Below are 144,179 nucleotides of genomic sequence, written 5' to 3'. Positions count from 1 at the left end.
AGCACAGTGAACTCAGTCTGGAAGAAAGCCATTCGCACAGAAACTTTGATGCTTCCATTTATTACTACAGTGTCTAATGAGAATTAAGCAGCATTTTACAATAATATGGGAATGAAAGTGCAAGCTGAATAATACCAATTATCAGTCACAGATGAATATGCAATTATTGATCTTAAGCTCCTAGGAATCGTAGATGGAGATACGATTGAATCATACCCAGGACCACGCCGCTCAATGTGCCCGGCACCCCTCGGGAAGGGGGGGGGACCTGCCTAGCCCCCAAAGGCATGCACCAGAGCGGGGATGTGATGCTAGGAGTCTCGCCCCTCTAGTGCACGACTGGTAATCCAGGCGCTGTTTCTCTCCGTGCGCGCGTCTCACGAACAGCCCAGGAAGAGTCCCTCCCTAACTGGCCCAGGTAAAGTTCTCTTATTAGGGGCTGCACGTCAATCACTATGACGTACTAGCTCTTTGAGAATCTTCTAGGCTCACCCTTCCAGGAAGCAAAACATGTTTTTCACTGGAAAGTTACTGTCAGTCTTGGCTCTCAGGCTCAGTGCACGTTGATGTGGGAAGCGCCTTTCTACATTCCTGTGTTATCAGTGCATCTGACTTCGCAGAGCACAGAAGAGACTGGTTGTGCCTGACTCCTACAAGCTGCGCAGGTATTCATGCAAAACTAAATGTTTATGTCTTGAAGGGCCTTCGCAGTTAACCCCTCGCAAGCATGGTGGCTCACTCAGATCGAGAGGCCTGGCTGGTTCAGCATTTTCCTCCACACTTCGAATAAGCTCTAAATACACGCAAGATAGCCCAGTGGGTTAATGCAAGTGCAGGTTACTGCAAGCGCCTAGAGGCTTTTCATGACACTCATTTTCAGACATTACGTGTGCAAAGCTATAGACATCCCGTGGTCAGTTCATCATCTCATCATGCTAACTCTGCACAATTATTCTACGTGTCAAGACATTGGGCCTCATTGCAACTCTGGCAGTAGCCGTGCCGTTAAAAACTACATTAAAAACGGCACGGCTGCCGCCGGAGTTGCATTTGTTCTGGCACCCATGAATGGGCAAGAACCGGGTCATGCCGAATTAGGTGGATCCGGTACTTGCCCATTTTCGGGTGCCGGGATCAAGGGCCTCCTCATCCCCATTCTGCCCCATAGGACTGAATTGGGATGGGGACGTCGGATGCACCGGCACAACTCTGCATGTGCCGGTGCATCCGATGTGCTGTGCTCGCGGGTGCCGTGACACCTGCCAGGAAAAACCTGGTGGGTAAAACGGTTCCCGCGAGCAGAGCCCGTAGTATGGCGGTCCGGGAAGTACGGTACCGGCATGCTTATGGGTACCATACTTCGCAGACCGTCATGCTCGTAATGAGGGCCATTACATATTAATGTGCACTTGCATCAGTAGACATATCATAGGATCATGACAGCGACTGAATCAAAAATAGCGCAAGCGTGCTTCTGTGCGAAAGTTTAAGTTCAATGTTGAACCCACAAACAGTCTTCCTTTGCGAAAAGAGAAGTTCATGTCAGCCACTTTATTTATATATTGCATTTGTAATTTGTAGTTACTGTAAGGAAACATCTTGATCAAAGTCAGTAGAACCAGATCACATCTGTGATGATCTAATTATGAAAACCACGTAAAAAAGCTGTATTAAGGTCATGCCTTGAACTTTACTCGTTTAGCTAAAGCAAGCAGGTTTTATGCATTGTGTGCAGTAAATCCATTTAATTGTGCACCCTAGTAATTCCAGTTTTCATAAATGGCTTTTAGCATTTTACATTATAATGGCAGGTTACATTATAATAGCTTTGGCAGGTTATATTGTATGACTTTGGCAGGTTACATTGTATGAACTAATGAGCAAATAAAATCAATTTTCCACTAACTGCCCTTTTGAACATTAGTTCTACAATAAGAGTTTTAGACCATAGTTACGGAACAGTTTCATTTCACAAGTCCCTTTAAATGTTCAAATGTTCACATCTCGCACATCAGCTGGAGTGCAAGGTAGGCTATCTTTGTCGTCAGTACCTTTGTACTCAGAAACATTGTGTTGTTGTGCCTGGTGTAAACTGGATTCTAGCAGCAATTCAATTTTCTCCTGACAAGCCTGTAAACAATCTGGATCACACTTGAGGATTTGCGAAAGGAAGAGTGTGAGACACCGCTAGGAAAGGAAACTGTGGGTGTTGTCCAGGTGAAGGCCTTGAACAGCTGCAGCAGCTCTGCCTGGAGCAAGCATGGATGGAGGGTTTGAAATAAACCTGGTATCTGTAGCGCAGAGGGCTAGGAATGTCTGTGCGTGCTTGTGGATGATCTGTTTGGTGTACTCTGTCAGAGGTATTTTATAAAGAACATGTTCGATGAAGTCATGAGGGGTGACGGGGGCCAAGTACCATTTTAGTTTGTTCAATGCCAACAGCTACATTTGGACTAATTCATAGGGTCTGATAGAATTAGCTGTGTAAATGCAGAGCTTTTTCACAGTTAATGGCATGGTTTCTTTCATTTTTGATGCCAAAAACATGCAAGTGCCCCCCAGGAGTTGCAACTGGTTTTCTTTAAACTGTTCCAAGGACAAGAATCTGTCCAGATAAGTTATTGCCAAAGCGAACACTTCTTTTTCGCACCTCTGCTCTTCGCATACGTCCAGCATCCAGGTGGCCACATTCTTGCACATGTAGCACTGCACCTCTTTTTGCACGCACATGAAGTATGAGGCTTAGAAGGAGCAGCTCTGCTCAGCCTTCAGCATGGCTTGTAACACCCTGTCATTCAGGAGGTTGGTGTCTTAGTAGGCCCTATGGATGCTCTCCACCTCGCAGCGCAGTAGCAGGTTGTCATGATCACATCCAGGGTTCATAGTCTTGATTCAGTAGTTCAGGTCAGGCGGGATTCTTTGTGTAGATCAGTAGGTTTAAGGTGGGTGTTAGCCTGGCACACATGGCATTCTCGCAATTCACAGCATTAAATAAGCATAGACTTCCATAGGGATTCAATAGCTTTTCAATACCCATAAGATGGCCGCCCAGTGAGTCATGGACAAGTATCAGCAGAGATCTAGACAATTGACACTGAGGTCTACTTAAGCCCCGCCTCCGCATTAACACGCGCTTCGCGTTTGGTCCTCTGACAGTGGTGTAACGCTACCAGCGCTTCTGCTCACAGAACCTGTGAAATCAAAGAGAAAGTAATATTAACACTTTGAATAGCTCACAGAATATCTATTGACCACAGACAAGAATTACCTAACCAAAGTTTCTGTTGCTGCAGTCTTCCAGTAGAAGAATTTTCTTTCGTCACAATTTCCTCTTCAGTCATCAGTCTTCAGTCGCAGCCGCAGCATATTCTGAGATTTTTTCTCTGTATCCGAAGACCTGCAAAACGAAAGGTACCTTAGTTATAAAATGAACAGTACAGCGTTAAGAGTGAAGATAAATCCCATACGCATACGTACCTGAAGCTCCACAGAGTTTTTCCTCACAGTTGCCAAAGTCTTGTCAGTACGCAAAGCAATATTATCCACCATAGGGAATGCTTCTGTCCATTTGCTAAACATACATACTACAACTAAAACATATTTGAATCTCTGACATTGTGGCATTTCTATGTAATCCATTTGAGGGCATTCCAAAGGTAGTTCTGGGGGTCTGAAATGACCTCTGGGGGTAGGTGTACCCTTTCCTATAGTGTGTGTTAAGCAAGTAATACAATTTTGACATGTAGCTATAGCTGTCTTTTAAATGTTTGTATTATACCATACTTCTCCCAATAAGGCTATAATTGCATCTGCACCTATATGGGAGTGTCCATGTGCCATTGTGAGCATCATAGGCACATACTTGTTCGGTAACATCCATAATCTCTTATCAGATTTGTATACATAACAACCATCATCAAGGGTAGCATTGCTATTCTATTTCTCATTTTCTCTTTGGATGCATCTGCTTGTATTTGTCTGACACATTCGAGAGAATTATCAAATTCAGTAGTAACTGGTGGACTCACTGATACACAGATTAAAGTGGCAGGTGCTTGGGCAGTCAATTTAGCTGTTCTATCAGCAAAAGCATTACCTATTCTCCAGCATTGGATCTTTCATGGATGGATTCACATGCTGTGAATATTTCCCCGTCGTCAGGCTGGGAAACTTCAGTAACCTTAACTTAGCGTTTTTCTGTGGAAAACGTTGACACTTTAGTGTCCTATCAACATCCTTTTTGGTGCTTTAGGCCCCACCAATAGGACGTGTGGTATAAATATCCCCGCCCCGCGGCTTCCCTTCAGATTTCAACCGTCTCCAAACTGTTGGGATCACCTCATGTTTCTTCGTGTTTTGCACATGCATTCGGTATCGTGGGCTAGGATGTCGTCTGTAGCCCAGAAGAAGTCTCTTTTTCGGCCTTGTGCTACTTGTGGCTTGAGGAAGGTGTACGAAGGAGATGGCCATATGGACTGTCTTTACTGTCTCTACCCCCATCACTCAGCGGATACCTGCAAGATATGTCAGTGGTTTTCGCAGAAGACCCTGAAGGACCGTAATCGACGGCTCATCTGTTGGCTTAATGAGGGCACGTACCCGGATTCTAATGTGGGCTCGGTCTGAGGTAGCCTGTCTTCGGATTCAGCAGTGAAGTCTGCAGAACATCGCTGAGCGGCATCGGCAGAACCTCCAGCGAAAAAGCACCGAGCCGCGGTACCTGCGTCTGATAGGGGGAAAGGCAGTAACTCTCCATCGAGGCCGCAGCAGTCGAAGAGTGGTTCTTCAATGTCTGAGCAGGGTCGGTCGGACCATTCCAGGGGGTCTGGTAGAAGGCCTGAACAGTCAAATTGGACAAAGGCCTGGCAAAGCCGAACGGGTCTTTGTCGAAGCACTCATCGTCCACGGACCATCATAGGTCTTCGTCTGGCCGGGAATCCTCGAAGCACCGGTCCGGTTCTTCCAGAAAATCTGGCTTGCTGGTGAAATCAAGACCAGGGGACGTGGTTACGACGACGAGCTTGACAGTTGTGCTGCAGTCTGCGGTCCCTTCGTCGGCAATGGGGTCCTCAGTGCCGTCCACGACACTGACGGAAAATGGCCCGATGCTGTTGTCATCCATGCAGATGGAATCGGAAGGGAGTTTGTTATTGGGTGGGGCGTGGCAGGCCGGCGCCTTTGAGTCTGTCCTTCCTGAGTACATTTTGCAGCAGGATCTGGCTACATTTTCAGTGTCTTCTGAAGTGAGGAGGAACAGGAGCAGGTGTTTGACCCGTCGGCTCTGGGCTTACAGAGTGGGAGGCCTTCGACGTCGAGTGGAATGTGGGCTGGATCGCCCAGTTATTCACTGGTTAACCCGCTATCTCTGCTGTTGTTGCAGGTGCTGTTGACGCTTCAATCCTTGTTGGGACTGCTAGATGCAAGGTTGCCTCCGCCTCCGAGTCCGGCGGTGCCGGTGATCGGGGTGTTGCCTGGTGAGGCTCCTGCAAAGTCTCCTCCGGCGTGGTTGCCATTGCCGTTGCCGGTGGGGTTGGGCCTTCCATGTTCTCATCTGGAAGAAGGCGAGCTACCGGAATCGGAGCCTGAGAGTGTTCCACAGGACACCTTTTCTACTGTTTCATTGTTGACGATGAGGGATGACGCGTGGGACACTGACGGGGAGGAGGCGGAAGTGGAGCAGCCTTGTAGCCCTGTGCAGCCTTTGCCTCCGGACGATATTGGGGCCTTCCACACCATGATGTCAAAAGTTTGTCTGGCGTTTGGATTAGCACCTGAAGAGGAACGCAGAGACTGCTTCCTCTTCGACCATATGGGCAAGCGGAGGAAGGCAGTAATCTACGTGCTGATACTCGACCATGTGTGGCAGGAGGGCCTGCTTATGATGCGCCATCCGTTTTCAGAACCGGAAGTGAAGGGTCAGCTCGAATAGAAGTTCAAGGCTCCAGCGTCTACCCCTCGCTGTTTGGTGTCACAGCCCACGCCGGAGTCTGTGGTGTTGGCGCCTGACAGCCGGAAGGTCAGAAGCCAACATAAATGCGTTACGCCGCCAGACAGTGAGGCTAGGTGACAGGACGCTTTTGGAATGAAGGTCTTGAGGATCGGGGCTACGATGTTAAAGGCTGCAAATTCCTTGGCGATCATGGGCAGATATGATTGTGAAATGTGGCATCGGCTGGCTCTGCTTCTTGAAAATCTGCCGGAGCAACAACGAAAGGAAGGAATGCTGTTGGTGCGTGAGGGGGGAGGAGGCCTCCAACCACAGTATAACTATTGCTGTGGACCTGGCACAGTCAGTTTTTAAACAGATTAACAATGGGGTTGTGCTTCCGCGCCAGGCCTGGTTAAAGTGCACTGACTTTCGGCCGGAGGTGCAGCATAAAGTCATCGACTTGCCTTGTGAGGGCGAACACGTGTTCGGTGAAAAGATCGATTAAGCCCTAAAGGATATGAAGGAGGATACAGAAACTGCTAATTCTTTGGGTTCCTTGCAGAGTGGGCGCTCTTTTCAATCCTTTCGGCCTTTTAGGGGAGCCTCTGGGAATGCACGGTTTGCTTCCATCAGAGACCGTGGTTATGGGCGCTCCGGCTACTCCTCTCAAGGGTATAGGTGGTCAGTCTGCCTATTTTCACAGCCCCATGCAATGGAGGCACCGCAAGTTCCTGCGTTTTGTGGTAGGAGAGGAACACTATCAGTTTCGGGTCCTCCCATTTGGCCTGAAATCGTCCCCCAGGACGTTCACAAAGTGTCTGGCGCCGGTGGCGGCCTTCCTCTGGAGGGAAGGTCACCAAGTGTACCCCTACCTGGACGATTGGTTGGTGAGGGGGCTGTTGCCGGGAAGGGCATGAGAGTCTTTTGTGTTGACAATGCGGCTCTTGTAACGGCTGGGATTCACCATCAACTTCGAAAAGTCATTCTTGACACCGTCCAGGGAGTTGGTGTTTCTGAGGGTGCCGTTACTTACAGCAAAATTTGGTGAAGCCTTCCGACAAGCGTGTGCGGAAGTTGCGGGCCAAGGCAGGCGAGTGGAAGGAGGGCACAGCTGTATCGGTCCGAAGTTACATGTCGCTTTCGGGAGCTATGGTATTGTGTATCCCTCTTCTGCCCACTTGCCGCCTCTTCATGAGGCTGGTGCAAGAGTTCCTCGTGGACAGATGGCGCAGAGTTGAGGATTGTGGTCAGACAAGTTGGTGCTCAACAAAAGCCTGGTAGAAGCCCTTCGCTGGTGGGCATGCACGACCAATCTGGCGAGGGGAATGCCCTTGCTGGTGCCAGAGTTCCAGTTTACGATTGTGACGGATGCCTCCCAGCTGGGGCGGGGAGCCCACCTCGACGGCTCCCAGGTGCAGGGCCTGTGGTCTCGGGTAGAGGCTATGTTCCACACAATGTGCTCGAGTTGAGGACAGTGCACTGGGCCCTAAAGTCATTCTTCTGTGCATCCGTGGGTCGGTGGTGAGGGTGTTGTCAGACAATACAACCACAATGTTTTATTTAAGAATACAGGGGGACACACATTCCCCAGTCCTGTTGAAGGAGGCACAGGACGTTTGGCATTGGGCTCTAGTACAAGGAATCAGCACTGTCACTTTCCATCTGCCCGTAGGGCTGAATGTGCAAGCCGACGTGCTCAGCAGGGACTCCATCCAGCTGCACGAGTGGAGGCTGTCGTAGCAAAAGGTCTCAAGGATCTTCTGTCGATAGGGGCATCCTCCGTTGTATCTTTTTGCTACAAAGGAAAACAAGCAGTGTCTGGAGTTTGCATGTAGAGGGGCTCATCCAGAGTTTTTGGGGGATGCGTTTTCATTCCCGTGGACGGGCTCTTCGGGTATATGTTTCCCCCGTTTCCGCTCATTCGGCGGACCATCCAGTGGATTCGGAGGTACCAGTGCTGAGTGATTATAGTGGCTCAGTTTTGGCGCAGGCAGACGTGGTTCTCAAACCTCCTTCATGTGATGGTGGAAGAGCCGATTCGGTTGGGAGCGGCTCCGAATCTCCTGTCTCAGGACGAAGGCAGGGTGTGATATCACGATCCGGCTTTTCTCAGCCTGACGTAACGGCGTGGCTCCTGACCACTCTGATTTCGGGTATTTAGGACTCTCCCAAGAATGTTGACGGATTTTAGAGGTAGCGAGAGCTCCTTGCAGGAATGTCTCGTACGGGCATAAATGGACAAGATTCTGTGAATGGTGTAAGGGTCATGCAGGAGTTGATCCTTTGAACATTTCGAGTGGATTGTGTCCTCCAACGTATTCCTAATCTTAGATGTATTCCATCCAGCTTTGCTGTTCTTGGGAAATTTTTTCGGCAGAGGGCGCCGTGCGTCAATGTCGTCATGTCGATGGTCCCTCGAAGGCCTCCGTTGAGGGCGACGTCATCGGGTGTATAAGTAGCACGCGCGGTGCCCGTTGGCCTCAGTTCCGTTTTTCCGCAGTATACGTTGCTTCGGACATTCGCCGCGCCTCGAGTTCTGTGAAGATATAATATACAAAGAAGAAATATGTACTCGTCATCGACGCTGACCACGACCCCGAGATCGGGATTCAAAAAGTGCAAGTCGTGCGGCTCAAAAATGTCGATCACGGACCCACACCGTGAGTGTTTGTGGTGCCTCGGAGAAGGCCATGACATGGAGGCCTGTTCGAAGTGTCAGGCGATGACGGGGAAGGCCTTGCGGAAAGAAGAGGAAAGCTACAGGTAGGTCGAAAACTGATCGAAAAGCCTCTAGCGTCGAGTCGAGACCCCATGAGGAGAAATCTCCTCGACGCGAAAGGCATCGATATAGGTCCCGAAGCGATTCTCATCGTTCGTCGTCTTTGTCAAAAAAGTCAAAGAAACGACGCCACAGGTCTCCCTGCACCTCGTCGTCAGACGAGTCTCCGAAAAGGATGAAATGCCCCACGAAACATTTGTCTTCCGAAGAGTGGGAAGCATTCAGGGTCAAAATGATGGAGGTGTTTGAGAAGGCAAAGCCTCGGTCCGAGCCTTCTTTGGAAGCTGGCCGGGAGCGTCATCGCTCCGACACTCGCGCGCCCTTGAGCCCGGGTGATCAAAAAAGGAAGGATAGAGAACCTTCCAGGACGGCGTGCGAAAAAAGCGCGAGTTGAGTCGGCCGTTCGAGGTCACCGACGCCGTCCGAGACCTATCACACCTCGAAGGGAAAATCGTCAAAGACCGCCTCAATGCTCTCGAAGCAGACCCTGTCGACAACCACTATGTTGTGGACGCCCTCGACGCCTTTATCGACGTCGGTGCCAAAGGCTCCAGCCAAGCCAGGGAAGCCAGAAAAAGAGAAAGAGAAGGTTACAAAACATGTAATTTCCTCAGAGCCTGGTACTACACCTCTCCGTCCTCCTCTCCCAGAGAAGGTTTTCAAGCCTCTCCCTAGGAAGGAGTTTTTCAAATCCCTGACCTCAATTTTTGAGGAACAGGAGAGATCTGATGAGGAAAATGTACCTTTTGGGTTGGAATACGGCACCCCAAATGTCCCAGAATGCTTGATCTCAGAGGAAAGCAGAATGAGGGATTTGGTGGAGTCTGTACACAATGCAAGTGGCATTGACACATCTCCTGAGAATGACTTTGGTAGACCAGATCCAGGAGAGCATGCCAGTCCATCATACCGTCAGTTAATAACCAAGGTGGTAGATTACTTGGGATGGGCTAAACCACCAGCCCAATTCGTCCAAGATGATTTAACAGACATATTGGACCATGGTCCCACTGAAGACCCAGTACTACCTTTTTATGTAGCCTTGCAAAACAGGGTGGCCAAGAATTGGGAAACTCCGGATTCTATTCCTCCGGTAAATAAGTCCCTTGCATCAAAATACCGTCCAGCCAGTAGCGACCCCGGCTATCTGTCAAAACATCCAACTCCCGAGAGTCTGGTCATACAGGCAGCCACAGCTTCCAACAAACTTGCGTACCCGTCTATCCCTCCAGACAGAGACGATAAGCGTGTGGATGGTTGGGCACGGAAGGTATTTTCATCCGGGAGCATGGCATTCAAATCTGCCAACTCCAAATGTGCCTTGGCAAAATTATCGTACACTCTGTGGGAGTGCATTGCAATGGCGGCGGAGCACATCCCAAAAAGGGAAGAAAAGAAAGGTTTCCTAGCCATCGTTAGAGATGGAAAGGAGGCCATGCAGGAATCGCTTCAATCTGGATTGGACACTGCGGATAGTGTAAGCAGGTCCATGGGTACTAGCACGGTAATGCGCAGATTTGCGTGGTTACGGAAGTCGGGTTTTGCACCGGATGTACAGAACCGCCTTCTGAACATGCCTTTTGACGGGTCTCACCTTTTTGGCAACAAGGCTGACGAGAGCCTTGAGAGGTTGCAGACCTCAAAGGCAGCTGCCAAATCTTTAGGAGCTGCTATTAGGCAACCTCAGCCTTTTCGTTCGCAAGGGCAGTCATGGAGGGGACAATCCTATCGTTATTACACCTCATATGGAAAGGCGAGAGGAATGGCCAGTCAAAGGGGTCAGAAAAAGGCCACTCGCTGTGGACGAGGAAAACGTGCTAAGCCAGCTCCAGCTGCAGCCTCTCTGCCATCAGCGGCTGCAACATCCGCCACAAAACCACTTTGAGGACTTGCATCACAAAACACCTGTAGGAGGCAGGCTGTCACAGCATCTGCAAGAATGGCGAGCCATTACTTCAGATGTTTGGGCTCTAGAAATAATGGTCCAAGGCTACTGCCTTCCCTTTCTAAAGCAACCTCAAAGCAATCCACCAGGGAGACACCCGTTGAAGTCTTCAAACCCGCTCCTACAGCAGGAAGTTTTAACCGTGCTGGAGAAAGGTGCTATAGAACCGGTACCTGCAGCGGATAGGAACAAGGGATGGTACTCCCTGTATTTTTTGATCCCCAAAAAGGATGGAGGACTGAGACCCATCTTGGACTTAAGAAACTTGAACAAGTTCCTCAGGAAGGACAAGTTCAAGATGGTTACCCTTTCTCAGATCCTTCAGGCCCTTCAACTTCAGGACTAGTTGGTGTCATGGGACCTCCAGGATGCTTATTTTCATGTGCCGATTTATCTCAAACACAGAAAATACCTGAGGTTCGTAGTTGGCGACTCACATTATCAGTTTTGAGTCCTGCCATTCGGGTTGACCTCCGCCCCGAGGGTCTTTACCAAGTTAATGGTAGTGGTGGCAGCGCACCTCAGGAGAGGGGGGGATTCATATCTACCCCTACCTGGACGATTGGTTGATCAGAGCGCGTTCTGCCACTTCCTCCACAAACTGGGCTTCTCCCTCAATTTCAAGAAGTCACAGATGACACCTTCCCAACAGCTTCAGTATATAGGAGCTGCACTAGACACATCCTTGGGAAAGAGCTTGCCTCCCAAGGCGAGGGCTCAAGACATTCTTCAGATGGTTTCCAAATTCCAAAATGCCCAAAATCTCCAGGCCTACGACTTCTTAAGGTTGCTCGGCCTCATTGCATCCTGCATCTTGCTGGTGCCAGAGGCACGCTTGAGGATGAGATCCCTTCAATGGGCTCTAAAGACTCAGTGGTCCCAGTTCTCGGGTCAAATGACGGATCTTCTTCAGATTCCAAACAAGGTCAGACAAGATCTTCTATGGTGGACCTGTACAGAGAACATCCTAAAAGGAGAACCTTTTTTGGCAACCATGGCTCGAGATCACAGTAGTGACAGACGCCTCACTCCTGGGGTGGGGAGCTCATGCCAACGATTTGACAATCAACAGTCGTTGGTCTCCATCGGAGTCCAAACTGCACATCAACCTTTTAGAGCTGAGGGCAATCAGAGTAGCACCGAAGGCCTTCCTGCCATCTGTCAGGGGAAAGAATGTCCTGATAATGACGGACAACACAGTGACCATGCATTACCTAAACAAATGAGGGGGTGTGGGGTCACTACCTCTGTGCAGAGAGGCAATGCAGCTCTGGTATTGGGCGATTCAGGAGGGAATCTCTTTAACGGCAATTCATCTAGCCGGGGAAGAGAATATGACGGCAGATGCTCTGAGCAGGCAGAGCACGGTGTCCCACGAACGCGAACTGGCTCAGGAAGTCATTCAAGAGATCTTCGCCCTTTGGGGAACCCCTCAGGTAGACCGGTTTGCAACCAGTACCAACCGAAAATGCGAAAGGTATTGCTCAAGGGAATTTCCCCCGAGAGGAGCCCTGGGGGACGCATTCGTGGTGGAGTAGAATTTCCCACTATTGTACGCGTTCCCTCTGATTCCTGTCATTCCTCAGGTCATCAGGAGGCTGAGGTGCTTCGGGAACCGCATGATCCTAATTGCCCCGGATTGGGCCAGGAGAACATGGTACCCGGACCTTCTAGATATGTCCATCTGTCCTCCAATATGTCTTCCTCAGAGAGAACTGTCTCTCTCAAATGGAAGGTCAGGTTCTCCATCCAGAGGTCAAAACACTCAACCTTCATGCTTGTATCTGAAAGGCTGAGATACAGGGATTGGAACCTTCCAGATGATGTTATGGAGGTGTTGCTTTCGGCAAGAAGGCCAGCAACAAAAGTCTCTATACCGTTGCCGTTGGAAAAAGTTTTGCAACTGGTGCAGACAAAAGAATGTCAATCCTTTTCTATGTTCTATTCCGGAAGTACTATCTTTCCTTCTGACCCTAGCACATAGAGGTCTAAATATCGGAACAATAAAAGGTTACCTTGCGGCGCTTTCCATTTTCAAGCGCTCATCGGAAGAATGCTCCTACTTCAAAATTCCTTTGGTAACACAATTCTTAAAAGGTCTCACTAATGTGTTTCCTCCTCACCCATTTCAAATACCGATTTGGGATCTCAATTTAGTCCTAAAATTCTTAATGTGTGCTCCTTTTGAGCCTATGCACACGTGTCCATTAAGATTACTAACGTGGAAAACGGCCTTCTTAGTTGCTCTAACATCAGCAAGAAGAGTGAGCGAATTGCAGGCACTGTCTTCTGGGCCACCCTATACTGTGTTCCATAAGGACAGAGTTGTATTGAGGGTTAAACCATCATTTTTACCAAAAGTAATATCTGATTTTCATTTAAGTCAGAAAATTGTTTTACCCACATTCTATACTCCACCCCATCCTTCTAAGGAGGAGGAAAGATTACACAGACTGGATCCAAAAAGAGCTTTAAGCTTTTACATCTCTAGACTTTCCAGACTTAGAGTGGACAACCAGTTGTATATAGGCTACACAGGAAGGAAACTTGGTCAATCGGTAACAAAACAGACAATTTCACGCTGGATCGTACTTTGCATTTCAGAATGCTACAGACTAGCACAAAAAGACCCACCAGAAGGGTTAAGGGCTCATTCCACCAGAGGCATCGCCTCTTCCACGGCCCTTCAAAGAGGTGTTCCAATAAGGTCCATTTGCGAAGCAGCAACTTGGTCTTCACTACACACCTTCTCAAAATTCTATAGCCTGGATGCTTCCCAGTTTAGGGAGTTGACTTTTGGAAAAGCAGTGCTTTATTCCGCCATCTAAAGGCATTGGGGGGGAAACAATCTGACCCCTCCTCCAGAGAAAGTATGCAAAATACTGCTTTGGGAGTCTATCTAAGATGAGGAATACATTGGAGGACGCAATCCACTCGAAGAACAAGTTACTTAACAACTGGTAACGTTATTTCGATTGGATGTTCCTCCAACGTATTCCTCATCGCCCTCCCAACTTACCCCTCTGTAGATTTTTCCGGGTTATTGCCATCTCAAATCTCGCAAGGCTGATACCTGTCTGCCGGCACAATCTACACAGTACAAGATCACAGGCAAAAAAAGGGGGAAAAACAGAACTGAGGCCAACGGGCGCCGCGTGCGCTACTTATACACCCGATGACGGAGGCCTTCGAGGTACCATCGACTCGACGACATCGACGCACGGCTCCCTCTGCCGAAAAAACTTCTGAAGAGCAGCAAAGCTGGATGGAATACATCTAAGATGAGGAATACGTTGGAGGAACATCCAATCGAAAGAACCTTACCAGTTGGTAAGTAACTTGTTCTTCTCTGGCGCAGGTTCTTCCGTACCTATTGCACTTGGCGGAAGGGGGCCTGGCATTGTCATCCATGAAGGTGCATCTGGTGGCGATTTCTAGGTTCACGAGAAAACGCCTTGCTGCCCCACTGTTCAGTGATTATTTGGTGAAACACTTTCTGAAAGGGTTGTTTCGGACGTTTCCTCCTGTGAAGAAATTTGCTCCCGTATGGACGCTTAATGTGGTCCTTTCGGCTTTGTCGACGGCTTCATTGAAGTTCCTCTCATGGAAAGTGACGTTTCTAGTAGCAATTACCTCAACCAGGCGGATGCCGGAATTGTAAGGATTGGTCATTGACCCTCCTTACCTGAAGTTTCTGAAGGACAAGGTTCTACTGGCTACTAACCCGCACTTTATACCGAAAGTGCAGACGGCTTTTCATAAATTGCCTCTATTGCTTTGCCCTTGTTTTTATAATGTATCTATGCCAGCAGAAAGGGCCTTGCATTCTCTGGACGTTAAGAGGGCCTTAAAGTTTTATCTGAAAGCACTCAGGACTTCAGAAATCGAAGCAATTGTTTGTGGGTTATGGCCCGTCCAACAAGGGACAAGCCATCTCCAAGCAGGGACTTTCCAGATGGGTTTCCTCTTCCATTTCGTTTTGCCATCCTAAAGCTGGAAAGCATTTGCGGAGTGCTCCGAAGGCTCATTCCACGAGGTCCACTGCCTTGTCTGCGGCGCTGTGGTCTGGGATACCGCTGGTGGACATTTGCCAGGCGGCCTCCTGGGCGGTGCCACATACCTTCACCAGGCATTACTGTCTGGGACAGCAGCATTTGGAAGATGTGCAGGTGGGGCGAGCGGTCCTCCAACGCCTGTTCCAATAAGGTAGGCCCTGCAGCTTCAAGGTTTATTTTCTATGTGCTTGTCGCTTGCTGGGGTTGTTGTCTCATGTATGTGATTAAGTACTGGTTGTTGGTTTGCCTGTCACACACCGCCACTAATTGGTTGTACTGCTATGTAATCTATTCACAGCATGTGAATCCAGGAACGATCCAATGCTGGAGAAGGGAGTAGTTTCTTACCTGTTACTCCATTGTTGGTATCTTTCATGGATTCACATGCGCCCACCAGCCCCTGCAAGTATACCTGGGTTCGGGTTCCATCTACTTTGGAGGTTATAATCTGAAGGGAAGCGTGGCGGTGGGGCTATTTATACCACACGTTCTATTGGTGGGGGCTAAAGCACCCAAAAAGGACGTTGATAGGACACTAAAGTGTCAAAGTTTCCATAGAAAACGCTAAGTTAAGATTACCAAGGTTTCCCAGCCTGACGACGGGGTAATATTCACAGCATGTGAATCCATGAAATATACCAATGCTGGAGAAATGGAGTTACAGGTAAGAAACTACTCCCTTCCCACTTCATTTGTCACTTTCTTTTGGGCGCTACATTTTATGATAGCTAGCTGTCTTGGCGCTACTAGCGAATTCAACAACCTTGTGATCAGCATTCCATGATGGATTTTCATGCCGTGAGAAGTAAGAAAACCTCTCTCAGCCCATAGTCTTCCAAAATTATGTACCACTCCAAATGCATACTGGCTATCAGTATAAATATTCACTCTCAAATCAAGGCTGAGCTCACATGCTCGAGTTAATGCGATGATCTCTGCGGCTTGGGCAAAGTGCTGTGGAATTTTACAACTTTCAACCACAGTTTTCAATGTGGCAGTTTAAAACATCAGGATCAATTAAAGGTACATCAGTCAAGTCTATCCGTCCCTTTGTCTCCTCATCTGTTGTTAAGATACAGTCATGCAATACAGTGAGGTCATCAGAAGGGAGGGTAGCACCGTGGCAGGGTTCAGAGAATTACATCTTTTTATCGTTATGTGTGGTGCAAGTAAAATTATTTCATATCTAGTCAATCTGGCATTTGCCATAAGCTGTGTCTGGGTTTTAGTCATCAGAATATCAGTAGCACGAGGTACCATCACAAACAATGGATTTCCTTGAACTATACTTTCAGATTGTTTGATGCTGCAATTGCCCTTTGACATCTTGGTAACCCTTTAGCCACTGTATCTAAGGTGGAGGAAAAATAGGCACAAGGCCTGTTTCTATCTCCTTGGAGTTGTGTTAATACAGATAAGGCGCATCCCGATTTTTCATGCACAAACAAGGAAAAACACTTAGCATAATTGGGGGTCCCTAAAGCAGGTGAGTTACACAAAGCTTGTTTTAGCATATCTCCGTTTCCCTGGTGTTCTGGTAACCATGGCAATGGGGTTGGTGTCTCTTTTTTAGTGGGATTGAGTAAGGGTTTTGCTAAGAGAGAACATTTGGGGATCCATTGGCGGCAAAATGACATCATACCCAAAAAAACGCTCACTTCTTGCTGTGTGGTTGGAGCCACTGTACTAAGTACAGCTTGTATTCTCTGTGGATGTAATCTCCTTTCTCCCTTTGACAGGAGATGGCTGAAATAGGTAACTTGCTGTTGGCAAAACTGTAGCTTACTCTGAGAAGCTTTGTGACCCAAGGGTGCTAAAAAATTCAATAATTGCACAGTACAGTTTATGCATTGCTCTTTGGTGTCAGCAGCTATTAGTAAATCATCTACATATTGTAAAAGCGATGTACCACTAGGAAGCAAAAAGCAATCTAGCTGTGCTTTTAAAGCTTGACTGTAAATACTTGGGCTCTCTGTGTAACCTTGTGGAGCTCTACAGAATGAATAAGACCTTCCTACAATATTAAAAGCAAACAAATGCTGGCTATCCTCATGGATTGGAACACTAAAGAAAGTGTTCTTAAGGACAATAACAGTAAACTACTGGGCAGTAGGTGGGAGCATGGTCAAATGAGACACCATATCTGGCACAACTGGAAATTGGGGCAGCACTATCTTGTTAATAGCGCGCAAATCAATAATTAGTCTCCATTCATGTGTTGCATTCTCTCTAACCTTTTTTTAATAGGAAGTATAGGACAGTTACAGGGGTTGCCTGCAATCTGTTTGATGATGCCTTTAGTTAAGAAATCCTGTATCACTGGGCGGATTCCTTCTAGTGCTTGATGTGTCATTTTGTACTGGGGTATTCTTGGGTAAATAGCACTATTTCTTAATGTAATGTGTACAGGTACTACCTGGAGACACCCTACATCATTTTTACCTTTGGTCCACACTCTTTCATCAACAGCTAGTAATTCATTAGGAAGTGCACTTGTTGTAGTAGCAGTTTATGCACAACCTTTTAGTAAGTAATCAGACATGCAAGTGAGGTAGACACAAACAGGCGTCCAATAAATAGTGGCATGCAATTTCTTAAGCAGATCCATTCCCAATAGATTCAAAGCACATTTGTCAGTAAGCACAACAGGAGCAAGACATGAAATAGGTCCTATAGAAAATTGGATAGGCTCTAAAATAGGGCTATGAACAGGCGTATTAGAAAAACCTCCTGATGTGTTTACCTTGCCAGAGAGGGGCACAGGAGGTACCAATTTATGGGAGATAGATTAATGGGTAGCCCCGGTATCTAGTAAGAACTTAATCTTTCCTGGTTTTGCATCTTTAAGTGATAACTCAGTATACAGTGCTTTGGGTTCTATTGGAATCTGCACTCTCCCTTTACCCTCTCTTGGGCATCCCTATTCTACATAATCATCTGAATGTGTATCATCCTCATAGTAATCTCTTGCTGAATACTGTTGGCCTTGTCTGGGATCAGAGTAGTTCTGCTTCTCTTGGATAGTTTTAACTTCTTCACCATTACTTTGTCTCATCTGTCTCTGCAAATACACGCCCTACTGACCTTCCTCTTCTTCTAGGCCTTAATGGGCAGTCACGGATCCAATGGTCCTGACCTTTGCAATAATGGCACCCTTCATCTGAACCACTTCTTCCATTGAAAGGTGGTGCACTTACTCCTCGTCCCCTTCCTCTGAACACACCTTTCCCCTCTGCACACTTGTTCCTCATCCTCTCTCTGGAAATGCTTGTTACATCAATGCTCTAGTTTTCAAACTATTCAGCTTTCTTTCTTTCTCAGTCTTTTATTTACTGTGTCTATCCACCTAATACCTAGCCATTGTTAATATCTAAGCAGCATTTTGGGTTGGCCATGTGGACTCATATGTTTGGATGTCATGCTTAAGGTTAGAAAGCAATCCTTCTACAAAACGTGAACAGAAGGCCTGTAGTTAGCTTATCCCAGTTCATCTGCTTTCTCTGTACTATCTGTTCTATTCTTCTTATTATGTGATTGGGCAAGGCAAGAATAGTTTTGTCTAAACAACCCTGCTCATTTCTGAATTTGGTCACTGTCTCATCTTCTAAGGCGGTCCATTTAATGGGAGGTTCTTCACTATCCTGTTTTCTATACTGTCTCCAAATGTCTGGAGGTAATTACACGAGAATAGCTGGCCAATATCACTGAATGTTAGAGGTCCAGTCTTTAGCACACGGTTAGTTTGGCTATACAATTGCTCTGGATTCTGCCTAATATCTGGAAAGTCCTTGGTAAAGGATAATAGTTCCATACGATTCCAAGGCACATGAGCATGATGTGTGGGGTTGTTAGTATCAAAGCCTGTGTCATGATCACTTCCAGGGTTTCTGGTTTAGGTTCAGGAGTTTGGGCCAGGAGGGATTCTTTGTACAAATCTGTAGACTCTAAATGGGTTTTAGCACGGCAAACATGGCACTCACACATTCCCCAGTATCAAGGTAACTATGGGCTCCCATAGAAATTCAATAGTGTCCTAATCCCCCTAAAATGGCCGCCTTGTGGGTCACTGTTTAAGTTATCATAGAGAACCAGCCATTGGGCATAGAAGGCTACATAAGCCCCGCCTCTGCATTAACACGCGCTTCACGTTAGTTCCGCTGACAGCGGTGTAACACTACCGGTGCTCAGTTCACAGAACCTGCAGAATAAAAGAAAAAGTGATGTTAAGAACTTGAATCGCTCACAGAATATTCACAGACCACAGCCTCAAGATTAGCTGACCAAAGTTTCTGCAGCTGCAATCCTCCGACAGATGATTTCTTTCTTCGTATTCCGCAGTTCAGTCAACAGTCTGCGTCCTCAGCTGCAGCATCAGTCTGAGATCTTCCGACCTCCGAAAACCTGCAAAGACAAAGGTACCATAGTTAATTAACGGACATCATAGAATATAGGTGAAGGAAAATAACTATGCGCGCATAAGTACCTGAAGCACCGAACAGCTTTTTCCTCACATTCCAATGCCGCGCTTAGGAGAAGAAAGCTTAGCTTCAAACGAACACAGGCTGTGCCATGCGCCTTACCCTATTACACGCGCATACTTACAACAAGACTAAAGCCATAGCTGGGTACAGAAGGCATTCCGTTCTGTGCTGTTTCACAAACTCAAGTGTGCCAACTTACCTCAGGAGAAGGCGTCATGATTTTTCCCTAGACAACGCCCGAGTTCTACAGAGAATGTTTATTCTTCTGAAGACCTGAAAAAGGAACGGAGAATTATTACAGTCTTCAAAAGAGATCTCTCCATCCACAGAATGTTTTTTCTCTAAAACAACAGTGTGTTTTTTCTGACTAAAGAATTCTTTTTAAACATAAAGACACTTGCCTTCAGAGGCTTACCTGTTTTAACAGCATCATACTCTTCAAGCCTCAATACGTACGCACCCCTGCGTGAAAGCAGGATAGAGAGCTCCCAAACAACAAAACACAGGTGAGGAGAGCATGGGCATTAGAAGTAAAAGGGGAGCCAGTCAGGGTGGGAAAGCAGGGGAAAGCCCTAGTAGAATTACCACTTATATTGATTACAGTTCCCCCTTTCCTGTTTTCTCTCTCTTTTATGACAGGGGAAAAACCCTAAAAGCCAGTATAGCAGATCAAAAGGGTTTTTTGATAATTTACGCTCCTACGGAGACAAGGTAAGCGTATAGCAGATCAACAGGGGTTTTTGATCATTTACGCTCCTGCAGAGACAAGGTAAGCATTACAGCCTGGCACTTCTCTCATAGAGTTCTGGTGTGTTACTGGACTGGGTAAGGAAATTTGATCAAGCCACTTTAGAAGTGTCACTATGATAGCTGAGCAGTCATCTGTTGAAATAGTACATTTTTGGCTATTCGTATCCATTTCCTTCTAGTGGTCTGGAAGATCATATTCTTCCCTCCTCCCTTCTTGTTTACTATTAACCTCTTTATAGGCTAACCACACTTTGCTACATAAGTGTTTTACAATTTCATTTGCCACAGGCTGTTCTACTTGAGGCCCACTATCCTTGGCTATTTTAACCCCTTCTTCCCCTTGAGCTATCCAAGCATTTGCAAAATGCTTTGCTTCATCCCTTTGGGATGCATCTATGCTCCTAGTCTGGTATGTAGGAGTACTTGGTGGAGCAGGGGGCTCCTTTGACCCATCACGCACCTCTGGGTAAGGAGGTGGAGGAGTTCTCTTAGTGGAGAGAAGGCATTCTAATAAGGGATATATCTCTTCGGCAGTGTGTATCATAGGTGCTGTAGTCTCAGTACATGATTTAGATAGAGCTCATAGGCTCTAGCTTTATCTTTTTCTGATTGCGTCTTTTCATTCTTTAGCTGTGCTTCTCTCATTGATTTCTGTCTGGCATAATCTTACCAAATATTATAAGTCTCCCATTGCAATGGTCGTACCTCTTTATCTCCTTTGGCTGACAATGTTTCTCTAAAATACGCTATTTTGTCCAAATCAAAAATACCATGAATAGGAAAACAAAGGGCAGGGTCACTGGCTTTGGAGGTATACTTATGCCATTTACGCAAAAACAGGACTACACTGAGTCCCTTCTTAATCATTAATTCCCAACCTGGGGTTCCTTCTGGTGATGTAGCAGGCACATGCTATTCTAAGGTATTTGAACAACATTTTAAACCACTACAGTTCACCTTGGTAGATGCACTTCCCATAATTACTCAATTACCTGTCTCGGCTTGCCTAGCCCTGTTACCTGTTACATTTCATAACCCTGTGTTACCTTGTGATCACAAGATCATAACCCCTTAGGACATACGTAAAAGTAGTACCTTTCCATGGTGGTCTAATAATAAATGTAAAAAAGAAAATGCATTTTTAAACAATTACTCAAAAACCAGAAACAGTCTCACCGGATTCAGATGTCTGTCATCAGCACACACGCTCGTCTGTCTGTGTTGGAGTCTCTCAGTCAGCGAAAGTTGCGCTGGTCTCAGATGGGGAACTTCGGTCACAGCGAGTCAACATGTTGAGAAGTATTGTGTATGTGGTCTGAGGTGTTCGTGGCTGCTGGAAAACCCTGAGCTTCTTACCCGAGTTCCTGTTATAGCAGTGGCCTCCATAAATCGTCTGAGCTGTCAGCCACTCCTTGTCAACCATGGTTCAAAGCCCACCTGGAACCGTCTGTGACAAGGTAGTCCCACCAAAGTTGCGAAATTGTAAACAATTATTACAATGCTGCAGGTTTGGATTTGCCCCGTCTGGTAATAATAAAACACAGATATCTCAGACTCCAACACAGAGATTCACAAAGTTTGCCATGCAGCGAAACCACATTTATGTTAAACTTAAGAGGGACAGAAAAGCCACAATAGCAGAAAGCCATCGCAGTCTCTGACAAATGACAATACAAAATGGTCAAGTATATATACCTAATTTTCAGACATTACGTGTGCAAAGCACTAGACATCCCGTGGTCAATTCATCATCTCATCATGCTAACTCTGCACAATTATTCTACGTGTCAAGACATTATATATTAATGTGCACTTGCATCAGCAGACATATCATAGGATCATGACAGCGACTGAATCAAAAATAGCACGAGCGTGCTTCTGTGCGAAAGTTTAAGTTCAACGTTGAACCCACAAGCAGTCTTCCTTTGCGAAAAGGGAGGTTCATGTCAGCCACTTTATTTATACATAGCTTTTGTAATTTGTAGTTACTGTAAGGAAACAGCTTGATCACAGTCAGCAGAACCACATCACATCTGTGATAATCTAATTATGAAAACCACAAACAAAAGCTGTATAAAGTTCATGCCTTGAACTTTACTCCTTTAGCTAAAGCAAGCAGTTTTTATGCATCGTTTGCGGTACATCCATTTCAAAGTGCGGCCTAGTAATTTCAGTTTTCATAAATGGCTTTTAGCATTTTACATTATAATGGCAGGTTACATTATAATGGCTTTGGCAGGTTATATTATGTGACTTTGGCAGGTTAAATTGTATGAACTAATGGGCAAATAAAATCAGTTTTCCACAGGATGCCTTTGAGACAAGAGTTACAGAGCTAAAGACCTCGGTTCAGCAAATTCTGGATAAACTAGAGGATGCAGAGAATAGGTCCCGCACAATAATGTAAGGGTATTGGGCATTCCTTCGTCAGTCCCCGATAAAGATTTGGATACCCATGTCCAGGACCTCTTCAAGTCTATCCTGGGTGAAGCAAGCAACAACGTCCTACACCTCGACCGCACCCATAGCATTTATAATGCATTTCAACAAAGCAGGCACCTAGCCCTGCACAGCCTGCCGAGAGTTCACTTCTATCACATGAAGGAAAAGCTGAAGATCGCGAGGAAGGCTTCCCAGATCAGCTTGAAGAGATCTCAGATAGCTTTGTTTCGGGACCTGTCTCAACTGACTCTCCATAAAAAGAAACATTTGCAGTGAGTAACCGGCTAGCTCAGGGAGCGAAATATGCGTTAAAGGTCAGGTTTCCATTTTAGCCTTCACTTTGAACTGGATGTTAAGCGGAGAGCATTTTCAAACCGGTGGAAGCAGGTGACCTGTAGGATGACGACCAGGAGGGAGTACAACAGGATCAAGATCCAGATCCCAAGAGTGATTTACACTCCCAAGATGGGAGACGTAGACGACATGCACGGAAATTCAAGTGACGGGCTCCCCCTGTACGTATTGAGGGGGTTGGTCATCTGTGGGTGCTCTCCTGGTACACCCGTATTTGCAAAGATGGGGGTTCTCCCAGTGGAGGATGCAATGAAGCTTGCTGATCTCTGGCGCGGGTCCTCTTTACTTCTTCACTTTCAGGTTCCTTCTTGTTCGCTCGTTTGCTGTTCTTCTTCTGTTTTTTTCTTCATTCTCCCAAGGGGTTAGATGTACATTTGGGACATGAGGGGTATTGCTGATGTTTGCTATTATTCACTTCAGACAGTTTTTGTTACAGTTCAACAGGAGAGTTGTGGTTGTAGCAGCAAACATTGGAAATGTACTTGCCACTAGGAAGGGCCATGCGACTTCTCGTCAAGGTTCCTCCACACTCGTCGGCATCAGGACTGTACATGGCATAGGCATAAATATAAATAGCCAGCACCATGTGCCATGACCTTATTTTTTTTTGTCTGCACGCTCATTCAGAACATTTCCGACCACAGAAAAATGTTCAGTCGTTCTCTAAATTGACTTTTCTTTGAAAATGTTGTCCCCTAAGCCTACTGGCTTTAAGTGTTGCGAGGACTGTGAAGTGAAAATATCGCTTACCCGTCTTCGCAAAATCTGTTTGTGGTGTCTCAGCTCCGGCAACAAGATAACTGATTGTGGCTCGTGTCAGTCAATGACAGCAAAAGCTCTGAAGGAGAGAGAGTTGAAGTTGGTCCTCGCTCGAACCTTGTCAAAATCTCCAAGCACCACTCCCTCAAAGAAAAGACCATCTGAGGGAAAAGTACAGAAATTAAAAGATCAATCTGCTAAGAAAATTAAAAGGAGATCGTAAAAGCACAGCAAAAGGTCCCACTTCTGAAACAAGTCTCAGCATTCCTCCCCATCTTCTTCAAGAAAGAAAAAGAGATGTAGACACAATTAATTGAGACTCCTCGCCTCATGGGCAGGTAAGATTTCTGCTCTGGCAGAAAAATGGGTGGAATTTTGACAAAAAATTCTGGAGGTTTTTGATAAATCAGCCCATTTGTCCTCCTCTTTACTTTACTTAACTGTATTATATTTATATTGCGCACCACTGACCCTCAGGCTTGAGGGTGCAAAATAAAGACAGACATCAAACATTGAGGACAGAGCCCAAAAAGATTGAGCGTATATTCTAACACGCCAGATCAAAGGATAGGGATACCATACTTCTATATGACAAATGGAAATAGGTTATCTAAACAAAGGTGTTTGGTCGGTCAGGCCGCCGCCCAGGGGAAAAATTTGCGTACCAGCAGATAGAGATAAGAAAAAGTGTGGTGCTTGGTCTAAAAAGATGTTTGCCACAGGCAGCATGGCCTTGAAAGCAGTTAATGCTTCATGTGCCCTAGCAAAGTACGCCTACACATTGTGGGCTGTTATTGAAGAAGCAGCAGAGCATATTCCAGAAATGGAGAAATGGGGGTGGGGATTACCTAGTTAAGTCAAGGTCAAGTTGCGTTCTATTTTTGTGCTACAGGACAATCCAATTAGAACTTTAGCTTCTGTAAGAAGATGAGTGGCTGCGGATCCCCTCTGGGAATTGCGAAGATAGCAGTCTTCTTGGGCGTCGTCCACCAGAAAATACATGGGATAGTTTCTATAATCTGGCCCAATAACGGCCTTTATAGTAGATCGTATTCCCAACCAAACATTTCTGAGTCCAGAGCAATGCGATTGTAAATCAGAAAGGGAGCCTTCTCCACCGCACCCCCCCACCCCCCGCAACTATCCCCAGTGTGACGTCTACTGTACCCATGGTCCTTCATGCGTCGAAGTCTCTGAGATTGTTTTTTGCCGCCATCATAGTTGTTCGCGTGTTGCAGAGATTCCTGGCTATACACCTTTATTAGAACAAAGTTTAAAATGTTATTTGTCGATCCATTGCTCTTTCACCTCCCGCTTTCCAACAATCTTCTGTGACGCTCAACAGATGTCTCCAATTACCTGCCTCGCAGAGAAATCCTTGTTCGAGAGATATTGACCGCAGCCTACACAGGCACTCGCCTGTGTAGGCTGCAGTCAATTAATTCAACCAAAGTACACTTAGCACCGCTGTCTGCTTTATCTACTTCCCAAAACAAGATATTGTGGGGGAAAGCACAAGTTCTCCGGCATGGGGTCTGGCATGGATTCACATGCTCATGAATATTCCCCGTTGGCAGGCCGGGAATCCTCGGTAAAAGAAAAAAGTTTCACTTTCACTTACAAACTGTCTCTATATTCATGAGCATGTGAATCCATGCCAGACGCATGCTGGAGACCAATAGTTACAGGTAAGTAACTTCTTCCTTATCAAGGCATTCATGGAGTAAAAAGATATACCCTCCCATTTCTAATCCACCACCGGGTTGGGACCTCAATGTTGTACTCACAAAACTCATGGTTCCATCCTTTGAACCTATGCACAAAGCCAGTCTAAAGCATCTAACTTACAAGACTGTTTTTCCAGTGGCTATCATTTCCATAAGACGAGTCAGTGAGCTACAAGCACTTTCAGTACAAGATGCTTTCATTATCATCCTCAAGGACAAGGTGGTTATTAGAAAACAACATTTTCCCCAAAATTCATATCCAAGTTCCATATTAATCAATCTATTGAACTTCCTACTTTTTTGCCAACATCCTTTAAATTCAGCAGAAAGAAGCATCCATAGCCTAGATGTAAGGAGGCCTGTCTTGTACTACATAAAAAAAAAACAAGGCTGCTGAGGAAAACAGATCAACTCTTTGTTTCCAAAGCAATTGGCAGAGGAGATCATGTTTCTAAAAATGCGATCTCCAGATGGATAGTCAAATTCATCCAGCTTTGCTACTCACTATCAAAAAAGACATTGGGCCTCATTCCGAGTATGGCGGTAAGGGATACCGGTCACTGTTAACAAGACCGGTGCCGGTAATCCCTTACCACCACATTCCGAGTTCCCTTTGCGCCCTCGTCCCTAACGCCTGCTTTTAGCAGGCGTTAGGGACGAGGGCGCAAAGGGGCTTTTAAGCCAATAACGGTGACCGTAAAGTACGGTCACCGTTATTTGCAATTTCCCCATTCGCATTGAACCCTATGGGGGCTCATTTGGGAATGGGGAAGAACCCTGGGGAATGGGAAATTACCGCCCTGGTCAACTCGGAATAGGGCGGTAATTTCCCATTCCACCAGGGCGGTGCCGGTACGGGTCCGGCGCCGACCAAGGCGCTAATAGCGCCATTGGTTAGCGCCAGACTCGGAATGAGGCCCATTAGCTTTTACAAGAGCCCACTGTACATGAGGCACAGGGGCCACTTTAGCCTTTATTGCAAATGTTCCTTTAGATGCAAATTGCAAGGCTATTATTTGGAGTTCCTTTCATACCTTTACTCAGCATTAATGCCCAGAAGCACACTCTAAAGCAGATTTGCTTGGTTGGTCAAGCACTATTAAAACATTATTTGCTGCTGTACCTATTCACCACCCACCTCCCTCTCCAGGTATTGCTCGCTAATCTATGCATAGCATGTGATCTAAGCAGATACACAAGCCTGAGAAGGCATACATTACTCACCGTAGTTGTATTTCTGATGCATGTACTTGGGAAAGTTTAATCACATTTGCTGATTGTAAGGGTAGAAATGAGGGATTTTCAAGAAAAATAAACAAACAAAAACATAACACACCAGTATCATCATATTAACAACATATTCTTATGACATGTCTTGGAACCTCCCCCTCACTCCCTCCTCCCACCCACCGGTTTGCCTGCATTCCTCAAATACAACCATAATGCATTTCGTCAGGTAGTAGCACCATTGACTTCCACTTGGGTCTATCCATTTCTACTTATTCAGTGGATGCCTTAGCAAACAGAGTTTGTAGTAAAACCTCCCATTCACCGATTCCCCCTGTGGCTTCTTCGCAATTACTCTGAACCGCTCCTCTCCATGCCACAGTCTCTGCCCCTCCCCACCTGTGCAAGTTTCTCCACCATTCCTCTATCCCAGGGCTCTTAACCGATTTCCATGCCATAGCAATTCTACTTTTGGCTAGAATATATGCCAGATCTACCAGTTTGGCAACATATTTCCAGCCTTTTGGGTGCGGAAACCATCCCAGCAGGCATGCACCTGGGGAAAGCTCATCCAGCTCTACTCCTCCTTTCTTCAACCTATTTGCCATCTCCTGCCAATAAAGTCCCGCCACTGGGCACGCCCAGAACATGTGCAGCATACCCACGTCTGTAGCATTACATCTTGGGTATCTCTGTTCGGCTGCCCCCGGGAATTTGGATATCCGCCGATGTGTCATGTACGCTCTATGCATGACCAACAATTGTATAAACTGGAGCCTTGCATTTCTGGACACCTTCTTGTGGTATCCTACTACCCTCTGTTAGGCAGAATCCTCTGCAGTACCCTTAGGGAACACTACAGACAATTAAGTCTACAGGTGGTAGTACAATTTCACCTTTGGTACAAGCCTGTACTACACAGTTATAGTGGTAGCAGTAGCGGAGCAGCCAGACTTATCTCAAGAGCAAATGAGCAGTAATAGGGATTACATAAAGGACTACAATTACTGTGACTCAAACAAACACTGACTCAAGGTTTCTGGTTAAAAAAATATAAGTACATTTATTTTTAAACCTTCTGTTCATAAAACACTTCAACAAAATCACACTCTAAATATACCACACAACCAATTCCTTTGGTTCAGGTCAATTCAAGGTATGTACATTAGGATTTGACAGACCGGTGTTGTGAAACAAAAGACGTTACTGGGGGTTAAGAAGAGCTCACTTTTTGACAGTAATGACAGTTCGGTTTTACGAAAGAAACGTGTACCCTCGGGAAGAAATGTAACCGTAGTCAAACACACTTAGTACATTGAATTAAAACCAGGGAATAGGGGATACAAATCATAGGCAATACTTTTGTCAAGGCACTAGAATCATAGGATGTGTTCTAAAATACAGATGAAGTCAATAGGCCTGCACCAGTGTCACATGGAGCAGGGCTCTGTTGTCGAGGATCACACAATCAAAACAGTTTGAGATTAACGTTGCCAGGAGTACTTGGATATCGTCAAAGGGAGGCAAAAGTTATAAGAGGGAAGGAAGAAAGGACAAGCCTTCGCAAAGGAAAAGGGTTCACCCCGATTCCTTAAGGTCTGACGGAGAGAACGACCAAATGGACACAGTACCTTATTCAAGTGAAGAAAAGCTGCTGTTACGGCAGTTCTTCCTGTTAGTTCCTGCAGACTCACGGTTCCTGGAGCTTCAGTCGTGGGGACAAGAAGGAGGACGTCTGGAGCGATCTGCACTACCCAGGGATGGGGCCAGCAGCAGTAAAGCAACGGTGAATAAAAGGTGCGCTCCTTTAAAACAGCAGAGGGCTCTTCTGATGGCTATCCGGACCACTACAGCTTTGTGCAGTGATTTTGACCTAGAAGAGGATTCTCTGGCTGTAGAAGGTGAGCTGGTTGATCCCACAAGGCTCATGGGAAGAAGACTCCAGACTGGATCTTCTCTGTCATTGAAGGGTAGATAGCTCAGGACGGCAGCAGGGCTTCACCGGGACTCGGGAGTTGCAGCAGCCTTCTTCTTTTCTGCTTCTCTTCGGTTCTTGCAGTTTCAGTGGTGACTCTGACTTTGTCACCCGCAGGCTTTCCGACTGGCGGTTTCTTCTGCGCTGGGTTTTGGGACGTAGGTACGGGAGGTACTAGTCCCTCCTTTGTGTCCGTTACTTTTTCCTCCTTGTAGCGCGGGGCCGCTGGGAGTATATCTTCTCTCCCGGCCCATCGGTCCCTGCGTTGCAACTATTCTTTGGAAGCTCTCGCTCTTCCGGGTTTCTTCGCTCCTGCCTCGCTCTGTCCAGGCTTCAGTCACTCGCGCTCTCCAGCGAGTGTTCTTCTTACTTTCTCTCCCCTCCAGTTTTCTCTGCTGCCGCTGCTCCTCGGCGGTTTCTGTTTCTCTTCTCTTGCGGCCCCGTCCCCGCGGATAGGCGCCGCCCCTTTCCCTACGCTTTTCTCTTCTCTCTCCGCTACTTGTCTGGCTCCTTTTCTCCTTTGCTTACCTCTTCTCCAGTCCTCGCCCTGCTTGTGGCCTTGGCTGGTGGGTGTCCCGGCTCCCACGACTGGACTCCCCTGTTCCGCTGCAGTGTTGCCTTCAGTTACGCATACGGATCCAGTCTATTACCTACCTCCTACCCATCTGAAAGTCTACTCTCTGCTGGAACTACGCCTTCCGTGCTACAGACCAGAGGAGTCCAAGGGTTTTTTCCCCATTCGGGGTTTTTTCCCCTATTTCGGCTTGGTTCCGGAAGGGAGGTCCTCGGACAGCTGTTCTCTTCAGCGGTCACGGTGGCCTCCCTCCGTGACAAGCAAGCTCATCGGAAAAAGGAGAAGGATTATCTACTTCGACGGCGTCTGCAGGACCCCGACAGCAATTCCGGCGGTTCAGGTGAGGAGAGTTCGACAGAAGGGGGAGAAAAGGGAGACCAGGCATTTAAACTGTCACAGATTGCAACGACAAAGAAAGACACCATGTCAGCCGAAGGGCAAGTGCAAGAACTATGGAAGGCAATTCAAGCTATGTCTCAGGAACTTCAGGGAGTCAAAGCTGAGAACGCCCTCCTTAGACAAATGGTATCCGCCCGGGAACCTCCTCCTCCAGAACTACCGCCTACAACACTATCCTCGGGAAAATTTGATGGTGCCCCCAAGAAAGTGAAGGAATTCCTAGAGGCGTGTACTGTCTACTTTACTTTCCGACCCCGCACTTTCTCTACAGACCAAGCGAAGGTCGGCTTCCTAATCTCGAACATGACGGGCAACGCTCTGACCTGGGCCACTCCCTTAGTCACAAGCAACAATGCCATTCAAGATTACGCAGCGTTCCAAAATTCTCTGAGACAGACTTTCGAATGCCCAGAGTTGTCATTTACTGCTTCTGAGGAGTTGTTGGATGTAAAACAAGGTTCTTTGGACGTCCTGTCATATCTCTCTGCTTTCAAAACGGTAGCTTCTGGCGCAGGCTGGCCAGAACCGGCACAGTATGCCATTTTCAGGAGGGGTCTAAAAGAGGAGATTAAGGATGACTTAGCCAGATCTACTCGCTCACCTACTTTCTCGGACCTGCTAACTGCTGCACTACATATCGAGTATCGCCTACAGGAAAGGAAGATGGAAAAACGCAAACAACGAGGCTCAGGATTCCTCCCGGATTCTCGGGCATACTCTCCCTCTAGTCGTTCTCCCGCTGCCGCTTCAGAGGATCCGATGCAGATTGGCTCCACAAGAGCACCTCTGACTGCTGCTGAAAGACGGCGAAGAAGAGAAAAGGGACTTTGCGCTTACTGTGGGTCGGATCAACATCTTCTAAAAGACTGCACAGAACTGCCTAACAAGAGGCAGGGAAACGATCACCCTCGGCATCAATAGGGACTAGTGTCCGGGTGTTTCCAGTTCTGTCTACTCGTCCCTATGTTTCTCTAACAGTTTCTTCTTCTGACTCCAAGGAAGATTCCAGACTCATGGTAGTTTCAGCCATCATCATGATAGAAGGCGAGAAGGTGGAAACTCTCGCATTATTGGACTGCCGAGCAGCAGGAAACTTTGTTGATACCCTATGGGCCGATAAGGTCGGTCTACGCAGGATACCCCGGAAGGAAGGTCAGAAGATAGAAGGAGTCGACGGCTCGCCACTAACATCCGGACTCATCACCCATACCACTGAAGAGCTATCCTTAACAGTTTTTCAGCACTCGGAAGTGATAAGGTTCGACATCATCCGGGCTGCACATTTTCCAATAATTTTGGGAATCACATGGCTTCGCAGACACAATCCCCAAATCGATTGGACAAATAACCAGCTGAGTTTCTGTTCTGCATACTGCACCGAACACTGTCTTCCACCGAAGATTCAGAAGGGCCTTCAATCTACTACAGCTCACACCTCCAACTGTGTGGGGGTTTTTGCACTACCCAGTTTTTGCTCGAAATTCTCCGAAGTATTCCAAGAAAGCCTTCACTCCAAACTGCCACCCCACTGGCCCGAGGACTGTACCATAGATCTGGTACCCAATGCACTAGTTCCATTTGGCAGAATGTTCTCTCTAACACTTACGGAGAAGCTTGTGTTACGTAACTATTTGGACACAAATATGATGAATGGGCTGATTCAGCCTTCGAAATCCCCTGCAGGGGCTCCCTTATTTTTCATCAAGAAAAGGGATTCCACTGAACTTAGACCCTGTATAGACTACAGAGGTCTAAATAAGGTGACTATCCGAGATCGTTATCCCATGCCATTGATCTCTGATATCATCGAGGCCGTACAAGGAGCCAGAATTTTTACCAAACTCGACCTCAGAAACGCATACCATCTGCTCAGAATCTCCAAGGGTGACGAATGGAAGACGGTATTCCGCCCCCCATTCGGCCTGTACGAGTATAAGGTGATGCCATTTGGACTAGTTAACGCTCCTGCAGCGTTTCAACGGTTTATGGACAGAATGTTTTCCGACATGCTTTCCACTTCCGTCATCATCTATTTGGATGATATCTTGGTCTACTCCTCAAACTTGCAGGAACACATTGTTCATGTCACTCAAGTTCTTGAACGTCTACAGAAGAACGAGCTATTGGTTAAAGCCGAGAAGTGCAAATTTGCGGTACCTTCTGTACAGTATCTGGGCTACAAGTTATCAGAAGAAGGGATAGACATGGATCAAAGGAAGGTTCAGGCCATTCTCGAATGGCCCGCCCCCACTTCTGTCCGAGAGGTGCAGAGGTTCCTGTGACTCTCCAACTATTACCGAAGGTTCATCCCCAACTTCTCGGAAGTGGTGTACCCCATCACTCGCCTACTCAAGAAGGAGGCCTCTCCGTTCCGCTGGTCAACCGATACCGAGAACAGTTTCAAGTTGCTCAAACATCTCTTCTGCTCAGCTCCGATTCTCCGACACCCGGACCAAACTCAGCCCTTCATCCTGGAGACCGATGCCTCTGCAATTGCCATCGGAGCGGTACTACTTCAGGCTGTCGGTGGAGTGGAACATCCGGTAGCCTACTTATCCAAGACACTCTCACCCAGTCAATTGAATTATTCTGTTCTAGAAAAGGAGCTGTTGGCAATGAAATTGGCTTGCGACGAATGGCGACATCTGCTCATGGGGGCCCGACATCCCTTCCTTATCAGGACTGACCACAAAAACCTAAAAGCCCTCCAGGAAATGGAGTGTTCTAATTCCAGGCAAGCACGTTGGGCCTATCTTTTCTCGCAATATGATTACCAGATTTCTTACATTCCTAGGTCACTAAACCGTCTGGCAGACGCCCTATCCCGCAAGGACTCCAGCAAGGAAAGGGCTTCGTTATCCGCCGAACCCATGTTTCATCGCAATCGGATATTGGCCCTTGTTAGCTCTTTTCTACAAGAGGTTAAGACTGCTGTGGTTCAGGAACTTCCCCAATTACCGTTACACTCCGACTCTCCTTACCAGGAGAAGGACGGCTGGCTGTTCTTCAAGAAACGACTGTAAGTTCCGGAAGGCATGCTGCGGAAGAAGATTCTGGATTGGTGTCACACTTCTCGCCTTGCAGGTCACCGCGGGGGTATCAACACCCTGGAGCTCATCTCGAGGAATTTTTCCTGGCCCACCGTGAGAAGAGATACCCTGGACTTTGTGAAGACCTGTCCTATTTGTGCCCGTTCCAAATATCCTACAGGGAAATCGTTGGGGTTACTCACCCAAGTTGAGATGCCTACTCGCCCCTGGGGGTTGGTTTCTACGGATTTCACTGTAGACCTACCGGAATCCGAATCCTGTACCTGCATCATGGTCACGGTAGATGCGTTCTCCAGGATGGCACATTTCTCTCCTCTTTCTGGTGTTCCTACAGCCACCAGGATGGCTGAGGTGTTTGCACGAGACATCTTCAGACTTCACGGTTTACCTGACAAGATCATCTCGGATCGGGGTAGTCAGTACACCTCGAGATTCTGGACAGCCCTGTGTAACCGATTAAGGATTGAGAGAGCACTCTCTTCGGAATTCCATCCCCAATCCAACGGGATGACGGAACGTCTGAACGCTACTCTCGAACTATATCTGAGATGTTACGTCACTCAGCATCAGGACAATTGGGTTTCTCTACTGCCTACTGCAGAATTCTCGTATAACAATACCAGACACGCTGCCACTGGTTTCTCGCCATTCTTTTGTACTTATGGGATCCACCCTAACTCCATTCTTCCGGAAGTTCCCAGTTTCACCAACTCCCCGGCGGCCGAAGAGGTATTGGATCAGATCAAGGATGCCCATGCCACGGCATTGCGGAGTTTAGAGAACAGCAGGAGACGATCGAAGATCAGAGCAGATAAACACCACAAAGAATGTCCAGATTGGAAGCCAGGCGACAAGGTGTGGTTGTCCACTTGGTTTTTACCCAGATGGACAAGGCCCTCTAAACTCACCCTCGCTTTCTGGGTCCTTTTCCCATTCTTCTCAAGATCAATCCTGTGGCTTACCGTCTTCGGCTGCCTCCTTCTCTGAATCGCATTCACCCTGTATTCCATTTGTCTCTCCTTAAACCTTTCTATTCCGATTCTCATCACAGACCAGTGCCCAGACACACTCCCTCACAGAAATCAAATCAAGCAGAATTTGAGGTCTCCAACATTAGAGACTCTAGGTTCTACCGAGGAAGGTTGGAATACCTTTTGTCTTGGAAGGGTTATCCGGAGTCGGAGGACTCTTGGGAACCTGCTTCTCAGGTGCATGCTCCTCGCTTGCTCGCCAGGTTCCATCGCCTGCACCCGGGGAAGCCTGGGGTGGTGCGGACTGGAAGGGGGCATACTGTCACCCGCAGGTGTTCCGACTGGCGGTTTCTTCCGCGCTGGGTTTTGGGACGTAGGTACGGGAGGTACTAGTCCCTCCTTTGTGTCCGTTACTTTTTCCTCCTTGTAGCGCGGGGCCGCTGGGAGTATATCTTCTCTCCCGGCCCAGCGGTCCCTGCGTTGCAACTATTCTTTGGAAGCTCTCGCTCTTCCGGGTTTCTTCGCTCCTGCCCCGCTCTGTCCAGGCTTCAGTCACTCGCGCTCTCCAGCGAGTGTTCTTCTTACTTTCTCTCCCCTCCAGTTTTCTCTGCTGCCGCCGCTCCTCGGCGGTTTCTGTTTCTCTTCTCTTGCGGCCCCGTCCCCGCGGATAGGCGCCACCCCTTTCCCTACGCTTTTCTCTTCTCTCTCCGCTACTTGTCTGGCGCCTTTTCTCCTTTGCATACCTCTTCTCCGGTCCTCGCCCCGCTTGTGGCCTTGGCTGGTGGGTGTCCCGGCTCCCACGACTGGACTCCCCTGTTCCGCTGCAGTGTTGCCTTCAGTTACGCATACGGATCCAGTCTATTACCTACCTCCTACCCATCTGAAAGTCTACTCTCTGCTGGAACTACGCCTTCCGTGCTACAGACCAGAGGGGTCCAAGGGTTTTTTCCCCATTCGGGGTTTTTTCCCCTATTTCGGCTTGGTTCCGGAAGGGAGGTCCTCGGACAGCTGTTCTCTTCAGCGGTCACGGTGGCCTCCCTCCGTGACAAGCAAGCTCATCGGAAAAAGGAGAAGGATTATCTACTTCGACGGCGTCTGCAGGACCCCGACAGCAATTCCGGCGGTTCAGGTGAGGAGAGTTCGACAGAAGGGGGAGAAAAGGGAGACCAGGCATTTAAACTGTCACAGACTTCCAGCCCAAGAGTCCTGCCTTTTATGTCAAAATCCCCCATTCACAGAGCCTGGTTGTCAATCACACAGCAGGGGGGTTGTCTAGCCCGGACAACCACCTCAGCCAATGGACACAAAGTGAGACTTGGGTCTCCAAGGAGTCCCTGTGCAGGCGGTTACTAAACCCCTCCCTCACATTCAGCCCACCTAGACACCCAGACGCCAAAGGAGGGCTTCTTCGCAGAAGCCCGCCAAAGGACGGCGAACAAAGAAGGCAAACCTGGTTTGTCGCGAAAAGTAAAACACAAGAAGGATGTTAACAAAAAGAAATCGCGATTAAACCTGACCGGAGCCAAAAGAAAATGTCTTTGGTCAAGCGGGTTTATGTTCAAGGCTAATACAATAGCCTAAATCAGTACAACGTTTATATAGTATAATCGCGGTAGAAATGTTAGGGTAGATACCACTGCCACCAGCCAAGCCTTAGTGTTAAGGGAGCGGAACAAGGCACTTTCCAATGCTCCATGTAAAATAGGGTGTACTGGGTCTGTAGTTTAAGTGACTACATAAAGTTAATGGTAACTTTACCTGTTTCTGGGGGACAGTAGTCAGCCCCAGAAAATGGAGTCCGTGGGAATTCTCAGAGACAACCCTGTGTCACTGCACTGAAGGTGCTGTGTAACACACACAAAAAGTTGGGCTCATGGAGTGGTGAGGGTCCACAGCCCAAGATCACACAAAAAGTAGAAATACACATGGCAAAACACATGTAAGAGTGGGAAAAAGGTTCACACTCTTACCAGGTGGAATAAATAAACCCCAGAAATCCAGCAAAGCTGCTGAGGGACTCACTAGGTAAGGGAAATTAGCCATAAATAAGAATTCTCCCTAACACCCTCCCCCATTGTGCTTCAGCAAAGGTGATCGCCAGATCTGATTCCCACTTACTCTTTATTGACAGGGGGAGGCCGGCCCATTAGCCAGTAGGAGGTCATATGTTCTTGATATGGAATGCCCATCCTCTGCTACATCATAAAGGATGTCCACTACCAAATTTTTCTCCATTAACTCGCTGTATGCTGGCCATCAGCGCATTATCTCTCTTTTAATAGCACTATGCAGCATGTATTGGCCTATATGTATGCCTGTCTGGCTTGCCAGCTCTAAGAATGGTACAAATATGGTCTCCTGCAACAAATCCCCTATAGTGGCCACCCCCCACAAGTTTCCCATCTGCTACGTATACCTTTGCTTGCCTGTGGCGTTGATGCCATTACCGAGATCAAGGAGGTCTGTACTAATATGGGGTCAGTTAGTCTTATCACTGCTAAGACTCTGTTCCACACCCTTACCCCCAGAGACACCATCTGTCTAATCATTTGGCGTTAAGAAAGGCGCTAAATCATATTTGTTCTAGGTGACTGATGTTGATGGGCTGTGGATCTTATACCTTCCCCTCCAGCGTCATGATACCTCTTGGTGACCGTGCGCTTAAGAAGTTTCAATAACATAACATAACACTAGGTGCGACCCTCAAGGCCCCCAACATTTCCCCATCCACAGTATCCCTTTCAAGTAATGACATGGCTCTGTTGTTTGTAACTTCTGTGTGTCTAGGGTGGGGTCCTCAGCGAGCCAATCCACCACAAATTGCATTTGCCCCGCTATGTAATACCTTTCAAAATTCAGAACTCTGATACCCCCTTCCTCATGCAGTCTATATAGTGATGTCAATGCTATCCTGCTCCGTCCATTCTGCCACAAAACGCTTCTGCTGATGCCCTCTAGTTTCTTGAAAAAGGACTTGGGTATATAGAATGGAACATTCACATAAAAGTGCAATAATCTAGGCAACACTACCATCTTCATCATGGCCGCCCTACCCATCCTTGACAGCATCAATTTAGTCCAAATCTTCATAGAATTCTGTATACCTTCTAAAGCCTTTAAAGTATTGTGTAAGTGCTCTTCCCTCAGATCATGATACACTGTAACCCCCAAATACTTGAACGTGCGCTCTATCCATTGCAGGGCCAGCACTGGCAGCGCACCACGCTCTATTTCACCCAGTCCAGCTATCGGAAATACTGCAGATTTGTCCATGCTTATGGTAATCCCTGACAGTTTCTCAAAAAGGACCATAGCCTCTAGCAATAGCTCAAAATTATCCTCCGGATTCTGAATGTATAGTGAATGTATAGTAAGGTGTCGTCTGCATACAAGGATATCAAATGTCTGCCCCATCTATTTCAATACCAGCATCCCTATATTCTGTCCTGAGATACTAAGCATTCGGTTCCATAACCAGGACATAGAGCAGCGGTGATAAGGGGCATCCTTGCCTCGTGCCTTTCCCTAGTTGCCATGCCCCGAAATGCTTCTACCCGTTTTAACTCTAGCCATTGGTCTGGCATACACCAGTTTCACCCACTTGATGTATACTGGCCCAAAACCAAATTCCTGCAATACTGCGTGAAGCCACTCACAGCTCCCTGAATCAAATGCTTTTACTGCGTCCAATGTAGCTATTACGCACGGGGTATCCCATGTTGCCGTCCTGTCTGTGATATGGTGTAATCTCCTCAAGTTCCAGGCCATACTTCGGCCTGGTACATAGCCCATCTGATCTGGCTGCACTAACTTGTGTAGCACTCTTTTCACCTTGGTCGCTAATATCGACGTCAGGATCTTGTTATCCTGGTTGAGCATTGAGAGAGGCTTATAGGAACTGCATTCCGTCGGTACTTTATGGGGCGTCAGTAGGGGTATAATAATAGATTCCCTCAGGCTAAGTGGGAGTATTCCTGTCTCATAAGCCTCGTTAAAGGTATTAAGCAAATGTGGGGCCAGTTCTTGTACGTATTCTTTATAGAATTCACTGGGTAGTCCATCAGACCCATGAGTCTTTCCCGTCGGCAAGCCCCTAATTGTAATTACAATATACTCCAGAGTAATAGGCTCTTCTAGATTATCTCTTTCCACCTGTGTCAGTGTTACGCAGAAACCAGTGCAGTTCCCTTAGGGACCACTGCAAAAGGCTTAAGACTACAGGTGTTGGCAGTAAACCCAATTGGTAGCAGTCTGTACCACCCAGATTTACCTGGTAGCTGTGGCTGAGCAGCCAGACTTCTCTCAAGAAGAGTTAGACAGTATATAGAGTATACAAGATAGGTACCAAAATACAGTAGCACAAGCAAAACACTGACCAGAGCTTTGGTATCAAGTATATAATTATTTATTTAAAGACACACTTAGAAACACTCTAGCACTATTATTATAAGCAAGTTCAAAAACACAGTCACTATTAATATATGTACATCCCTTATTCCTTATTAGACAAGTCTTAGTTAACACCACTTATTTCCAGACAGAGGTGAGCGCTTAACTAAAGATGGCACTTCAATAAGTTTAAGAAAAAGGGAGGGAAAAGGCAGAAATTAGGAACAGCACACAACACAATACTTTAGAAGCACTCAGCAAGGCAGGAAAGTCAACGTCTACTTGTGAGCAAAAAGTTCAGAGGCCAGGCTCCCTCTTGGAGAGAGTAGAACACCAATGCGCCCAAGATCACACAGTTTAAAAGGCTTGGAAAGTCTTGCAGAGAGTTTAAAAAGGGATCAGTTCAGCTCAGAAAAGTTCAGTTAGCCAGCCTAGGGCCAACCCAAGTGGTAAATTGAAGATTTACGAGACACCCCACACAGACCGTTGCGAGGGAGGCCAGGCGGACACAGTACCTTGAAAGTGGAGAGAATCCTCCAGCGGGGGCAGTTGTTCCTGGCAGTGGATGCAAGTTGCGGTGTGGTCCAGAGGAAGAGATGATCTCGACGTGGAGGAAAGCTGAAGGTCGTTGCACTGCCAGGGAAGAAACCAGCCGCGGAGTTCTCCGGTAAAAAGGTACTACCCTTTTATTCGCGGTAGTGGAAAACGTGGTATCCCGGTTGCCGGGGTGCTTGGCACAGGCAAGGCGGTCACGGGATGATCCGGGAAGGCGAAAAGGCGGGCAAACTGGTTATCCCCACCAGTCAAAGGAAGAAGACTCTTCGGGATGAAGATCTTCTCTGTCGTTGGAAGAAGTGGTGAGTCGGTTCAGCAGGGCTCCACCGGTGGTGTCGTCATTGCAGGTCGGCTCAGCTTCTCCCTCTTTGGATTCTTTGGTCCTGTGGCGATGTCTGAAGTCCCAGTCCCCAAAGCCCTGCTTTTATGCAGAAAACCCCCATTCATCAGTCCTAGCTGTCACTCAAACATGCTAAGTGGTGAGCCGGGTGGCTCACCACTGGGCCAATCACACAAGAGTGCAACTTGAGTTGCCGAGGCAACTCAGTCCAGGGTGCCTAAGCTCCCTCCCACACCCCCTGTGGTACCCAGACAGAGTGGCACCACTTTTGGAGACTTCTGTGGAGAAGCCCGCCAAAAACTGGAACAAAGGGCTCGACTTGGGTTGGAGTCACAGAAGCGAACACAAACACCATTTTGGAACTGAGTTCTGGCAAAAAATACCAACCAGTGAATTGATATTAAATAAATAAACCGGCGGTATGTTTGAGGCTATGTTAAAAAGTATTAGCCTCGAACAATGGGAAAATCCCATAGGAATATATTCGCGGTTGAATATAAAAAGTAGTATCCACTGCCACCAGCCAAAATTCGCTCAGGGGGGACTGGACAGTGCCCCCTCGAACAACAGACCCAGGGGCAATCGAATTGCCCCTACCAGTACGCCCACAATATGATGGTTTGTACTGGTTCTGTTCACAATTTAGGACTAGTAAAGCCAATGGTGACTTTACATGCCCTGGGAGACAGTAGTCAGTCCCAGGGTACGGAGTCTATGTTTGGGGGGTCACTATGACACCCCGGTGTTACGGCACGGAGGGTGCTGTGTAACACACATACCACAAACACATGACGCCCTATGGAGTAAAAGACCCCATAGCCCATAAAACACATTCCAAAGTCAAAGGATATCTCAAATCATGTCTAAGAGTGGGAGAAAAAGAGTCTCACTCTTAGCAGGAGAAAAAATAAACCCCAAGAATCCAGCAAAGCTGCTGGGGGACTCACTAGGTTTGGGAAATTAGCCTTAACAGAGAATTATCCCTAACAGTCCCCCCCCCAGAGTAAGGGACAGGAGGATTTAATCCACTCCTGGATGAATCTCATACCTCTAGTCAATGACATACATTCTAGAGAGACCATCAGCATTTTGGTGGTGACACCTTGACCTATGTTCTATGGTCAAATCAAAGGTTTTCCTTTGTAAGCTATATGACCTACAAACCCTTTGAGGAACATCAGTCTTTTTGAAACTATAGGGGATCTGGTTGACCAGTCCCTCAGAAGTTGGTACAACTTCTGAACCTGTGATAGGCTTTTTCAAGTGGCCCTTATAAAGGATTCCCTTAGATCTAGAGGGGCCTCCAGAGTTCCTCACCACTTCTCTGTTGGGAGAAGGTTGGGTTTTGTGCCTCTTGGTTGGAGGGGATGGAGATAAGCAAGGTACATGCTTCTCCTTTCTCTTAGATCTACCCTTACCTACTTTAGGAGTTTCACTCCCAAGATTAGGATTTGAGTTGGAGTCTTCAGTAGAAGGTCCAACAGTCTGAAGGTTTTTGGCCTTAGACTTTTCTTTCCTGGTTTTCCACCAGCACTGAGAATTACCAGTTCTCTTAGGCCTAGTTAGGGGTCCAGTTGGTCTATCCACCTCTTCCTCAGAAGCAGGGAGAGTCACAGACTCTAAAACTGGGGGAATAATGATGGAGCTTGGTTCGGGCTCCCATTTCCGTAACATTTTAGCCTGAAATTTGCCTGGGTCAGAGGTCAATTTACCAACACCAGGGCTTGTAGTGGGGCTCTCAGTAGAGGTTCCCACAGGATTAGAGTGGCTCCTTAAGGTGGCCTCTCTAGCCAATTTGGTTTGGTTCTGGATCTCCATACTGGGAGGCCTGGGGGTACTGGATACTACTCCTAGAGTTCTTAGATCATTCCCCAACAGGACTCTCCCAGGCACCTCAGTCTGAACACTGACAGGAATCCTCACTGTCATGTTATTACACTGAATGAGGGCTGGTAGAATTGGAACCATTTGGACAGGGCCTCCAGACATATTAGTGGGACCTTTGGGTGCCTTAGCAACATCCTCAGGACTGAAAAAGCTTTCATCCACTACTGTTCTGCTGGCCCCAGAGTCTCGCCTGGCAGGAGTTTCCTGGCCATTGACAAGAAAACTGTCCATACAATAAACGTTAGAGTTTTCTGGTATGGAGTTGTACACACTCCTATTCTGATCACTAACCAGACCCATGGACTCTACTGTTACACTTGCTTGAAGACCCAAGGGTTCTTCAGCAAAGACTTCAAAGTGAGCACTAGCCGTTTGGACTTCCTCCTCAGGAGTGAAGGCTAAGGAGACTGTGCTGATCCCTGTAGGTTTACCCTTACATCTGGGATCTCCTTTGATGTGATCAGTTGCCCCACAGAGGTAGCATGTTCCAAATGCTCTCTGAAAGGGTGGCTTGGTCTGACCTCCTTCTGGTTTGTGACCAGAGGGTACACTAGCCTGTTGTGGTTTACCCTGGGGCTTACCCTGGCTATTTTGTTGTTTGGGGCCCTCTTTAGGTTGGAAGGTATTAGAAGTCCCTTGATTCCCTCTTGGTGGCTGCTTTCCCTCATCCTTTTTCTGAGTGACCCCTGAATCCTTGTGAGTGGCCCTGATGGCAACTCACAAGTCAGCAGCCTTAGCTAGCTTCCTGGAATCTAATTCCTTTGAATCAGCCAAGTGCTGTCTGAGCTCAGGAGAGCAGGCATCATAAATTGACTCCAACATTACAAGATTTCTCATTCCCTCAGAAGTGTTCACCTTGTAACCCTTAATCCATCCCTCTAAGTTCTTCAAACTTTCATTCACCCAGGTAGCCCAAGGGGTACCATCATTCTTTTCGAGGGTCCTAAACCTCTTAAGGTACTGGGAATGGGTCTTCCTAAATCTAGCTATTAAAGCTAGCTTCACACATTCATAATCCTTTCTATCCTCCCCCCCCAACTCCATTACCACATCGGTTGCAACAGGGGGGAGCCTAGAGAACAACCAGGAAAGTAACTCATTTCCTGTAATGTTCTGGAGCCCATGATTATACTCAAACAAACTCAACCAATCCAACACATCCAATTTAGGCTCATACATACCCACAAGCTCTTTAGGCATCCAGGGTCTTTTGGGACTGGAACTCCTAGAGGATCCGGAGAGAGAAGCATTTTCCACAGACAATCTTTTCATCTCTAACTCATGCTTGAGCTCCATTTCCCTGAGCCTTGGTTTTTGATTCAGTTCTTGGTGTCTTTGTCCTGCTTGAGTATTAAGTCTCTTAAACTCCAACTCAAGTTTTATTTTCTCTAGTTCCAGATAGTGAGGACTAAGTGTGGGACCTGGTAAAGGTCCAGTAGCTACAGCTGGCAGGGCAGGTAGAGGCCCACAGTGTCGTAATTCTCCCCCCGTCTCACCTGTGATCGGGATCTCCCTTGTTCAACTGCAGGACTCTTCCTGTGGATGGTTCGGGTCTTGAATAGGCTCTCCCGAGCCTTGTCAGGTTGCAGGACGCGTTCAGAGTTCCGGGAAGTTCATGGTTCCAGGGTATCCAGGATTAGCGATGAACGAGTAAGTGCGGGGGGAAATCCAGGAACAGGATAAGAGGCAAGGAAGGAAGTAGGAGGATGAAGGAAACCAATGTAGAGAGCAAACACACGTCGGGTCACTACCGAAGATAGCGTTGAGACGTGCGGACCCGCAGGGGCGTGACCAATTTGTAGTACGTGCCACGACGTGAAAGCTAGTGCGTAGCATGGAGCTTGGTACGGCCATGTTGGGAGGAACAAGGAGTACAAGCCCTTCGTGACAATGACCATGAGGTCCAGAAGGGGCAATTTTACCGGGTCATGACAGCATGCCCCCTCCGAAGACTGGTTCCTTCAGGCTTGCCTGGGTGAATAAGATGGAATCTTCTGAGCAAACGAGGGGTCTTTAAATTAGAAACTGGTTCCCATGTTCTCTCGCTAGGGGAGTAGCCTTTCCACTCGACCAGATATTGTAGTCGACCCCTCCTATACCTTGAATCACATATCCTGGACACCTCATATTCCAACTGGTCGCCCACAACAACAGGTGTGGGTTTGAAGGGTTTTCGAGTAGAACTAACGTAGGGTTTCAACAGGGAAGTATGGAAGACTGGATGTATCTTCTTCCAGGAATCCAGGAGCTTAAGTCGGAAGGAGACAGGATTGATGATCTCCTTTATAGGAAATGGACCATAATAGCGAGGAGCTAATTTGTTTGGTCGTAGATGTCGAGGTAACATTTTCGAGGCTAACCAGACTTGATCGCCAACTGAATAGGAAGGTGATGGTCTTCTCTTAGAGTCTGCATATCTTTTGGTTCGAGTCTGGGCCTGTTCTAACTGATCCTTGGCCTCTCTTTGTAAGTCGATCAGCGTCTGAATCCAAGAGTTAAGGGTAGGTACCGGAGTAGATTCTGGAAGAACTGATGGTAAAACAGACGGATGATAACCTTGACTGCAATAGAAAGGGCTGATCTTGAGAGCTGAATGATCTGAGTTATTGTAGGAGAATTCAGCTAAAGGTATAAGGAGAGACCAATCGTCTTGAACCTTGGTGGCAAAACAACGAAGATATTGTTCCAGGGTTTGATTTACTCGTTCCGTTGCCCCATTGGTTTGTGGATGATAGCCTGAAGAAAGGGCACGTTGGATTCCTAGAACACGACAGAGATGTTTCCAGAATTGTGAAATATACTGAGGTCCCCGATCCGAAATAATCTTGGAAGGAAGGCCATGAAGACGAAAAAAATATGTTCCAGGAAAATTCCAGCAAGTTCTGAGGAAGATGGTAGTTTATACAATGGTGTAAAACGAGCTAGATGAGTGAACAAGTCAATGGTTACCATGATTTATTTATTTATTTATTTATTTATTTATTCGCATTTGTTAAGCGCACATACAGCCCATAGGGCATTGTGGCGCTTGTTACAGAGATGACTTGTTATACATACAAAGAAGTCATTACTTAGTTACAAGAGAGTAGTAAGGAGAAGATAGGAAAGGAAGAGGAGATGATGTTGTACGACGAGCTAGTTGAACAAGGTGGTTTTCATTTTTTTTCGGAAGGCAATGAGAGATGTTTCTGCTCTGAGTGTGCTAGGAAGTGCGTTCCATAGCTTCGGTGCAATGTAAGGGAAGCTTATTCCACCTGCTCTGGCTCGTTTGATGCGTGGGACCCTAAGCTGGTTGGTGTGGCATTGTCTGGTTGGTCTAGTGGAGTGCGATCTGACTAGCGTGTCAGACAGGTAGGAAGGTGCAGATAGGTGAATACATTTATGTGCAGTGGTAAGTATTTTGAATGTGATGCGCTCTTTGACAGGTAGCCAGTGTGCTGCCTTTCTGGCTTGCGCGATGTGGTCCCGTTTAGGTATATTGAGGGCTGCTCTTAGTGCATTATTTTGTGTTGTTTGGAGTTTATTGAGATTAGTGATGGAAGTACCAGCCAGTAGTGCATTACAATAATCTATCTTGGCTCCTATGGTGGCTCTTGCAATAGATAAGCAATTATCTTTGGTTAGGAATGGTTTAATGGCATTAATGAGCTTAGTGCTCAGAGCGGAGGCAGAGATTATGGTGTTGACTTGCTTGTCAATGGATAGTGATGCGTCAATGTGGACTCCTAGTGTTTTTACACAAGGTAGAACTGGGATGACACAATTGTCTATGCAGAAGTTTGTGTAGAGAGGGTCGAGATTCTTGAGAGTGGATTTTTGGCCAAGGATGAGAATTTCGGTCTTGTCACCGTTAAGACATAGGCCATTCGTGGCCATCCATGCTTGGATGGTGGCGTATATATTCTGGAGGGTGGTTGCGTCCTGGAGGTAGTGTCTTGTGAGCGGGAGGAGTGCGTCCAATTTGTCAAAGAGAGGTTTGGTGAAAAGATTATAGAGAGTGGGAGCTGTACATGAACCCTGAGGGACTCCATACCTGATGGTGGTAGGCTCTGCGTTGGCTATATTGGAGAACACTTTCATCACTCTGCCTTTGAGGAAAGAGATAATCCAATTTGTGGCTTGTTTGGAGAAATGAGCGGCCTGAGTTAGGTGGTTCGTGAGAATGGCATGATCGACTAAATCAAAAGCCGCTGAAAGGTCTAGAAGGAGCAGGAGGGCCGGCTTACCTTTATCAAGGATTAGGGTGATTTGATTCTTCAGATCTAGTAACGCAGTTTCAGTTCCATGACCTTTACGGAATCCGGACTGCCTTTTGCCTAGGACAGAGTTGTTTTCCAGGTAGGCCTGTATCTCCATATGTGCAGCTTTATCTAGGATTTTTAAGAGAAATGGAACTGTTGTAATGGGCCGGTAGTTGTTAGGTTGGGCGGGGTCCAAGGTTGGTTTCTTTAAGAGCGGGCGTACCCACGCCTCTTTAAGGCTGTCCGGGACTTTACCCGTCTTGAATGAGGCATTAATGAAAGCTGTGATGATCGGAGCGAGGGGTGCAGCACACTCTTTGATTATGTTGGGGGGGCAAATGTCGCCTTTGCATTGAGATGGTTTGAGCTGTTTAAGGATGTGGAGAGTGTCCGATTCAGTGATTGGCGAAAAATTGAATTTTGAGGTGTGCTTATCTTTGGCGGTATTGACGGAGAGGGTCTGTTGGGGGTGTAGAGCCCTATAGTGTTCTGCTATTTTAGTTTGGAGAAGGTCTATTTTATTTAACATCGCTGTTTGGATGCTATTGCACCAGGCTTCATCCTTAACAATCTCATCTGTGCAGATAGGGGGGATAGTGGGCTCTTTAAAGATGGTGAAGAGCTCTTTTGAGTGGGAGTTGGCTTCCAGGATACGTTTATTGTAGGTTTCTGACTTTGCCTTGAATATGGCATTTTTGTATTTTTTAGAGATACAAAGGAAGTCTACTTTGGTGGCCTCACAGGGATTTGCCTGCCATGTTTTGAGGGCTTGGCGCTTACGTTGGCGCAGATTTAGTAAGTCATCCGTGAACCATGAGTTAGAATGAAACGATTTTTTTTCTTTTTTGTTTTCAAGAGGGGCTGCGGTATTGATGGCCATGGTGAGCGTGTTTTTGAAGATCTCTGCTAGAGTGTTGGGGTTGGAGGAAAACGGGGGTGCTAGGCATGGGGTGTTAAGGAAGGGACGTATATTGTCTGCTGTGAGTTTTTTGGCACTTCTGGTTAGCGTGGCCGGTGCAGGTTTTAGAGGTTTGGAGTAAGATGATATGGGGATGCAGAATTGGAGGCAGTTGTGATCAGACCATGGGAGGGCTGTGTTAGAGTTGAGAGTGGATCCACAGTTGTGATCTGCCACCCAGTCTAAGATGCGGCCTTTATTATGGGTCGGGGCAGTGATTATTTGTGTGAATCCTAAATCTGTGAGGTTTCTTGCGAGGGTGGCAGCTTCTTTGTCGAGTTTATCATTAAATCCAAGATTGAGGTCTCCTAGAAACAGTGTTTTGTAAGTTTGTTTGAGGTTTTTTCCAAGAAGATGGTTGACTATGCTTTTGAAGTTATTAGCCGGGCCTGGGGGTCTATATATGACGTGAATGTTTACCGTATTTTTGGGAGAGAGGGTAAGTTTGGCTGAGAGGATGTCAGTGGTGTCTTCCTCGGGGGTGGGAGTCTGTCTTAAGGCTAAGGTGTCTTTAAAAATCAGTGCAACTCCGCCTCCTATTTTAGTTAATCTATCCTGTCTTAGGATCGAATATCCTGATGGTACAGCTAAGCTGATGGTCGGTCCAGCGGCAGAGTGCAGCCACGTTTCTGTTATGGCTAACATATCTAGGTCCTGATTGGTAATAATGTCATTAACTTCTATAGCGTGGGCGTTGAGTGAGCGAACATTTAATAACGCACATCTGAGGTGTTGGATCTTTTTTGGTTGTGGTGTCTTGAGGAGTGTGCTAGTGATGGACTTTTTGGTAATGTGTGTAGGCTTGATAGTCAAGTGGCGTCCGACTTTACGCTGGTCATGTGGGGTTTGATCGAACGTTGGAGCACTGTTAGGGCGTTGGGTCGCTGTGCTGGTGTGTGGTGGCCAGGTCTTGGTGTGGGTGCGAGAGCTTATGCGTAAGTTCCTGTCTGTTGCCTGCATTGGTGTAGAGGGGAGTGTTAAAGGGAATGTCCGTGTTCTGAGTCTGTACTGTCTGAGTATGATATCGGAGGGAATGATGGTTGTATATCCTCGGGAAGGTGGTAATTCAACAATGAAGTCAGTGGCAATAACTTCCCAGGGTCTGGTTGGCAACATAGGTTGTAGAAGCAGACCCGCCGGCCTCTGATTATCGTATTTGTTCTGACTGCAAATAGCACAGGTCTTGATGTATTGAACTACACTGGACTTCATCCCTGGCCACCAGAAATGTCTTCGTATAAGACGGAAGGTGTTGGTTACTCCTCGATGGCCGGAGTGAAGAATATCATGGCATAGATTCATTACCTTCTGTTGAAGTTCTTTTGTCGGAATGACCACTGAATTGTTCTTGAATAAATATCCTTCCTTGATTGTCAGACGCCAGGGATTTTTCTCGGATATGTCCTTCCAGAGTTCAGATAATTGAGTCTGTACTCTGATTTCTTCCAGGAGATTGATCGCTTGAGCTACAAAGATTGTGGGTGGAAACATTTTATGATAGATCTTATCCTCCAAGGGAACGTAGTCGGGACGCCGAGAAAGGGCATCGGCAATCAAGTTTTGCGATGCAGGAACATGTGAAATTTGAAATTGATATTGAGCAAAGAAGTAGGCCCATCGAGCTTGTCTACTGTTCCTGCACTCCATGGATTGTAGGACCTGAAGATTTCGATGATCAGTATGGACTTGAACTGGATATTTAGCACCCAGAAGTAGATGTCTCCATTCAGTGAAGGCATGACGAATGGCCAATAACTCCTTCTCCAGAACTGAGTAGTAAGTCTCGCTGGTGGTCAGGGTCCGTGAAAGATAAGCAATGGGATATTCCAACTTATCATCGGATTCTTGTTTTAAAACTGCTCCTATGGCGTAATTGGAGGCATCAGTTTCCACTAGAAAAGGACGATTTATGTCAGGTTGGGCCAGGATGGGGGCCTGAGTGAATTCTTCTTTCAAGCGTTGGAATGCCTTGTCTTGTGGTATAGACCAGTTAAATGGAACGTCTTTCTTCAGGAGATTAACAATGGGTTGAACAATCTCGGAAAAGGTGGGAATGAATTTCCGGTAGAAGTTGGCAAGCCCCAGGAAGGATTGTATTTGCTTAACAGATGTTGGGGCGGGCCAAGCCAGTATGGCCTTCATCTTTGAAGGGTCCATACTAATTCCTTCTGAACTAAGGACAAATCCCAGATAGTGAACTGATGTAACATGAAACAAACATTTTTCTGGTTTGGCTAAGAGTTGATTTTCACGGAGACGTTGAAGTACTGTTTTTACATGTTCTTCATGTTTCAAGGAATCCTTGGAGAAGATTAATATGTCATCCAAGTAGACGATAACATTGAGAAATAACATGTCAGAGAACACCCTATCCATAAAACGCTGGAAGACTGCGGGAGCATTAGTCAGACCAAAGGGCATGACTAGGTATTCAAAGTGAGCAAAGGGTGTTCTAAAGGCTGTTTTCCATTCGTCGCCTTCCCGTATACGGATCAAATGGTAAGCACCTCGAAGATCCAGTTTCGTGAATATCACTGCACCTCTCACAGCTTCAAGGATATCCGAGATCAGGGGTAGTGGGTATCTGTCTTTCAGGGTGTATTGATTTAGGCCCCGATAGTCCAGGCAAGGTCTAAGCTCTTTGGTATCCTTTTTTGGAACGAAGAACAATGAAGCACCAGCTGGTGATTTTGAAGGTCTTATGGTGCCGTTCTCAAGATTAGTGTCTAGGTATTCCCGGAGGGCTCTCTTTTCGGGTTCTGAAAGGATAAACATCCTGCCAAAGGGAATCACTGCTGAAGGTTCAGTATCTATGGCACAGTCTTCGGGTCTATGTGGAGGTAAGGCTTGAACAATGGCAGTAGAGAATACATCAGCATACCCTTGATAGATCTCTGGAACTTGTACAATATTGGAAACCATGAGTGGTGTCTCTGGACACCTTGGTAGACTTATAGGAGCTGTGACTGAGGTATCCAGGTTTAAACAATGGTTCATACAGAACTCCAACCCCAATAATAAGGATCCGGCCGTCCAGTTAATATATGGATTGTGCCTTTGTAACCAGGGTATGCCCAGAACCAAGGGGTAATGGGCTGATTTTATAATGTCAAACACAATTCTTTTTTGATGATGATTTATGGAAAGATGGATCTCCCTTGTTTGCAGACTTATGGGTCCTGAGGAAAGAGGTCTTCCGTCAATTGCTTCCACTGGCTGTGAAAAACTTCTTGCTTCATATGGAATGTTATGACTTCTGACCCAATCTTGATCAATGAAGACTCACATTGCTCCGCAATCCACCAAGGCCAGTATGGGGTAGACCTTGTCCTTGGATGGCGATAAAAAGGCCTGTAATATCACCAATTTGTTTTGTCCAGGAGAGTTCAAGGATGGAATTGATGTGGAGAAAACATCGCTCTCCCAAAACCTTGCTCCATTTAGGATCGGGAGCTGGTGTTTCCCGAGCGTCGGGGAGGAGCCAGAGGACACTCTTTAACTAGATGTTTATCTGAGGCACAATACATGCATAAGCCTGTGTGTATCCTTCTTAACATTTCCTGCGGGGAAATTGGTCCACGAAAGGCTCCAAGTTGCATGGGTTCAGAATCAGTGCTTGGATTCTTGGCAGATTCTGTCCTTGTGGTATTCTCTGGGGAGTTTCTTTGAATTGATACTTTATTCTTTTTCTTTTCGGCCTTTATTTCTTGGATTCTGAAGTCTATTTGCATAGACAAGTCCAGGAGGGCCTGGAATTAACTAGGACGTGCCACCCTGGCTAACTCGTCCTTAATCTCTTCATTTAGACCTCTGCGAAACAAGGTAAAACTGGCTTCCAGGGGCCAGTCCGCCTCTTTGGCTAGCTGTTTGAATCTGGTAACATAGGTCAACATGTCTTGGGATCCTTGTTGGAAGTCAAGTAACTTCTCTTGAGCACCGTGGACCAGCTCTGGTCGTTCGAACATGGTCTTGAGTTCCGCGATGAACCCTTCATAATCATCCAGGAGAGCATCCCCAGAATTGAGTAAAGGAGTGGCCCATGTAAGGGCATTACCAGAAAGATATTATGAAGCCCACCTTAGCCCTAGGAGTTGAGAAATAGTAGGGCTTGAAGGTAAAATGTACCAAACAAGAATCCAGGAATCCACGTAAGGTCTTTGTTGAACCGTCGTATTTATCAACCACTCCTCCCAATAATACGCTGTCCTTGTTCGCGGAGTCACGTGACAAGACAAGCTGTCTTAGCGCCGCATTCTCGGCTTTTAAATTCTGCATCTCTGTGGAAAGTTCTTGCATTCCGCGCATCAGGTCCTGAATAGCATTCTCCATGGTAGAATCCGTATTGATCGTTTGGCGTCTCAAACTGTCGTAATTCTCCCCCCATCTCACCTGTGATCGGGATCTCCCTTGTTCGGCCGCAGGACTCTTCCTGTGGATGGTTCGGGTCTTGAATAGGCTCGCCCGAGCCTCGTCAAGTTGCAGGACGCGTTCAGAGTTCTGGGAAGTTCGTGGTTCCAGGGTATCCAGGATTAGCGATGAACGAGTAAGTGGGGGGGGGGAAATCCAGGAACCAATGTAGAGAGCAAACACACGTCGGGTCACTACCGAAGATAGCGTTGAGACGCGCGGACCCGCAGGGGCGTGACCAATTTGTAGTACGTGCCACGTCGTGAAAGCTAGCGCGTAGCACGGAGCTTGGTATGGCCATGTTGGGAGGAACAAGGAGTACAAGCCCTTCGTGACAATGACCATGAGGTCGAGAAGGGGCAATTTCGCCGGGTCATGACACAGGGGAGACAACTACATCATCTTCACCCTCCTCTTCTGCTTCTGACTCAAGATTATCAATACTAGCATCAACATCAATATCATTGCTGTTATCTACATTTGCTGGAGTGGTAGGTTCCTCTGAACCAACATCCAGGATTTGGTTTGCTAACAACCTTTCAATTAGCTCCATTTTCTTGCCTTTAGTCAGGAGATTCTTATGCTTACAGAGAACTCTTAAACAATCAGCAGTTTTTGTAGCAAGGGACTCTTGACTATAACTTTCCATAGTTGACAGGTTTAAAAAATAACTTTTTTAGTGCTAAGCTTTGTGGTTAGTTGCACTAAGATATCTATAAGCACACTAAAATGTATACTCAATACAAATCCCACCGCTGTACACCAGTGTTAGGCAGAAACCTGTGCAGTTCCCTTAGGGACCACTGCAAAAGGCTTAAGACTACAGGTGTTGGCAGTAAACCCAATTGGTAGCAGTCTGTACCACCCAGATTTACCTGGTAGCTGTGGCTGAGCAGCCAGACTTCTCTCAAGAAGAGTTAGACAGTATATAGAGTATACAAGATAGGTACCAAAATACAGTAGCACAAGCAAAACACTGACCAGAGCTTTGGTATCAAGTATATAATTATTTATTTAAAGACACACTTAGAAACACTTTAGCACTATTATTATAAGGAAGTTCAAAAACACAGTCACTATTAATATATGTACATCCCTTATTCCTTATTAGACAAGTCTTAGTTAACTCCACTTATTTCCAGACAGAGGTGAGCGCTTAACTAAAGATGGCACTCCAATAAGTTTAAGAAAAAGGGAGGGAAAAGGCAGAAATTAGGAACAGCACACAACACAATACTTTAAAAGCACTCAGCAAGGCAGGAAAGTCAACGTCTACTTGTGAGCAAAATGTTCAGAGGCCAGGCTCCCTCTTGGAGAGAGTAGAACACCAATGCGCCCAAGATCACACAGTTTAAAAGGCTTGGAAAGTCTTGCAGAGATTTGAAAAAGGGATCAGTTCAGCTCAGAAAAGTTCAGTTAGCCAGCCCAGGGCCAACCCAAGTGGTAAATTGAGGATTTACGAGACACCCCACACAGACCGTTGCGAGGGAGGCCAGGCGGACACAGTACCTTGAAAGTGGAGAGAATCTTCCAGCGAGGGCAGTTGTTCCTGGCAGTGGATGCAAGTCACGGCGTCGTCCAGAGGAAGAGATGATCTCGACGTGGAGGAAAGCTGAAGGTCGTTGCACTACCAGGGAAGAAACCAGCCGCGGAGTTCTCCAGTAAAAAGGTACTACCCTTTTATTCGTGGTAGTGGAAAAACGTGGTATCCCGGTTGCGGGGGGTGCTTGGCATAGCCCATAGCCCATAAAAAACATTCCAAAGTCAAAGGATATCTCAAATCATGTATAAGAGTGGGAGAAAAAGAGTCTCACTCTTAGCAGGAGAAAAATAAACCCCAAAAATCCAGCAAAGCTGCTGGGGGACTCACTAGGTTTGGGAAATTAGCGTTAACAGAGAATTCTCTCTAACAGTCAGTACTGACAGCCCACTCTCGTTCACCACGTCCATTAGATGAGTGCTTGGGACATGTGGCCCCTCTTGGTACAATTGCTGGTAGAATTTCCGGAACGCCTCATTAACACCATTCTGAGTATAGCATAGGCTCCCTCGTCCTGAGTTCACTGAGTGTTTACGGCATCTACGTTCTTCCTTCTTATATAACCAAGCCAATAGTTGGCCTGCCTTGTCTCCTTCTCTATGCTGCCTTTCTGTGTATTTGGCAAAACTGTGCTTGCCCATTCTCTCCCAACATTCTATACATTTCAGCTTCAGTTCCCTAATTTTCGCATTACAATCCGGGACAGGCTCCCAAGAACGCTCCATTTCCCTCAGTTGTTCCTTCGCTGAAGATACATTCTTAGTTATGGTTGCCTGGACAACATTAGATCTCGCTATGGGGGCCCTCTAACTACCACTTTCAATGCTTCCCAGAAGGTACCAGCTTGCAATACACTGCCCAAATTATGCACACACATAGTCAGTAATGCTAACTTTAAGGCCATCGTGGAATGGAGGGTCACTCAACGATTCACTCCTAAGCCTCCACGTAGGTATAGGGGCTCTGGGAGCCGCATACAGCCATTGCAGTTTGAGTGATGCATGGTCTGACAATACTCTACCCTCGTACTGCCCCTGCGTAATTTGATGTACCAATTCCTTACATAGAAAACAAAAAAATTATCTATTCTCGTGTGTATTGATGCAGCACTGAAAAATGTGATTAATGTCTAGCTTCTGGATGCAGAACTCTCCAAGGGCCGCCAAGGCAAAGGAATCTTGGAATGTCTGTAGTGTCCTGGCCGGTGGAGCGGATTTATATATTTGGTATCCAACCTGTCTAGGGTTGGGTTTAGCATGCAGCTAAAATCTCCTCCCCATATCATGCTGCTAGCCTGGTAGGGGCCTAAATGTGGGTACAAGGTCTGAAAAAACTTGGCAGCGCTATGGTTAGGGGCATATGTATTAACGCAACATGTATCTGCTTGTTCCAGGATGCCTTGCACCAACACCATCCTGCCCTCATTATCCGTTTTAATGTGCGCGCCTTTAAAGGGTACAGAGGGTGCTACCCATATCAGCACCCCACACGCACAGTCAGAATATGTTTAGCCAAATGTTTGCCCTTTCCATTTACTCTTTTCCAATGCCAGTTTCTCAGCCGTGAGATGTGTTTCTTGCAGGAAGGCTATATCCACTTTCCTCCTCACAAGATATGTAAATACTCTATTCCTTTTCACATAAGCAATCAGACCCCTGACATTCCAGGTAAGTATATTCAATGTTCCTGCCATCTGTCTCTATTCCTTCCTAAGCAACCTCTCTTCTTCCACAGTCTCATAGGCATCCTCCTCCACCTTCTTAGTGCCACTTCCCTACATGCTATGCTGCTCATCCCTTCCACTCTACATGTAGGCAACCCGTTTCTCTGCTTAACTTCCCCAACATCCCCAACTAAAAACAACTGCCCAGCTTTGTTGCTCTTGCTCAGACTTGTCCGTTTTTCGCATCTCCACCAAGCTTTCCAGCCTGGGGCCGGTGCACAACGGATGGGCACAAAAACAAGTACCCCTAAAAGAAAAAACTTGAAGGGTGTGGCGAGCGCAGCCATGGGTGCTGGCTCTCCTTCGCTGTTACATAACTTGTCTATTAATCAACCCCCGTCCTAAGCAAAAAAACATTTACAAGTGTCTAGGACCTTGCACCGGGTTCATGTTCACAAGTAGGAACCCTCAGTGCTTGGATGTCTGTCTCTATATGGTGTGCACCTCCGTGCAACTCATGCAGACCAAAGTACCTTAGTCCCCACTCGCCATGGGTTGGCTGGTTGTTCTCTTTGCGTCTTCCTCTGTCATCTCCTCCTTCCCCTTCTCCAGGCCTTGTCGTCTCTCTGTCCATCAATGTCTGCGCTTCCTCGGAGATATCAAAAAACCACAACTTATTTTTATACATGACCCTAAGATGTGCTGGGTATATCAGCATATATTTTAGCCCGCAGCGCAGAGTCTTGCCTTGACTACTGCAAATTGTGCCCTGCTCTTCTGTACTTGAAACGTATAGTCAGGGTAGACTGCCAGGTCTGCAGAGGCTCTCTTCAATTTGCCCTCCTGTCTGGAGGAAGCCAATATTTTTTCTCTGTACTTATAATTCAGTACCTTAGCAATAATCGGCCTTGGAGGCGCTCCTGGGGGGGGGCGCCTAGTCAGCGCTCTATGCGCTCTCTCGATAGTAAAGCCCTGTGTGAGGTTTCCCGGCCCAATCTCCTGAAGCAGATGGGTCCACACCTTCTTCTCCTTCAGGCAGGCCCAATATACGTATGTTATTTCTTCGGGCCTGTCCTTCTGCCTCTTCCACTCTATTCTCCAGTTGTCTGACCTTTTGTTGCAGACCGTCTGTTATTTGTTAAGTATATATGCCCTGTAATGCTTGTTTATTCTTCGGATCTCATTGGATCAGACGGGAGCTGTGCCAGGAACCGTGCTACTCCATTGGCCGCTAGCCACGCCCCCTCCTCCTGTATCTCCCTTGTCCCTCACTGCAGCTCAAGGAGTTCCTGGATGCCAGATGGAAACAAATATCAGACCCCTGGTATGACAAAGTTGCACTCAACCCAAAGTTTTCACGATCACTCCAGTGGTGGAAGCATGGGCAGCACCTGGCTCAGGGTGTCCCCTTTCGCCCGGCGGCCCATCAAGCCACCCTAAATACCAACGCCTTTCTGGGGGGGGCACACCCAGGTCAACTCCATGCCAGAAGCCACTGGCTACCAAAGGGCAAAGAACTTCACATCAATGTGTTAGGCTTCCGGGCAGTGTTCTGGGCTGTCAGGTCTTTTCAACCTCAGCTGCAGGGGAAGGTGGTCCACAGCTTCACAGGCAATAAGACCAACATGTTTTACATCAGGAAGCAAGGGGAGACCCACTCTCCCATCCTTTCCAAGGAAGCATAATCACTATGGCACTGGGTGATCACATAAGGAATGTTCTACATTCCATTTCATCTGGGCGCGATCCACAACACGATTGCGGATTCCCTCAGCAGGGAAGTGTGGTCTTGCAAACAAGGGGGACCTCTGTCAGGACCAAGTTCTTCGACTGTTTTTGTTTCATTTTCTTTTTTTTATTTGTTATAGTTGTCTTGAAAACTTTTCAAATATTCAGACATATACATACATGCTTCGACTGTTCTCAAGATAGGGTCAGCCTCGACTTGTTCGCCATGGCAGGCAACTCCAAGCGCTGCCAGCAGGTATCCTCAAAGGAGAAGTCTAGGGGACGCTTTCTCCATCCCTTGTGAAGGTCGGTTTCTATACTCATTCCCATCCAACCCTGCTCATTCTAAAAGTACTCAAGGCACTCAAACAGAGCCGGTGAAGGATGATTCTGATTGCTCCAGCGTGGCTGCAGTAAACCTGGTACTCCAACCTACTCCATCTGTCAGTAGCACTGCATCAAGCTTCCTCCTCTTCCATATGTGCTATCCAGGCAAGGAGGCGCTGTCCTGCTTCACGACCCAGCATCCTTGAAGTTGAGGGCCGGCTCCTGCAGAACAGGAATTTGAACACTTTCAAATACCCTTAGAATGCTGTAGGATTCTGGACAAGGCAAGAGCTCTGTTAACACTCTCCTGCAACAAGCATAAGTGGAAGAGGTTTTCCATTTGTTGTCAATCTCAGCAATGTAACCGTCACCGTATTAAGGCTGCTCAAATCCTACTGTACTTACTGTCATTGGCAAAAGATGGCCTAGCACATACTTCAGTAAAGGTTCAGTTGGCTGCTATTTCTTGCCATACTCTGGCAAGCCTTCTCTTTGGTTGCATAAGCTTGTTAAAGGGTTTCTCAAGGGTCTCTTCATGCCCCCCCCCAGTTAAAGCACCTGCTCCAGCGTGGGAACTCAACGTGGTTCTCTTCAAACTGATGGGCCATCCTTTTGAGCCTCTGCACCAGGCTCCTTTGAAGTTTCTCACTTGTAAGACTGCATTCCTAGTTGCTATTACATTAGCCAGGCATGGTGGAAAACTGCAAGCTCCTTCTTACAATCCATCATATTTGACTTTTCACCAATCCAGGGTAGCACTGTGCACTAACCCTTCGTTCATGCTAAAGGTTCCTTCAGAATTTCATTTCAACAAACCCATAAATCTTCCTGTGTTCTTTGGATCTCCTACCTTTCAGGTGGAGAAGGTGTTACATTCAGTGGACATTGCCTGTGCGTTGAAGTTTTACATTGCAAGCACAAAAGACTTTCGCAGGACTTTGCATCTCTTTGTTGCTTTTGAGACTGCTGATAAAGTGAAGATTTTCTGCCTCATCACGAGTATTACAGCTGCATTTAAGGGTCCGCCAAATCGTGGGGTTGGCAGGATTTACCCCCAGCTATAAGCTGGGGGCAAATCCTCACCGCTTTTGCCGATTTCCGGCGCTATTAGCGCGCTAATACCGCCAGAGGTAGTAGCACCAAAAATTCCCCATTGGGCCCAATGGTGAATGGGGAATTCCCGAATGGGCCCAATGGGGAATGGGCATTTACTGTTCCGCCAAACCCGTGATCCAGCACTAATAGCACCAGGAGGTTTGGCGGTAACGCTAATAGCCTCAGCGATAATGCCACTAGGGATACCGCCCAACACGTCATGAGGCCCTTTGTCTAAGGCTTCCATCTCCAGCTGGCTATCTGGCTGCATGGCTCATTGTCACTGGCTTGTGAAGAGGCCTTTGCTGAGCAGACCAAGGGCACATTCTATGGACCAATAGGGTAAAGATAACAAGATTCTGCTGTGGTTTAACAAAATATCAACAAGATATGGTGTTTATTTCACATAACATAAACAATGAATATTTATTTGTAAATCCTTAACATACTAAAAATAGGCTCAACCTTTACACAACTTCTCCCATCATTCATCCCTAACTCGTACATACCATCTTCATACTAACACATATTTCAAAATGGGTAATAGTTGTCCCCAAACATATAATAGTTTGAAATGTCAAGTCCAACACTCTTGTGTCTTTTAGATGTGGCCCTCTGAGTTATTACAGGGGGTATTTGTTGTCTACACATGTTTCGGTTGTAGTTCACTGTGGGCTGACACTTCTTTGCCCCAATATTCTAGCCAACCTTCATCAGGACGGAGTGCAACTGTCCAATGTAGGTTGCCTCTTGATAGGATGGGTGAGCCTTTCAATCTAAAAAGTAATAATGTAGAAACACTAATTACTATCTCTCCTTCCAATCCTGTCATCTTGATTTATTTGGAAAATGGTTAATGTGTGTAACTAACAACATTCTCTATCTGTTGCTTTTCTCAAGACTCACATCCGCTGTGTGTTCAGCGGGCGGTGACTTGATGATGGGATGAATCCATGTTTTGAGTTAAATGTTTTTAGAGTATATACCCGATAAATGTGTGTATGCACCTACAGAATGAGAAAATAACAATGTACATACAATGACAGGGTATTAGTATGGTTGTTCTTTTCAAAATTCTACTCTTTTTATATAATTCCTTTGCATCTATATGAATAGGCAGAATGACTCACTAGTAATCTTTCTTGCAACTAGTCAATCTTGCGTCGTCTGCATGGTTCAAGTCGTATCAGATGATGTACCTTTGTGTTATATTCACATCGTTCTCAATGGTGGTATGCTAAAGAATATATCACTCTGCAGAGGAAGAGACAAAGACACAGATGCCTTTGTAAGAGACTCTCTTTCACTTACTCACGGCTTTGTGAACCAATTTATAGCCGTAATACTCACAAACACAATTCTCTCGTGAGCGTCGTGGAAAATCTGACAGCACAATGTATCCCAGTCAGTACAGATATGGTAGTCAGTGTCCCGGTCTGAAAAAGCACACAGGGACAGAGACCGCCCGTGAGTAGAAGCTTTCCCTGCAGTCGCATGTACTAAAGAACGTGCAGACTATAGCTAGTGCAGTATATCACATGACTGAGCCGCATAGTTTATTCCAAACTTACATCTAATACCGAGTGGATACAGCATACGTATTCCCTCCGGTATCAGGCGGTGGCTGTCAGTTTGTTTACAGCGCCATTGTCGTAATGGATTTAATGAAGGTAAAGAAAGGACTCGGTCACGCTCGCATGATGTGTAATTTAATAATAGCGGCTAAGGTGGCTAAAGAGGTTCAGCACACAATACATCAATTTGATGCAAGGTATATGACATGACCATGCCCTCGCAAGGCGGGCAAGTAATGTGGGCAAGACCCCTAATATCAATTTCAACGTGCATCAATGGATTATGGAGCATGTAGCCTCTTAACAGTCACACTCGCGTGGTGTGTGATTATATGATAGTGGCTAATACATCAGTTTGATGCAAGGTATATGGCATGACTGTAAACGCTTCTGGCGGGTTCAGCGTACCCCGATGGATTATGGGGCACGTAGTCTCTAGACAATGGATATAAGGTGATTTAGAGCAGGCTGGGGCTTAGAAAAAAATCACCTCAGTGGTCTGTATCTATGCTGGATTCAGGCAAATTAGGAAGCAGCCCTGTACTTTACTTACCTTTATGTCCATCCCAGTGCCTTCTGGACAAAATGAGTGATTCAGCAGGCTAAAGTCACAGATCTGACCAATGCTTCTCTCAGTGTCTATGAAGAGCATTCCACTCAACAGAAATGTTAAGTCTGTGGCGTAATGTGCCTAGAAGGTAGATCCACGTTGTTGCAATCTGTGTAAACCAGATGATATGTCTCCACCCCGGGTTCTAGGTCTAATAGTTTGTAACACAAACCACCTAATATCGGTGTTTTTGTGGTTTTGTTTAATGAAGTGATCAATTAGTGGCTTGTCTGGAACCCGATTGCGGATGCAAGAGCGATGTTCACCTATCCTTACTCTCACCTCTCTTGTAGTGTTCCCCACATAGAGTAGGTTGCAGGGATAGGAGATGATGTAAATAGCATTTTTATTGTGACAGTTAGTATGGCTTTTAAGAGTCCATGTGATGGTGTTGTGTTGGAATACATGTTTAGTTTCAGTAATTGGACAGACAGTGCAATTCCTGCACTTGTAATGCCCGATAACAGGTGGTAGGCCCCATTGACTCAAAAGTGTTGGATCTTTTAGTTTCTCCCGGTAAGTATGCACTAACCTTTGGCGCAAGTTGCTATTGCGCTCAAAGGCAAACATAGTCTTCTTAGAGAGTGTGCCTGGGTTTTTTACCAAATCCCAATTGCAGTTGATAATTCGCTTGATGTCATTACTGATCAGATTTTATGTGGTCACGCAAACTAACCTGTCGCTATGTTGTTTTTCCTTGCTTGTCAGGCATATTTCTCTATCAGTGTTTGCTGCTCTTTTTTGGTTGTTTTTTTCAATTTCTTGGGATACCCCCGTATCCATAGTTGTTTTTTCATTTGTGTAGCATGTTCATTATAATCTATCCTTGTTGAGCAGTTACGCCGTATGCGTAAAAATTGCCTATATGGCAGATTGTATTTTAGTCCATCGGGGTGGAAGCTAGAGTAATGTAGCAATGTATTTTTGTCTGTTTTTTTCCTGTATAGTGAGGTTGTGTGGGAATTTCCAGTTTTTTTAATCATCAGGTCTAGAAAACTGATCTTATCTTTGCTCCACTCAATTGTGAGCTTAATGTTTTCATCACATGTGTTTAACCATGTATGACATTTCAGTAGGGATGCACTATTCCCTTTCCAGATGACAAACACCTTGGGCCTCATTACACGGACGGCGGTAACCATGGCGCCTTTAGCGCCATGGTTGCCCCCGGTATTTTACCGAGTCCGCCATTGGAATAGGGCGGAATTACCACCCTATTCCAAGGTGTGTGGGGGCGGTAATTCCCCATTCACCATGGCGCTTCCCCATTCCCATTTCTGCCCCCATAGGGCTCAATGGGAACGGGGAAGGCGGTAATTACGGTACCGCAAATTGCGGTACCGTAATTACCTCAAGCACCCTTTGCGGGTCCCGTCCTTAACGGCTGGTAAAACCAGCCGTTAAGGTAGGGTCCCACAAAGGCACCTCGTAGTAAGGCGGTAAGGGTTTACCGCCACTGGTACCCTTACCGGTCCCGGTAAACCCTTACCGCCATCCGTGTAATGAGGCCCCTTGTCTATATAATGTTGCCATGTCCGCAATTTATTGGCAAATTCTTGCTGGCATTCAGTAGTGTTGTTTAAGATGTTAGATATGAAGCGGGCCTCAAAATTGCCTATATCAAGATTGGCTACATGTGGGGCAAAAGTTGCCCCCATGCTCACACCCTTTTGCTGTTTATACAATTGTTTTTTAAATAAGAAAACATTCTCTGTCATAGCGATTCTGGAACATTCAAGGATAAATCCTCTGGGTGGTTTTTGTGGTGTGTGGCGTGTGTCTAAATATTGAGCAAGTACATTCAAACATTCCATTTGCAGTATAGATGTGTATAAGGATTCCACGTCCATGGTCACTATCAGATCACCTTCTTCGATATTTAAGCCCGTTAGCATTTTTATCATGTCCGTTGTATCTTTTATGTATGAGGGCATGGCGAGCACAAAAGGTTTCAGAAAGAACTCGCTATATATGGACAAGGGTTCCAGAAGGAATATCTAGGGCAGACACAATAGGTCTTGGAGATGGGTTTTCCTTACTTTTGTGCATTTTCGGGCAGTGTACAGAAAGCCGCCTTTTTGGGATGTTGTTTGTTCAGGAACCGTGTTTTTCGCCTGTACAGATCCATTCTTCTTGGAGGGCATGATCCGTGAGACTCTTAATCTCCTCTTGGAGTCTTGAGGTAGGGTCACAATAGAGTTTTTTGTATGAGATGGTATCGCCCAGGAGTCTGAGGCATTCCGTCTCGTATTTGGTGGTTTGTATCAAGACAATACCACCACCCTTCGCTGCCGGTTTAATTGTCAGAGTTTCCATCTCACTCAACTTTTTAAGGCATGTTCTCTCTTCCCTGTTGAGATTATCTTTATGATAGTTCTTTGTCTTTATGGTATCTAGTACCTGTCTCGTCACTACATTTTCAAAGGTGACTATTTCAGGTGGGCATGCATGTGCGGGGGGATTGAAATTCGACTTTTTCTTTAGGCCCGTGATGTTAGTCTCTGTTAGTGTGGAAAACTGCCCCTCTGATCCTTCTCGTTTTTGGCTGGGTAAGTATATTTCAAAAATGTGTTTCAGCCTGATGTTTCTGAAGAAACTATGTAATTCATGTTCAAAATTGAATGGATCAGCTTTTGTGACAGGGACATATGACAGTCCTTTTGAGAGAAGATCAGCTTCGATAGTGCTCAGACAGTGTGTAGACAGATTGAATATCGGAATGGTGTCAGGTTCTATTGGTTCGAGTACCATTGTCTGGTCCTGACACCCTGTTGTTGTGCTGTCCTTTGTCGTGGTCGTCCCTGAGGGCCCCCTCGGAAAAAAAATACCTTGTTGTGGGAATTGTCCCGGCCTCTTTGTGATTTGCCAGATGGTCCACTTAATGATGGATCTGATCCACTAGAGGACCCAGAGGAATTGGAAAAGGTGATTATCCTATTATTGCGACATGGGTTCTGATTTTGATTTACCGTTGGATTGGTGAAGAACCCCTCTTTTAAGTATGGGTATGTTTTGTCTTCTTTGTAATTTGTAATGTCCTTTTGTAATTTAAATATCTTGCGGTCCAAATTAATTTGTTTAAATTTGTTGATTTCAATATCCACATTTTCAAGTCGTTTTTTGGCATCTTGTATATTTTTATTTTCTAGGAAATCTTTTTCAAGACGTTCCAGTTCCTCACCCTGCTTCTTTGTTTCTTCCTCTGCAATCTCTATGATTATAATGATCCAATCACGTGAACAGCGCTTTCCAACTCTGCTGAAGTTTTTGAACTTTTGATTATCTACAAAGACACAGGGAATGTTCCTCACCTGCAGTCTTTCTGGGATCATTCCTGCTGTCAGATACTCCAACATACATTTTCCATGGAGTTCTATGCGTATAATTTTTTCTTTTTTTGCAATATTTTCTCAATGTTATCTTTATCACCACCCGTTGATTCCGCTATTTGGTTTTTAGTAAGGCGAGCGGGTGTCTAAAGTAGTTTCTTGTAATGTTCGTCCGTTAACGAAAACAGGTTCACACTATCCATAACTTAGTGGACCTTGTTCCAATTAATGCCCTTCCATCCGCGGGCTGTGCTTCACAATCTCATAAGTATAAGGGTACCTGGTCACTTTCTATGGTCCTCCAGGTGAGTATACATAAGCAAAAGCAAAATATGGACCAATAGGATAAAGATAACAGGAGTCTGCTGTGGTTTAACAAAATATCAGCAAGATATGGGCCCTCATTCCGAGTTAGGACTACGCCATGGAGTAAATAGCTCCATGGTTGGCAACCATGGAGCTATTTACTCCATGGAATACCGGCATGGTGAATGGAGTAATTTCCGGTCCATTCCAAGGTTGGATGGACCGGTAATTCCCCATTCACCATAGCCCTTCCCCATCCCCATTTCTGCCCCCATAGGGCTCAATGGGAATGGGGAAGGAGGTAATTACGGCACCGTAAATTACGGTGCCTTAATTTACTCCAAGGTCACTTTGCGGGTCCCGTAATTTACTCCTGCTAAAAGCAGGAGGTAAAGAGGGACCCGCAAAGGGAACTCGGAATACGGAGGTAAGGGATTACCGCCATCGGCGCCCTTACAGGCGCCGGTAATCCCTTACCTCCAACCTCGGAATGACACCCATGGTGTTTATTTCACATAACATAAACAATGAATATTTATTTGTAGATCCTTAACATACTAAAAATAGGCTCAACCTTTACACAACTTCTCCCATCATTCATCATTCAATCCTAACTCGAACATACCATCTTCATACTAACACATATTTGAAAATGGGTAATAGTTGTCCCCAAACATACAATAGTTTGAAATTTCAAGTCCAACACTCTCGTGTCTTTTAGATGTGGCCCTCTTTGTTATTACAGGGGTTTTTTGTTGTCTACACGTGTTTCGGTTGTAGTACACAGATTGGAACAATGGTGGATCTACCTTCTAGGCACAGTACGCCACAGACTCAACATTTCTGTTGAGTGGAATGTTCTTAATAGACACTGAGAGAAGCATTGGTGAGGTCTGTGACTTTAGCCTGCTGAATCACTCATTTTGTCCAGAAGGCACTGGGATGGACATAAAGGTAAGTAAAGTACAGGGCTGCGTCCTAATTTGCCGGAATCCAGCATAGATACAGACCATGGAGGTGATTTTTTCTAAGCCCCAGCCTGCTCTAAATCACCTTATATCCGTTGTCCAGAGACTACGTGCCCCATAATCCATCAGGATACGCTGAACCCGCCATAAGTATTTACGGTCATGCCATATACCTTACATCAAACTGATGTATTAGCCGCTATCATCTAATTATACACCATGCGAGTGTGACTGTTAAGAGACTATGTGCCCCATAATCCATCGGTACACATTGAAATTGATATTAGGGGTGTTACGCATATTACTTGCCCGCCTTGAGCGGGCATGGTCATGTCATATAGCTTGCATCAAATTGATATATTTTGTGCTGTACCTCTTTAGCCACTTTAGCCGCTATTATTAAATTACACATCACGCGAGTGTGACCGAGTCCTTTCTTTACCTTTATTAAATCCATTACGATAATGGCACTATAAACAAACGGACAGCCACCGCCCGACACCGGAGGAAATACGTATGCTGTATCCACTCGGTATTAGAGGTAAATTTGGAATAAACTAGGCCGCTCAGTCATGTGATATACTGCACTAGCTATAGTCTGCACGTTCTTTAGTACATGCGACTGCAGGGAACGCTTCTACTCACCGGCGGTCTCTGTCCCCTTGTGCTTTTTCAGACCGTGACACTGACTACCATATCTGTAGTGACTGGGATACATCGTACTGTCCGAATTTCCACGACGCTCACGAAAGAATTGTGTTTGTGAGTATTACGGCTATAAATTGGTTCACACAGCAGTGAGAAAGTGAAAGAGAGTCTCTTACAAAGGCATCTGTGTCTTTGTCTCTTCCTCTGCAGGGTGATATATACTTTAGCATACCACCAGTGAGAACGGTGTGAATATAACACAAAGGTACATCGTCTGGTACGACTTGGACCATGCAGACGACGCAAGATTGACTAGTTGCAAGAAAGATTACTAGTGAGTCATTCTGCCTATTTATATAGATGCAAACGAATTATATAAAAAGAGTAGAATTTCGAAAAGAACAACCATTCTAATACCCTGTGATTGTATGTGCATTGTTATTTTCTCATTCTGTTGGTGTATACACACATTCATCGTTTATATACTATATAAAGATTTAACTCAAAACAGGGATTCATCCCATCATCAAGTCACCGCCCGCTGAGAACACAGTGGAGGTGTGTCTTGAGAAAAGCAACAGATAGAGAATGTTGTTAGTTACACACATTAACTGTTTTTCAAATAAATCAAGATGACAGGACTGGAAGGACAGATGGTAATTAGTGTATCTAAATTATTACTTTTTAGATTGAAAGGCTCATCCATCCTATCAAGAGGTAACATACATTAGACAGTTGCATTCCGTCCTCATGAAGGTTGGCTAGAATACTGGGGCAAAGAAGTGTCAGCCCAGAGTGAACTACAACCAAAACACGTGTAGACAACAAATAAACCCTGTAATAACACAGAGGGCCACATCTAAAAGACACAAGAGTGTTGGACTTGAAATTTCAAACTATTGTATGTTTGGAGACAACTATTACCCATTTCGAAATATGTGTTAGTATGAAGATGGTATGTCTGAGTTAGGAATGAATGATGAATGATGGAAGAAGTTGTGTAAAGGTTGAGCCTATTTTTAGTATGTTAAGGATTTACAAATAAATATGCTTTGATTGTTTATGTTATGTGAAATAAACACCTTATCCTGTTGATATTTTGTTGAACCACAGCCGAATCCTGTTGTCTTTACCCTGTTGGTCCATATTTTGCTTTTGCTTATGTGTACTCACCTGGAGGACCATAGATAGTGACCAAGTACGCTATACTTATGAGACAATGGCACATTCTACCAGAGGTGTGACCCCTACTACAGCGTTTCTGTCTGGTGGTCCCCTGCTAGACAACTGCACGATTCTACTGCCTCAACAGGGATTCCAGGGAGGAGTCTCATGTCGGACAGGCAGTGCTGCACAACCTTTTTGCTTGAGGTGAGTGTTCCAGAGGTGAGGTATGATTGCTTCAATTTGAGCTGCACCTCTTCCCATGGTTGTGTTGGTTTGTACTGCTGTTTAATTGTATTCATAAGCATGTGAATCCATGTAAGATCCAATGTTGGAGGAGGAACAAGTCACTTAACTGTAACTCCTGTTCTCCAGCATTGGTATCTGTGATGAATCCTATGGATCCCTCATTGAAACCATACCTAAAGTATCCTCCCAGGTGGCTAGGTAAAGGCAGACGCTTCCTGATCCTGACCTTGGGGGTGGTGTGCTGCGGGAGGATCACCCAGGAGGAGAAAAGTGTCAGGGGAGTGAGGGATACATGTGGGATGAGACAGGGTATTTATCCTCTTTTCAAGAGGACTTACAACCAATACCACAATATGTAATGGCTTGTTTCCATCATAATTCCATTGTTCCACCAATATACCGTCTGAGCGGGAACAAAATGTCAGCTATGAACATTGTGGTTGTAAAAGTAACAAACATCCTGTTATAACCCAAGAAATGCATGCAGTTATAAATCCCCCAGTTCCCAAAAGCCTAATAAGAGGAAGTTGTATAATTATGGAAGTGTTAAGAGCAAAGGAGGACTGTGTTCCTCTTCTAAAACCTGCCTTATGACTGACTCTTGCAATATCCCTTTGTTTAATGTTGTAGAAAGTCGAAATCAAATGCAGAAAGAGTAAAGAAAGCAAACACTTTCCTTCAGGACTCCAAGTCCTTTAATTCCCTTAGTACTTGGAGGAGGAAGAGGGATACAGAGGAACAGAGATGTGGAAGTGGTCAGCTAATTAACAAGAATGACCTACACCTCAGGGAGAATGGGAGGCATAACAGGCCCCTTCAAGTGCAGGTAGTAGAGAAGAAGCAGAAGCAGCAGGAGAAACAGAAGAAGTGCAGGCTGTGTATGCTGCAGGAGACAGGAGTAGAGGAGCTGGTAGATGCTGGGATAGCGTTGAGTCCTGAGAGGGTCTATGCCTCGATCATCCTAAACTGCAGAAGGCATGCAGTGGGAAGCATATAGCCGAAACGCTTACCCAGGAAGACTACATCGTGCAGAGTTTTCGCAGGGTTGCACCGGAGAATCTCGGGAGTCAGAGTTGACTCTAAAGCAACATGGTGGAGGCGGCGGTGACCGAGATCACTTGCGAGCGTGTTAAAGGCAGAATAAACAATGTTACGAGTGTCGAAATCTTAACACACAAAAGCAGGCTGATAAGCATCACGAAGACTGAACTTTTGTAAACGTACAAAGGCATGCTAATAAATCCTGTGAATACGGAACCATTGCTTATTTCTAAAGGCAAGGTAACCAGTCTTATGACCACTGAGTCTTGGCAGACTTGCAAAAGTGGCTGATCTTAAACCCAACGAGGTGCAGGAAGGAAAGTGTGAACTTGGGCAAACACCAATAATCTGTTGGGGAGGTCGTAATAGAAACCCAGCCATACCCCCACTACCTCAGCTAAGAGACCTTGAGAAATTGGCAATATCAGTCCAATAAAGGTTGCCAAACACAAGAGGGGAGTAGTGAGAAGCCCCAATGTTGTAAAGGTTGCAACTCAAGTTCGGGCATACCTATTATTGTGGTTGATGCAGATGCAGATTGCTACAGCTAAAATAGAAGCAGGAAAATTCTTGATCCTGAACATTATTTTCAGTATTGATGCAGAAGGGAATGGTGGAAAACAGGCTTCCCTTCTGCAGGTGGTTATCCAGAGGGAGATGCGCGTTGTTTGTGGAGAGGTCCTGATGAGGATCAGTGTGAAGGTTCTATTCCCTGAAAGCTGTTGACTTGTGTATGCCAAAGAAGGCGATTGACGTGGTTATTGTTCTACTGTGAAATTTACCATTGAAGCACTCTTATGTTTTGGCTTTAACGTAGGTTACACCAGGTAGTATAAGGAGCAAATGCTGAAGTGGTACTATTTCGAAGTACATATTAAGTTTTGGCATTTGGGGGAAGAATTGTGAAAGCTAATTGAGGAAAAGTTACTATTCTTCCTGCAGTCATTCTTGAGGCAGACCATTCTGACTATGCCATTTGTTGTTGCCAAAGATGTGAAGGAGTTCTCATTCTAGGAGGTGTGAGAGCTTTTGACTTTTCCTTTTCAAGATACTTTGGGGAAGTTCTCATTCTAGGAGGTGTGAGAGCTTTTGACTTTTCCTTTTCAAGATACTTTTGGGAAATTCTTATTCCAGGAGGAGTTAGAGCTTTGGACATTGGCTTTCTTTCAAACTGTGGAAAGAAACTTGTTTGGATCTGGAGAAGGGGGCTCGCCCAGTCCATGACAATAGTCACTGGGCCTCATTGCACGTTAGGCGGTAGAGGGATAACGGCGCCGGTAGAGCTGCCGGCCCCATTATCCCTCTACCGCCTCATTACGAGGTCTGCTCGCGGGTCCCACAAAGGACGTCTGGTAATACCAGGCGTCCTTAGTGGGACCCGCGAGCAAACCAGGATGCTAACAATGGGCTCATCATTAACGGGCCCATTGTTAGCATCCTCCCCATTCTCATTGAGCCCTATGGGGGCTGAAATGGGAATGGGGATGTACCGGGTCAGGGTTCCTGGAATGGGAAAATACCGGGCCCTCCAAGGTCGGAATGGCCCGGTATTTCCCCATTCCAGGAACCCGGACCCGGTGCCCACTATGGGGGTAGCCATACTCGTAATGAGGCCCACTGTCTATAATGGGAACCAGGGTATATATTGTATACATTTGTTGAATTGATTTGCCATATTATACCTTTTTTGTGTTGATTGTTGTATAAGTGTGAGGTTTAGAGATCCCTTGGTTAGAGTGTTCCGTTTTAGTTTGCTATAGGAAGGGAAATCCATGTTAGGGTAGGGATAGTAAGGCGTTTATTCAACCTGTTTTATTTAATTACATGCCAGAATTAAAACCCTTAACTAAGTTGTCTGCCTCACCTTTCTGACCCCTCACATATTGTGTCTGGGATTGGATGTGACTAAGTTGATACAAACTAGGGATCCCTTTGAAATCATAAGATTTCCTTATGAAATTAATAATAAACACCATCCTTCAAATAAAACAGAATATAGTTGCTAAAACTGCTTTCCCCATTGACCAACAAAAACTTTTTCTCTACCAGAAACCCTTAGCTAATAGTAAAAGGGTGAAAGACTATAGTTTAAAATCTTATATTAAACTCACATTAACCCTCGTACCCAGAGTTGGAATTTTCTTTTTTCTCTTCAACACTCTGCGGTACCACTGGAAGTGAAGTAAGAGAGACTGCTGTTGAGACACCCATAGAGGTGGGTACCCAATCAGATTCTTGACACTAGCGAGGAATATTTCTCAACTCCGGGTGACTCAGAAGGAAGTCTTAGTAGGCAATTGGAGGCACTGGACTGGCTGACCTCCTTCCTAACTGACCGCTTCTCCCAGGTCCTCCTGGGCACCTTCTCTCCTACTTCATTCTCCATCTCTGGTGTCCCCCAGTGCTCTATTCTCTCGCCTTGGCTCTTTAACATCTACCTTACTCAGCTGGCACTGCTCATCTCCTTCTCCCCCAACTTCCACTGTTATGCTGACGACACACAACTCTGCTTCAAACTTCCTGCTGACCCTCTTAAACCTTCCATCATCTCTGACTGCCTTTCTGCAATCCAGGCCTGGTGCACTTCCAATGATCTCTGCTTCAATGCCAACAAAACAGAGATCCTTCCCATCTGACTTCTTCCCTTCACTCTGGCCTTCTTTCATGGGCTTTCCACCTGCTCCCTTTTCTGAAGTCAGAAGTCTCGGAGTCATCTTCAACTCCTCTCTCCTTCCTCCCTCACACTCAGGACATTGCCAAGAAGTCCCACTTTCAGCTCTTCCTTCTCAAAGGAATTCTACCTTTTCTCACCTTCCCCCAGAAGCTCAAAGTGTTTCTCTCTAGGCTTCACTACTGCAATAGCCTCATCCTGAACCTACCTTCTTCCACTCTGTGACAGATTATCCAGAATAAGGCAGCAAGACATATCGTTGGTCTCAAGCCCAGGGACCGCATCTCTCCTGCCCTGAAAATCTTCCCTGACTCCTGGTTGCTTCACGGATTAAATTCAAATCCCTCTGTATCATCCACAAGGCTGTCTGGGGCCGGGAACCATACTATCTGCAACTCACTCTCACTAAATATTCCCCCTCTAGACCTCTGTGCTCCTCTGGTACTAACTCTTTGTGTGTAAAGGGCTTCGCTTACCAAAGGGGAAGGAGTTCAATTGCTTTCCTCAGCTGGCTCCCTTCTTTGGAACAGCCTCTCCCTCCCTCTCCGTCTTGAGCAGGGCTTTCTTAAATTCCAGAAGCTCCTCAAGACTTTCCTCTTTACCTCCTCCTTCCCTCACTCTCTCCTCTGCTAATCTCACAGTTGCTTGTTTGGTGTTCAGGGCCCTTATGCAACCTCAGGGCCCTGACCTCCCACACCGAATCGCCCTCCAGCTTCTGCCTAGGCTAGCACTTGCCTTGGCTCACCCTCCACCGTGGATGCTTGCACTTCAACTGTTGCTCACCCATAAGCACCTATCCCATTCCCCCTCACTTCTGCAACTGCACGTTCTGAACACTCACAAGGCATAGTAGGTTCCCCCACCCACTGTATTTATTATTTGTTATGTATTTATTTGTTTCTCATCCCCTGTCCCTTCCCTGTTGCCCTGTGGGCGCTTTGAAACTACACTATTTACTTCCTGTATAAGCGTCTAACATGCGAACAGTAAATAAATTAATTGCAGGAAATTGCAATGCCCACCTTAGATACCCTTTTAAACAAGTTAATAGAACATCAGATCCTGGCTGAAGCCAGGTTTCACAAAAGCCTCCTCTGAGACCAATGATTCCATAGGGAATATTACGACCATATAGGGAGGGGAAATGTTTTCCTAAATTTTGAAGGGTTAGCCCACCAATTAAATTGGAGCTCAAAGTCAAAGACCTGTTACAAAGCAACTCTTTTAAAAGGAGAACTCCAGAATGCATATCACCTCTTGAATCCAGAGGGCACGAAATCAAAGAAGGTCGGCCAGAGAATTGGTATAAATATAAGCTTAGAAGTATTAGACTGATCCCAGAGGAGACTGTTACGCTCACCTGGTTCCCACATGGGCGTCGACCGAACCCAAACTGCAGCGGCCTCCACCAATGTGAAGCGTAGGGCAAAATGGCTGTCTGGACGGACCCGCCCAGTCTTGTGTGCTTGACTCGTAGGAATATTCTCCTGTAGATGGAGAAAGGGATTTAGCCCCGTGGATTTGAGTGTAGACCCCTCCCCACTGCTCCCGCTCTCCCCACTGGCCACCTCCGATATTCCCAATTAGTGTCCTCACCTTATGTTTTTAATTGATGAGCTTTCCATCCTGCGTGGCTTGCAGGGGCACGTAGATACCAGTAACTTCACTGGTTTGGGGTATTGGAGTTCTGGAAGATATGACTCCAGAGTTACCAGGTTTACAGAGTTCAATATGTCCAAAGTTCACTCTTGCACCCCTTGGTGATTTTGCGGCAACAAATACTGTCTGGAGGTTGCTGGCGGCGTTCAGGTAAGAGTCTGTATTACCCAACGTAGCGTGAGTTTAACTTGTTGTTTTTTCCTCCCCTCATAGATGCGGCGTAAGAAGATGCAGCGTACTGGAGGATAATGCCTCCGGTGGTAAATCAGGTAAGCCTTGTGGTAAAATGATGGTCTTTGTAGTCTCTCTAGGCTGACCTCGCTATTCCTTTGTTTTTTTTTCCCAGGTATTGAAGATCGCCGTAGAAAATGATGGAGGCAGCGCTGAATCGGAAATGCAGTGGACTGGTGAAAATGGAGCGGTGCTGCAGTTGCGAAGCGACGCGTGTCGAGGTAATGTCCCTTCAGGCTCGTAATGGTGCAAGATCCTGAATCAGGTAAGTAATTAGATTAATGTCAGTAATCTAACCTCTTCTCCTGTTTTCCCTTTTCTTCTAGGAGCGCCGGATCCGAGGCGGGCGTGGCAGAAGACTGGATGCAGGTTCACAGGCACAGTGAGCGTTACGCTGCTGAATGCAGAATAACGCGAAGCGTGTGTTGTAGATCGGTCGTGGTTTAAATAGCCTCAAAAGTAGTCCCAGGTAAGAAGTCCCTAGAACCACACCCAAGTAAAAAATAGTCCTTGTAGAAAAATAGTCCCTTCCAGGTCTCACTTTGGCATGGATGCATGTGCAGCATGGTCTGCCTGAGGTAAGTAATGACTATGAGCCTGGCGCCTTAGGTGCCAGGACTGATTCTTACTATGAGCCTGGCACCTAAAGCGCCAGGACTGAACCCAGACAGCCCCTAGCCGGGGCTTCTGAGGTTTTATTAAATGTCTGGATGCCTGCTTCCGGGGCGGATAGGCTTGGTCCAGATGCCCGGGGGTAGGCATCATGACAGCACTCCCCCCAAGGCCCCTCCTAAGGTCGTTCTTCCTCTGGCCCTGGTTTGTCTGGGAAGTTCTGATGGAATTTCTTCACTAACCGGGGTGCATGGACGTGGTCACTGGGTTCCCATGATCTTTCCTGGAGTCCGTAGCCTTTCCAATCGATTAAATAAAAAAGTTTAGATTTAACCATCTTAGAGTCTAGGATACTCTTTACCTCGAATTCAGGTTCTCCATCTATCAGGATGGGGTCAGGTGGTTTGGTTAATCTTGTTCCGGGTTGAACTGGTTTTAGAAGTGAAACATGGAAAACTGTCATGATGCCTACCTCCAAGGAGCCAGGTCCGACCCAGCAACCCCAGAGGCAGGCATCATTTCCCCCAGGGGAGTGCCAGCGGGCCCAAGCTGGGGCCCTTTGGACGCAGTCCTGGCGCCTTAGGCGCCAGGCTCATGTTGGACCTCTGTCCTGGCGCCTTAGGCGCCAGGCTCATAAAGCTAGACATGTGTTCAAGTGTTTTAATGTGCACTTACCTGATGCAGACCATGCTGCTACATCCAGGCCCTCTTGAGGCCTGAATGGAACTACTTTACCTGTGGGATTACTTTCCACCCGGGTGTGGTCGGGGAAGGATACATACCTGATCGGTGGAAGGATACACACTTGGAACTTCTACCAAAGCTATTTAAACCACTCCCGATCAGCAACTCACGCTTCGCGTTGTTCTGCTCCTCGCAGCTGGACGCTCACCGTGTCAGCTCCTGCATCTGGACCTCAGCCACGCCTGTCAGTATCCTGGGTCACCTGCAAAGGGAGACAAAAGACCTTACCTGCTAAATCAGCACCACGGAGACATCACACCGACGATCCTGAAAAGGAAGACATCATTTTTAAAAGCATTTCGCTACGATCGCTGCAGCGCTGCATTTCACTCACCTATCCTGGACGCCTCCATCTTCAGCAGCGATCATCCGGATCCACAGCCACGTCCCAGAGCCTAGAGAGAAAAAGACAAGAACAAGGTGAGAGAAGGAAAGGAATAGAAAAAGCTCAGTTTCCTTCTAAGACTTACCTGTTGGGTCATTCCCATTTCATTTCGGGTCTTGCCGCTTCCAGGCATTTTCCGGGCCCCGGCCCCTATGGGGAAAAAAGACAAAGACATTGAATGAGCAAATGCAAAGACATTACCCGAGCGCTCATCCAGAACTTACCTGTCATTTACTGGAACTGCACGTTTCACTTCGGGTCGGCGCCATTTCTCCGGCATTCCGAACCCCAGCCCCTAAGGGGAAAAAGACATAAGCATTAGCGCTTGCTGCAACAAGACAATGAACATTATTATTAAGCTTGGACTTTTGAACTTGCAGCAGAACCTTAACAGCGCCTTACCTGAATAGTCAAGCTTACCTGAACTCCCATCAATCCTCAATCCAGTGAAGTAACTGGGTTTCAACGCGCCCCTGCATCAGAAGCAGGATGGAGAGCTCATCCTTCCTGACCCTAAGGTGAGACTTCACGGGGAATCGTGGAAGGGTATCGTGGAGGGTTGGAAGAGACTGGGAGGCTTGAGCATAACTCAGTCAGTAGGTAATACTCCCTTTTCACGCACAGGGGAACATTCCTGCGAGCCAGAGAAGCCAGAGTAGAGGGGCCCTTCCTGTCCATCTTCAGTGTCCTGCGCTTCACCATTGAAGAAGCACCAGCACTCGAAGCCAGACCTACGCCTCCGTGGGAATCAGGTGAGCGTTACAAAAATGGGATGGATCCGCATGTTAGAGGGTAATTCTAATTTAACTGCTACCGGGTTGATAATGTTTTTAATGGTATAAGGTCCCAAATATCTAGGATTAAAAGTTCGAGTCCCTTTTAGAGGTATGTGTTTGGTAGCCAGCCCCACTTGATCTCCAATATGGTATTGGGGAGTGTCACTCCTATGCTGATCTGCATTCTTCTTGTATTTTTCTTTTGCTTGTTTCAAATGTTCAGTTGCTTCCTTAAAGGCTTGAGTGAGAGTAGAGTGCAGATGGGTCACTGCCGGCATTTCCAAGTGCTGAGGCGAATCAAGTTCTGAGGTTCGAGGATGATGACCATATATGGTATAAAAGGGGCTTTGTCCGGTTCCTGAATGTACTGAGTTATTGTATGCGTATTCAGCAATCCATAATATATCCTTCCAATTGCCTTCGGTCTGGTGTAACATGCAACGTAGGTATTGTTCGAGAGTCTGGTTGGTCCTCTACATCTGACCATCGATCTGGGGATGGTGACTGGTAGATAACCTCACGTTGATTTGCGCTAGTTGACAAAATTTCTTGCACGATTGCGAAATGAATCGACTACCTCGATCGGAAACCAATACAGAAGGAAATCCATGTATTCTAACAATGTTTTCGAGAAATTCCTTGGCCAAAATTGAAGCGGAAGGTAATCCCTTTAAAGGAATAAAGTGAGACATTTTGGAAAAAAGGTCAACAACAACTAGGATGGTGTTAAACCCATTACATGGAGGTAGGTCGGTAATAAAGTCTAGGGACAAAGTGTGCCATGTTGTAGGTGGAACATCCAAAGGTTGTAAAAGGCCGACTGGTTTTTTCTTCTGACTTTTGTTTTGGGTGCAAATACCACAAGACAGCACAAATGACTTTACGTCTTTTCGCCAGGTGGGCCACCAGAATGGTCTTTTAATTTTAGCTTCAGTCTTGGCAATACCTGGATGTCCTTCCATCAGAGCATCATGGTAATTGGATATTACTAGTTCTTGTAGTTCTTTGTGTGGTAGAAATAGACGCCCTTGATAGTAGGGTAACTCGTTGATGACTGAATAATCTGGGCCTTTTTTTATCCAGTCCTGCAGGGCGGCCGGATCGAAAAGCTGTTGGATCTTTAAATGAATATCTTCCAAAGTCTGTAGAGTAGTTATGCCAAGGATTCTTTGTCCTGGAATTATAGGCACTGGTTCTGGGTTCGAAAAGGCTTCTCCCATCCCTATTCGGGATAAGGCATCTGCCTTACCATTCTTGCAACCTGGTCGATAAGTAATCACGAAATCGAATTCGGCGAAGAATAATGCCCATCGAAGTTGACGGGATGATTGGGCATTGGCTGTTTTTAAATACTGCAGGTTCCTGTGATCGGTGATTACAGTAATGGTGTGCCTAGCACCGAGAAGATAATGTCGCCAAGCCTTGAAGGCGGATTTGATGGCTAACAACTCTTTGTCAGTAACCGCATAGTTTAACTCGGGAGCCGAAAACTTTCTGGACCAAAAGGCTACAGGATGAAGTTGACCGGTTTCGGGATCCTTCTGGGACAGGACAGCTCCCATGGCTAAACTGGGAGCATCGGTTTCGACTATGTATGGGAGCTCGGGGCGTGGATGCTTCAAGACAGGTGCCGACGTGAATTTCAACTTCAGCTCTTGGAAGGCCTTTTCGGCCACTTTGGTCCTTAAGAAGCGGTTGTTTTTTTTCGCAAAAGTGCGGTGATGGGGTGTACGACCTGTGAGAAGTCTGGAATAGATCTACGGTAGAAATGAGCAAATCCAAGCATGCTTTGTACTCCTTTGACTGAAGTGGGTGATGGCCATTTGAGAATTGCATCTACTTTTCGAGAGTCCATTCGGACTCCTTTTGCAGTCAGGATAAATCCCAGGAATTCAACTTCAGTAGTATGAAAAACGCATTTTTCCAATTTCGCATATAACTTGTGCTGACGTAGTTTCTGAAGCACTGCACGAACGTGCTTAACATGGTCTGATTCTGAGCAAGAGTACACTAGAATATCGTCGATGTATACGACGACACAGACATCGATGAGTTCACGAAGGACATCGTTCATAAAATACTGGAAGGGTGCTGGTGCATTGCACAACCCGAAGGGCATCACCTGATATTCAAACAATCCGTATTTGGTACGAAAGGCAGCCTCCCATTCGTCGCCTTTTTTGGCACGTACCAGCTGATACGCCCGTCTGAGATCTAATTTAGTGTAGATGCAAGCATCCTTTACTTGGTCTAGTAACTCGGGAATCAAAGGCAATGGGTAACGGTTCTTCACAGTAATCTGATTTAATGCGCGGTAGTCTATACATGTTCTAAGGTCACCTTCCTTTTTAGGTACGAAGAACAAAGCTTAGGAAACAGGGGACCTGGATGGACGGATGAAGCCATTAGCAAGGTATTGGTCTAAGTATTGTCGTAGGTGCTGATTTTCCGGTTCCGTAAGGGCGTAGATCCTGCTGCATGGAGGTTGTGCACCGGGTATGAGGTCAATTTGACAATCGTATGATCTGTGTGGCGGTAAGGTGTTTGCCTGTTCTTTTTGGAAAACGTCCTGGAATTCTTGATGTTCCTGAGGTAACTGTACAATGGTATTAGTGACTGTGGCCAGGCTTTTGTTCAAGGTCGTTTCCGGGTAACAGGTGCGTGCACACTCCGGGAAGGTTATTCTCTTCTCTCGCCAATCAATACAAGGATTATGTGTTTCCAACCAAGGTATCCCCAGTATTATTTGGAACTGCGGGGCTTTGATTAAATCAAACAAAATAGTCTCTTGATTCCCATCCTGACCCAGCAATGTCAACTCTGTAGTGGAATGAGTTACAGGCCCAGAGGCAGTTTCAGTTCCGTCGACAGTAGTGATGACATCCGAAGTGGTCTTTTTGCAGAGAGATAGGTTCATCCTAGCAGCCACTTTATGGTCCATATAGTTTCCTAAGGCCCCGCTATCGATGTATGCCCTTGCTGCATGCATACGTGATGGGAGCCTTGTATCAATAAGGACCATTGGTATGATTAAATGCGAGGTCTGAGTGTCCTTCTTCAAGATCGGCAAGCGGACCTCTACGCTTGTCGGGCTTGGTCGTTTCCCGATTCAGGCTCTGTTTGATTTTTAACAGCTACTCCGGCCACTTTCTTGGATGGTTTTATAGGGCAATCCCATAGAAAATGTCCTGAAGCCCCACAGTAAAGACACAATTGCATCTATCGTCTTCTTTCTCTTTCCTTTTGCATTAGGGGTCCCTTAACCCCCCCGATCTGCATAGGTTCTGATGCGTTTGTTCCTTTGGAGATAACATTTGGTTTAACCAATACTCGACTCGAGAATTTAGCTTGATCAGCCTTTCTGTTCTGAAGCCGGTGGTCTAACTGGACCACTAAGTCTATATATTCTGCGCAATCCTGGGGTGGGTTCACAACCTGGGCCAAAACATCACGAGTTCACCCCAAAGCCTACGATGAAATAATGTAATTCGTTTTTCCTCTGGCCAGCCGGTTTCCACCACTAACCTATTGAAGGTTGCGATATAGGTTAGCAGATCCTGAGTGTCTTGTCACAGGGATAAAAGTTCGTTATCCAGGGCTTGACCCTGTGAATGCCTGGCGAATAGTTTTTCCATGCTCAATTGAAAACCTTGAAAATCCCGAAGAAGGGGGGTCATCCTGGTTGACCAGCGGGATTGACCGATCTGCTGCGCTGCCACTAAGGTATGATAGTACAAAGGCTACTTTGGCTTGGTCGTTCGGAAAGGCTCCAGGTCTACATAAAAAGTGCAAGCGGCACTGGTTCATAAATACGGCTAACCTTTTTGGGTCAAAGCGTTCGGGTGGTGCTAAAGGAATATTTCCAGGTAAAACTATTTGCACAGGGTTGCTTGATGGAGCAGGAGTTGGGTTCCCCCCGAGTCCAGGTAAGGGTGTTTGCCCAGCTTGGTTTTGCAGCAGTTGTCTAGCAAGATCATCAGTGCGTTCCTTAGACACAATTAGTTCTCTCCTGAGAGCATTAGTTTCTTGGCGGGCAGAATGTACTTCTGCCCTAGGTTCCCCTAATAATTGGGCCAGTTGGTCAGTTTCTGAGGTCTCCATAACGCCTGGGTGGGGATTTGTAGGTAGGCTTCGCGTTCTGTTACGCTCACCTGGTTCCCGCAGGGGCGTCGACCGAACCCGGACTGCAGCGGCCTCCACCAATGTGAAGCGTAGGGCAAAAATGGCTGTCTGGACGGACCCGCCCAGTCTTGTGTGCTTGACTCGTAGGAATATTCTCCTGTAGATGGAGAAAGGGATTTAGCCTTGTGGATTTGAGTGCAGACCCCTCCCCACTGCTCCCGCTCTCCCCGCTGGCCACCTCCGATATTCCCAATTAGTGTCCTCATCTTATGTTTTTAATTGATGAGCTCTCCATCCTGTGTGGCTTGCAGCGGCGCGTAGATACCAGTTACTTCACTGGTTTGGGGTATTGGAGTTCTGGAAGATATGACTCCGGAGTTACCAGGTTTACAGAGTTCAATATGTCCAAAGTTCACTCTTGCACCCCTTGGTGATTTTGCGGCAACCAATACTGTCTGGAGGTTGCTGGCGGCGTTCAGGTAAGAGTCTGTATTACCCAACACTATCTGGTAAAGTTGCGTGAGTTTAACTTGTTGTTTTTTCCTCCCCTCATAGATGCAGCGTTAGAAGATGCGGCGTACTGGAGGATAATGCCTCCGGTGGTAAATCAGGTAAGCCTTGTGGTAAAATGATGGTCTTTGTAGTCTCTCTAGGCTCACCTTGCTATTCCTTTGTTTTTTTTCCCAGGTATTGAAGATCGCCGTAGAAAATGATGGAGGCAGCGCCGAGTCGGAAATGCAGTGGACTGGTGAAAATGGAGCGGCGCTGTAGCTGCGAAGCGACGCGTGTTGAGGTAATGTCCCTTCAGGCTCGTAATGGTGCAAGATCCTGAATCAGGTAAGTAATTAGATTAATGTCCGTAACCTAACCTCTTCTCCTGTTTTCCCTTTTCTTCTAGGAGCGCCGGATCCGAGGCGGGCGTTTTAGAAGACCGGATGCAGGTTCACAGTCACGTTGAGCGTTACACTGCTGAATGCAGAATAACGCAAAGCGTGTGTTGTAGATCGATCGTGGTTTAAATAGCCTCAAAAGTAGTCCCAGATAAGAAGTCCCTAGAACCACACCCGAGTAAAAAATAGTCCTTGTAGAAAAATAGTCCCTTCCAGGTCTCACGTTGGCCTGGATGCATGTGCAGCATGGTCTGCCTGAGGTAAGTAATGACTATGAGCCTGGCGCCTAAGGCGCCAGGACTGAACCCAGACAGCCCCTAGCCGGGGCTTCTGAGGTTTTATTAAATGCCTGGATGCCTGCTTCCGGGGCGGATGGGCTTGGTCCAGATGCCCGGGGGTAGGCATCATGACAGAGACTCCCATAGAACTGGCTGCTAGAATCCAAATTATTTGATTATTTATCTTTATGGCTGGGGAAGAAGCACCTAGAAGATGTGATAGAAATTCTAACCATAGAACAATGTATTAATCCAGTGCCTCCTTTTCTACAAAAAGCTATATTACAACTGGACAAGCCTAACTTAGCTTTGGTTGTTGAAACTGGCCAGACTCTTTTATTTTTTGACATTTTTTTTTATTTAAGTTCAGCAAGCACAGTACAAACCAGGGCAGGCAGCGCCCACATGACATACAGTGCACTGCAGGTCTCCCTATACATATGCAGCATTTCCCGCCCCACCGGCTTCTGTATCCACAGTGCGTTGCACAATCAGTCCTTGCCCAAAGATTTTCTAATTTCGCACCATATGTCCCTGGGGCGTGATGTCAGTGGCTGCATCAGCAGATATGCATCCTGACACTCATTGAACCACGTCAGTTCTCTTTGCCATTCACGTGCATTCAGTGGTTGCTGGTCTTTCCATTTTACTAGGATACACCTCCTTGCAACCATACATCGCACATTTAGCAAAAACCGCAATCGCCTCTCTGGGATTCCTTCCCATATCCCAAACAATGCACTAAATGGAGATTTCTCCAGTTGACTCACAACCACCTCAGAAAGTGTTGTGTATACCCGCTCCCAGTAGTGCAGAAGATCCGGACATTTCCGCAGTATGTGTACATACCCTGCGTCTGTGCCCCTGCATCGTGGGCACCAGCCTTCATGGTTAGGGGATTTTTTTTGCCTCTGTGTATAGTGTAGCATGTGGAGAATCTTATATTGAATGAGCTTCATCCTCATGTTCATAGACACCAATTTGGTGAACACACACATAGCCACCCACTGCCCATCTCTGATCCCCAGCTCAGCAGCCCATTTCTCGTGAGATGTGTCTTGCCCGGGCGGGGTTTCGGCTAATATTTCTCTATATAGGGTGGCCAGCATTCTCCGGCACCCATAAGAGTTTTAAATTAGGACAAGTAGCTTGTTTTTTGGGGGTTTTATCGGGTAGCATTTCCACTTTTTCTTTAACTGCTGCCCTCAATCTACAAAGCTGTAGCAGTTCTGTAGACGTGCCCTGTGTCCCTCCACCTGTGTCCCCCTTCCATGTCTGTAATGTCAGAAACTTGCATCAAAAAACAAATCTCCTGTAGAAAGATATTCCAGCATGGGGGGAGTATAACGGCTTCTGCTGTCTGTCCTACTAAGTGACCTGAAATCAGGAATAGGTCTATCCTGGACAACATATTGTGCGCCGAGGAGTAGTAGGAGAACCTCACGGGTCTAATGTCTGCCATACATCAACTAGTTGAAGTCTACCAATCAGGTTTAGGATGCAACTGGCCACTTTAGAAAGCGGTCTAACCGTAGAACCTGTACGGTCGAGGTCCAGGTTAAGTATAGTGTTCATATCATCCTCCCATAACCCCCACCCACACAACAGGTACCATTGAGTATGCCATAAGCATGTCTGTCAGCCTCAAATAAAACCATGGGTCATCCAGGTTATGTCCGTAGGAGTTCACCAACAGAGCCTCCTTTTTCACTATCTTGCTCTGTATAACAATGTAGCATCCATCCGGTTTAATATGTGAGTGCACTAGTCTAAAGGCAACCCACTTATGATTCAGGGTTAAAACCCCCCTGGATTGTGTCGAGAAGTTAGTGTAAAATTAGTTCCAAGTGATAATGTCCGTACAAAAAAGTCGGCATGTAAAAAAAATGCCTGTTTTTTGTGGGGACATTATTACATGGCCATTTTTTCCCAATTTTTCAAGGGGAGCAGGGGACACCCCCGCAATGGCCGCTCCCCCCTGTCCCTATATATATGGTCACCTATATAATGTTTCCACAAACTTTTCTGGTCGACATTATGTACGGCGACCATATGTATAGGGACATTATTGGCCGATACCGTAAAATCTATTTGACCACCACCTTTTGGCAAAAGCATCAGTCATACTCCCATGTGCGTGGGTTTCTTGATGAATTAGTATATGTATATTGTGTTGGTTCACATGAGACACTATTTTTCTCGCTTTAGAGTAGTTTCCGAGGCCCCTTAGATTTCAGCTCAGGATATTAAGAACCCCCATTGAGGTTTAAAGCAAAACCATACATGTCTTCTGTGTGACCTGGCCAGTTTCCGCCAGCCAAGAAGCACGGCCACCAATGCTCCCAGTATTGTGCTTGCCTGAACAATTTTAACCCAACTTTTCTCCCAACACCTGTTCCTACCCCCCACCGTTAACGTTCTCTCAACCAGAGCCATAGTGAGCCCCCCCACACCTCCCTCCCTAACCCCAACAGTTACACCCATAACATACCTGCAACCTTGCATAGGGGTCAACCAGGATAATAGAACACGAAACCTAATTGCTCTCAACATTTTTTTAAAAACTATTTTTATTTGTTTTGTTTTACACCACAACAACATACAGACATAACCATATACATTTCTTTGTGTCACTCGCATCGTTTGTCTGCTTATTCCCACTACCCTCCAACTCCCTCCCTCCCTTTCCCCGGCCTACTTTGCACTTCACAGTTTTACAAATTCCAGTTTACTCTTCTTAACCCCCTCTGCTGTCTGTTCCTTCCTGTACGGGACTGTGTTCCGACCCCCGATTATCCAACGTGGGCGTAGCCAGCTCCGTAATCAACTGTCTCCAGGATTCCAACCCTTCTCCTTCGTGGTCAGGGTTCCTATTTACTGCTTCTTGCCATACTACAGTTTCCACATTCACCCATTTCAGCAGGTCCGCCCACCATACCTGCACAAGAGGCCTTGTCCGTGCTTTCCATCCCATCGCTATCCTACGCTTTGCCAATATATATGCTAAGTCCTTCAATTTACTCATGTGTTTAGCTCTCTTAGGCCTTGCAAAACCCCCGCCCTTGCTAGTGTACAAGCCACTTCCTCCCAGAATCTACCAATCACTGCACAGGCCCAGAACATATGAACCAGGTCCTCCTCCACCTCCCCACATTTCGGACAGGACTGTAGTGCTGCTTGGCTGAATTTCGCTATTCTGTTCAGGGTCAAATATGCCCTATGGGTTATGTATAATTGGATCTGCTGGAGCCTCGCATTCCTGGACATCTTTTTGTGATACACCAGAGCTCTATTCCACCATGCATCTGACATTGGTTCGTTCAAGTCCGCCTCCATTTGTTGTCTTGTCTGTTCCAACCTCTTTCCCACCTTGAACATCAACAGCTCATGCATGAAACTTTGTGTCCCCCTTTTGATACATCATAAAATGTCTCAATCGTCTCATCTGGCTGCAATGGTACCTCGGTCCCTGGCCATCTGCTCATTATATTCCTCAGTAAGCTGGAATATGTAAGGTGTTGCCCTGGGTGCACTCCTGTATCTCTCATCAATGCTTCAAACCCTTTAGGCACTCCTTCCTCTATCAAATCTCCTATTGTGGCCACCTCCTTAGGCTCCCAGTGTCTCCTCACATTCACCCGCAGTTGGTCTCTCATCCCTTCTAGTGCCACTAGCAGTATCTGTGGAGAGTATGGTGTAATGTTCCCTATCAACTTGCAGGCTCTACGCCACATTACACACCCCAATCTCAACAGCCTGGGCGCTTGGGTTATCCGAGAGTCGGGTATCCATAAAACTTTGTTTAAAAAGTACCGGGTTCCTATTCTTTGCAATAATCTCAACTCATGTGTTTGCTCATCCGATGACCAATGGGCTACGTATTGCAACTGGCTGGCCAAAAAATATACTTCAAAATTGGGTAGTTTTATCCCCCCTTGGTCATAAGAATTGTGAAGCTTCCAGAGCACCACCCTGCACCTTGAGCTATGCCACAGGAATGTCCTACATATGCAATGTAGCTTATTGAAGAACGACTTTGGGATTGCAAACGGGACGTTTGTGAAAAAAAGGAGTCGTCTCTGAAGCACCACCATCTTCAGCAGCGCTGCCCGTCCCATCATTGGCAATGGTAATCTGGCCCAAAAGGACATAGAGTTTTCAATTCCGTTCATTGCTCTCACTGTATTCTGTGTATGTTCTGTCTGAGGGTCGTGATAAATGTCCACCCCTAGGTAACAGAATGTGTTCAATTTCCATTTAATTCGTAATATCGGCAACATGCATTCCTGTAACGCTCACCTGGTATCCACAGGGACGCCACTAAGCCTGGCTGGACCCCTCGCTCTCCCTCGAACCTCCTCCCTTGGTAATGCTTTAGAGAGTTGGGCCTGCAATACAGGAGTGCTGGGTTCAAACTTAATTGTTCCTTGCTGATTAACCCCTGCCTCCCTTTAAAACCAGACCTTCCCTCAGACCTGTCCTCACCTTGATTTTTTTGTACGATGCGCTCTCCGTCCTGCTTCTCAATGCAGGGGCACGTAGATGGAGCGGGCGTGTTGCGACCGAGTTACTTCACTGGTGCGAGCCCTGTTTGAGTCCAGTCCTGCTGTGACTCTAACTTTGTTAAGGTAGGTTGCTTCTTCACAGTTTTGAGATTTCAGTCTCTCTTCTTTCTTTCTTCCTCCTTATTCTTTTGCTAATGTCTGTTTTCTTTCCTCTAGATGTGGAAAGTGATTTTGGCGTTGCAAGCGGATCGGCTTTGAGCATGAATTGGTGAGCAAATGCACATTGCACGGTGTTATTCCGAAAGTAATGTGTGGTGCGCTGCGTTAATTTGCCTTTCTTGTGCTAACTTGTGTCTCTTTTCTTGCTTGCATGTCACTGTGATGTTCCAGAATGGATGCCGACCACGTGACGTTCGAATCAGGTAATAGTCATGTGATTCCTTAATAAGAATGATTAGGTGCTCACTAATGCTGTTCTTTCTCTCTCTCTCCTTTCCAGGTTGCGGTGCTCCAGAGGAGGATGCAGTGCCTAGATGCTGGTGTTCCGGAGAAGGATGTGGCGCCTAGATGCTGGTGTTTTCTGGACCAGGTAAGAGATGGACCGAAGTCAGGATGCTACTCACAGGTAAGTGCTTTAGTGATGATGTTCTTGTTCTTCCAGGGTGCGCGATTCCAGGATTCAGCAGGTAAGGAATTCAGGAGTAAGAGCTGGACAATGTGAGCATCATGCTGCTAACCGCAGAGTAACGCGAACTATGTTCCTCTGTTTGGGCATGGCTTATATAGCCCCAGGTATTCCAAGCCCCGACCACACCCAAAATACTAGACCACATGGCTCAGTTCTTGGAACTGAGCTATGTGGGAGCCTCCATGTTGGACCCACCCCATTACGAAGTCCAGGCCCCCATATTACCTTCACATTAAGTATGAGCCAAAGGCGCCATGACTGACTCTAGGAGAGTCTCTGGCAAGATGGCAAGGCCTTTGAGCGGGGCGCTGTTGAGCAGCCGACAAAATGGCTGCCTAGCTCTTCAGCTCCGTGTGCTGCCGCTTTGCATCTGCTTCCATCTGCGGTTTGCTACTTTGCCCCGTCTCCAGATTTGGCTCCCACATGGCTGACACTCGGGGCCACCTGCCTGTGAAATCTGGTCCCGAATCGGACCTTCTAACCCTGTATTCTGCCGCTGGCGCTGCCCCCGTGTTGGGCCGAGCTGCGCCCTCGCACTCCCGGTAAACGACGCTGGCGGCGGCGCTGATTGACGCCCGTGGCCGTTGGCGGCCCAGCGGTTCACCCCCCCGCCCGGCTCTCTATCTGGCCCCCGCGCCCGGCTGCCTTGTGGCTGGGACCGGGTTTGTTGCGCGGGGGCCGCCTGTGCTGCCTACGCTGAGGCGCGTGGACGGATCCAGCGCGGAAATCCGGCGCCTGACATCTGGTACTCCTGGCGGCCGACCGCGGCTCGTGCGCCGCCTTTGCCTGTCTCTACCCCTGCTGCCTCTGTGATATCGCAGCACGCCCCGGAGACAACGCTCCCTCTGCGCCTAACGGCCCGGAGGCCTCTCTGGTCACCTCTGGGGACTGGACCATCGGCTGCGTGTGATGCCGCTTAAGACTCCGCTGAAGACGCCACTATCCTGATCCTGCTCACGGATGTGAACCGAGCCTGAGGTGAGGAGTTGGGGAGGCCATTGTGTGCAGTATTTCTCTGCAAACCCCCCTTGTTCAATCTGACTGCCGCCCTAAGAACCGCGCTGTGCTCCATTAGGGTGAACTTTTTTAGCCACCACCCCCGGCACTTTGATTTCTGGCTCAGGGACATTTATTATCCTTGCCTACCGGTCCTGCGGGCCGTTGCTACGCCACCAGCAGGAGAGCAGCCTTTTCCATCTTGTCCCTGCACCGCCCCGCTTCAGGGTACACGATACCCACACGAGACTAACCACTTTGAACACTCTGTACCACACGCCACACACAGTGTCCAATAGATCCAGGAACACTGGTAAGACAGGGGCCATGGACAAATTTGCGAAGGCCACCCCGAGGCCCGACTCGGGCCATACATCATGCGACCAGATCGAAGTACCACTCTCTGCAGAAGGCCCCCCCACGGACCTGACGGTCATCATGGAGTCAATGGCTAGAAACTTTGCAGCTTTTCATGAGAAGCTAGATGACATCAATGCAAATGTGGCACCTCTCAGGACCAAACTAGACCAACAAGGGACGCGAATCACCGAAACTGAAAACAGGATCAGTTCCAATGAGGACAATATAACCACACTGCAGAGCACGGTATCCACCCTTGTCACGGACATGAAACAGGTGAGGGCCAAATGTGATGACCTCGAATCTAGATCACGGAGGAACAATATACGCATTATTGGGGTCCTGGAAAATGCGCTGAAGGGTCGACTCGAACTGGCTGTCGAGAACCTCTTGAAAGACCTGTTAGGCAACCCGGATATGTCCCCCTTCTTCACCATCGAAAGGGCCCATAGGGCACTGGCCCCACGTCCCAAACCGGGAGACTTTCCGAGGCCCATTGTCGCAAAAATTCTGAGTTTTAGAGATCGGGATCAAATCCTCCGCCTCGCGCGTGAGAAGGGTGAGCTCAGATTGGACTCGCAGGTGATCCGAATCTTCCCTGACTTCTCAATCGCAGTTCAGCAGGAGCGTCGCCAATTTCTTGGAGTCAAGAAACTGCTCAGGGAGAGAAGCATTCCATACGCCATCCTATTCCCTGCCCGTCTAAAGTTCACATTTAACAACAAACTTTACTTCTTTACGGTGCCCTCGGAAGCGGTGAAATTCATAGAGGCACACATTCCCCCTCATCCACCTGCTGAAGATGTGGGGGAGAATGACTGAACTTGGTCCGAAACTTGTTCTCCTTGATCGTCGTTTGCTCATGCGGTCTGACGACTCCACCATCCATCGGCCTCCCCCACAACTACCCTGCTGTTATATTTCCCATGCCCTTCGGGCTGTACTCACTGTACTTATACTCTCAGATACGCACTGTCAATTTTTCATGTTGTTGAACTACTCATCGTGACCATGCTGACTTCCTGTCTTCGTTGAATGTAACGTTTCTCTGTTTCACACTTAGGCCCGACACGGCTGCATACAGATGCTGTGACATGCATTACTAAACCGCGAACACTGTTTAATTTCTCATGGACACCTTTGGGTCCCAGGCGTGCTAGCACACGGCAATAGCGCACCCCACTGCGATTGCACTGCTTCTTATACCTTTGTTTTGGGTTTGCCCCTGTTGGGCTCTTGTACAGGCTGGATCATGTTGGGGCCGATCCGACTGTGCGCTGTTTGGGATGGGTGGGGTGTACACTGCTAATCTTGGGTTGGTGGAGAGGGTGGGGGGGGGAAACGGGGAGTTATCTACAAAGGCACACGAGGTTGCATGTGGCGAGCACTAATGGGCCGCGATCGCGAGTTTATCTTCAAGCTTCGGGGCATACACTATTGTTGGGTCCTAGATGTTCATTAAGAATACGTGTTACATAATGGGGTATCAGTCACTGCGATGGCTACCGTCATAATGTCATGGAATGTCCGTGGGATTAGCAATCACACCAAGGCACGTAAAATCATGGCTTATGCCAACAGACATAGCTGCAAAATACTGCTCCTACAGGAGACACACTCCAATGGCCACATTCCTAGAACCATGGCCCCGGCATGGGGACCTGCCAGATTTTTTACCTCCTACTCCACTCAATCTAGGGGGGTTCTAACCATGATTCATAAATCCATTAAGTTTACATTGCACAAAAATTACACTGACCCCGAGGGACGTTATGTAATACTACACTGTACCTTGGCCAACAAAGAATATCTACTTGTCAATACCTATTGCCCCAATGTGGACTCTCCCGATTTTTTTGATAAAATCACCACCATACTGCTGGGATATGTGGGCACACCGATCCTTTGGGGGGAGATTTAAATCTTATTCTTGATACGGCCCTAGATAGAACTGGAACTACTCCCCGGCCTTTGTCCAGCGCTGCACGCAGACTGCACTCTCACATTAAGACCCTCGACATCTGCGATGCCTGGAGAATGCTACATCCCCATCTTAGGGATTACACTTATTACTCATCAGTGCACGATAGCTCTTCTAGGATAGACCTATTTTTTGTCTCAAAAGGAGTCATGGGAGGGGTTGTGGACTCCCAGATCCTGCCTCGCACGCTGTCTGATCATGCCCCGATTACACTCTCAGCTAGACTGGGGATACCTGTTCCGACGTTTAGCACCTGGCGTTTCAAATCCGATGCTCTGCGAGATGTTGTATTTAAGGCTGAAATACTTGCTGACATTCTGTCTTTCTTCGAACTAAACACTCTCCGGAACACTTCTGCTGCTGTAAGATGGGACGCCTTCAAGGTGTATATCAGGGGAATGTCCATCTCCCGGGAAGCTGGGGTGTTGAAATCAATTAGAACAGCATTGGGTCGGTCTGAAAGCAAACTGAAGCAACTGGAACTGCAAGGTGCCTCTGGTGCCGACCCTGCCACACTTGCCCAGATCTCCGATGAACTCCAGGCATTCAACAAACTCGCCGTCAGCGAGATACAATTCCTTGGCCGCCCTCAAGCGGCCAGGAAATATGGTGAGGGAGATAGGCCCGGGAAAACTTTAGCGACACTAATCAAATGGGAATCTGGTCGAACGCAAATCACCTCTCTTAAAGATGAACAGGGCAATGTTCAATGGGCTGACCAACAAATCCTAGACACATTCACCGAGTTCTACAGGTCCCTCTACTCTCAGCCTGCTGAGCACACTGAACAACATATGCGAGAACTCCTCGACCCGATCCCCACCACAGAGATCTCCTCCACCACTCGAGACGAACTAGACTCCCCAATTACACTTGATGAGATAGTAACAGCCATCTCCGACCTACCCAAAGGCAAAGCCCCAGGGCCTGACGGCCTAACCGCCGATTTCTACCAAGAACACGTTTCCATACTTGCCCCCAAGCTACTTGAGGTCTGGGATGAATCGCTCCGAGTCTCTATCCTCCCCCTTTCCATGCGTGAGGCAGCCATTACAGTGCTGCTCAAGCCTGACAAACCGGATGATGAATGTGGGTCCTATAGACCCCTCTCCCTTATGAACCTCGACACAAAGATCTTTGCAAAAATTATAGCGAACCGATTTCTGCCCATTATGACGTACTTGGTCCATGAGGACCAGGCCGGCTTTGTACCTGGAAGGTCCACCTCCCACAACATCAGAAGACTATTTAACGTAATGTCCCGCATTGATCAGGATGTACAGGCGGTGGCGGTCACACTAGACGCCCAAAAGGCCTTTGATATGGTCTCCTGGAGATACACTTGGCTGGTGCTGGAGACCATGGGCATTGGATCAAACATGATTAGGTTCATCAAATTGCTATACACCTCTCCCGTGGCGCGGGTTAGAACCAATACACTAACATCTGACCTTTTTACACTTTTCAGAGGTACCCGACAGGGATGCCCCTTTTCTCCAATACTGTTCGCTTTAGCAATAGAACCAATGGCAGACTATGTCCGTTCTCATCACGCCCGCTAGGGAATAAGATTGAAAGACAGCCCCGAAATCATATCTCTATACGCGGACGATGTTTTGTTATATATCAGAGACCCTGCGACACACCTGGACTCAATACTGAGGGATATTACCCGCATTGGCACTCACTCCGGCTTCACTATTAATTATTTCAAATCACAGCTCTTCCCGCTCACTAAATCCCCCCAGCAACCCGCCTCTGAATACCCCCTCTGCTGGTCACCGAATGGTGTTAGATATCTGGGCGTACACATATCCTTAGATAAATCCACCCTCCTTGCTGACAATTACTCTGCGGTAGCACGAATAGTTGAGACCAAAGTCCTCCGGTGGCGTTCCCTCCCACTATCCATTGCTGGACGGCTCTCCCTCATTAAAATGATCCTGCTCCCCAAACTTCTTTACACGTTTAGCAACGTACCCGTGTGGCCCGGGAAGGTCTATTTTGCCAGGCTACACATATTATTTGCGCAGTTCCTTTGGCACTCGGGCGCAGTACGCAAAAAGTGGATGGACATGACACTTCCATACAAACTAGGGGGACTCACGGCTCCGGATCTATCACTTTACTGGCACGCAGCTCAGGCCCAACATGCTACTCACTGGTATCCTGGTACACCGGTGCGTCCCCATGTCAAACTGGAAAAACTGGCAACTGCTGGTACCGATCTAATGTCCATCATACTGCATCGTCAATACACACCCGACTCCCCCATTGACCCTCTCAATACGACTCTTTTAGCCTGGGCTCGCCTGCTATTCCAGACGCCTGGAGCCTCCCCGTACTACAAGTGGCTTCCTGTGTGGGCCTTTCCCGGCCTGGAACCAACTCACGATGCAGCGCTGGCCCGACACTGGGGGAAGCTGCGATACCAAGCACTGACGGACTTCTATCCCGAAGGCAGGTTCATTGACCCCCGATCTTGGAAACCGGGACACACCGGGACCGCCTTGGAAACCCTCCAATACTATAGATTACGGGCCGCGTTTCGCTCCAAATGGCCCACATTCCCGGACGAGCCCCCAGACAACTCGGCCATCGCATACATTGCCAACTCAGGCGGTGCCCGTGGAGTGGTCTCCTCACTTTACAAGATATTTCAGGCTGCTTCCCCTACTCCCACTCTGAAGGCACGAGATGAATGGGCCAGCGACCTGGGCCTGGAAATATCGGATGGGGCCTGGGAGGGTATGTGCCTACACACCCAAAGAGTCTCCCTCAATTTCCGTTTTCGCGCCATGCAGTACAAACTTCTAAGTAGACTTTATTATACTCCGTATAAAACCTCGAGGTTCGCCCGTACTGCGGCGCACCCCTGCCCCCGCTGCGGGGCGACAGAGGCTGATCACCTACACATGTTCTGGTCGTGTAACAAACTGCTTGGATTTTGGGAGGGTATCCTAGAAACACTCTCTGCTATCACTGAAACGGTAGTTGACCCGGATCCGCTGGCCGTCCTGTTTGGTGCCTGGAGGACCGATGACACTAGATGTTCAGCTAGATTCCTTAATATTGGTTGTATGATAGCCAAAAAATGCATTCTTCAGAATTGGAAAAGTCCCTTCCCTCCGGCCCACCGGAAGTGGCTCCATATGCTTACTTGGTCACGTAATTGTGAGGAAGAATTCATATCCATGCTCCCTGCCACCTCTCGCCCCAAGAACATATGGACGGAATTCAACTCATACCTTAACAGTAGAAGCACGAACGCCTCCAGCTCCGGCTTCTCCCCCACTCCTTCCGTAACTACCCCAACTATATGAACATATACTTGTATAAATCTCATGTGACCAATGCCTGACACTACTATTACCATTGTACTATGCTTTATGTATTGCTCCACCTTGTAACGTGTGCCCATGCTTGAGGCCTTGCTGTTTGTACCATGTAACCTTCTGCCGCCAAAAATAAAAGTTTAAAAAAAAAAAAGATGGCAAGGCCTTTGAGGCCATAATAGGAGACCCTAACTTGGCTCCAAGGGGAAGACTGACTTGCCTAGGAGGGTTGGGGTAGGGATCATGACAGTTCCTTTTTCCCCAACATATCCCCCTAATGGGTTAATAGTTATGCCCGACAAAGCAGCATATCGCTCCATGTCGTCCAGAATATATTATAGGTTTGGCATGTGATTCTGTAAGTAAAGAAGCATTTCGTCTGCGTGCAATGAGACGAGATGCTTCCCTCCCCATGTATCTATTTCTGCCTCACCGTACTCGTCCCTCAGGTAAACCGCCAGTGGCTCCAACGCCAAAATGAAGAGCATTGGAGACCACGGGCATCCCTGTCTTGTACTTTTGCCTAGCTGCCATTGTTCTGATATAACTGCCCCCGTCTTGGCCATAGCCACTTGGCCATTACATAGCAAATGCACCCACTTAATATATGCCGGGCCCATACCAAATCTTTCTAACACCGCCAGTAGCCATGGCCATGTGACCGAATCGAACGCCTTAACTGCATCTAATGATGCTACCACACATTGCTGTGAGCCTCCTTGAGTACAATCTATTACGTGGTGCAATTACACAAGTTGATGGTGATATTTCTCTGCAGGACATATCCTGTCTGGTCCGGGTGTATAAGCTTGGCTATGATCCTTCTTATCCTCACGCCATCACAGCCGTGAGTATCTTCCCATCTTGATTTAGTAGTGATAGGGGCCTCTACGAGCCACAGTCTGCCTTTGGTTTATTCTGTTTCAGGAGGGGGACCATCAGCGACTCCCTCAAGGGTGCGGGCAGTTTGCCCATTTCCAAAGATTCATTGACCATTTCTAGCAGTGGAGCCAGGATATCTGACTTACATTCTTTGTAAAACTCATTGGGTAGCCCACTGCCCCCAGGCCTTGCCCGTTGGCAGTTCCTTGATCACATGCTCTACTTCGTCTATTGTAATGGGGACTTCAAGCTTATTTCGGTCTTCTATACTCAGCCTGGGAAGTTTAATCTCTGATAGTGCTTCCTATATCTCTGCCAGGTCCACCTCTGAGGTTTCCTCATACAATCATTTATAATATTCATAAAACAGTTATTGACCCCTTCTTGTGTTTTGCACAGCTCCCCATCTCTTCCCATCACTGCTCTGACTGTCTCCCGTTTGTTCTCTCTTTTGTAGAGCCTGGCCAGCAATCGCCCTGGCTTGTCCCCTTCCGCATGTTGCCTCTCTATGTAACTTCTGTAACTTAAATTGCCTAACCTGTCCCAATGCCTATGACAATCTTGTTGTAGGTGGGCCACCTCTTGTGCTTCTTCCAGGGACCTATCCCCGGCCCGAGCTATGGTTTCTAGCCTACCCTCCGCCGCTTGCAGTTCTCGTAAAACCACGTCCTGTATGCCCTTTGACTTCGATATGGCTGCTCCTCTTATTACCACTTTAAAGGCCTCCCAAAGCATACCCAATGAATTCACACTTCCCTTGTTGTGCTGAAAATAGTCCTTCACCTCCCCCCTTAGATGTTCCCGGAACCCTGCATCTCTGAGTGCCTCCACCTTGAGTCTCCACGTCGGAATCCTGCCTCTGGGGGGGGAGAGCCTGGCACGTAACCACCAAAGGCGCATTGTCTGATAAAACCCTTGCCTTGTATTTAAGTCTTACAACTTCCCCCAGTAGCTCTCCTCCCGCAAACACATAATCCAGCCTCATGTAGAGATTTGTAGGAGCACTATAGTGAGAATAAACCCGGTCTTGCTTATGCATTGTCCTCCACACATTTTCCAACTGGAATGCATGCAGCAACGTGTTTAAGGCCTTTACAGCGGGGATGGATGCGTGAATTTACCATCCGACCTATCTATTACCGGGTCTAATGTGCAATTAAAATCTCTTCCCCATATTAGCGCCCCATCTCTGTACAGACCTATCTTAGCATATAGGGACCGGAAATATGTAGCCTTGTCATGATTGGGGCATAAGTGTTAATCACGCATATATATCTCTATTTTCTACCCTCCCTCGGAGTATGACCATCCTTTTATCCGCATCCAAAAAAGGTCTGGAGGACCTTGAACGGGAACGTTAACTATCCCACCTCCTTCCCCAACTGTTCCCCACACCTGCCCAGCTTCGGGTCCGAAGCTCAGGGATCCCCGCATCTTGCTTCTATTCCGGCTTGCAGTCGGTGTTCGGAGTGCAATGGGAGGATACTGGACTACTGATATCCCATCTAACCTACTCTGTTGAGGGTGATAGTATGATTCCTGGTGCCGTCTAGGACCTTGCGGCACTTATACTTTCTGCATTTAGCTAGTATTACAGTATTGCCCAAATTACTAATCCGAATGTCATAAGCTGCTCATTATGCAATGGCTGCGTCACAGTTCAAATATACATTATGCAAGCAGTGCTGGGTCACTTATCACTTCCGCTTCTTGTCTGGTCGTTGTAAGAGGATTCAATTCAACAATACAGCTAAGTCAATGCCTAGTCTGGGATACTGAATGGAAACCCTTATTAATATATCTTTAGGTCCAGTTCATGCGTTCTGGATGACTACCCCTATATAACACCCCTCTCTTTGAATAACCCTGACCCCACTGAGCCAAGAAGTAGTTCTGTTTTGCAAGTTAAAAGGTTTAATTGATAATTTAAACAATATATAAATATCACGCTTTATAATAAATTAATAATTGAATAGCGCACTTAATCTGATATGATAAAGATTAACAACGGAGAATCTGCACTAGCACACTTCTTTATAATCACTAAGGAGTTGACATGAAATGGATAAGATAGCAACAATACTTTTATGGTTTCAAATGAATGCAATGTGGAATGAAATGCAGTACAGAAAATAACTTGATAGGATTTCAGCAAAAGACCATGTAATCACTTTCTTGGACAATTCACCCCCCCTTTTTATGCAATGCAAGGAAATGGAGGGAAGCACACAGTTCTCAGAAATGCAATCAAATGTGATTCAGTTCACCCCAGCAACTTAGACTACAGAAGTTGAAAACACAGGCCCAAATGCTTTTAAATGTGCTGGAAATGAAGAAAAAATATGCTAAAATGCTTTTAATTCCCTCTAGAGGTTCAGGGTGAGTGGTATCTAGTTAATATTAGTCCGGGCTCACACTAGCAATGATGCAGGGATGGTTTTTATGAGGCAAACGAATTTCTTTCAGAGGAAAGCAAAAGCAGCTATCTTTTTGCAAGTGGAGAAATTTGCAAATCGCGGTAAAATTCGCGAATGCGTCTGGTGCGATTACAGAGGAAGTACAAGGGATAGCAATATCGTTTTGGGGTCCTAGGAAAGCCTAGGACCTTAGCTTCCAGATGAAAGTTACTGCAAGTCTCTAGCACAAACGGTCACGGAGATATGAGCGATTAAATAAAGGTCGTTTTTCAGATTTGAAATTTTAAAGTTCAAAAAGACAAGTGCAGCTTGCAACTAGAAAATGACAGGTGACAGCTTTGCAAATGAAAGGTGACAGTTAGGAGACAGTTCTACTTAGATTAAACTAGATTGAATTATATTATTTTAACTAGGAGATTGGTTCTGCACAGTTTTCTAGGTACTCACACTATATTCTTGAGTGAAATGGGCCTCGCCATGGATCTGGTCAGGTTTTAGACGGGACTCTGGTCTCTGCACTTCACAGTGATCTGGGTCTGCTCTCTCTCTGGATTCTGAAGATTGAGGGATTTAAAGTCTGGATCTTTCTGCACAGCTTTCTCTGGAGATTGATGGAGGTAAAGTATGGATTTTCCCGGCAGAGCTTCCAGCTGCAAATGGATTTGAAAGTCCCTATCTGTCCTGTCTCTCTGCTTTTATGTGTTTTGAAAATGGGTGTGTGTGAGCAGCATCACTAGCCAGCCCCTCTCCACTTGTCATTGGCCACTTCATCCGCTTCCACTTGATTGGGGGAATGAAATGAAGTGTCATCATGATGAGGTCTGTTTATGATACAGAGAACCCACCCCTGTCAACTTTACACACAATCTATATTTGCTCAAAAAAACATATTTGCACAGGTACACATTTGTTTAAAATTACATGCACCCTTCACATATCACAGGAGGTATACCCTGTCCAAATCTGCTCTTCCTGGGGGCTTGCATTCAAAAATGGCACATATTTCACTTTTTAACTGGCTTCGCAATTTCAGACGTTAACCAAAATTTACACACATGTGCGCAAGGAGTATGGACATTAGTTGATGAAGTGTCAGATTTTTCACATGCACACATTTTGAGTAATATCCTCTTTTCCGCTAAAACCCCCCTGAACATGCCACCGGTTCTAAAAACCTCTTAAAATGTGGGCAGAAAAATCACAAGAATTATGGTGTCATTTATACAATTTTCACATGTCCGCTCTATGAGTTATTCATCTTTTTAGAGTTATGTTCTGGCCCCAAAGGGGTGTGGTTTTCCTCCAGCACAAGGTTGAATTTCTGGTTTTTCCAGTTCTGCCAAGCCAGCTTGCTCTCACAGGCAGTGTCCCTCCCCTGTGCTTCCAGGAGAAATCTCCATTTACGACTCCCGCCATAAAACATTTGCCTGAGTCAAGACAGGGCTTTGTTCAATTTCCTGCAGAGCCCCGGTAATTCAATCAGGGAAGTGTCACATCCCTTTTGGTGTGAGCAGCAAAAGGGCAGCTAGGCCTGGGAACACAGCTGTGACTCAAGTTTCACTCCTGATGAGGGTAGTTGCCAGGCAAATTGGAATCTCTTTAAGCCAGTTTTTAGCTACATGTCATTTCTGTTCCCCAGTTTCTGCATTCAAATAAAACTAAACATTTTCACATATGCAGCTAGAAGGCTGATTCTAAGTTTAAAACTATGACATTTAAACAATTGCAACCTATGTGACACTCAAAAGTAGGTCACTCAGTCAATTTAAACATTTAGATTTTTTTAGTGTCTTTCAGTCCAAATTTACTTAAACTGCTGAAATCCACAGCTCAGCCAGTCTTGTTATAAACCTTCAAGTCACTTCAGAATATAACTTTACATTGTATCCACCTCTCAGTAAGTCTTTCTTTGGCCTGTTTTGGGTTCATTTATTCAGTTTTCTACAAAAAAGTAAAATCTGGTGGTTTTAAAACGCCGGCTTTCTGATAGTGGTGAGTACTGGTACTGCACCCCTTTTTGGGATTTAAGGAAATGAATTCCCAACAGTTATGGGTTTGCTTTTGGCAATCAGCATTGCCACTCCCAATGGTTTCAGACTACTGTGTGGGTAGTCCAATGGTGGTTTTAGGCAGTTTCCTTCTGTGCCCATAACATCGGCAAAAATGAGTGGCAGCCTATTCTTCATGCATTTCCCTGTGCATTTTCTGGGAAGCTCTGGCCATCATGATGTTTTCATGTCAGTACTGCACAGTTTTGAGGTAGGGCTCGGATGCATGGGTAAATACATCCCACAAGCCCCCCTTCTTGCGGTGGCCATCTGATCCTTCACTGGTGGGACCCGCAAGATCTGGGATGTAGTTCTCATCTTCTTCCGGTAGATGGCACAGTTCAGCATCTTTTCCTCCATCCGGTACTGATCGATCGGTTCTCCTCGCCGGTCCTGATGGGAATATTGGGCGGTACCCCGGGCCCATTGCGTCTCTGCTCCCGGTCTCCGGATCGTCCTCCTTGGCCCGTTTCCAGGTTTTCTTTCTCCTAGGACGACAAAGGAAGAGCGGCAATACCTATCCATAGACATTTTTCCCCCACCATTGACATAGTGGGGCAGCATTTGCATTTCATCATAACGAAACATTACATTCTTATTTTGAAAAAAAAACAGTATAACTAAGAGACAGTTTCATGCAAATCACAATATTTTAGAGACTAGATGTGGTATGTTTTATGGTTGGAACTGAATTAGTCTGAGACAGTACCCGCTAGGATTCCAGAGGATTCCTCCAGTTGTTGCAGAGCGTGCCTGGGATGGCAACATTTCAACTGGTTTATGTGGACCCACTTGTCTTCCCCCGCTGCCAAAGGACCTTTGGGGATGTGTATTTTGTAGGCCACAGGGGAGATCTTGTCGATGATCTCAAAGGGTCCCTTCCACGTAGGCAAACATTTCCGCTGTTTTGCCTGGTTTCTTTGGAAGTTGTACAGATAGACCCGGTCCCCCACCTGATATTCCTTCCTGGAAGTCTTCAGGTCATAGTGGGTCTTCATGCTATCAGCCGATCTTTCTAGATTCCGCTGAGCGTAAGCAAAAGCATGTTGGAGGTGTTTCCTTAAATTCTCCACATACTCATGAGTTGTGGAGGCATTTATTAGTGTCTGCTCTTGGGTCCTGTAGAGCAAATGCTGAGGAAGCACCATCTTGCGCCCAGTCATCAATTCAAATGGTGACATTTTGGTTGCAGATGAAGGGGTAGATCTGATGGCCATTAGGACCAGAGGAAATCGGATATCCCAACTTGGCCCAGAATCTGCCACAAACTTTTTTAAGATGCTCACAATTGTCCGGTTATATCTCTCTACTGCCCCAGAAGAAGCTGGTCTATAAGCAATATGCAGCTTCCTTTTGACCCCCAGTATCTCCCACATCTTTGTCATTACTTCACTGGTGAAGTGGCTACCTCTGTCTGACTCAATCCTTTGAGGTAGACCAAAACGGGAAAAGATGTGGTTAATCATCAAGGCAGCTGCAGTTTCTGCCTTGCAATTTGGGGCTGGGAGACATTCCACCCACTTGGTAAACAAGCATGTCACAGTCAACATGTACTTATTCCCCCTAGCAGAGCGAATCACGGGGCCTACAAAGTCGATTTGTAAATCTGACCATGGCAGTGTCATCCCCCGCTTTTGGAGAGGCGCGCGGTGCGTGAGGGATGATGGCTGAAATTGTGCACACACAAGACACCCCTTCAAGTATTGGTCGAGGTCCTGCCCCATGTGTGGCCAGTATGCAACCTCTCTTAAGATTTCCAATGTTGTGTGAAACCCCCTATGACCGGCGGTGGCCGCATCATGGGCGTGACTTAACATCAGGCTTCGGAATGAGGTAGGAACCACCCACTGATCGTGGCCAGCTTTGGATTTCCTTACCAGCAAACCGTCTTGGATTCGGAACATTTTTGGACATTTCATCAACACTCTTAGGTCCTCTTTCCCAATGTAATCGGTATCCGTCAGGGGAAAGTTCTCAGGGTCCTCAAGGTGCTGGTAAAATTTACCAATAATTGGATCCCCCTTCTGAGCGGTAATCAAATCAGCATCAGGGGTCTCCTTACTCCATTGTGCAATTGAAAGGTCGTTGTGAGCATTTGTCTGGGACCTAGTGATAGCAGTGACCTGGATTTCCCCCAACAGGGACTCAATCTCAATTAGATCCCTTTGGATGGCCCCTGTTTTGGCCAGCTGATCAGCTAAGTCATTTCCGGTTTTGTCTGGTCCCTCTACTTTGGAATGACCCTTGATCTTTTTCCAATAGATGGTCATCTCATTCGAGGTGACCAGATCATCAATGTTTTGGATCAACTTCCCATGTTTCAAGGGTTTGTTAGCACATAACATGCCTCTGGTTTTCCAATTAACCAGGTGCTCCACGAACCCGTTCCGTACATAATCCGAATCTGTGATTATGACCAGTTCGTGGAGTTGATGCTGGACAGCAGTGAGGATGGCCTGATGCACAGCCATCAATTCTGCCACCTGACTACTTCGGGGACCAATTTTGTATCCAGCGGAGGGTTCTGGGAACTCCTTCACCCATGCATTCCCTACGCCAGCCACCAGTTCTTTCTCCCCGTTGTTGTCAACATGGTAAGAGCATCCATCCACATAGACAGTGGGCATTCCCTCACACTTGTCCTCTTCAAAGACTTTGTGTGGGGAATTAAGGTATGCCTCCGTGTTGTCCTTGATTTTTAGACTTTCGTCCTCGAGACAGTTTTCTCTGGCACAATCATGCAAGTCAGCCAGACCTTGCGCGAGGGGACTCTTCTTGTTTTGGCCATATCGGACCTCCACAGGAAAGCCTTGCATTGACAGAATCCAGGAAGTAATTCGGGAATTACTCACATTTCCGGTCCGGATTCTATCACTTTGGAGATATTGCAGAGGCTGGTGTGGAGTCTCCACTATGATGTGTTCCCCCTGGATAAACGGGCGGTAATTCGTCAATGCCCACACCGTTGCCAGGAGTGCCTTCTCACAATCGTTGAATTTTTCCTCCACAGAGGATAACGTTTTGCTCGCATAGGAGATTACTTTATTGACCTTGTCATGCTTTTGGTATAATACTGCCGTCAAGCACGTATTAGAGAACCCCGTCTCCAGGAAGAACTCCTTGTTTCTGACAGGGTAAGCTAGGCAAGGCGCTTGTGAGAGGCTTCTTTTGAGTTGTCTTACTGCCTCGGATTGTTCTGGACCCCATTCCCACTTGACCCCCCCCTTCAGGAGATGAATCAGGGGTCTGGTAATCTCTGCGTAGCCCTCAATGAACTTTCTGCTGTAATTAGTCAGTCCAAGGAGGCTCCTTAGTTCTCGCAGAGTTGTGGGGTCTTTCAGTTTCTGAAGTGCTTCCACTTTCTTTTCCTGGGGACAGAGACCCTGAGGAGTAATCTCATGCCCCAAGAAATTAACACGGGTTCTACACCACTGTGCTTTCTGAAAGGAAAGTTTTGCTCCGGCGGCCCTCAACTGCGTCAGAACATAACGGATCTCTGCTATGTGTTCCTCCACAGATGAACTTTTGATGAGGACATCATCTACATAAGCCAGGTTACCCCTCGCACCCAGGTCGGGCATGGCCTTATGTAGGAAAATGTTGAATTCATTGCCGAAGTTGAGGTATCCGAAGGGAGTCCGGGTCCATGTGTACTGCTGGCCCCCAAAGGTGAAAGCCAGTTTGTATTGGTCCTCCCTACTGACAGGCACGGTCCAGTACCCATTGGTCAGGTCTATTGCAGTGAATACCTGTGACCCCTGGATCTGGGCCAGCCCTTGGTCAATGTAGGGCAGTGGCCATCGGGAAGTATGGACCCGTTTGTTGAGCTCCCTAAGGTCAGCACAGAGTCTCCACTGGCCGTTTGGCTTCAATATTCCCAGCACCGGATTATTGAAGGTGCTGTGGACGGGACGGATTATTCCCCTGGACTCAAGGTTCTTAATTATTTCAGTAAGGGACTCCATTGATGCGAGAGGCAAGCGATATTGCTTCACAAACACTGGAGTCATGCCAGGGTCCGTGGGGATTGTTGTTGTGTGGATGTCAGTGCGACCACAGTCATATGAGTCTACCGCAAAGAGATCTTGGAAATCCAAGAAAACTTGTTTCAACTTTTGCTTTTGTTCCAGAGTCACACAGGCATCAGCTAGGTTGACTCTCTCTTCCACCATCTGCCTGAAGCCTGGAAAGACTTCTGGTTTGGCTATCTCCGTGGGCTCCTCCAGCGGGGTGGAGAAGTCCCTGGTCAGAGTGCTGATTTGGACTGGAGGCTTCAGGTGGGAAAGGCAGCCCTCATGGACCTGGAAAATCACCTCATCCCTCCTGAAGTCACAAGTCACATCTTCCTTACCATAAGGGCAAGAAGTGTACACCAGGAAGTTCCCCCCATGCCGGGTAAAAATCCTGTCTGGTGTTGTATTGTCCTCACTGTCACTGTCAAAACAGTCCTTGGGGATTGGTCCTAACAGTTCATTTACTAGGTCGATGGAAAAATGTCGGTCATCAACCGCCATTCCAATAATGGTGCCTGCGGCTAGAGTAATACTCTTTAAGTCGCTGTTATCCACCTCTATTAGAATGGTGTCATGTTCTATGTTGACTAATGGAGTTGGGTTTACCCCCAGCCCTTGCTGTTGGAGAGAAGCGTTTAGATGTATGTAAGCATCAGGGTTTTGCAAATATTGTCCTCTTTTAACTTTCACTTCCAGGGAGAATTGTCGGGTCCTTTCTGGGATGGTGACTTCCTCTTTGATCTGAATTTCAACTGCATAAGGTAGCAATTGAGCTGACCTAAATGCTTTTTTTGGATCATCAAAGCCCATGGGATTATCCGCTAATCGGGACCAAGCTTTGAAGTTTATTAGGTCCAAACTAATGGCAAAGCGATTGAGAATGTCACTGCCTAAGTAAAAGGCGGCAGTGACGTCTCGCACGACCCAACAATTATGGACTATGCTCTTGTTGCCAATGGAGAGTTTGAGCATACACCTGCTTGGCAGGAGATGTTTGGAATTAGGTGCTTCCAGGTCCATTTCCCATTTGTCTATCAGTTTGAATGTGGGAATGGCTGGATCTTTTGGGAGTTGGCGAAACATGGCTTCGCTGATGAAGCTCTTACCGTTGTTCACACACACTCGAGCGAGAACAGAGTCCTTCCCATCATTTAACTGAACAGGGATGAACAACTGCTCTCCAATTTGCTGAATATCAGCCAGGCTCTGAGCTGATTTCACATCTTTCTGGACTATAGGAGTGGGAGTTTCTGATTGTGGATTAGTATAGAATCTCAGAGTGTTTCCTTCCAGCGTGGAGTACCACTTTAGACGGGAAGGAAGGTTGATTTTCAGAAATAGAGAGGACCTTCCACCACCAGTCTCTTGTCCTACTGCTATTACTGTCACGTCTGGAATTTGGCTATTCTGGAAGTGAAATTCTACTTGGTCAGATTTTTGTTCAACCATGTGGCAGGTGCCGTTTAAACTAACATGGTTTACACTCTGTTTTAATTTTATTGGTCGGCTAGTCTGAGTCCAGAGGACCTTGTTTACGCAATCTATTAGGGGTGACAACCTTCTCAGGAGGTCATTCCCTAGTAAACAAGGGGTGCCCTCTGGGGTCACAACTATGACCGGGTGTTTCAACTTGTGTCGCCCAATTTTAATGTCCAAATCTGCAGTCCCCTCAACGGGAATTTCCTTCCCGTCAAAGTTCTGGAGTTGTCCAGGAAGTGAGGTGAGAGGAATTTGGTAATTCTCTCCCCTTCCTGCATTCAGTTCGTCAAAGGCCCTTCTGGACAGAAGGGTAGCTTGAGATCCAGTGTCCACCAGTGCCAAAATTGTACCCTGCCCCTGTACTTGTACCGGGGCATAGTATCTTCCCTCCTTCTCCTCAAGGGGGCACAGATAATGTACATTTTTGGACAACTGGTGGGCTAACTTTCTGGTTTTGGACATCGCTAGCGAAGAGATTTGGGCAGAATTCTGTGGAGAGCCTTGGGAATCTGAAAGAAAAAGTTGGCAACTGGAGATCAGAGCCATTGTGGGTTCCCCTGGCTCCGGTTCCGGGCCGCCCCCCCTTTTTGGAGGCAGTCACCAGGATGGGTTTGAACCAGGGGATTTTCTTGCTGTTGGTTCTGGGATGAGATGGTGGGCGGCGGTAGCTCAGTCTCCACATCTCCCCAGTCTGGACTTGCTTCCCTAGGGACCCATTTTTCTTTGGGAGGAGTTCCCCCCTCTCTGAAGGAGAAGATCCTTTTCCCAGGATCCTCTGAGGAGCCCTCTCCCTCAAGTTGGAAGATCTGTACCTCCTCCTCAAACTGAGTCTGTTTGGGTCTTTTGTTTCTCCTACCCCCCCTCTGCTCCTTAGGAGGCAGACTTTCAGGGGCAAGAGATTTTGTTTCCGGTTCCTGGGTTTCCAGGGGCTGTTTACAAGTGAGGAAGGAAGCTTCCTCCAAGGCTTTACACCCCCCTTCCCTTTGTGCCTCCTCCCTGGGAACCGGTGAGTTATCGGGGTGCTGCCCCCGTCATTGTTCTGGGGCACCAGGTCCAGAATTGGGTGCATTCTGCGCCGGCATGCCGATCTGAGGGTTCTGCTGAGCCCTCAGTATGTGACCCAGATCCCGCGCCATGTTTTGAACCTGGCGCTCTAACTGGGAAACCCGCTCAGGCTGATACGGGGCCCTGTTTTCCTTTCTGGGCTGATCCCGGGAAGGGTAGCTGTCCCTCCTCTGGTAATACCCCGGGTTGAGAAGATTTGGGTACCCCTCCACCCTTGGCCTCCCCTCTCCCGGATTAGGTTGTCTGGGCTCAGGGAATTGGGGAAAGAAGGGTGGAGGATTTTGGGGTTGGAAATTGGGTGGATACCTGGGGAAAAAGTTCTGCCCAGGATTTGGAGAATTTCCGCCCTCCGGTGGGAAGTTAGGAGGAAAGTTCCCTGGGTTAGGTTCTTGGCTGGATCTCCCTCCTTGGGCTGGAGGAGTCCACACATAACCCAGGATGGGTCTGTTTCCCTTGTACCGGGGGCTTACATAATCAGGAGAGCGAGGGACCCCATTTGTGGGGCTGCCTCCCTGGCTCCCTGTCTGTGACTGGCCCGAGGACCTTCTGGGCCTAGCATTATTAGGTGCAGGTAGGTTTTTAGGCCCCCCCATCTCCAAATCCAAAACGGGGGTGACCTTCACCTCTGCCACCTTGGCAGCAGCAGGGGTGCTGTTGGCTTTGGGGTTTTTCTGGGCATTACTTTTGCTATCTACCGGTTTCTGCACCTCATAGATCCGGGTAGCCTGTTCAATGACCCAGTCTAAAGATCTTTTCTCGTGAAAATCCCTCACAAGCTGGGTCATTATGTATTTGGGCAAGGCATGAAAAAATATATTGATGAATTCTCTACTGTCTGTGCGCACCCTTCTGGTGGTCTGCGCAAAAGCACGTTTCAGTTCTTGCACAAATTTTTGTGGGGCCTGATCCTCCCCACATTGCAAATTGTAGGCTGCCTTGCGAGCCTCTTGAGGATTTCTATGAATGGAAAAATGTTTCAAGATGGCCGCCTTATAGGTGGACCATCTTAAATGATTTTGGTCCTCCAGCCCCGCAAAGAAACTGGAGTATTCCGGGGAGAAGGTCCACTTTACATATTGAATACAGCTTTGGCTGTCCTTCAAATGGAAAGTCTCCATCATTTGCTCAAACAACTCTAAGTGCTCCCAAACAGAATACTTAGCGTTCTTATGGTAAGGCGTGATGACGCTCCTGATCGCCTTAATCTGCTTTAAGGGGTCCTTAAGCAAGGCCCTTTTTGCCTTATTGGCCTTTTTGGTTCGGGTAACCCTTGTCCATTCATCCTCTGACTCAGAGGCACTGCTCCCAGAGGTTCCTGTCTGCTCTTCCAGGTTTTCCCGGATTCTGCGAGCCTGGGAATGGCTGGCAGAATGTGGGGACCTGGTCTCCTGTGTCCTGCGCAGTTCAGAGGAGTCTTCAGATTCCTCCTTGCTGCCAGGATTTGATGGGTACCCCCTCCACTGACCTAACTGGGCAGAGGTTTTCAGGATGCCCTTAAGGGGCCTACTCTCCTGGGGTTTCCCACTGAACTGTACTGTACTTGGGTGCCCATACCCGGATGCCCACCCCTCCATTCCTGAGTGGTACTGGCCTATGAGCCCCATACTTTTAGCTGGATAGTAATCTGCCATCCCTGTGGCCCTGTGCTCATGTGCGCCAGGGGACATGGGGGTGGCAGAGTCCAGGGACTGAGAGAGATAAAGGCCTCTGGTACTAGGGCTCCTGAGGTTATGCTCAGGAGTTTCCCTTTCCCAGCGAACCTGGTCTCTATCCGCCCTTGCTCCCTGTTGCAATGCAAGAGCCTGCGCCTTCAGTTCCTCAATTAAGGCCTTACTAGACTCTATCAGTCTCTCCTGCATCGCTACCTGTTGTTGGAGCCTATCATTGTGCTGGCAGAGAGCCTCATTCTTTCTCTGTGTTTCCTGATTGGTCCTGGAGCACTGGGCCAGTCTTTGCTGCAGGAGGGTTATCTCCTGAGCTGTGTCCCTATTGGCCTGCTCCTTTCTTGCTAGAGCATCCTCCGCCCTCCTGGTGTGCTCTAACAAGTTCTGGTGTTCTTTTTGGAGGTCACCCAGTCCCTGGTGGGCCAGGTGATTTTCTTCCATTTTTCTTTTTAAATGGCAGACTTCCTGGCCTAAGGCGTCTCTTTCCTGACTAAGAGCCTGCATTTGTGCCGCCAGGTCGTCCCTCTGCCTTTGAAAGGCACCAGCTTTCTGGCGTTCTTCATCAAACTCTGCCTGGGTATCCAGGTCTTTCGAAATCAGCTTGGTGCTCTCTGCCTTCACTCTATCTAGATGACTTTGCAGGGTGGCTACCTGCATGCCCTGTTAAAGTCTAATTGTTGCTCCAGCTTTTTCTGGCTCTGCAGTAAGAAGTCCAAACTGTCTTGGTGCTCCTTTTGCAGGGCCAGAAATTTAGTATCCTGGTCAGCCTTTTCCTGTTGCAGGATGCCCATATCCTCTTTTATTTTAATGATATATTGCCTACTATCATTTTCTGAATCCTGGCTCCTGAGCAGCCTCTGCTCAGAAGAGTCCAGCTCAGATTGGGCCTTCTGTAATGCCAGCAGTTGCCTACTCGCCAGATCTTGGCCTTCAGCACATTTGTCCTGCATGGCTCCCATATGTAAATATAAATATGCCGCTACCCTGGCAATCTTATTGTGTTCATCTTTGGCTTTAGGAGCCATATATAGTTCACTCAGGGCCACATGTAATGGACCCTGATCTCTCCATAGGTCTGACCCTGTTTCAGTGACCTGTCGCGTGATGGCCTGCAACCAGGCATCCTGGCCCTGTTCAGTCCATTCACCTCTCACAAATAGTTTATGTAAGAGGTGCTCTCTGGCTATTTTCATGTCTACTAAGGTGGTCATTCTAGAGATTGGTCTCTGTCCTGACTTACAGAAGTTTGTATTTTATTTTTGCAAAACAGACCTTTTCCTAAGAGCGTTCCTTTGAGGAGTGCTTTACAGCGTAACACAGCGTGGTGATCCAACCGGATATGTGTATCTGGTCAGCTGGCACGCTGTATTAATCTGCACAAATGGTAGATCTAACCCAAACGTCCGGCACGAGCCCCCAATTTGTAAGAGGATTCAATTCAACACTACAGCTAAGTCAATGCCTAGTCTGGGATACTGAATGGAAACCCTTATTAATATATCTTTATGTCCAGTTCATGCGTTCTGGATGACTACCCCTATATAACACCCCTCTCTTTGAATAACCCTGACCCCACTGAGCCAAGAAGTAGTTCTGTTTTGCAAGTTAAAAGGTTTAATTGATAATTTAAACAAAATATATATATCACGCTTTATAATAAATTAATAATTGAACACCGCACTTAATCTGATATGATAAAGATTAACAACGGAGAATCTGGCACTAGCACACTTCTTTATAATCACTAAGGAGTTGACATGAAATGGATAAGATAGCAACAATACTTTTATGGTTTCAAATGAATGCAATGTGGAATGAAATGCAGTACAGAAAATAACTTGATAGGATTTCAGCAAAAGACCATGTAATCACTTTCTTGGACAATTCACCCCCCCTTTTTATGCAATGCAAGGAAATGGAGGGAAGCACACAGTTCTCAGAAATGCAATCAAATGTGATTCAGTTCACCCCAGCAACTTAGACTACAGAAGTTGAAAACACAGGCCCAAATGCTTTTAAATGTGCTGGAAATGAAGAAATAATAGGCTAAAATGCTTTTAATTCCCTCTAGAGGTTCAGGGTGAGTGGTATCTAGGTAATATTAGTCCAGGCTCACACTAGCAATGATGCAGGGATGGTTTTTATGAGGCAAACGAATTTCTTTCAGAGGAAAGCAAAAGCAGCTATCTTTTTGCAAGTGGAGAAATTTGCAAATCGCGGTAAAATTCGCGAATGCGTCTGGTGCGATTACAGAGGAACTACAAGGGCTAGCAATATCGTTTTGGGGTCCTAGGAAAGCCTAGGATCTTAGCTTCCAGATGAAAGTTACTGCAAGTCTCTAGCACAAACGGTCACGGAGATATGAGCGATTAAATAAAGGTCGTTTTTCAGATTTGAAATTTTAAAGTTCAAAAAGACAAGTGCAGCTTGCAACTAGAAAATGACAGGTGACAGTTCTACTTAGATTAAACTAGATTGAATTATATTATTTTAACTAGGAGATTGGTTCTGCACAGTTTTCTAGGTACTCACACTATATTCTTGAGTGAAATGGGCCTCGCCATGGATCTGGTCAGGTTTTAGACGGGACTCTGGTCTCTGCACTTCACAGTAATCTGGGTCTGCTCTCTCTCTGGATTCTGAAGATTGAGGGATTTAAAGTCTGGATCTTTCTGCACAGCTTTCTCTGGAGATTGATGGAGGTAAAGTATGGATTTTCCCGGCAGAGCTTCCAGCTGCAAATGGATTTGAAAGTCCCTATCTGTCCTGTCTCTCTGCTTTTATGTGTTTTGAAAATGGGTGTGTGTGAGCAGCATCACTAGTCAGCCCCTCTCCACTTGTCATTGGCCACTTCATCCGCTTCCACTTGATTGGGGGAATGAAATGAAGTGTCATCATGATGAGGTCTGTTTATGATACAGAGAACCCACCCCTGTCAACTTTACACACAATCTATATTTGCTCAAAAAAACATATTTACACAGGTACACATTTGTTTAAAATTACATGCACCCTTCACATATCACAGGAGGTATACCCTGTCCAAATCTGCTGTTCCTCAGGGCTTGCATTCAAAAATGGCACATATTTCACTTTTTAACTGGTTTCGCAATTTCGGACATTAACCCAAATTTACACACATGTGCGCAAGGAGTATGGACATTAGTTGATGAAGTGTCAGATTTTTCACATGCACACATTTTGAGTAATAGCCTCTTTTCTGCTAAAACCCCCCTGAACATGTCACCGGTTCTAAAAACCTCTTAAAATGTGGGCAGAAAAATCACAAGAATTATGGTGTCATTTATACAATTTTCACATGTCCGCTCTATGAGTTATTCATCTTTTTAGAGTTATGTTCTGGCCCCAAAGGGGTGTGGTTTTCCTCCAGCACAAGGTTGAATTTCTGTTTTTTCCAGTTCTGCCAAGCCAGCTTGCTCTCACAGGCAGTGCCCCTCCCCTGTGCTTCCAGGAGAAATCTCCATTTACGACTCCCGCCATAAAACATTTGCCTGAGTCAAGACAGGGCTTTGTTCAATTTCCTGCAGAGCCCAGGTAATTCAATCAGGGAAGTGTCACATCCCTTTTGGTGTGAGCAGCAAAAGGGCAGCTAGGCCTGGGAACACAGCTGTGACTCAAGTTTCACTCCTGATGGGGCTAGTTGCCAGGCAAATTGGAATCTCTTTAAGCCAGTTTTTAGCTACATGTCATTTCTGTTCCCCAGTTTCTGCATTCAAATAAAACTAAACATTTTCACATATGCAGCTAGAAGGCTGATTCTAAGTTTAAAACTATGACATTTAAACAATTGCAACCTATGTGACACTCAAAAGTAGGTCACTCAGTCAATTTAAACATTTAGATTTTTTTAGTGTCTTTCAGTCCAAATTTACTTAAACTGCTGAAATCCACAGCTCAGCCAGTCTTGTTATAAACCTTCAAGTCACTTCAGAATATAACTTTACATTGTATCCACCTCTCAGTAAGTCTTTCTTTGGCCTGTTTTGGGTTCATTTATTCAGTTTTCTACAAAAAAGTAAAATCTGGTGGTTTTAAAACGCCGGCTTTCTGATAGTGGTGAGTACTGGTACTGCACCCCTTTTTGGGATTTAAGGAAATGAATTCCCAACAGTTATGGGTTTGCTTTTGGCAATCAGCATTGCCACTCCTAATGGTTTCAGACTACTGTGTGGGTAGTCCAATGGTGGTTTTAGGCAGTTTCCTTCTGTGCCCATAACATCGGCGAAAATGAGTGGCAGCCTATTCTTCATGCATTTCCCTGTGCATTTTCTGGGAAGCTCTGGCCATCATGATGTTTTCATGTCAGTACTGCACAGTTTTGAGGTAGGGCTCGGATGCATGGGTAAATACATCCCACATCGTCCTTCTCCGATGGAAGATTCAACGTGTCCATCCAGTTGTTCACATCATCAGGAGACTCAAAAAAACAGCTCTGTCTTTGTACAGGACCTTCATCTTTGCCGGGCATAACAACATGTATTTGAGATTTACTGCATATAGCCTCCTCTTGACCACCACATAGTTCATCCTCTGTTTTTGCACAAAGAATGTATAGTCTGCATACGCTGTGATGGTCGCCGATGCTATGCTTATCGTTCCTCCATTCCGAAAGTGTTCTAGTATTCTTTCTCTATCTTTGTAGTTCAATATCTTGGTGATAATCGGTCAAGGCGGAGCTCCCGGTGGCGGCCTCCTTGTCAGGGCCCTATGTGCTCTCTCGACTGTGAAACCCTGAGTGAGTGATTCTGCTCCTATCTCTTGTAGCAACAAGGTTTCGATGAAGTTTGTCAGTTAGAGCCCTCTTCGCCTTCCGGAAGCCCAACATTACGTACTTTGTTTCTGCGGGCCCGTCCTTCCGCGTCTTCTGCTCTGTTCTCCACATTTCGTACCTGTTGTTGCAGAATGGAGACCTCCTTGAAGTTGTCATTACAGCTGCTCGTTTTAGCCTTCACTTCTCTCTCCAGCACGCCTATGTGTTCTGCCAGCGCCCTGACATCCTGTCGCAAGATATTTATATCCATGCTGACAGCGTCAATCTTAGATTCCAATGAAGTCTTGAGCTCCGCGATGGCTTCCAGGATCTGCTGGTCAATTCGCCTGGGGGACTCCATTCCTTGTTCTCCCGGCCCTTTTGTTTTTCCGTCATCCATCGTTTGCGCAGTCTTGGCAAATACGTCCATTGATGACTGCTTCACTTTGGACTTATTGGGCTTCGATGCCATTGTTGCTACTACCAGTCCTCTTGCCCTTTTCTTCGTTTCAAGCGCCTCTTGCTGCTGTGGTTACTGCTGGTATTCCGACCCGCTGTGGGTCTTACGGGTGTTGGTTGGGCCTGTGCTACCACCATTCTACCAGCTTTCGTGCCTCAGGGCCTGTCCTATGCCAACTGTAATTCTGTTGGCACTCGTCCCAGCTTTTGATATATCAATGCCGTCAGCTTCCTAAGGGCACTACTCTTACACAACTTTTCCTGCATGCGCCATTCTTTATCCGCCGAACCCTCTCTGTCCCACTGTACCAGTTGTGCTATGCCGGACTATTTACCACAATGTGTTCACCCTTACAGTATCCGCATTCCCTTGTGCAGCCCTTTCCTCACTTGGGCTGAGCCACATTGTTTTCTGCAATTCTCTCAGTCAAGTGCCCTGTTCTGGCTCCACTTCCCCGTCCAGGCTCCATGCTAGCGCTCTTGTGCTTGTGTCCTCCAACTTGCTTATTGAGTCTACCTGACTCGTGTAGCGGTTGTGGGCTTTATCGGAATGTTAGCACATGTAGTCGCTCATTAGCCAGCTTCAGCGCTTCTAAACCCATTTCATTGCAATCGCCTGTATATTGGAGCCATGTGCAGTACTTGATTAATTCAGGCCACTAGTGCTCTTCCAACCACCTTCTTGTACCACCACTGCTGTACGTGCTGTATCCTGCCTGAGACACTTTTCAAGCAGAGTTTGTAGCTGGGTTGTAGTCATCTGAGATTTGCATGGGTTAGTCTCACCAAACCCCTTGCCTGTCTCTCCCTTGCAGCAAGCGTGCACAGTGTTGTGCTCTTAATCTGCCTCCCGCGAAAAAGGAGAATACGTCGTTTGCTGTGGGTCATGTCAATTACACATTTTCAGAAGCCCGGCCTGATCTCTGCTTCGCTGGGTTTGCATAACAAAGTATCCACCTCTTTATCCTGCAAGTAAGTGCCGGCTGCTTTCCCCACGCAGTACGCGGTCCTCTCTTACTTGCTACCTAGCACCCTGCCACTATGTATGCTATGAGTGCCAGTGTGCCTGCAGCTGCAGTTCTCTTGTCCATAGCCTTCTCTGTGTCACAGCACTGCTGTATGGCTGCGGGTCCTACTCCTGCCTGGCTTCGTTCACAGGGCGTATCATGCTCATGCTCAGGCCCTGAAACAGGCGTTCTCACTGCTTCTGTGCGCCAGCATCTGTTGTCTGCTCCTCATTACAGTCCGGCGATCTATATCGTCTGTATTGCATTGGCACTCTAGCTTATCCTGTTCCAGCACCTGTACATGCTTTCTCCACCACAATCCAATCTCTTCTGTTTCTACCGCTGCGGTCAGAACCTGTCCCGGCACTGCGGCTCTTCCCGACTTGTTCTGCTGCAGCTTCACAGATCGATCCTTTGTTCTCTTTGTTGCCGTCCGCCCGCAATGTTGTTTTATAGTTGTCACACCACTCCTCCGCTTCTTCTGCTTCCAGTCTCTGGTGCGTGCATTTAATCACTGCTGATTTATGAACCCACTGTTCCCAGTATCTTCATATGCTTGCTCATGCAGTTGTAGCCATCCACGCATCTTGTACACAGCATATTTTCCCCAGGATCTTAAAGGATCAGCAGGAGCCCACCGAATTGTAGCTTATCCCATGGCTCTGTAGCCACGCCCCCCAACTGCCCTCAACATTGTTCATTCGAGTGTAGCAGACCCGTACGGCACTTCCAGTGTCTAACGGGATCGCTCGCTAGCATCAACTCTCGGCCAGCATCACCAGCGCTGCTCACGACAGGGACCACAGCATTATATAGTGCGCTGCTTACTTTGAGGGAGGCCCCACTGCCCTCTCCCCAGTTTCGTTCTGCAGGTCTTGCAGCGGGATATTAGCCTCAATGAAGGCTGCCACCTCCTCTTGTATCGTGAAGAAATTAGTTTTACCCCGTAACTGCGCTCTCAATCTTGCCGGAAACAGCTTGGCGTAGGGGATTGCTCTTTCACAGCATTTTTTTGACTGCCAGGAAGGATTTGCGTTCCAGTTGTACAGCCGTGGAGAAATCTGGATATATATGTATGGTGGCATTGTCGCAGTGCAACAGGCCTTTCTCCCTTGCAAGTCTCAGAATAGTGTCTCGGTAGTTATGAGGTTTTGCAATTACTGCTCTGAGTGGAGCCCCCGGTTCCGTCGTATGGTTGGCGTCCTGTGTGCCCTCTCTATAACGAATGCTGAGGAGAAATCCTGGTGGCTAAGAGCCCCTTGAGCAGGGATTCTACAGCCATCTACACGGGGCCCTGTTCAAATCGCTCCGGTAGCCCCACAATGTGCGCATTGTTCCCTCTTTACCTGGATTTCAGATCATCACACTTCAGTAGGGCTTTCTTTATGTCCTTGGCCATGTCAGAAATTTGGTTTTTGAGCGCAAGCATGGCATCTTCTGCTACACCTATCCGGGTCTCGGCCTTAGTCACTCTAGGACACACCCACTGCATTTTGTTGTTCACAAGGCAAATGTTTGTGGTAATGCAGTCTACTTTGTACGCCATGGCGGCAAACCCCACCTGCACCCTATCCATAATCTGTTTTAAGTTGTTGGCATCCTTCTCCTCCTGGGCCGCCTGCTTGCTCGGCCCAGGTGGAGGTTCAGTGCTGGGCTTGGCATTGTGGCACGCAAACGCCTCCAGGCTGCTCTGCTTTTTCTGTACTCCCTTTGTCATGACCAGGGGGCAGCACAGGCCCTCAGGGGGCGTGCGAGTTATTCCTTGCTCAGCCTGGGGTGAGATGAATACTGCACGGGCTGGCAGAGGCGCAGATCATCCATCATGCAGGCACTCCCACTCTGATCCCACCAGGTGGCTGCCAGAGATACGTGCTGACCCCAGCACTCCCCCTCGCCTCCTACCAGCCAGGGTGGGCCAACCCTGGATTCTCAGCTGCTCACTGCAGCACCTGATTTACCCTGCTGCTTTCTGTTGTCATTGGGGGTTCTCTGATGGTACCCCATGTCGCATCCTCCGGGCTCTGCATGCGGCTCCCCTCCACAGGCCACAGTTGTATTCTCTCACACTGCACACTGTTGGACTCAGGCAGGATATATGATCAGGGCGCCTTAACCGGTGCACACAGCACCCAAGCCCACGTTTCCCAGCCACCAGAAAAGTGCTCTCACCAGAGCCACCAGTCTCAGCACAGGTCTGCAGGGTTCACACGTACTCCCGTTCCAGCAGCTTGTCGAAGGATTCGTTGCGGTGTAGCACCACGCCTGAGGCAGCCCCTCACCTCCTCTCGGTGCTTCTACAGTCTTCCCAGGGGGCTCGTGGCCATTCAGATGTAAAGTGCGATGTGCCCGAGTCAACAGCCCTCACTGCCGCGGTTCACCTCGAATTCCGTATGTGCTCAGACTCCATGTGGGCCCAGGCTCGTCTTGTGTCCACCTTCTCTGGCACCCACTGTTGATTGCAGCGCAGTGTCCCAGGCGGATGCAGAGACAATCAGTCATGCCGGCCGGGTGAGCCAGTGGTGCAGTGCTCCCGGCCCTGTCACCGGCACCATGCATCGGGTACGGGGCACCCTGTATTCAGTGATTGACACAGCTAACACGCCTCAAAGTGCCCCAGCTTCTGCACGGGACCCTCCAGCTTCACTGTCCCGATTTTCAGTTGCAGCAGGTTTCAGACAACGGGGCAAATGACGGTTGTGTCAGGCGGCGGTATCAGAGGCTCAGAAAAAGGTAGCCATCATGAGGCTGCTCAGCAGCGCCACCCAAACTTCCCTGAATTTTTTAGAAGCTAATAAGTATATAAAATGTCTACATAAAAATGAGAAAGCCAAGAAAGAACTAAAACATGTCCATCATTTTTCTCAGGCAGCAATCAAGCCCAAAAATCAGGGACATGTTTCTAGGTCTACAGGTAGGGATATCTTGGCTGGAGAAAAGAGAGTTAACTTATTGAAAGGAAAAGAGGAACCTAAATCCGCCCCAGTACTATGTTTCGCATTCGGTTAAGCAGGGCATCTGGCACGCCATTGTCCCTCTAATAAGAGAGAAGAACCGATTGAAATCAGATATATGAGAGCAGATGAGGAAGAGGACGAAGGGGAAGATTATCAAGGGCTAGAAAACCTGAACAATTTGTTTCTGGGGAATCAGGATTTTAAAACTCATGATAAAACAGTATACCAGTTCAAGCTCTTATAGAGTCGGGTAGTAAGCAGACAGCTATTAAAAAGCTCAACCGATTAAAGCCACATGTGCACATGGGGACAAAGAGGTCTATGCAATGCAAGGAAATGTGGTTAGAATGAATGCTGCTGTTATTCCAGGCTTACCTTGAAAAATCATTATCGGTACTGATTTTCTAAATATTTTAGTATTAAATCAAAATGTGAACAAACCTTCATACCTCTTTTATTCTCCTGAAAACTCTTGGAGTCAAGAAGATGTATGTATAAATGACCCATTATTACAGTGGGAAACATGGGAATCCAGTGTGGATGCGCGGGAGGTAAAAGATGGGGGAGAGGAAAAGGAACCTGAACCGGGAGGTCAGGTCTTTGGGGGAAGGGTATTTGAGGAATCCTATGGATCCCTCACTAAAACTCCTAAAGTATCTTCCCGGGTGGCCGGGGAAAGGCATATGCTTGCTGATCCTGACCTTGGGGTGGTGTACTGCAGGAGGACTACCGGGAGGAGAAAAGTGTCCGGAGAGTGAGGGATACCTGTTGGATGAGACACAGCATTTAACCTCTTTTCAAGCGGATCTCCAACCAATACTACAATATGTAATGGTAAAGGCTTGTTGCCATCATTATTCCATCGTTCTACAAATATACCCTCTGAGCAGGCACTAGCAAACATCCTCTTATAACCCAAAAAATGCATGCGGTTATAAATCCCCCTAGTTCCCAAAAGCCTACTAAGAGGAAGTTGTATAATAATGGAAGTCTTAAGAGCAAACAACCATATTCCTCTCCTCAAACCTGCCTTATGACTGACTCTTGCAATAGTCCTTTGTTAAATGTTATAGAAAGTGGAAATCAAATTTGCAATGCAGAAAGAGTAAAGAAAGCAAACGCTTTCATTCGGGACTGCAAATCCCATAATTCCCTTAATACTGGGACGAGGAAGAGGGATGCAGAGGAACAGAGATGTGGAAGTAGTCAGCTAATTAACAAGAATTACCAACACCTGAGGGAGACTGGGAGGCATAAAATGCCCCCTCGGGTGCAGGTAGCAGAGAAGAAGCAGGTGCAGCAGGAGAAGCAGAAGTGTGGGCTCGGTATGCTGCGGGAGACAGGAGTAGAGGAGCTGGAAGATGCTGGCACCGCTGTAGGTCCTGAGAGGGTCTGTAACTCTTTCATCTTAAACTGCAGAGGTCGCGCAGTGGGAAGCATGTGGAAGAAACGCTTACCCAGGAAGACTACATCGTGCAGAGCTGTTGCAGCGGGATGCAGGCGTAGTGTGAGCAGACGAGAGGTTTCAGGTGGCAGGGCTGCACCAGAGAATCTCGGGAGTCAGAGCGACCTCAAATCAACGTGCTGGGGGCGGCAGCGACCGAAGCAAGAAGGTGCGCCTGGTCGGGAGAAGCCACGGTTTCAGCAGTCCTGCGAACAAGGAGAGGAGCACTTAGAACCGATTTACAGAGTGAGTCTAAGCCACGCGAGTGACTCCGGGGCACTCAGGTGCAGGCCACGTGGTCAGCACAGGCGAGATCACTCGCGAGCAAGTAAAAGGCAGAATAAACAACGTTACAGGTGCCGAACTGTTGTTAACACACAAAAGCAGGCTGATAAGCATCACGAAGACCGAACTTATGTAAACTTACAAAAGCAAGCTAATAAATCCTGCAAATACCAAAACCATTACACATTTCCAAAGGCAAGCTACCCAATCTTATGAATACTGAGTTGTGGCAGACTTGCAAAAGTGCCTGATCTTAAACCCAATGAGGTGCAGGAGGTGCAGGAAGGAAATTGTGAACTTGGGCAAAGACCAACAACCTGGTGGCGAACCCAATCCAAGAGACCATGAGAAATTGGCAATATCAGTCCAATAAAGGTTGCCAAACACAGGTGGGGAGTGCCGACGAAGAGTGGAGCCTAGTGCTCAAAAGTACTTTCAAGCGCTGGTGCACGCAATAGTGCAGAAAAGTGAAAACAGGGGCTCTAGCAGCTCAGAAAGGTGGGTGAGGGGATGAAGAATAAGTTTCCACTCTTCGTGGAGGGTCTCTCCAAGAGGGCAGAACAGGTTCCAGGAGTTGGGAATGGGACTGTAGCACAGTCTACTTGTGGAAAGGTGAGTGGCCCTCACGGGACTCTCCTGCGTAAAAATTGATGGATGCGCTAGGAGCCACCGTTAAGGGTTGCAAGTACTCACCGACCCCCAGCGCACTCCGGACCAAACCTCGGCAGTCGCGTCAACTTTGGTTGCAGGTTAAAATGTGGCAGTTGTGCGGCTCTGCAGCTTTCAGCGGCAAAGATACAGCAATGATTCCCTGGCGGGACAGTGGTGATTTCTCCACTCCTGGTGAAGGGATCTGGCCAGTTTCACGGTAGCAGGCTTCAGGGCACAGAGGGGAACAGCAGCAAAGCACCTGCAAAGTTTGTCACCATGGCTGGGCGACATAGTGACTGCGTGTAATCCGGTTCGGGCGCTCTCTATTTATTCCAGACCTGGGAACGACAAGTGCATGAAATTCGGTGTGAGAGTGTCGTGAACACAGAGCTTACGATCTACCAAGTTTCAAGTGTCAACTAAAAACAGCTGAGGTTACAGAGCAAAGGTCCTGTGCAAGCTAGTCAGTTCACTGGATAGCCTAGGAACACTTCCGTAGAGGCTTACTTGCAGGTTAAGATGAAGGTGCCGTGAATAGTTAGTCCCACTATTCAAATGGGTCGAAGCGCCTTTGCAGACCTTCTAGTTTGATCAGATGCAGAGGGGTCCAGCGGGACAACAGCGGGCTCAGGGTGCCAAACCTTCCAGCGGGTCACCAGCGGTTCCTCGACTCTGCTTCTTAGTTTCAGGATACTTGGATCCTATCCTAGGTTCAGTGAGAACTTAAGAGATCGGCCTGTTATGGGGGTTGAAGCCTTCTCTTATTCAAAATCTCCTTCGTGCCAAAACGGACAGGACAAAGAACCTCGTGGCATGGCCATTTTGGAGCCAGGCCACCTTCCTGTGCCAAATGCGGTAAACGTGGTTTGCAGGCAAGAAAGGGTTAAAAATAAGCGAAAAGATAAGCTGCTACCAGCCCTGTCCAAAGCACATCTGCACCTCTCCTAAAAATCTTTTGAGAGAGTCTAGGGCCTTTGGAAACAAAAGGAAGACCCAAGTGCACAAGCGCACTGTATTGTAAGTTACATTGTGCACTTGTAACATGTTGCAGAAAAGTTGCAACTTTGGAAAGGACTAAGAGAAACAAAGTCTCCCAGTACTGACTTTCTTTAAGGGCATGTCAGTTTTCCCATAATAAAAGTGAGCGAAAGCCCAGTGGAGTGCAGCTGACAACTGTGCTCCACCGGCAAAGTCAGACTATGGTCTTTAAACAGCAGCAAAAAGTTGGGGGGTACACAACTGGAGGGAAAATGACACATAAATGGGAAACTTTCCTAACACTCGCCCCTCCCAGACCAAGGGCAAGGGGAATTAATCCACGACTGGATGAGTCTCCTGTTCAGGTCGGTTAAACATTCTGGACAACCCATCAGCATTGCTATGTTGGACACCTGGCCTATCCTCAATGGTGAAGTCAAACTCTTGCAGGCTTATGGACCACCTGAGCAACTTTGGATTATCTCCTTTCATGTTCATTAGCCACTTTAAGGGCTTACGGTCAGTTTGCACAGTGAAGTGGGTCCCATAGAGGTAGGGCCTCTGCTTCCTTAGGGCCAGCACAACAGAGAAACATTGTTTCAAATGGATTGTGTCGTCCCACGTGTTCCTTATCTTTAATATTCCCATATCCAGATTGCTGCTTCAGAAAAAATGTTTCCAGTACAGGGCGCTGCACGTCGATGTCTGTTGAGTCGATGTCCCTGAGAGGCCTCCGTCACAATGATGATGTCATCAAGAGTATAAGTAGTCGCGCGCAGGGTCCGTTGCTCAGTTCCGGTTTAACGCGCTTCATGAGCTTTGGGAACGGAACGCTCGGTTCTGTGAAGAAATCGAAGAACTTCAAGTTGTTTTGTGAAAAATCATTCAATCCTTCGATCGAGATGGCCTCTTCATCGGCTCCATCTACGCCCCGATCTGGCTTAAAAAAATGACTAGTTTGTGGGGCAAAGATGTCCTTGACAGACCCACACAAGGTCTGTCTGTGGTGCCCTGGGGCAGAGCATCCATATTCAGAATGTGAAGAGTGTTTGTCGCTGATGGCGAAACCTTTAAGAGGGCGCAGAGGGAAGTTGGAGGGAGGTAAGACCCAAAAATCCATTACTCCTACCAGATGCACATCAGATGAGTCAAGACCATCGTCTCCACGACGTAAAAAGCACTCCCGTTCACGGTCTCGGAGCGGATCACACCATTCATCCACTTCGAGGCATAGTAAGAAAAGGCATCATAGATCACCTTCCATCTCATCCTCCAGTTCACCGGAGAGAGTTATATGTCCCACCAAGAACAGCTCCCCGGCTCAATTGGAGGAATTTGGTGTAAAAAGATGCTAAAGGTGTTTGAGAACGTGGTCTTGAACCCCTCTGAGACACCTAGAAGCGATACCCCAGGAGAGAAACCTGGTAGACATAAAACCTGTTAGTCTTCGACCTCTGCAAAACAAACTCCTCGAGAGCGTGAAAAACCCTTGTGTCGAGAAAAAGCCTCTCTGATGTATAAGACGTAACTATCGACTAAGATGTCAAAGTCAAAGACTGCGTCATCGACGCCCTTGGCGACTCCGTTGAAGGAGAGGTCTTCGACGCCTCGAATGTCGACCTCCTTGATGCCAAATCGCTTCAATACCCTCGACGACTTCATCGAAGATGTCGATTTCAAAGTCGATTCTATTGATGACCACAAATCCAATCACGATTCCATCGAGGCCAATGACATCCATGTCGACGATTACAAGTATTTCTCCACCTCTAGTGACTGCTGTTGCCCCTTCTTCATTGGAAAAAAGCTACATTCCTCTGTCCCGTTCAGATTATTTTAAAACTTTAGAGAGGATTCTGATGCAGAAAGACCCTTTGGTCTGGAGTGTGGGAGGCCTCCCATACCAGAAGAACTGGTCTCAGAAGAAGCCAGATTGAACGACCTGCAGGACACCTTGCACGAAGCAAGCGGGATTGATACTTCCCCAGAGGTTGATTTTAGTAAGCCTGAACCAGGGGATTATGCAGAGAGTAATTACAGGACACTTATGAATAGGGTGATGGAATATATGGGGTGGTCTAGGACCACTCCTGTATACGAGCAAGATGACCTTACCGACATACTTCATAAGGGACCACAAGAAGACCCTATCGTCTCCTTCCACAAGGCCTTATAAAAGAAGGTGTCTACAAACTGGGAAACACCGGAGATGATCCATGCAGTCAACAAAAGACTGACAACAAAATATAGGGCATCAGCTGCAGATCCCCTATGCTTGTCAAAACACCCGACCCCAGAAAGTTTAGTTGTTCAAGCTGCAACTTCTTCAGGAAAACAGACTGCATACCCTACACTCCCGCAGGATCGTGATGACAAAAATTTTGATGGCATGACCAAGAAATGTTTCTCAGCATGCAGCATGGCCCTAAAGTCTGCTAATCCCACATGCACGCTGGCAAGATTTAGCCACACCCTTTGGGAGTGTGTTTCAATGGCGACTGACCATCTCCCTGAAGGGGAGGAGAGAGACTGGTTCTTGAACATCATCAAGGACGGAAAGGATGCTATGGAGTCCCTTCAGACCAGTCTCGACTCTGTTGACAGCATCAGCAGAGCCATTGCAGCTAGTATGACAATCCGCAGATTTGCGTGGTTGCGGAAGTCTGGATTTGCTCCTGATGTACAGTGCGTACTTCGGAATATGCCCTTTCACGGCACTCATCTATTTGGCAAGAAAGCTGATGACAGTTTGGAGAAGTTGCAAACTTCAAGGCGGTGGCAAAATCCCTTGGAGCTGTGATAAGACAAACTCCGACCTGCCCCATAGGTGCGCCTTGGAGGGGTAGGTCCTTTTGCTATTATTTCACATTCGGAAAAGGCAGAGGACAGCCAGCTCAAAGAGGCCAGAGACATTCCCCCCATGGTGGACGGGGTAAAGGTACCGTCAGCCGCCTCAAAACCTCTCTGAGGTCTTACATCACAAACCATCAGTAGGAGGCAGGTTAACTCAACATCTAACAGAATGGCAGGCTATTACTTCAGATGCTTGGGCATTGGAAACAGTTGCCCAGGGTTACTATCTGCCTTTCCTACACACGCCTCAGAGTCATCCACCGGGGAACAACTCTTTGATGTTTCCAGACCCATTTCTTATGCAGGAGATTCTAGACCTTTTAGAGAAAGGTGCTATAGAACCAATACCTGCGGCGGAGAGGAACAAGGGTTGGTACTCCCCATATTTTCTCATTCCAAAAAAGGACCGAGGAATGAGACCGATCTTGGATTTGCGAGAATTGAACAAGTTCCACAGGAAAGACAAGTTCAAGATGGTTACACTTTCTCAGATCCTTCAGGGTCTCCAACTTAAGGATTGGGTGGTATCTCTGGACCGTCAGGATGCTTACTTTCATGTGCCAATACATCTCAAGCACAGAAAGTACCTGAGGTTCGGCATTGGCAACTCACACTATCAGTTTCAGGTTCTGCCATTTGGGTTAACCTCCGCCCCAAGGGTTTTCACCAAGCTAATGGCGGTTGTGGCAGCGAGTCTCAGGAGACGGAGGATTAACGTCTACCCCTACCTAGACAATTGGTTGATCAAGGTGGGTTCCCCAGAACAAGCTCTGGATCATCTAAACTGTGTTTGCCACTCCCTCCACAAGCTGGGCTTCTCCCTCAACTTCAAGAAGTCCCCATGATACCATCACAAAAACTCCAGTTTATTGGAGCAGTCCTGGACACATCCCTGGGAAAAGCCTTGCCACCAGAGGAGAGGGCTCAAAACATTCTTTTTATTAAACTTTCTTTATTGCTTTTTCTCATAATAGGCAATGCAACATACAACAACACATCACTACTGTGACCAAAAACAATCCCCCAAGACCCCCTACCAATCACCCCCACATTCCCCTTACAGATCCTATTAGGCACAAAGGTATTCTTAAAACATTCTTCAGATGGTGACGAAATTCCAAAATGCCCAATATCTTCCAGCCTTCGATTTTCTTAGGTTGCTCAGCCTGATGGCATCCTGCATCTTTTTGGTGCCTCAGGCCCGTCTGAGAATGAGATCTCTCCAGTGGACTCTCAAGACCCAGTGGTCACAGTTCTCAGGAAAGTTGTCAGATCTTGTTCAAATTCCGAACAGAGTCTCACTGGACCTTCAGTGGTGGGCCTGTTGGTAAAACATCTTGAAAGGAGAACCTTTTTGGAAACCATGGCTGGAGATAACAGTAGTGACAGATGCCTCACTCGTGGGGTGGGGAGCTCATACCAGTGATTTGACCATCATCGGTCGTTGGTCTCCATCGGAGTCCAAACTACATATCAACCTTTTAGAGCTGAGAGCAATCAGACTAACTCTGAAGGCTTTCCTGCCATCTGTATGGGGAAATAATGTCCTGATAATGACGGACAACATGGTGGTCATGTACTACCTCAACAAGAGAGGAGGTGCAGGGTCACTACCACTGTGCAGAGAGGCAATGCAGCTCTGGTTTTGGGTAATACAAGAAGGAGTCTCTCTATCGGTAGTGCACCTAGCCAGAGATAAGAACACGACGGCTGACGCTCTGAGCAGGCAGAGTACAGTCTCCCACGAATGGGAACCAGCTCAGGAAGTCAAGAGATCTTTGCTCTTTGGGGAACCCCTCAAGTTGATCTGTTCGCAACAAATGCCAACAGGGAGTGCGAGCTGTACTGCTCCAGGGAATTTCCCCTGAGAGAAGCTCTAGGGGATGCATTTGTGGTGGACTGGGAATGTCCACTCCTCTACGCATTTCCTCCAGTCCATCATTCCTCATGTAATAAGGAGGTTGAGGAGGTTCAGGAAAACCATGATCCTAATTGCCCCAGATTGGGCCAGGAGAACGTGGTACCCGGACCTTCTAGACATGTCCATCTGTCCTCCAATTTGTCTTCCACAAAGAGAGCATCTACTCCCACGAGAGGAGGGTCAGATTCTCAATCTGGATATCAGGACTCTCAGCTTTCACGCATGGTTTCTGAAAGGCTGAGGTACAAAGATTGGGACCTCCGGGACGATGTAATGGAGGTGTTGCTTTCGGCCATGAGGCCACCAACCAAATCCATATACTGCTGCCGTTGGAACAAGTTCTGCGGTTGGTGTAGGGACATGAAGGTTAACCCTTTTTCATGTAATACACCAATGGTGTTAGCTTTCCTTTTACACTTGGCAAATCTAGGGCTCCAGATTGGCGCAATTAAGGGTTACCTAGCAGCGCTGTCCATCCTCAAGCACACGGCTGAGGAACCCTCATACTTTAAAATGCAATTGGTAATTCAATTTTTGAAGGGGTTGACCAATGTTTACGCCCAAACTCCTTTTCAAGTTCCCCTGTGGGACCTAAATTTAGTTATTAACATTTTCAATGGGTACTCCTTTTGAACCCCTTCATTTGTGCCCGTTGAGATTTCTTACCCTCAAAACTGTCTTTTCGAGGGGATTGGGTCCTCCGACATATTCCATATCTATGACAGTAATCACCACAGCTGTGCTGCTTCGGAAAATCTTTCTGCGTCCTGCGTCGATGACGTCGATACGCCGTCCTCGAGGACCTCCTCCGACGGCCGACGTCACCAGATGTTACAAGTAGGACGCACGACGCCCGTAGCCTCAGTTCCGTTTTTTCCACAAACATGTTTGCTTCGGAGATCTCGGCGTGCCTCGACTCTTTGGAGTTTCTGTTCTTTCAGTTCTTCGAACCTGTTCGTTTGTGAAGTATTGTACGGGATGTCTTCCTCTTCTTCCACCCCACGTCCGGGCTTCAAGAAGTGTGCGGACTGCGGGTCCAAGATGTAGGTGACGGACTTGCACGACGCCTGCCTCTGGTACCTCGGGGAGGCCCACGACATGGATGATTGTGTCGACTGCCACTCGCTTATGTCCAAGGCCTTTCAGGAACGTAAGAAGAAGCTGTCGGTCGGTAAGGTGTCCAAGCCCCGGAAGGCGTGGTCCACTGGGCTTTCGACGGACGATTTGAGGGGTGACTCTCTGCATCGTAGTCATAAGTCTAGGGGGTCTCAGTCCTGGAGTGGGTCCCGCCACTCCTCTGCCTCTTCGAGGCACTCCAGGAAGCGCCGTCATCGGTCGCCTTCCCTGTCCTTGTCCGAAGACTCCGCCCGTCAGCGGGTTTCTTATCCCACCAAGTGTTCCTCTCCGGAGGAATGGGCTTCCTTCGGGAAGAAAATGTTGGCGATTCTTGAATTGCAGGGCTCCGGTCCGTCCACGCCTCCGAGAGGGGTCGGTCGTGACCGTACTGGAGACACTGCTCGTATGCCTTCGGGCTCGGGTGGTCAGCACGATTTGCGGGAGAGGTCCCACTCAGACAAGGGGAATCGTTCCAGTCATGCCCGTTCCAGGTCCTGGTCCTCGACGCACTCGAGCCCGTGTGCACCTGTGAAGTCTTCGAAGAAGACATTGACGCCGGTGGCGCCGAGGTCGTAGACGGACTCTCTCGAGGCTCCGCCTCTGAGGAAGTCATCGACGCCATTGCCCAGGCTGTCGAAGGACACTCTCGGTGCTCCACCCTCGAGGCATGTGTCAAAGCCGTCGATGTTGTCGGCGCTGCGCTCGACGTCAATGCCGATTCACTCGACGTTGACGCCGTTTCACTCAACGCCCTCAACGCCTTTCGAGGCTGTGGTGTCAGAGGTACCCTGTGGCACGGGGGACCCCCCTAGAAAGGCTCTGGCCAAGGCAAAACATGTCTTTCTCCCGTATTCTTTGCCCCCTTTCCAGCGCATGGAGTATATTTCAGAGGTGGAAGAGGGTTCTGAAGATGGGTTGGTTCCGGACACGGTGCCAGATGAGATTCTTTCGGGTCATAGCCAGATTGAGGACCTGCGTCAGTCACTGCATGACGCCAGTGGTCTGGACACCTCTCCGGAGGTGGAGTTCTGTAGGCCTGAGCCTGGCACCCATGCCGAGTCATCGTACCGGCGCCTTATCTCGAGGGTCACAGACTACTTGGGGTGGTCGGCGCCCCAGTTGATTTTGTGCAGGATAACCTGACTGATATCCTCGACCATGGTCCACCCACTGACCCGGTACTGCCATTCCATATGGCTCTGCAAAGAAGGGTGGCAGCGGCTTGGACTGCTCCGGAGAGTCTCCCGGCAGTGGGCAAGTCTTTGCCGCGAAAATACTGCCCAGCCAGTAGTGACCCCTGCTACTTGACCACGCACCCCACTCCGGAGAGTTTAGTGGTGCAGGCGGCTACGGCCCCAGCAAAGCAGGCGTCGTATCCTACCATCCCTCCTGATAGGGACGACAAGTGTTTTGATGGCTGTGCGAAGAAAGTGTTTTCTTCAGGGGGTATGGCTCTTCAGGAGGCCAACCCTGTATGTGCTTGTCACGTTTCACGCACACTCTGTGGAACTGTATTTCATTAGCGGCTGAACATATTCCCAAAGGGAACGAACGGGATGGTTTTCTTGCTATTATTCAGGATGGCAAGGATGCCATGTTCGAGTCTGTTCAGTCGGGTTTGGACATGGCAGACTGTGTCAGCCGGTCCATGGTGGCGAGCACCGTGATACGCAGGTTTGCGTGGTTGAGGAAGTCGGGGTTTGCTCCTGATGTGCAAGCCAGGCTCCTCAACATGCCCTTTGATGGTGAACATCTTTTTGGCAGCAAGGCTGACGAGAGCCTTGAGAGGTTGCAGACCTCCAAAGCTGCAGCGAAGTCGTTGGGCGCTGCAGTCCGCCAACCTCTGCCTTTTCGTCCTAGGGGACAGCAGTGGAGGGGAGGTTCCTTTCGTTATTACTCATCCTTTAGTAAAGCGAGAGGAGCTGCAAGTCAAAGGGGCAACGGTAGGAGTGCCAGAGGTGGAAAACAAGGTACTCGAGGTGCCAAGGCCGCGCAAGCAGTTGCCTCTTTGCCCTCAGGCAATGCCACAGCCGCTTCTGCTCAGTCATGAGGCCCATGCTTTGCCGGTTGGGGGAAGGCTGGCGCAGCATCTTGTAGAATGGCGTGCCATTACTTCAGATGTGTGGGTTCTGGAGATCATAGCCCACCGCTACTGTCTTCCTTTCCGGCAGAGGCCTCACGACAATCCACCAGGGAATCTCTCTTTGAAGAGTCCGGATCCGCTCCTTGCGCAGGAAATTCAATCCCTGCTGGAGAAAGGCACCATAGAACTGGTGCCTGTAGCGGAGAGGAACAAGGGATGGTATTCCCCTTATTTTTTGATTTCGAAGAAAGACGGGGGATTGAGACCCATCATGGACTTGCAAAGTTTGAACAAACTCCTCAGGAAGGACAAGTTCAAGATGGTTACTCTCTCTCAAGTCCTCCAGGCCCTTCAACTTCAGGACTGGTTGGTGTCTCTCGACCTCAAGGATGCTTATTTTCATGTGCCGATCCATCCCAAGCACAAGAAGTACCTGAGGTTCGCTGTTGGCGACTCGCATTTTCAGTTTCGGGTCCTGCCATTCGGATTGACCTCCGTCCTGAGGGTTTTCACCAAGCTCATGGTGGTGGTGGCAGCGTATCTCAGGAAAGGGGGGATTCACGTCTACCCCTATCTGAACGATTGGTTGATCAGGGCACGCTCTCCTGAGCAAGTCCTGGATCATCTGTCCATCACCTGCCACTCCCTTCACAGGCTGGGCTTCTCCCTCAACTTAAAGAAGTCCCACTTGACGCCAACTCAGCGGCTCCAGTACATCAGAGCAGTGCTCGACACGTCCCTGGGGCAGTGTTTTCCTCCCCAGGTGAGGGCTCATCACATTCAGCAGATGGTGCACTAGTTCCAACATGCCCAGAGTCTCCCTGCGTTCGAGTTCTTGAGATTGCTCGGCCTCTTGGCACCCTGCATTCTTCTGGTGCCGGAGGCCAGATTGCGGATGAGATCTTTGCAATGGGCACTCAAGCTCCAGTGGTCTCAGTCCTCCGGCAGTATGTCGGACCCTGTTCAGGTGCCGTCCTCGGTTGCCCAGTACCTTCTGTGGTGGGCTGTCAAAGGCAATCTGATGAAGGGGGCTCCTTTTTTGGCGATGGGGAGCTCATGCCAACGAGTTGACAGTCAGCAGTCGTTGGTCTTCGTCGGAGTCCAAACTCCATATCAGTCTGTTGGAGCTGAGGGCCGTCAGGCTTGCCCTGAAGGCTTTTCTGCCGACTGTGCGAAGAAAGAATGTCCTGATTCTGACGGACAACACTTTGGCCATGCACTACCTCAACAAAAAGGGGGGGGCAGGGTCACTTCCTCTGTGCAGCTCTGGTTCTGGGCCATCCAGCAGGAAATTTCGATCTCACCAGTTCATCTGGCCGGAGACGAAAACGAGACGGCGGACGCTCTGAGCAGGCAAAGCACGATCTCTCACGAGTGGAAGCTGGCTCAGGAGATTCTCCTGGAGATCTTTGAACTTTGGGGGACCCCTCAAGTGGATCTCTTCGCCTCCAGTGTCAACCGGAAGTGCGAAAGGTTCTGCTCGCGGGAATTTCCTCCAAACAGAGCCTTAGGGGACGCGTTTGCGGCGGAGTGGTCCTTCCCGCTGCTGTACGCGTTTCCTCCAGTCCCCGTCATTCTGCAAGTGCTGATGAGGTTACAGAGGTTTGGTTCCCGGATGATCCTCATTGGTCCGGCATGGGCCTGGAGGACGTGGTACCCGGACCTTCTGGACTTGTCCATCTGCCCTCCACGTCGTCTTCCTTACCGAGACGATCTGCTCTCACGGGAGGGGGGTCAGGTTCTCCATCCAGAGGTCAGATCCCTCAACCTTCACGCTTGGCTTCTGAAAGGTTGAGGTATAAGGATTGGGACATCCCTGAAGACGTGATGGAGGTGTTGCGTTCGGCCAGACGGCCGGCAACAAAGTCCCTGTACCATTGCCTTTGGAGGAAGTTCTGTGACTGGTGCAGGGTTCAGAATGTGGATCCTTTTTCATGTGACATTCCTGTCGTTCTGTCTTTTTTGCTTTCTTTTGCCCACAAGGGCCTACAAGTGGGTAGCATTAAAGGTTACCTGGCGGCGCTGTCTATATTTAAGCGCTCGTCTGAGGAGTGTTCTTATTTTAAAATCCCTTTGATTTCTCAGTTTCTGAAAGGGCTCACTAATGTGTTCCCTCCGTCACCTTTCCAGGTGCCCGGTTGGGATCTAAACCTTGTTCTCATGTTTCTAATGGGTTCTCCCTTTGAGCCTTTGCATTCTTGTCCTTTGAGACTGTTAACACTTAAAACTGTGTTTTTAGTTGCAGTCACTTCCGCCCGTGAGTGAGTTACAGGCCCTTTCAGTTAAGCCACCCTTCACTGTGTTTCATAAGGACAGGGTTGTCCTTAGAGTTCGTCCTTCCTTTCTTCCGAAGGTGGTGTCGGAATTTCATTTAAGCCAGAAGGTTATTCTTCCGGCATTTTATCCTCCTCCACAACCTGGTAAGGAAGAGGAGAGGCTCCATAGGCTGGATCCTAGGAGAGCTTTAAGCTTCTACATTTCCTGCATGTCCCGGGTCAGAGTGGACGATCAACTCTTTATTGGTTACGCTGGAAGGCGTTTGGGAAAAGCTGTTACTAAGTAGACTTTGTCTCGATGGATCATCTTGGCAATTTCTGAATGTTATCGCCTGGAGGGTAAGGACCCTCCGGTAGGCTTACGGGCCCATTCTACCAGGGGTATGGCTGCCTATACTGCCCTGCAGAGGGGTGTTCCCATTCGTAACATCTGTGATGCAGCCACCTGGGCTTCGGTCCATACTTTTGTACGTCACTACTCCCTTGATTCTATCCGGGGGCAGGATCTGGCCTTTGGCAAGGTGGTCCTTTACTCTGCAATTTGATTGGGCATTCTAAATTTGTATATTCTAAATTCTTTTCCCTCCTCCTTACGTTGGTACTGCTTTGGGAGTCTGTCATAGATATGGAATACGTCAGAGGACCCAATCCCCTCGAAGAACAAGTTACTCTCTTACCTGGTAACGTTCTTTCGATGGGATGTCCGACGACGTATTCCATATCGCTCCCTCCCTGCCTACCCCGCTACAGAATTTCTTATGCGATTGCAGCTTAAGTTCCCACAAGGCTTTCTGTGGTAAAACTGGCAGAAGATTGGTGCCACACGTTCTGGGAAAAAACTACAACTGAGGCTACGGGCGTCGTGCGTCCTACTTGTAACATCTGGTGACGTCGGCCGTTGGAGGAGGTCCTCGAGGATGGCGTATCGACGTCATCGACGCAGGACGCAGACGCCGAAAGATTTTCTGAAGCAGCACAGCTGTGGTGATTACTGTCATAGATATGGAATACGTCGTCGGACCATCCCATCGAAAGAAAGTTACCAGGTAAGAGAGTAACTTGTTCTTTGGTGGCAATAACTTCTGCCCGAAGGGTGAGTAACAGGCTTTATCCTGCAAACCTCCTCACACTGTCTTTCATAAGGATAAAGTCGTTCTGCAAGTGAAGCCTAATTTCCTCCCAAAGGTTGTTTTGGAATTTCATATCACCCAAAAAATAACCTTGCTTTCCTTTTACCCTCCTCCTCATCCGGGAAAAGAGGAAGAAAGGCTGCACAGACTTGACCCAAATTGTGCTTTGACTTTATATATTAACAGACTAGCAAAACTAAGAAAAACTGACCAATTGTTTGTGGGACACAGGTCATTAAATGTTCCTAGCCAACTCAAAGCAAACCATTTCTAGATGGATCATTCTAACTATTGTAGAATGTTACAAATTGGTAGCTAAAGACCCTGCGGAGGATCTGAGGGCTCATTCAACCAGGGGTATCACAGCTTTGTCAGCTCTTCAAAGGGAAGTTCCAGTAAAAGACATTTGCGCAGCTGCCACATGGTTGTCTGCACACACCTTTACAAGATTCTATAGCTTGGATTCCTCCACTAGCCAAGAAACTAAATTCTGGAAGGCAGTATAGCATTCTGTGCATACTTAAAGAATAACATTTTTACTCCCTCCTCCTATATACATTACTGCTTTGGGAGTCTATCAAATATAAGGAATACGTGGAAGGACACAATCCATTCGAAGAACAAGTTACTTACCCATGGTAACATTCTTTCGACTGGATGTTACTCCCACATATTGCTTATCGCCCCTCCCATCCTTCCCCGCTGTAAATCTTCCGTTGTAATTGCAGTCTGCGCTCTCTCAAGGGTAGTAACCGTCTCATCCTGGACAATGCCTAAGACTTCAAAACGAAACTGAGCAACGGACGCTGCGCGTGACTACTTATACACGTGATGACGTTGTCATCGAGACAGAGGCCTCCGAGGGACATCGACTCAACAGACATCAACGCGCAGCGCCCTGTGCTGGAAAATAAATTCAGAAGTTGCAAGCGGGATATTGGAATATCAAAGATAAGGAATACGTCGAAAGAACGTTACCATGGATAAGTAACTTGTTCTTCTCTACTGTGGACCACCTGAGCTCTCTGAATCCAATAGGGTATTCCTTACCCTTCTCATTTACTTGTGAAAGTACAGCTCCTACCCCAGTGTCAGAGGCATCTGTCTGCACACTAAAAGGTCTTTGCTAATCAGGGGCCCTGAGAACAGGGGCCACACACAAGGAGTCTTAGTCTTTTAAGCCATTGAAGGCCTTCCTGCACTCTTCAGACCAAGATAACTTCTTGGGTTTCTTTGGAATTGTGAGAGCAGTCAGAGGGGCAGCTATGGTGCCATAGTGTGCCATTAAATTTCTGTAGTACCCTGTGGGTCCTAAAAATGCTCTCACCTGGATTTGTGTAGTGGGGGTAGGCCAGTCTTGTACTGCTTGTACTTTACTGGGTAGAGGCTGTATCATTCCTCCACCTACTTCATGCCCAAGGTAGACCACTGAACCTTGACCAATCTGGCACTTACTGACCTTAATGGTCAAGTGGGCCTTTTGAAGAGTCTGCAACCCAATTGTAAGGTTTTTCACATGATCCTCCCAGGTGGCACTGAAAACTGCTATAGCATCCAGATATGCTAGACAGAATTCATCCAACCCATTAAGGACATGATTCACAAGCCTCTGAAAAGTGGCAGGTGCATTCTTCAACCCAAAAGGCATTGCCCTGAACTGGTAAAGGCCCTCTGGAGTTGAGAATGCTGTCTTATCCTTGGCATGTTCTGCAAGGGCTATTTGCCAATAGTCTGCAGTGAGGTAAAATGTGCTGAGGTATTTGGAAGCACCCAAAAGTATCCACTAGCTCATCTGTTCTAGGCAAGGAGTGGGCATCTGTCCTGCTGTCAGCATTCAGAGCGCTATAATCCACACATAACCGTAACTCAGACCAAGGACTACTGGAGGGCTCAATCACCCCAAGATCTAGCATCTTGTTGACCTCTGTCTTGCTGTAAGACCTTACTTTATCTGACATTCTGTATCCCCTACTGTTGGTAGGTATACTATCTCCTGTGTCAATGTCATGTTTGCATGAAGGTGTCAAACCAGGAGCTAGGGGAAACAAGGGGGAGAATTGCCCCAGCAAACTTCTCACCTCAGCTTGTTGATCAGAAGTCAGGTGATGGACCACTTTGACACCCTCAATGGGGCTGTCGGAAGGACTGCCCTGAACAGGTCAGGAAGAGGTTCTGGCTCCTCCTACTCAACATCTGAAGCCAGCAGCAGTGCAGCTATTTCAACTCTTGGGATGCAAGCCTTCAGTCTATTCAAATGGAACAGCTTTGGAGCTTGACCAGCCCTTCCAAGGTCCACTAAATAGTTGTCCTCACCCAGTGACTCCACCACTGTGTAAGGGCCTGGTCATGTGTCCTTCAAAGCTCTAGGCCTTATAGGATTCATGATCAGGACTTGTTGTCCTCGTGGGAAGTTGATCAGGGAAGCTTTCTGGTCATACCAATGTTTCACCAGAGCTTGCCCAGCATTCAACTTCTCAATAGCCTGACCCATCAGGAGTACCATTCTTTTTGAGTCCCAGCACATAGTCCACTACATTGGTAGTGATAGGGGGAGTGGGCATCTCCCACCTCTCCTTGACTGTAGCCATGGGTCCCCTCCCAGGGTGACCAAAAAGAAGCTTGAAGAGGCTGAAGCCAACACCCTCCTGAGGTACCGCTCTGTAGGCAAACAGTAAGCATGGTAATAGAAGATCCCATTTTCTTCTTTGGAGCTCTTCCAGGGCCCCAATCATGCTTTTAAGGGGTCTGTTAAACCGCTAAACTAGACCATTGTTTTGTGGGTGGTATGAGGATGAAAACCTATAGGTAACTCCACATCCCTTCCACATGGCCTGCATATACTTTGACATACAGTTGCTGCCCCTATCAGACACAACTTCTTTAGGGAAGCCAACCCTAGTAAATATGCCAAGTAAAGCTTTTGCAACTGACTTGTCAGTCACAGTCTTCAGTGTGATGGCCTCAGGACACCTGGTGGCATGTTCGACCAGCACCATGATAAACCTATTGCCTGAGGATGTTTGGGGGTCAATGGGACCAACAATGTCAATCCCTACCCTCTCAAATGGTACCCCCACAACTGGGAGTGGTACTGATGCAGTTTGGATTGTTGTGTTACTTTTCCCAGATAACTGGCATGTGGCACAACTCTTGCAGTAGCTTTCTACTTGCACCCCCATCTTGGGCCAGTAGAAGTGCATGGATAACCTTTGCTTGGTTCTCTTGATCACAAGGTGACCAGCAAGGGGGACTTCATGCACCAACTACAAGAGGAAGGGTCTTATAGTAAGGGAAACCACCAATCTCCTATGGTCTCCTTCTGTAGAGGAGCCCACCTTCCCAATAAATTCTGTCCTTCCCAGGAGGTTCACCCTCTAGCTGGGAGCAGGCCTGTCTCCTTATGCCTTCCAAAGATGGGCACTCACTTTGGCCCTTACTGAACTCAACCTTATCAGGACCATCTTCCACCAACAAACTCTGTAGTTCAGGATAGTGTTGGGGATTGAGGATTTCAGGTAACACCTCTTCCTCGTCGGGTTCAGGTGTTTCACCAACTAACTCCACCTCAATGGTGGGTGGGTTAGGGGGAATATTCTCTTTCCCTCTTCTGTCTTTTTTGACTCCTTTAGCCTTGGGTTTCCCCTTTGGCTTGGGCTTGCCATTGGACTTGGTCAGTGCAGCCCTTATTTGTGATCTTGTGCATGATCTGTCTGCTATGTCACCCACAAGACCTACGTCTCTGAGATCATTCCCCAGCAGGACCTTACCTGGGACTTGCCTCTGAATGCTCACTGGAATCGTGACCACTGTACCATTTATAGTAACTTTTACAGGCATTACTGGTAACTTGAGAGGGGGCCATCAGCTAACTTAGTGGGCGTCAAAGGAGCTGTTACAGACTTGATGGTCGTGCAGAGTAAGGATACATCCGTCCCCAAGTACCGCACAGACAACACCAGAAATACTGCCTGTGTGGTCTTTGAGGCCACAGGTGAAGTGGTTCGTAGGCCTGGATTCGGGAACAGCCGGAAAAGGACCCCTCGAACGCTGTAAGGCAATAGGTTATAGGATAAGCACAGAGCAGTTGGCAAGAGTAGAACCCCAGGAAAATGATCCTAAATGGCTTACCTAACTGGCAAAGATGTTCAATGACAGCAGAAAGGCGTTGGGGGTCCCCACGTGGTGGAGGGCGGATGTTGGGTATGCAGACAGGCAAGCGCTCAGCATGAAGGCCAGAGGCCAAGAATCCAGGGCAAGAAACGAAATCCGTAAGGCAAACCAGGGACAGTCCAAGGGTCAGGCAGCGAGAAAACAGTTCCAAAACGAGGTAACAAGAGGCAAAGGCACTAGGAATCCAATGTAGCAAAGGTAGTCCGGCAACTGGTGATCCAATGTCAATACTTGAGCAAGGCAAAGGCAATCCGTGGTACCAAAAACGTGGTCGAGAAAATCCGTAGAGTCAGTAGCAGAACGAGCGTCACGAAATCCAGGTGGAAACAGTTGTGAAGCGACGCTCATTGACTTCCGGACTCCTTTATCCAATGACGGCATATCACGTGATGGGGAATGACAGAAATCACGTGATACGGGAGTATTGCTGCACTGGAGAGTCACGTGACGCGCGGATCCTCCGAGGTCCATTCAGGGCACCCTGGTGACATGGAAGCCTCCAGTGTAGCTGCCAGGAGCGGGAGGGAAGGTAAGTGCCAGGTGTATGAGTAAACCCCCGGGTATGACGATTGAATGGGCGCCTGAACCTGCGTGCAATCGGATGTGTATGTGAGCGAGTGGGACGGTAAGAGGCCGAAGGTGGGGGCGTGGCACCCACAGAGGGGTTGTTAGGTGTAGGAGACGTAACAGAGTCCCCCCTCAACGGCCCACGACCTTGTGGGCAGGCAGGGCAGTCCCTATGAAATCGAGCAACAAGGAGAGGGGCATGGACATCAGAGGAGGGAACCCAGGAGCGATCCTCAGGGCCATAACCCACCCAGTCAACGAGATACTGAAGGTGCCCCCTGTGAAGGCGAGAACCCATGATGGCATTGACCTCGAACTCATCAGGAGTGGACAGTGAAACGGGAGCAGGAGGAGTAGTGATACGGGTAGGAGCAAGGCAGGGCTTGAGAAGGGAAGTATGAAAAACCGGGTGCAACCGCCAGGCAGAAGGGACCCCAAGGCGAAAAGCAACAGGGTTCAGGACGCGAGTGATTCTGTAGGGACCAACAAAGTGAGGCAACAGTTTGCGACAACCGGGGATGCGTAAATGCCGGGTCGACAACCATACCCGATCACCCACGTGATAATCAGGGGCCGCTGTCCGCTTCCTATCAGCCTTTGATTTCATAACTGCCTGTGCCTCATGAAGATGGACAAGGGTTTGAGCATGGACATCGGCCAGATCGCGAACACAGGCATTAGCAGCAGGAGTGGCAGAAGTGAAGTCAGGTAATGGGAGAGTGCGGGGATGCTGACCGTACATAGAATAAAAGGGAGAGAAACCCGTAGCAGAATGTCGGGCATTATTATATGCAAACTCAGCGAGATGGAGTAGGTTAAACCAGGAATCCTGATACTGGAGGGTCAAACAACGCAGGTATTGTTGTTCCAGGGCCTGGTTTACTCTCTCCGTCTGCCCATCGCTTTCTGGGTGATAGGCAGAAGAAAAGTGGGCATCAATGCCTAAGAGCTTGGTGAGGGCACGCCAGAAGCAGGAAGTAAACTGTGACCCACGATCCGATACAATGACCTGCGGAAGACCGAAAAGACAAAAAACAGCCTTAAAGAACAGACGGGCTAGGGTCGGCGCTGAGGGAATGCCGGTACAAGGGATGAAGCGGCCCATTTTGGTGTAGGAATCTACTATAACCCAAATGGTATCATAGCCCTGTCTGCGTGGTAGGTCTGTGATAAGATCCATGGAGATGGTATGCCAAGGCCTGGGGGGAACAGGTAGTGGTTGGAGTAACCCCAAGGGACGTCCTTTACGAGCCTTACACTGAGCACATACTGAGCAGGTGTTGACATAGTTATCTATGTCTCGTCTCATGGATGGCCACCAACACCATCGGTGTAACAACTCATGAGTACGTTGCTGTCCTGGGTGGCCGTTGATAGCCGCGTCGTGGGACCAAGCAAGCGCCTGATTGCGGACGTCGCTCGTGGGAAGGTACAATCTACCCTGGACGAATGGCAACCCCTCCTGAAGTACAATATCCCATTCATTCAGTATCTGTGGATGTTGGGAAACCCTTTGCTTGATGGCCGTAAGCATGGGTGGGGATAGTGTACATAGACATATGACATGGCCCTTTCCTAAAACCGTGTCTGGTAACACAGGCAGCGTTTCCCCCCCAGGGGAGCGTGAAAGAGCGTCAGCTTTGCCATGGACTGAACCCGGCCTGTGCTTAACCACAAAGTCAAAAGCAGCAAAGAACAAGTGCCAACGCACCTGTCTGCTATTTGCGCATTTAAGCGAGGCCAAGTCCTGGAGGTTCTTATGGTCTGTGTACACTATCGTCTGGTGCCTTGCCCCCATGAGGTGGTGCCGCCATACCTGGAGGGCATCCTTTATGGCCAAGAGTTCCTTCTCGGTCACCGTGTAGTGGGATTCGGCTGCGGAGAACTTCCGTGAATGGTAAGCAACCGGATGTAAACAGCCCGTGGCAGGGCATGGTTGGGACAGCACAGCACCTAGGGCGAACGAAGAGGCATCTGCTTCTAGTACATACGGTAGATCTGGGTCGGGGTGCTGCAACACAGGGGCTGAGACAAACCTAGATTTGAGTGTGTCAAACGCCAACTGGTGTATGGAGGTCCAGACGAAGGGGACAAGAGGGCTAGTTAACGCTGTCAAGGGAGATACAATGGAAGAAAACCCAATTATAAATCGTCGGTAAAAATTAGCAAAGCCGATAAAAGATTGTAATTGTTTGGTGTTGCCAGGGATTGGCCATTCCGTGACAGCACGGACCTTGGATTGATTCATCGATAGCCCCCCAGGAGAAATGTGGAAACCCAGGAAGTCCACCTCTCTCACATGGAACGAGCATTTTTCGGGTTTAGCAAACAATGCATTCTTCTTTAGGCGTGATAGGACTTCCCTGACATGAGAGACATGGTCCTCCAAAGAGGAAGAAAAAATCAGGATGTCGTCTAGATAGACCACCACATACGTATCCAAGATATCAGAAAAGATGTCATCGATGAAACGTTGGAACGTTGCAGGTGCATTGCAAAGCCCGAAGGGCATCACGGTGTACTTGAACAACCCCTGTCGGGAACAAAACGCGGTTTTCCACTCGTCACCGCGTCGTATTCGGACCAGGTTATATGCCCCTCTTAGGTCTAGTTTGGTATAGATCGATGCCTTAGTCAGCCTATCCAGGAGCGTGGAAATAAGAGGGATAGGATATCTGTTCTTTATTGTGATGGAATTCAATCGCCTGTAATCCACGCATGGGCGCAAATCCCCCTCTTTCTTTGGTACAAAGAATATAGGACTAGCAGCCGGAGAGCAGGACGGTCGGATATGACCCAAACGCAATGCCTGTTGTATATAGTCCTTTAGGGTTTGTTCCTCGGATGGTGATAGCGAGTAAACCCTTCCCTTGGGTATGGGAGCTTCTGGAAGGAGGTCGATAGGGCAATCATAGGGCCTATGTGGAGGTAGGCCTTCCGCTACGGTCTTATCAAAAACCATGTGGTAATCTTGGTATTCCTTGGGAATGCCTGCCATAACGGCTCCCACGGTGTGTGCTGACGTACCGTCAGGTGCCGTGTCGCTGATGTGGGAGGAAGCCATGGCGCCGAGAACAGAGGCAGGAGATGAGGGTGACTCGGGTTCTATGAGGCAGAAATGTTGGCATTCTTCTGACTCGAATAGCACTTGTCCCGTACCCCAGTTGATTAACGGGTTATGGTGTTTCAACCAGGGTATTCCCAATATGACCCCGAACTGGGGTGTGGTAATGAGGTCGAACAACAAGTTTTCCTTGTGGGTACCTTGTATGACCACCTCCAAAGGTGTGGTTTGATGCTTAATCGGGCCGGAGGCTAAAGAAGTGCCATCAACAGCCTGTACCGGTTCGGGATGATCCTTTTGGATCAGAGGTAGGTTAAGACGATGCGCTAGCGCAATGTCCATAAAACAACCCGTGGCTCCGGAATCTATCACTATCTGAACAGCGTGAATGATGTCTCAAGTGGGTTTCAATAGGGCTTGTACTGTAACAGGTCTGATAGGACCAAATGCAGGGACAGCGGGGGTCGTGAAAGGGCTCGCCGGTGCCCCCGGTATCATGGGCGAGCCTTCTGAAAACCCGGCCTGTTTCTCGGTCGGCGGGGGCATTCTTTTACATAATGTCCGTTCAGACCACAATAAAAACAAGCATTGTTGGTTCTTCGGCGTTCACGTTCTGACTGTGTTATGGGACTGCGGATTCCGCCTATTTGCATGGGCTCGGAACCGCCAGAAGTTGGCGCTGGAGATGGCTGCCCAAACGTGGATTCCATCCTTCGTTCGGATTTGCGGGCGTCCACCTGTAGGTCAAGGTCTACAAGGTCTGTGAAAACAGAAGGAAGGGCAGGGACCACTGAAAGGGCGTCCTTCATAGCACCACTGAGTCCTCGGTAGAACACGATCGCCTTCTTTTCCTCAGGCCAAGAGGTTTCAGCGGCGAGTTGGTTATACCGGGTGATGTACTCAATCAATGTTTGTTTACCCTGTGTAAGGTCCAATAGTTCCAGGTCCCTTGCCTGGACCTTGTAGCGGGTATCAAACACTTTAGCCATCTCCGTGACCAGAAGCTCAAAATCATACAATACAGGATGGTTGCCCTCCAAGAACGGATTTGCCCAAGTGGCCGCTATGCCTGATAGATGAGATAAGAGAAAAGCGGCTTTCGAAACTGAATCAGGGAAGGCCTGAGGTCTGCACAAGAAATGGAGTCTGCATTGATTTATGAAGGTGCGGTAGGTCCGTGGGTCTCCCTGAAAGCGTTCTGGGGCAGCAAGAGGAGAGGAGGTTGGGATAAATACAGGGGCAGGAGCGGGAGCAGGTGTAGCCTGGACTGGGGGGGTGGCATCCCTAAACTCGATGTCCGCAGACGGGGAATGATGTGCGCTTTGTAGGAGGTCTAGGCGGTGGTGAATGGCGGCTGTGGCTGTGGCCATGTCAGTCCTAAGAGCCGCTACGGCCTGCATTAAAGCGGTCACGGGGTCCCCGGCGGAGGAATCCATACTCCGACGACAAGGCTTCACAATTTGTTACAGACTTGATGGTCGTGCAGAGTAAGGATACCTCCGTCCCCAAGTACCGCACAGACAACACCAGAAATACTGCCTGTGTGGTCTTTGAGGCCACAGGTGAAGTGGTTCGTAGGCCTGGATTCGGGAACAGCCGGAAAAGGACCCCTCGAACGCTGTAAGGCAATAGGTTATAGGATAAGCACAGAGCAGTTGGCAAGAGTAGAACCCAGGAAAATGATCCTAAATGGCTTACCTAACTGGCAAAGATGTTCAATGACAGCAGAAAGGCGTTGGGGGTCCCCAAGTGGTGGAGGGCGGATATTGGGTATGCAGACAGGCAAGCGCTCAGCATGAAGGCCAGAGGCCAAGAATCCAGGGCAAGAAACGAAATCCGTAAGGCAAACCAGGGACAGTCCAAGGGTCAGGCAGCGAGAAAACAGTTCCAAAACGAGGTAACAAGAGGCAAAGGCACTAGGAATCCAATGTAGCAAAGGTAGTCCGGCAACTGGTGATCCAATGTCAATACTTGGGCAAGGCAAAGGCAATCCGTGGTACCAAAAACGTGGTCGAGAAAATCCGTAGAGTCAGTAGCAGAACGAGCGTCACGAAATCCAGGTGGAAACAGTTGTGAAACGACGCTCATTGACTTCCGGACTCCTTTATCCAATGACGGCATATCACGTGATGGGGAATGACAGAAATCACGTGATACGGGAGTATTGCTGCACTGGAGAGTCACGTGACGCGCGGATCCTCCGAGGTCCATTCAGGGCACCCTGGTGACATGGAAGCCTCCAGTGTAGCTGCCAGGAGCGGGAGGGAAGGTAAGTGCCAGGTGTATGAGTAAACCCCCGGGTATGACGATTGAATGGGCGCCTGAACCTGCGTGCAATCGGATGTGTATGTGAGCGAGTGGGACGGCAAGAGGCCGAAGGTGGGGGCGTGGCACCCGCAGAGGGGTTGTTAGGTGTAGGAGACGTAACAGGAGCTCTGGCAAGTTCCTCTGGGTTTACCAAGGTAGAATCCACCACTGTTCTGTTGGCCTCACTATCCCTAAGGGCAGGAGTGTCAACTCCATTGATCAGCACACTGGGCCTCATTCTAACCCTGGCGGTAGCCGAGCCTGTAAAGCAGGCACGGCTGCCGCCGGAGTTGCATTTTTTCCGGCACCAATCAATGAGAAATTACTGGGTAATTCCGGCATTGCCCGACCCGGTAATTCCTGCATTGGCGGGTGCCGGTGCCTGTCAGTCCCCATTCCCATTTGAGCCCCATACGGGCTCAAATGGGAATGGGGAAGCCGTATGCACCAGCACCATTCATGAATGGTGTCGGTGCATGCGCGGCATGCTGTGCTCGTGGGTGCCGCTCTGCTCGCCAGGTCCGATCTGGCGGGCAGTAAGGCACCTGCGAGCACAGTTCGTAGTATGGTGATCCGGGAACTACGGTACCGGCATGCTTACCGGTACCGTAGTTCCCGGACCGCCATGCTTATAATGAGGCCCACTGTCTTTGAAATAGTGCTTGGTGTTATCAGGAATGCTAGCATAAGCCTCTGAGACTTTAGGCTCCCAGGAACCAAGGGAAACTAGGACTACCTCAGATTCGATCCCACTGGGAAGGAGTCTGAGGAGAAGGATGGCCCTGTGATCTCTTTCTCCTCATAGGAGGGGAAGGCCAGACTGACAGTGGACCCCCAATGTTTTGACCCTACATCTTGGGTCCCCCTTCACATGGTCATTTGCTCCACAAGCCACACAAGATCCACTGGGTCTTGGGAGATAGGGAGGCTTATTATAACCAGAGTTCTGCTTAGAAGGATAACTTCCAATACCTTGTACATTCTCTTGGGACTTACCCTAACATTTCTTTTTCTGGCTTGTTTGGGAGGAAGTTTTATCAGATCCCTCACCCTCTTTATCTTTGGGCTTTATCCCCTCCTCCTGCTTACCAGGATGAGTCTTGTCCTTATGGGACACTCTATGTGACACCCACACATCTGCTGCTATGGCCAGTTTCTTAGGATCTAACTCCTTTGAATCTTCCAAGTGCTGCTTAAGCTCAGGGGAACAAGATGCAAAACAAATGTTCAAGCATGACAAGACATATCATACCCTCAAAGGTGGAGACCTTATGGCCTTCAACCCAGCTAGTCATGTTTTTTAAGGAATCAGTAACCTAAGAAACCCAAGTGTTACCTTCTTTCTTCTTTTACTGTCTAAACGTCTTCAAGTATTGGGCAGGAGTGTTCCCAAACTTTAAGATGAGTCTGCTTCAATTTTGCAAAATCTACTCTTTCAGCTTTTGACATCTCCATAATAGCACTGCAGCCAGAATGGGGTAGTCTGCTGAGCAGCCGTGCAATCTTGTCAGCTTTTACAACCTCTTGGACTTCACATGCATACTTAAATGCATTCAACCAGTCCATAATGTCATTCTTCTCATCATACACACTGAGCAGATATTTAGGAAATCTTGTATGAGAGGAGGACCCAGACCCATGTCCAGATCCCTTGGATCCATTTGAAACTTGAAGCTTGGCCAGTTCCAACTGGTGATCCCTGTCCTTTTGTTTTTCTGCCTGATCCACTTTCAGCTTAGCCATGTTTAATTTCAAGCTCCTTCTGCCTAAACCGTAGCTCTTGCTTTTTTAATTCCAACATGGCATCAGCATCAGAGCTGGCAGAGGAAACTTGGGACAATGCATCCTCTCTGTCTTCCTGGGTACCATGGATAGGTGCAGCAACAGATCTGTCAGATCTGTCACTGAGAGCAGCCCCACCTCCTTCTGCACTTTCATTGGTGGTAATGGCATTGAGTTGCAACCCTTGCCAATCTATGATCCTTTGAATCATTTCACCCTTTGTACCTTAAGCAGACAAGCCTCTCTCAGTACACATCATTCTCAATGTTCCAGATTTTGAAGCATTCAAGGTTATATTGGTAATTGTTTCCATACTTATAGATAGGTCTATAGCCTTTGCAGTTACTTACTACCAAGGTCACTATGTGTCCTGGGTAGGGGTAATCTGAAATGCCTTCACTAGTGTGCAACACTGGGTACCTTCAGTCCTATCCCACTACTTTACACCCAATTTGTTAAAATGGATTTCTGAACTCTGATCTGGTGGTCAGAGGCTCAGAAGGCCACCCTAGTTTCTTGGACAGGGTAACCTTCTGGGCAAGCCAAACCAATCAAGGTAGCATTGGCGGTGGTCAAGACTAGGTCGCAGTAGGGGTGAGGGTGACTGAAAGCCCACAATGAGCACACACAGTAAAGGACACTATAAATCACTCCCAGTCAAGTGTATATACATTAAAAATACATGTACATTCATTCAAGGCCTTTGAAATCAAACACAAAGCAAAGCAAATATCAACAGTAATACTTCAAGGCAATGCAACACTACTATAACACATATATACAATACCAAGTGGCCTAAAGGATTAAAGTACAGAATGGGTCCACAACCTAAAAGGAAAGGGAGCAAGCAGTACAAATAGACTTTAGGCAGGTTTTCATCAATCAGTCCCTAACTAAGAGGCAGTTCAGTCCCTACGAAGAGTGGAGCCTAGTGCTCAAAAGTACTTTCAAGCGCCGGTGCATGCAATAGCGCAGGAGGGCGAAAATGGGGTCTCTTACAGGGGCTGTAGCAGCTCAGGAAGGTGGGTGAGGCAATGAAGAATAAGTTCCCACTATTCGTGGAGGGTCTCCCCAAGAAGGCAGAACAGGTTCCAGGAATTGGGAACGGGACGTAGCACAGGCTTCAGGGCACAGAGGGGCACAGCAGCAAGGCACATGCGAAGTTCGTCACCACGGCTGGGCGACACAGTGACCGCATGTACTCTGCTTCGGGCGCTCTCTCTTTATTCCAGACTTGGGAATACCAAGTGTGCGAAATTCAGCGTGAGAGTGCTGTGAACACAGAATATACGATCTACCAAGTTTCAAGTGTCAACTCGAAACGGTGGCAGTTTCAGAGCAAAGGTCCTGTGCAAGCTGGTCAGTTCACTGGATGGCCCTGGAACACTTCCGAAGAGGCTTACTTGCAGGTTTAGCTGAAGGCGCAGTGAATAGTTAGTCGCACTATTAAAATGGGTCGAAGCGCCTTTGCAGACCTTCTGGTTCAATCAGATGCAGAGGGGTCCAGCGGGACAACTGCAGGCTCAGGGTGCCAAACCTTTCAGCGGGTCACCAGCAGTTCCTCAACTAGGCTTCTTAGTTGCAGGATACTCAAGAGATTGACCTGATATGGATGTTTGGAGTCTTCTCTTATCCAGAATCTCCTTTGCGCCAAATTGAAGAGGACCCAATGGGAGATCTGCTAACATACAGGCACACCAGACGTGGACCAATCACGGACCACAGTGGTCCCTGTCATTCCCATCACACCAGACTTTCTGGCACCCAGGATGTGTATTGGAACTAGACAGTCCAGCCCACATCCTGGAGGCACACACACACACACAAGGCATGCAGAATCCTGCGAAAACTTGACGTTTCGCAGGAGAATGCATGACCAAATAAGGACTGACCCGGGTCGACTTGGGGAAGGCAAAGGGACAAGATGGCCAAAGGACAGGACAAAGAACCTTGTGGCATGGCCATTTTGGAACCTGGCCACCTTCCTGTGCCAACCACGGTAAACGCGGTTTGCATGGCAAGAAAGGGTTGAAAATAAGCTAAAAGATAAGCTGCCACCAGCCTTGTTCAAGGCACATCGACACTTCTCCTAAAAAATCCTTTGAGGGCGTATAGGGCCTTTGGAAACGAAAGGAAGACCCAAGCACACTGTACTGTAAGGTACATTGTGTACTTGTAACATGTTGCAGAAAAGTTGCAACATTGGAAAGGACTAAGGGAAACTAAGTCTCCCAGTACTGACTGGGCCTCATTACGACCCTGGCGGAAATCGGAAAACGATGGCGGAAATGCAATACCGCCATCGAATAGCGCTCGGTGCGACTATGACCCGTCACCGCAAAGTACGAAGCCATTAGCGACACCGTAGTGAACGCCAACGCTAACTGCACCAAGTACGCGCGCGCGCGCCATGCCAAACCGTAAATACCACCATGGCGCAAGGGTACGCGAATTCCGACCCTAGCGGACATGTACCTAACGCCATCAAGCATGGCGGAAAGTACCATTCCGCCATGGTGAGAAGTACGGCATCGCGAATCAACCGTAAACGGCCCCACTGAGTGCCTGTACACCGCTCCCTGCCCACAAAGTACAACTCCCCGTAGGTGCAATGAAGTCACAATGCAACCAGTGAAATGTACAAGTCACCCATGCATGCCAACGAACAAAAGAATCACAAGAGGGGCCAATGGGAGCTGCAGGGCACAGATGGCACGAATACAGAAGCCATTCCAATGGACATGACCACAGTCCCCCCCCAGAAACGCACGCAAACACAGGCACCTGTGACCAGCAATATTCCGAAAATCACATCATTCCACCAGTCCACCTGGCTGACCGGCATCTGTCACACAAAACCCAATCCCCCGCCCCTGAGCATGACAACATTTAAACAGTCATATTGGCAGCCCCCATCCCTGACCTCACTGGGCTTCGTAGGCAAACGCGCCCAGCACAGTACCACGCAACTAAACTCCGAAGCTGGAACCCAATGCAGATCTCCTCACAATACATCGCTCCCCAAATAGGAATATGCCACATCACTCGCAAAGAAGAACGCTACACGGCCCATATCAGAATAGAAATTTAATGCACAACTAAATCACCAAGCCCATACAGCCATTAGTCCATGAACTCCAAAACACATATCACCATTGTGGGCTGCATCCGCAAGGAATGACCAGCTACTACTTGTGTGACGCCCTGTTCCATCATGGTACACAGAGCCACATTCACGTACGAAAAGGCAACATGGAAGCGCACAGAACCGCAGGGCCGTCCCAATGGGGAGGCACTAGTCCAGCTGAAAGGCCGAAATGTTGCTCCGAGCCACTAGTACTGCGTAAGGGCATGTGGCCCATTGGCGATCGTCCCATAAGATCGTAATGCTGCTCCACTGATTAACACGAAGCAGCAGGTGTCGGGAGTAAAAGCCATCTGCAGGAGTGGCATACAGATGGCAGTGGCAAAAGGGGAGGAGATACCTGTCAACCAAAAGAAAAGAAAAAGAACAGAATGGCCATCAGAACTACATTCAAACAACTCACTTCAATGATCACACTAAATCCACAGCCATATGCATGCTAGCCCACTCCAAAGGATCATCACCACCCCAAAACCACTTGCGACTCATAACCATCTATATCGAGGTGTAAACACCATCACAAACGAGTGTACCTGTGCATGCGTCTGTCAAAACAGAATCCATCAGATGGGAATGTTAACGTGCATGGACACAAGTGTCTGAAGGCGCGTCGAGACAGGGAGGGCTCAACAAGGCCAGATAGACGATGGTCCCACTATGGCAGCCCTGCATCACATAGCGCAGGGGAGGCGGATAGATTCCAAGAAGCCCTGTACATGGCAAACTCTGTATCAAATCACCTGCCCATGCATCCATTCATCATTCCCTCATCCCGGTATAAAAACGCCTGGATATTTACTCACATAACATTAGAAATTTCCATTGAGTCTGTGCGTTATGCAGCCTGCAAAATCCACAGTGCCCCAGCCCGTAATTCCAGTATTGTGAAGTAACATGTATTTGGGAACGTCCGGCCTCATCGCCCACGTCGCTATTGCGCATCCCAAACTATTCATATCAATCATTGCATCCTCGCCAT

General features: G+C 47.6%; 1 pseudogene; it reads right to left on the bottom strand.

Annotated features, from left to right (window-relative positions):
- Positions 1-1,989: 1,989 nt before the first annotated feature.
- LOC138447944 (G1/S-specific cyclin-D1 pseudogene) lies at positions 1,990-2,883 on the bottom strand (annotated as a pseudogene).
- Positions 2,884-144,179: the final 141,296 nt, after the last annotated feature.

This window comes from Ambystoma mexicanum, chromosome 3q (genome assembly GCF_040938575.1).
Source record: "Ambystoma mexicanum isolate Mex_15411 chromosome 3q, UKY_AmexF1_1, whole genome shotgun sequence".
NCBI classification, from domain to species: Eukaryota; Metazoa; Chordata; class Amphibia; order Caudata; family Ambystomatidae; genus Ambystoma; species Ambystoma mexicanum.
This window is presented reverse-complemented; position numbering and strand designations above follow the sequence as displayed.